Raw genomic sequence first — 144179 nt, forward strand, 5'->3', positions numbered from 1 at the left:
CCTATTTTTTAAACAGCCTTGTAAGTGATTATATGTTGCCTACTTTCTGCAGCATATAATCAAATTCATCACTTCAGTGAATTAATGCATAAACAGAAAAAAAATATCCTGTAGCCACTGTAGTACAAATGCAGAATTTTATAGGACTAAAGCAGGTACCTGTAAAAAGTATGAGAGCAAAATTTACATACACTATGAATAAAATGGTTAATCAACTTCTATAGCAGAAACTTTTTGAAGGCAGCTCAACATATGGATCAACAAACTCTATTAGCTAAAGCAAATATATACTAGCTACAAGCCTAAACTCAGGTCTTCTAGCACTGCTCAACTGGTTCCACAGTCTTTTAGGGTAAGAGGTAGGTATACACTCTTTTCTGTTCTGGCACTGAGGAGGTGGAATGACCTTCCCGCTAGCTGTTCAAACAGATGAGTCACAAACGATCTTCAAACCACGGGTAAAGACCTACCTCACCCTAAAACACTTTAATTATCTTCCCTGTTTGTTTCATGTCTTTATGTTAAAAAAATAAAATAAATAAAAATGTAAGTGTGCTATAATTCCTCCCAAAAGAGTTTAAGGGTGATGTATAGTAACTTTGCAACTCAGTGAACCAGTGTTTTATTTATTGATACTTTTGTACTTCACCCTGGATAAATGCTGTCTGGTAAATGTAAGTTCAGATTTTTTTTTAAACAGATATGTATAGGTTATTTTTAACAAAAAGCCACATTGCTGGTTCTTTAATGTGTATAAAAATTACAATAAATCCATGACTCTAGTCAAAGTTCGCTGCAACCTTATTATTAATGACACAATCAAATAAAAAAGGATTTTTTTGTTTATCTAACAGGGACTTTCCAAATGTCACTGCAATGCTCCTAAAGGAGGACATCCTTAAACCCCAGCTAACTATTATTGTAGTGAGGAGGAGTAAAATAAAAGACACTCGAGAGACTTCCCTTCAATCTGTTTGTTTAATTTCACAAAGCTCTCCCAACTGTATTCCAATTTACACTATTCACATATAGCTGTACCCAGTAGTTACATTTCTCAACACATTAAATAACTAAACATTAAAACAAACTAGCCAAAGCACTTTTCAGTTTAACTCAGGATAAGAAATACAGCCAGAAATCTTGCTTTTGTCGTGTTTATGTTTGCTCTGGTGATCATGGAGACGCATGGAGCGGTGTGCCCTAAGGTGCGAGGTCAGACTGCCGGGTGAACTTTTGATAAATGGTGACCGAATGCACCTTGGAGGGTGGCGAGAGTGTGTTTAGTTAAGCTTGACAGCAGAGTGGCTTCATTGTAATCACACCCTTTTGAAAAGGGCAGGTTCTAACCATGATGATGCTCTGGACAATCTAAACAGCAGTCAGTGATTGGGTTAGCACGGGTCTGGTCAGGCTGTGCTTCATCACACAATACCCTCCGGCGGGGATCTTGGAGTCAGGCAGTTGTCTGACATCACCTCTGTTTAATAGCCCTGATGCTCACAGCACCTCTGGAGGACAAAGAACATGATTGCATTGTGGTTAGAGAAGAAACTACTGCTGGGCATATCACAATATTCAAGACATTCCATAACAGTTGCACTAAATGAAACAAGAAAAGAACAGAACTCTATATAACTCTAGAGACTACTACGTTTGCAAAATCTTTTGGCCTGAGATTAATGTCAACCAGGTCAGACTTAACAAGAAGACATAAAAAACCAATATAGAAGTGCACACACCATATATAAATGTGGCTTGGAAATGTAGAGCCTGTGACCTCTCCGTGTTTGCTTTGGGAGTAATTTATGGTCTACTCCTGTCTGCAAGATAGCAGGTGGTGGTAGCAAGGGGCATAGCAATGCCTGTCACTATTGCTGACCATGTCAGGGGCATACGAGGCATACTAAAAACCGGGCTCCCGTTTCCAGCCTAGCCGACAAGAAAGGAAAGACTGGGCCTCTTTAGCACCCCTCGGGGAATTCAGAACATGGCAGCTCCTCAAGTGAACGCCTGCCAGGCACTTCACCCCCTCACTAAGGCAAAGTGCCAAGCAACAGATTAAGCCTGAAGACATCCACCTGCTGTGTTCACCCAAGGCAAAGAAATGGGGCGGAGCAAGTGGATGACCCCACAAATACACAGTGCAAAGGGTAAAATCCGTGCGTGTGTCCCTTCTACCGTTATAATTCAAATGAGTAAAAAAGTCTGTCCTACATAAAATGACCTGAAAGCAGTTTACACTGACAATGAACTTATTTAGCATTGCTAATTATAAATGAAAATCTTAATGATTATAGAATTGTAAATGAAACTCATTATAATGAATGCTATTCTGTTCCAAGGGTTAACCAAAAAAAAATAAAATACAGTATGAAAACACCACATGACAGGATAATCTTTGCAGATGCATGTTATTAAATAACAGCTTATTCTCTTCAAACTATTTGGAATTCCTCACTGGGAAAAAAAAGCCACCGCTTTTATAATCGGCCAAAACGAGCTTAGCCTGGCCTTTTTCACTAAAGTATAGGCTCATGGATAATTCTGCAAAACTTTCACAGTACTGGTATCAACTTTGTGCGATTACCTGCAACATGCTGTGGCTTCATGGGGCCTGCTTTTTTCAGAAAAGTGTTCCCATTATCAAAGGCCATGATTGGCTCGTTTGGCATATCGGCCTCGGCTTTCTCCCGGCCACTGCCGTTAGCACCAGCGTGATTGGACAGCTGAATGATCTCTTCGAAACGGGACGCTTCACCACCTGATAGTCCGTTCTCCTGCTTAGCCTGGATACCGTTGATCGCATGGACTGGAGAACTGAAAAGAACAGCACAGAAATGAGTTGAACAGCTTGAAATCCTTATTCAAACCAGTGTGAGAGGGAGACAGAGAGAGAGACGGATACAGCTTATTCAGCATTTTCACATAACAGGAGGTTGTATTGTGCACATTCCACAACCTTGTATATATTTAAATATATTTATAAAATGATAAGAGTATGCCTGGTTGTTCTTTACTCATCAAATATGCAATCACTGAACAAAGTTCTAAGGTAGAAAAGGAATGAATCTGCTCAAGACTTCCTGTTATTGAAAATAATCTTCAGGGCTTACATTAACCACTAAAACTGTAACACACAAACACTTAAATAAAGAACCCTAACTTTAGGGTATAAATATAAGGTGCTAGAAGTGCCTTATTACAGTGATAAAAAGTTTGGCCTTTAGTGATCATATGAAATCTAGATTATTGAATTCACTTATCATTTTTCGTCAATTTTCATATTTTTCGAGCATTTAAAATGAGATTATTTCTATCTTATGTAATCATTTTATTAACAGTGTACAGCATTGTATTTGTCATTTGTTACTCAACAGGGGACCTCTGTTCCAGAAAACTGGAACAAATATAACCCATGAGGATTTAATAAATAAGCAACACGCTAGCTGTGCCTCGTCAGCCATGTGGAAATTGATTCAATGTAATGCTCCGAAAACAATCCACTGCAATTTGTTATTGTATTACTTACAAAAAGGTTTTAATAAAATAGTGTATCGTTTAATTACCTTTCTTTCCTGCAACTCTGTGACTGATCTTGTTTCAGCTCCACGCTTGGAAGGTAGTCTTTAGATTCTGTGGGAGAGGAAAAAAAAAAACTAAATTACATTAACCAAAATAAACCGTTCTATTGTGCCAGTGTGTTTTAAGCATTTCCACCATCTGGATTCTTTTATGATATTTGGTGTTTGCTGTAGTTTTAGACTGATGACAGATATAAGTATACAACCGTAATTAGCTGTAACCATTCATTCGGCCTACTCCAAACATACGGACGCAGGCTCAAAACACAGATACTGTTGCTTGATTAGTTAAATCTGCTCCAACTCATGCCATCTCTCATGGGCAAACATAAGCAATAAGACAAGTAAAAAAAAATAAGAGCCTGATGAGCGGTAACGAGGATGTAGTGTCAGATATTGCACACATTATACAGTACCATGAAATTAGGGCCACCTAGTGGTTAGACAGTGCTGAGAGGTTAATGGCTAGGCAGGTACATGGCTCCGCTACACTGACAGATGGAAGGTTATCTTCCAAAGTGAAGAGTATTGATTAGCAATTACCAAATATGGTTGCCAGGTATAAGAGAAACATGCTCAGTCAGACACTATAGAATTCCTATAATAAAAAAATGCTTGAACGAGCGAAACATGGAGGCACACAGTGTACATGTCCAGTCAAAACACTCAACCCCAGTTTACAGACACTACAAACTCTCATACTTTTGATTGATAGAACAAACGGTGACAAGAAAATACGTATTCTAACTAAAAGAAGACAACCTGTAGTTAGAAAAAACCTTTTTATACCAGCATCTGGATTATATTGGTCTGTTGATAGCATTTTAACCAAAGGCTCAGGATATGACTTCACTCTAATATATGCAAAGCTTTTTTTAAATTCTGCCACTAGCACCACATCTGTACCAGGTAATGGCTTCCACCCTGCTGGAATGCCAGGCTCCAGCCCTGGCATCTCTTCATTATATTATAGGAGTGCAGAAATCTCTGCTTTACACTCAGGCAGTGTGAGTTAGACAAATCTATTTCATCACTGCGACAGAAGCACAAGGGTGTGCATATGCTGTGTGTACAGCAGTTCTTAGTTTAGTCTTTAAAACATTACAAATGGTCCAGATTTTTGCTTACCCAACTCACACAATCGTGGGACACAGAATAATCTGGAACATCTGGAGGCCATGAGGACCGTTTTTAAAAAGAACTGGCTCGAAAACAACCCCACTGAATGGTGTGTATTTGCGATACACCCAATTACACCGATGGAAAATTTCTAACCTTATTAAGTGATAGTACATGGTGTTACCAGAACCCTTTAATTAACTTTGAAATGTCTGTGTCCAAATTGTTATATACTAACATCTGCCCGACTAAGCAGAAATCCACTACTGAAGACCTACTCCGGATACAGCTTCCTTAGCCACAGAATGTGTGTTTAATTGAGGTTTGGATTTTCAGAGAACATGCGGTCATTTCCCTCACAATGGCTCACAGTATTTTCATGTTGTGTAACAAACAAAAAAGTGCTCTCGGGGACTAGCCTGCCAAAGAACGCAAGACTGGCTTTGGAAAAGAAAAAAAAAAAAAACGCATTCAATTATTTAAAAAAAATTAAAAAATAAATAAAAATAACATTTTCAATTGTATTGAAGGGGGGAAAAAATAAACTGTGTATATACACCATAATGGCATTTTTATTGACCAAAAACTTTACCTTTACTGCTCTCTGATTCCAGTTGAGAACTTCCACCATTAACTTGTGGAGGAGAACATTTTGTGTCCTTCTGTGCAAAGAAGAAAAATGAATGAAAGGGAGTTATATTTACAGAACAGATCATTCATTTTTATCACCACATTATCGGTGTAAAGTTGCTTTGAGACAATGTTCATTGGTAAAAGCGCTATACAAATAAAAATGAATTGAATTGAATTATTTAGACTTTGACCAATTGGATTTAGTGACATTGAAGCAGATTTTGAATCAGAAATCTACCTTTTCTGGGGTGTCTGTTTTGCGTGTCCTTTTCATGATTTCCTCCAGGCGCTGGTGGGGAGGGAAAAACAACAAAAACTGTAATTCATGTCAGATTATTTGTATAATACAAATTCAAGTTTACGGGGGATTATGTCAAGAATAATACAAAATAAATAAATAAACCTGCACGCACACCTCAGTTTAAAGGAACCTGTAATCAGTAAGGGTTAACAGCATTGGAGCCAGTCTAGAAAGGGAGTCTGTCTCTAAATGTAAGTGTGTGTGTGTGTGTGTGTGTGTGTGTGTGTGTGTGTGTGTGTGTGTGTGTCCTGCTCGTCGCCATCAATTATGCAAAGCTATTTATACAAAGGCAATCAAGTGCTGTGTGACCATTAGGTAGAGTATAATTGTGTCCTGAGCCTAAATTACATATATAAACATTTGTTTATAATCAAACCCCTCCTTGAAATACATTTTTTTCATCCTACTTTCTTCCTCTGCAGCCTCTCTTGCTCCTCCTTCTGGAAGTGTTTCTCTCTCTCCAGGCGCTGCCTCTCCGCCTCCTCACGGGCTTTGGATTCAGCCTCCTCTTTCTGCAAAAAAAAAAAAAAAGAAAAAAAAAAGAAAAAGCACACAGCTGTGACTAACAGAACAGATGTTCAGCTAATGGTGATTCAGTCCAAAATATATATCAATGACTTCAAGATGTCTCACACCTGCACATGTCTGCATGTAATAAAATGTCTCTTGTGTAGTTAGTATTGATTTTTTTTTTTTTTTTTACTGCCCTGAACACAAGATGGTGCCAGTGTTGAAAAATACTGGCACATTTGAAAGAATCTGACAGCTCCAGTCAGAAAGTAGAGGCTAGAGGAATTCCTTGGTCAGGATTTTCCTGTGTGTGGTGCTCATGCTAGAAAAACTTAGCTTAGCCAGTACAAAGGAAAACGAAGATGAACTGAAGCATCAGCTCTTTTCTATGATTTCAGTTCATTGTGTGGTGAAAAAGACAGAGGGAAGACATTAATGAAAGAAGGAGTAGGGGAAACATTAAATAAATGTACTGTATTATGTTTTAACTTTTTTATATAAATATATTTTTACATTTCATTTTCTTTGCTGCTGTAACACAGATTTCCCCACTGTGGGACGAATAAGGGTATATTTTATCTGATCTTAAATGAATGAAGCATGTCTCAGAATAAACATCCAGGAGATTTATCCTGCGACAAAGCAATATACACCCATTCGTTTTCATTTCACCAAATTCATTCCTGTTATTCTGGCTGAATAAACAATTCTTTAGTCTACATATATTATTTTGATATTTGAATATGACATAGCACTTTAAACCATTGAACTATTTAAGCTCATGGACAATGGGGTATCATGATCTGTGACCATTATTTGAACAGAAGCTTCAGCTCCATGATTCACAGACATGACTCTAACCTGTCTCTGGAGGCGCTCGTTCTCTTCTTGTTCAGCCCTGGCTTTCTCCTGGGCCTCTTTCTCCTGTTGCAGAAGCTCGGCTTCCTCTCTCAGCTTCTGCTGCTCTGCCATAAGCAGTGCCTCCTCCTCCTTTCGCCTCTTCTCCTCTGCCTCCCGGGCAATCCGCTCTTTCCTACACACGCATCTGATCATCAGTATTACCATACTCCAATCATAACCGACATAAAAATCTCCTCGAAAATGGAAGTGCATAGACGCACACTAAAGGCATTATAAAGTGGAATAACTAGAGGCACACAATATACCACTCGGCTGGACAAAAATAACTGAGCAGTGGGCTTCAGCACAACGATCTGTTGTTCCTGCCAAAGGCTTTCCCAGCTTATAAATGCCATCATGCAGGGCTGAGCTGCTTGCTTTTAATGTTGACAGCATGCCACATGCTATTACACTGTACACATAGAAACTGTCAGACAACTTATTCAGCTGCATCGCGGAGCACGAGTGTGACATGCAGGCCACTCGGTTGTGCTGGAAATGCTACTGCAAACTGCTTTAACATTGTTGAAATGTGACAAATTTGGGAACATGTGGAAACAAAAACCTGTTTTTTATATACATTTTATTTACTAAGTTTAGCTGTAAGGCTGACCTCTCTCTCTCTTCTTGCTCCCTCCGTTCCTCCTCCTCCCTCTCCCTCTGTTCTCGGGCCTGTCGTCTTTTCTCAGCCAGGATGCGAGCGGCTTCCTCTGGATCGTTCGTTCCAGCCATGGGCTTGGCAGGGGAGGGGGCTGGAGAAACTTGTGGAATGCTAAAACTTGACAAGGACTGTTCAGGAACAGAGGAGGGACATACCACTGCGGTTGGGGTATTTGTACGAGGGGGCGTGACAGAGGTGGACAGCACGACAACGGAAGTGATTGGAGACGAGGCTAAACGACAGAAAATGCAGACAGAGAAAGAACAGACAGAAACAATGGACATTATTCATCAAAATCTGATCTACTTGTTTGCTGCCTCTCTTAGTATTACATGAATATTACAGGAATAAAAGTAAAATATATTGGCAATTAAATAGCCAATAGCCAAACATATGATGTTTAAATAAAGGCAATATACTTCTAAATTATAATGGGGAAGTATGAGACTCATTCATACGATCATCTTTTAAATGTCAACATTATAGATCAGGGATGGGCAACACAGCCAGATTATAGCACACAGTATCTTTAAATACAGCCTGCAAGACCATGTCAGTCTGAATGCTGAAAAACTCAGAGACTGCTTTCATATTAGGATGTTAATTCTCTAACCAGGGGAGGGCGCTAGTTTCTGCCGGTCGCCATAGTAATTAAAACAAAGTAATTAAAAAAAAAAAGTAGGATATGCGTGCGATTGGGAACACTTACCAAAATGAGTAAAAAGAAAAGAGAAATTGACAGTAAAAAATTAAAAAAGGCAAGATGGAAAACTCTTTTTACCCAGTTTAAAGGGGGCACCCATTTGTTTGGAAACTAAATTGGTTATGAAGGATTTTAAAGTAAAACTTCACCACTGCTCATGAAGAAAAATATGAAAAATACACCAGGGACACTAGAACTGCTCTTATCACAAATTAACAATCTAAAATAATCTGGCCCCCCAGTAGAAAGGAGCCCTCATCACTATGAAAGCTGCCCATCCCTCATTAATTTAGTACAAAATAATTAATCTATAATATTATACTATTAAAGAGATGAGAAGCTCCTCAGGCAGTGCGGAGATGCTGTTTCTTCACCTTTCCCACACAAAACCCAAGGCCTGAGCTGAGAAACTGAATTACGCAAACAACCACACTGTCATTGAAGTTACATCTACAGGTAATAATTCCTCCCCCCCATAAAAATAAGGTGCCCTGTAAGACCCTGATGTAAAATGATGACTCACTTCTGCTCTCTAGGGTTTGTTCTGCAGTTTTGGCGTGTGCCTCCACACGGATTGGTGTTCGTGGCCTCTTAGGTCGAGATTTTGGGGTGATTGTGCTGATGAGGGCTGGTGGGGGTCTTGGTGAGGAAGCACGCTGTTTTATGTGTGCACTTGGACTGAAAAAACATTATATCAATATAACAATGATAATCTTCAAATGAACGAGAACTCCTGAACTGAAAGGTCAGCTGTGGGCTACCTGGGCTCACGTCTGGCAGGCATTGATGGTAATGACTGTCTCTTCTTCAGCACCTTCTCTTTGGTGATGGCGCTCTTTTCCTTTTCGTTCTCCCGCTCTTTGTCCTTCTTCTCTTTCTTTTTTTTATCCATCTGTCAAGAAACCCCAGAGAATTAAAGAAGGGACATTGTTATATAAAATATATAAAAACATTGTATGGAAGATCAAGCTGTGCCATGTGTTTTGAAGCCTACAGGAGTGGAGTCCCGTCTGCGTGGGCGCTGGGTGATGTCGGGGGTGCTGGTTGTAACCCTCCAGCGTTCGGAGCATCGATGGGGCCGGTGAGAGCACACTGCGAGTGGACTTGCTGAGGCTGAACGAGGGCACAGTGGTGACTCTGTAAGGAAGGAGTTCGACAGTCACACAGAAGCATACGACTTTTAAACTCTATACATCTGCTCGTGTGAATATAAGTTGTAAAGTCATATTTACACAAGCATATGTATAGAGTTTAGAAGAGTTTATGAATGACAATTATTTGATTTAATAGTGATGGAATTTTTAACGAGTCACGATTAATCGAAACTTAATTACACATTTGTATCTGTTATAAATGTACCTTAAATTAACGCTTACATTTTTAATACTCTAATTCCAACATGGGCATGGACAAGTATAGATGCTTTTTGCATAGAGCATGAAGACAAAATAATCAATGTTTTAAAGTAATTATGATGTTTAAATTATGCTAATCATCAGGACACCTAATCGAAATGCAGTTTTAATTGTTGGATGTGTGCATCATGGCAGATTTTGGTGCTTGATTTGAGACTTGGTGTCTACATCAGCAAAACAAATGTTAAATGATTAAAAAAATTTTACTTTTTATATGTGAGCAATGAAAGGACGTCGTGAAAAAAACGTGTTGCATTGAAGGTTTTAATTTCGCCTCTTTTCTATTTATTTATATTTGTTTACAAAAATGGTCAAACAGAAATGCACGCTGCATTTAATATAAGTGGTGCTCATTTTGACGATAGATAGATAGATAGATAGATAGATAGATAGATAGATAGATAGATAGATAGATAGATAGATAGATAGATAGATAGATAGATAGATTTTTTAACACATATTAGAATATTTTGTCTTCGTGCTCTATGTTGAGATTGGTTTAACTAATAATAACCATACATTTGCATTTAAAGCCTCGATATTTTTCCATGGCCATGTTGATTAGAGTATTAAAAATGTTTATTTCAGGTACATTTAGAACAGATAAAATGTTCTGGGAGTTTCTTTGACACAGCAAAACGTTTTCAACAGTGTTTTGAAAGTATATTGAAAGGCACCTGATTTCAGTAAAGATCATAATTATAAAAGTTTAACATTCCTACATAAAAATATTATATTATATTAATATATATGTATTACACACACACACACACACACACACACACACACACACACACACACACACACACACACACACTCTTTAATAGTTACTAGAAAACGCTGTCGAAAAAGTAAACTCGCTGTGATACTCCTCCCTGCCAGTGGAGGTCACCACATTCTGAATATTAAGACAATTCAATAACATCAATTACTGCTCTCGTTATACACACACGCACACCAAACTATTTGTATTTTTGCAAACCACCAAAGTTTTGTAATTGTGTGTATGTTCTGAAGTTGATCGACTATTGTGTATCGATCATGCTGAGGGTTTCTTCCTTATGCCTCATCACAGGGAGTTTGTCCATGCCACAGTCGCCACTGGCTCACTCATCAGGGACAAACTTAAAAATGAATAAGATGTTCTTTTTGTGTATCACCACATTATCTGTGTAAAGCTGCTTTAAGACGATGTTCATTGTTGAAAGCGCCTTACAAATAAAATTGAATTAATTCTGTGAAAGGTTCTGTGAATAAACCTCACACAATTGGATCCAGAGTCCACTGTTTTTATTATATGAATCATTATTTTCTCCTTATAAATTCTCAGATAAATTCCCTAGGTTTGCAAAGAAAACAAAAACGGTCACTTAACACACGTAGAAATATGTCATCTAGGCCAAGCAGTGAAAATCTGTCAGAGGCTAAACCATAAAAATCTCAGTTTGAAGTAAACGTTAGTTGATCACTCACTAGAATCTTTGCCGCTGCTCTGCACACTGACAGCACTGCGACTTCGTGCCAGGAAGGACAGGGTGGGTGTCATTAGGCGGTCCACAATGCTACTCTCCCAAGGACTTAACTCCAATCTGCGACCTGCAGAAAATCAGAAAGTATTAACATATAATTCATCAACAGTAACATGCATTTATAAAAGCAAAATGTTAAATAATCTACTGTAAATAATGGCATACTGTAGAAAACTGAATCAGATCAACATTCCCTTTAGAACTACTGTATATCACTTCTCCTGGGTACAATGTGACCGGAGAACTGGCTGGATATATACATGTATATACACATATTTTATATAGTTTATACTTTTTATTTATCTACCTTCTTTTTTTCTTGGTTTTATTTTTATCCTTATTCCATTCCCTTTATATTCCATTCATTTTAATGCTTTAATGCCAGACAGTCGCAAAGAGCATTTCACTGCATGTCGTACTCTGTATGTGACAAATCAAATTTGATTGGATTGGATTGTAAATTCCCCCTATAGTTTTTTGGAGAATCTCCCAGAGTAATTCAGTCTGAATCTGAATATTGGCCTATTTCGTTACACCTTCTTTTCTCAAATTTAATAAACCATTCTCTAACATTTCATCTTTGCAGGATAATTTGCTACATAATCCCCATATAATAATAATCCCCACATTCTATCCAGTGGATTTGCAAGCACAATTTATAAAATTACTTTTTTTCTAAACATCTGGAGGAGCGAGGAACCTCTTCAGGTTAATATAATGTGTCTTCATCCATGCTGAGTACACTTTTAAAAAACAGGTTTGTCTAAAGATCTTTGGATACATTTCTTTAAATAATGGTTCTACTTTTCTAAAAACCTCTTGAATTTTTGTTTGGAATGTTTTGGCCATTTTGGGTTCTATATGGAACCTTTAAAAGGTGCCCCAGATAATTGTATATAATTTTTTTTCTTTCTCTAAGAGTGTGTTGAGGTGAAACAAGCACATAAAACAGTTCCACATGCAAAAAAAAATTATAAGGATGAACAAGTTCTTTTTCTTCTCATATTGTGATTTTGGACAAAATGATGGCATGACAAAAATAGGAGAACCATTGTATATGGAGCACTTATGAAATCTGGCCAATGACGCATCAAAGAAAGAAAAAGGGACAAACACCCGCCACCAAAGAGGAACCAGTCAGAAAATTAAAACCCCAAACATGACATCCTTTGGAGGAACAGAACGTGAACAGACAATTCATACATTCCTATCAAGCTGTACGAATGCATGTCCGAAATTTATGAAACTCAAGACCCAAATCATATGGACAGGTTGGGCAGGGGAAATGATTCCATGATTGCCAGGAAGACACAGTCGATTGAAAATAAAAAAAACAAAAACTTAAGGGAAAAGGAAATCATAAAATGTGAGGGGAGGAGCCAGAGACGATGATGAGGGGGTAAAGACCAATTCCAGGCAGGCGGTTGTCTTACTTCTGCTGGGGGAATTCCAGAGGGTGGCAGAGGATTTGGAGAGACGCTTGTTTAGAACAAAGTCCACGTGTTTGGGAAGGTTGACTGCAGAAACTGAGCATCGGCCTGTAAAACCCAAAGCATACTGAACACACACATTGATGGACACCGCATAGGCTGGATGCACTGAACATCGGCTACAGCGTGCGATGAATCAAGCATTACAATAAACTCGCAAACATTACAATGAATGAAATTTACAGCATTTTCCTGCTATTAAAAAACTACCAAAACCTTTACAAACCTAAAATCGATCTGAAAACCATTTTATACAGTGCATACACAAACAGAAATGGGAACCACAGAAAGCTTTAATTGAATACAAATAATAAAATAAATAAATGATTTGCACAATATGCCATTTATTGTGAACATCGGCTAAAATTCTAGAGTAAGGATGGAAAGCATGTTCCTATACTTAATGACAATTTCCTGGACGTATACAGAGAAGGACATGGGGAGATTCTGCAGCCTCAGTATGCAGCACACAACTCCACTGCAGTCACTGAACATAATCCCAATATTGTTGAGCAGGACATTTTCAGTGCATCTTCACTGCATTAAACACTGTAGGTTTAGGAAAACAGCTAATAGTTTAAAGCACCCTCTTTCAGAATGGCTCGCTAATGCACCATGTTTTAAAAGATTTATTTTGTAATTCATTTTTTAAGCTTGAAGTCATTTTATGAACGTTTGAACGATCTTCAGTTTGGCTAACCATTTCCCCACATTCCTTACAATTCCAATCGGTTACCGGTTTGTATTGGTGTTGAGATTTAGCGCCTTTGTTCATCTCACCCTGAATCCCTATTCTCCTCTTTTGTACACTTCGTTCCAACAGAAACAGTTCACGAGCTTCACATTTCGTGCTAACAGCATTTAGTACATGACATGACAGGCACTTATACACAAAATAACAGCTTTCAATAGCAATGCTGTAAAAGGATAAAGGGAATTGTTTATATGAAATGTGTACATTATTTCCAGTCAGAGTTTAAGCAATATCTTTCCTGTGATATTTGAAACTTTCACTTGTGTGACGATGACGACGACGATATCACAGATGTCCAGACTTTTTGTTACGATTATATACTATTATATACATACTATTATTATACACTCAAGCAGCCTAAATTGCCTTTATTGTTCTGTCTAAGTAATCCCATAAATGGAAGTATTATGCAATCAAACATGCACAGAAGACAAAGATGTTCTTGTGTTCGCAGTCTTGTAAACAGCAAATCTAAATATTTTCTGTAGGAGAATGTGGCCTCCAATCATCTAAAATGAAAGTTACCTTAAAAGAAGTCATTTGTGTTTCAACCAGAATGATTATATCCTGTAGTCACTTTTATTACCATTAATAATACCAATGTGTGTGGTTTTAAAGTGGGAAAAGTAACCCAAATTAGATTTATATTTAGTCAGACACCTGAAAAACTATTGGGACAACAAGGCCATTTTGATGCTTTTGCTATAAAAAATACTTTTAAGTTCAAGATAAAAAAAAATAAATTAAAAAATGCGATATTTACATACAGTATAGATGTTAGAAAACTACACGGTTGTTGGAAAACCACTTTTCTACCTATAACCACTTGAACCAATTTTCTCATATGTTTTAAAAAAAAATACATTTGGAATTGAATAAGAAACCAGTGAAGTCTAATTCAATTCAGACAACAAGCTGTGTGTGTTTTAGGCCATGTATGGATGATGCTAGAGAATTAAGTCGTGTGGCTCTCTGCCATAAAAAGACAACAGAAACATTTTCAATCACAGTTTTAACTGAGCTTGAGTTTTCTCAAAATAAAATTGTGTTAATCTTAAAGTCATGGCTTTATGATACTCACTCTGACTCTGACTGGAGCTGGCACTCAGGCCTCCGGCCCATGACCATCTCTGTTGGCGAATCTCAGCCCACGTCTTCTTTGAAGACCTCTGGATGGCAGCTTCATAGCGTTCCTATGAACAAGCACACAAAATTTGAAATCTCATTTTACATGGTGCCTATGAAGACTTAAACAACTGCACTGAACAATTATATGTTATTTATCTCTGTTTGTGGGTCATTTCCAGGTCCTAAACATCTAATCCTCTAGAGGTTTCAAAATGGTTTCTCTTAAAAACTAGAGAAGAAGAGCAGAGCTCACCTTGTTCTTCTCCAATTTCTGTTTCTGTCTCTCCTCCAGAGCAACTCTGCGCTTCTCAGCTTTCAGCCTCTGATCCTCCAGCTTCCTCTTGCGCTCCTGTATCTGCTGCTCTCGTAACTGCCGCGCCCGTTCCTCCTTCTCCAACCACTCCAACTTCTTAGCAGCTTCACAAGACGACGGGGACACAAAGAAACACACAGTGAGTGTTTTACACCGTTGGGAATACAGACGACTACCTGGACAATCTGACATTTTGTGCAAGTTCAAACCCAGTGCATTTGCCAGATAATCTTTCTTAAGCTCTAACAGTGTGTACCCTCTAACAAAGTACACAAAACATGTACTTGAGTTAATGTAGAAATGCACTAGGTAAAGTTTTACTCTGGTAAAAGTGCTCAATTTAAACTTTCACTTAAGTAAATAGAAGTCCAAATGTATCCAAAGTACTACGATTTATTATGGCTATAATGGTCCTATTAATATTTGATATTAATTAACTCTGATGTATGTAAAAAAAAGACTGTAATGTGACACTTTTTTTCCATTAAAATGATCATAAACCCAAAACCTTTTCAGCTATTAAAAAATAAAAATTGTGCAAATAAGGCCACGGGTGTTTTGGCGAGTTCGAATCAGGAGATTCTTCCATTATTTATTCCTCTCTAAATGTTCTGTGTGCTGTTGAACTAAAGCTGAACTGTATTTTGGTGATAAGCAGATACCACAAAGTGCTATTTATCCGCTCATAAATAAAAAGGAACGACTAAATTAGCAAAATGTAGTTTGAAATATAGTGAAGTGAGAGAGAAAAACTCCCCAAATGAAAATCTTTCAGAAAAGTACATATACGTGAAAAAGCTATTTAAGTACAGTAACGAATCGTATTCACTCGTTACAGTCCACCACTGATACTAAACAGCATGAAAGATTTGTTAAACCTTGAGATGGCTCTGGTCATATTGGTGCTTGAATACACCCTTGCCCTGTAAAGATTAATCTAATGCAACTTACTCCAGGCGAACCAACTTACTTCCCCTGCGTACCATCCGATCGCTGAAACTGAATCACACATTGCTGCATTCCATTCACTGGCTTCCAGCAGCTGCCCACATCACATTGAATACACTGATGCTTGCCTGCAAAACTGGCTTAAGGTACTAATCATCCTTTAACACTCTCCCTTTAAGCCTCTAGGTTTGATTACAAGGAAAACCTTCATCAGTGCCCTTCTCTGTCTTGGCATCTAAGTGGTGGAATAAACTTCTCCTGGCTGTCAGCTGAGTCACTGTATGTCTTCAAATAAAGACTAAAGTCGTACCTCTTTACTTAAGGTCAAAGTAGCAATAACAAACCATTTGGTGTTTTTTTTGTTTAATTATTATTATATTATTCTTTGCCTATACATCTCTGACCTATAAAGAGATGTTATTTAAGTCAGTGGTCCCCAACCTTTTTTGCTCCACAGACCGGTTTAATGTCAGACAATATTATTACGGACCGGCCTTTAAGGTGTGGCGGATAAATACAACAAAAAAAAATAATAATACGACCGGCATAAATTTTTATTTTCTAAATAATATAAACGTGAATCCACTGTGTTGTCTTTTGTTCATTTTGCTAGCTTGGGGGTTTGAATTTAGCGGTAATGTATTGTGTTAGCAGCTCGGAGCAGCCCCTTTAAAAGGTAGTGGATGGAGGTAAGACCTGTGACCGAGGGAAGCATCATTACATGCATCAAGAGTGAGTCATAGACAGATGTGGCGAAGAGAATCCGGTAAATTGCGCCCTGGGGTTTGGGGACGACTGATTTAGGGCATGAGATCATTCAGATCTTCTGACCAGTTTTAGATGTATATGCTATGCTTCTGAACACTTGCACACAAATGTACATTAAGAACATAAATATAAAAGAAAATGTCACAAAAGTGTTGTTTATGTTCCACAGCTACATGTATAATTCTTCGCAGGACTTTACAACCTATTCAATCCCAATGAGACAAATATGGCCTTGCTGTGTCATTTCTTTTGGCCCACACAAACTTAAATAATACTGAAAGCAGAATAATATGCAACTCATAGGACCTAGAATACACAAAGTAACACTGTAAAACTGAAACACTAGCTCAAGTGTACATTTTGTACAAGTAAGACCTACATTAGAGTCAATAATTTATGTTAAATGTAAGGCCTCAGAAAAAAACCCTAAAACTTCTGAAATTTCCTTCTTCACATATTTACACTATTTTACAGTCCAGGGCTTTGTGCAACTACTCTTTCACTAGTAAACCTGTCTGCCTAATTGAGAAAGCAGTCACCTAGTGATTTAGTGACTCAGTGTCTTTTCTATAGTTGAAGAGAAAACCGACAATAAATGGTTTCAAGCATCCCTCAATTATTAAATTAGTAGTCTGTCACCTAACATACTGTGCAGAACTGTTCATCATTTAGACTGAAATACTGTGTTTTGAACATCATCATTATGCATTTCAATATCTTTACATCTGCACAGCTACTCGATAGAGATAATAATACCACTGCTGTCATGTGTATGGAATGAACATTAACAAGTTATATCATTTCGCTATATAAGGTCTGTAAAATTCCTATACTTATACGTGTGTGTGTGTGTGTGCGTGTGCGTGTGTATCTACATAGCTTTACTGAATCAAACAACCTGGTCAGAATATAGAATTTGTTTGTATCTATACGAGACATCATGCTGTACTGTATCTGTTATGGCTGCATAAGGATAAAAAATAAAAAAGTACATTCACCTTTTGAATTTGTTAAAATGGTATGAATAAACATTAACAAAAAAGAAATTACTGGGTGGAAAAAGGTCAGGTACTAATGAATATTAAAGTAAGTTGCTTAATCCAATGATGAATTATTAGTACCGATATGAAAACATATTTCGATACTACAATCAAAATGACCATCTTGGATGTCACAGAAGACAAAAAGAGGAAAAGAAGAAATGAGTGCCTAGAGATAGAGAAAGTTAGACAGGGGACAACTTGAAAGCCCCAAAAGAGGTAGAAAGAAAACGGGTTCTTGATTGAGGACCAAACACTAACCACCACCATCACTATGGACACTTAGGGAAAGCCTTACCTTGACAGTGGCCACGTTGTTCTGGAGAGAGAAGACAAGAGCACCTGTCAATCATGCAAAGCAGTGCAGTGCTGCTAGGTGTACAGCCACGAGCAAAATTACAAAACACACACACACACACACACTCACTCACTCACTCACTCACTCACTCACTCACTCACTCACAGGCTTGGGGAGGCTTCATATTAAAAGGAAATTTTAGGGTGTTAATACTGTTAAGGGTTCTTTCCTGAAGTAAAGGACATGCTGTACGAAACATGTAAACCTTTGATATGTAAAAAATAATTCATATGACTTTACAAAAGGTTGCATGACACTGAAAGCTACAGCACAACCAGCAGGAGGCACCATCTTCCTAAACAACCCAGTTTACTTACCTAGATATTTAGCCTTCTCTTCTCTCCTTTCCTTCGCCAGTTTTTGCCGGTCCTCCAGCTTCACTGCATCTAGAAATGGACAGAGGCAGAGAGAGAGAGAGAGAGAGAGAGAGAGAGAGAGAGAGAGAGAGAGAGAGAGAGAGAGACAGAAAGGAAGTGAGAGAGGGATGAGAAGAGGTATTGTGCAGACGAGGCCAGACTCACATCTGCAGTGCTATAATGCATTGAAAATCAGCACAGGAACTGGCAGCAATGATGGGCTCCGCTCTCAGCGCTGCATCATTCACACCACATGTACACAGAGCAGACGAATACGTACTGAAGAAAGAATAAAACATGATGCTGTCATAAAAACAATCAACCATGTGCGATCCGGAAGTTCATTTTTTTTTAAGAATATCTGAACTCGTAGGGTTGTCGTTCCTCTTATAGCTCAAAAATGGCCAAGGATTACAATTATTATTTAATGAAGTGCAGACATTCCATCACCAGCCTCTTTCTATGCCTTTGCAGCAAACATACACATACATACTGACATGTGGTTATTAAAAAAAAAGATCTGTCAATACATGAGTCTTTTGCTTTCAGGTATGCTTACAGTCATAATGGTGGCATGGAAATTCTGTGCTGCAATATTCAACATTACACTGGTTTAAGGAGGAGAGGGGAAAAAAACCCTAATCAAGTTAAAAAAAAATACAATTAAATACTTGAATCAGAAATTGTGCATTATTTGTGTATAACTGCATGAGACAGATAGTAGTTTCAGGCTCTGAACCAAAACAATACATTTGAACTCACTTGTTCTAATATGTTATTGTTACTATAGTTTATTTTATGTTTCCTAAATATTCTGGTATTTTCTTTGGTGAAACATTTGAGAGGATTCCTACATGTGGAGAGAAAAGTAGTACTCTGTGGCACTGGTATTGAAGGCTTTTCCGTGGCCGAGCCTGTACATCACGAGTAAAAAAATAAACCCTTTTTTTTTTTTCTTTAAGTGTATTGAAGTTCATTAATGTGTGTTTTATGGTCATGCTTGTTTTACAGCGATGACATGTTGACGGTTCTTCTCCGTTTTACCTGGAAAATGTGTGCGAGCCTGAAGTGTCCGATACGGCATCTTTTATATATGATCTGGCCTTGTCTGGATTCAAAATGGAAGTTGAAGAATTGTCTTTGGTTTATAGTTCAGGGTTTTTTTGATGTAGCGTGTTTTCTGTGCACTGTTCAAATTTTTCTGCCAAGTTTTTCAGATTCAGGAGTTTATTACTGGTTTGTGGTCTGATGATGGGATTTTACAACTCATTTTGAGAGCTGCCTTAACAGCAATGTCCGTCTGTTAATTGCCACATAGTCACAGATGCTCCATAAAATCTAAAATCTGTTTACCAAATACAAATTGTATAATTATTTAACTATTTATTTAGCATTGATGGAAGGAGTGTTGTGTGCATTGAAAGTCTTCGTTGTGCTTTCTGGTTTCTTTATAAACTCATTTTGTCACATACATAAAAAAAATCCAGCTGTGTAAAATTTAAAATGTCGTCTACATGGGAATAAAAACAAACATGTCCCACATCCCAAGTTCCAATGAAGCCGTTTATTAAACAAAATATGAAAACCCCGTAGTTTGCTTTAAGATTGTTTGAATTGAATTTAAAATCTCATGATACACCCTGTTGTTACAGGATCATGAATTGCCAAGCTAAATAAAAAAATCTGAATGCCTTAACACGCTGACATTTCAGGTCAGGGGAAATGAAGTTCATTTTTGGCTTGTGGCTTGTTCGTTTAATCACCCTGTTTTTGTTCGAGATGGAACAGCTAGATTAGGCATTCTGTAGCTGAACTGGCTGAGTCGAATACTGCAACTAGAGCTTGACCCAGATACTGTACACACCTCCCTCCTGCAAATCAAGGTGGTGAGGAATAGGCATCTAGGAGATGGTTTAGATACCGGTCAGTCTGATGACGTCACACCGAGAAACAGATTCTTTTCATTTTGGAAAAAAAAGATAAGAACAGCAGCTTTGAACTTCATAGCAATACATGACTTTACACTGTAATAGTGTAAAACAGGGTCCTTTTTATAAAAACGCAAAGGAAATTTGTATTCCTCTTTTACTGTAATAAATGATTAACACAAGACTGTAGAAGATATCCCAGACAGGCGTCTTGCTGCCTTGTGCTCCACTTTTGGCTATTATTAATAGCACAAAAAAGCTAGAGAGTCCCATGAGCTCAAAGAGTTGATGAGTAGACCATGTTCATCCTGATGAGTCACAGTCCAAGCCAGAAAAAGGAGCCGAATGACCCAAAAACAGCAAATGCTGAAAAGCACCGGAATCTGTATTACACCGGAGGTGTCAAAAACCTGTAAAATTGCTTTAGAAATTAAAACTATTTACTGTTTTTATATACTTATGAGTAGAATAAGTTCTACTCATAAATGACTTTTTTTTTTTTTTATCTTCCATGCCTACACCAGTATATCCAATTTGTCCAGAAGGTGTGTGCACCAAAGTAGAACATGATCTTAAATATCTCAATTCTAATCTCTCTCTTTTTTTTTTTTTTTAAGAAATACAGAATGTGAATAATAAAATAAATAAATAATTAAATAAATAAACATACACACACACACACACACACACACACACACGAGTATATAAAACTATAAAACTCAGAAACTGTAAAATTCAATTGGACAGCTTGTCTCTCTCAGCTACAGAACCATATAAATCCTTTTAGCAAAGCTTCTCAGGGATTTTATTTCTACAAACATCAGGAAAAAAACAAACAATATTTTTCCTGGATCCAGTTTCAGAACAAATATGAAATGTATTGTATGGCTTTGTAATTGTGTTGTCAGCCAATACAGTGTTCCCTCACTAGGTCAAGAAGTGTGTTTTTTGACACCAGTGCGAAGGCAGTTTTAATGAACTCCCGAACTGCCTGTTAATGCTGCTATAATCCTTTTTATTGGTGTTCGGGTTAGTTATACTACCTAAGAAAAAGACTCTCACTGTAAGGTAAATGTGCATGTGTTACATTACAGATGGGATTAGCACTTTCAGCAAGTGGTGCTGATTATGTGATTATAAATAATTATAGGGGGCTTTTTTGTGAGCCGACTGGCCAATACCATTAGTGCCAGACTGATAAATCTGTTGTGCAATGTAAAATAAATAAATAAATAAAACAAATAGTTATGAGACAAAATGGCAGCCAAGACAGGAAACACAGCACTTTAAAAGGAGAAGGAATATTTAATCCATTAACACTGGTATATCCAGGCTCCAAGTGCTAGCAAAGAGAACGTCTCCATAGCAACCAGCGCCGGCTCAGTCTGCAGGGCTGAACCTTGCATTAGAGGAGCATAGCGACATGTTCTCTCAGCTGCTGACCGGATACTCGATAAGGACACGATGCACACTGTGAGGTGCCACCAACAGGCTCTTCAAGGTCACTCTGCAATCATGTGGTGTTTTTTTTTTTTTTTTACCTTTTTCGTACATCATTTTCCCAGCAAGGTAGTAATTTTGCTCAAATTGGGACCAGAAAATTACCTGAGGAATTAGCCAGAGCTAATAAATTAACATCAATTAGAAGTGTGTATGTTGTGTAACTCACCATCACCTCACACCAGAACCCTTAACTAATGAGACCAAGAACAATTTTGACCATTAAATGAGGAATAAACACACATTGTCTTTTTAAGGTTTTGTTTTTGACATTTTTATGATCACTCCACAAAATTACATAAAAATAAATATATGAATGTCTATGAAATCTCTCGCTCACTCTAATTTGCTAAAATATCTTCCTGCGTACACATTTGCACCATATAATTTTCATTACATTTAACCACTCAGTCACATTTCCAGTAAATGTACATTCAAATCTTGACCATTCATTTAGACCTGCAATGCATTCGAAAAGTATTTGCTTTAAATCAAATTCTAACATTTGTGCTGATCCTGACACCTGGACAAAATCCACTTCTGCTAATTCAGTTATTTAGGCTTTAGACCTCAATGCTTTGTAGTTTTCATTCATGTACTTCAAGACAAAAAGACATGAAAGAAGAATTATTACATATTGAATTATATGAGCAGCTTATCCTCTAGACCAGGGGTCACCAACGTGTTGCCCGTGGGCACCAGGTAGCCCGCAAGGACCACATGAGTAGCCCACATGCCTTTTCTAAAAATAGCTGTTTCCGACTTTGTTAAATCATTGTTGATAATTATGAGAAATCATTAACATGATCAGTGTCTATACATAGATGAATATCATTAATTATTAATAACATTTAATAAAAGGTAAATTAAGCAAATTTGTTATTTCAGGTCAAACTGAAAACTGTGTGTATCAAACTGGTAGCTTTTCACATTAATCGGTACCCAAGAAGTAGCTCTCAGATTCAAAAAAGGGTTGGCGACCCCTGCTCTAGACCCACACTCACCAATAGCAGTTTCTGTACAAACCAAGCTACTGTATAAACATGACAGAACAGGGCTTAGTTAAATCCTTTCCGGTTGCTACGGGATAATGTAGATGCCCAGTCAAGTTTCCCTGTTTGCCGTTTCCTAAAGGCTGAACTAGCTGGTGCCAGGCTAGGTCGATTAGCATTAGCCTTCGCCATTCACCTCAGTTGAATGGATCAAGTGTCAACATTAATGGAGCATTATCTAAGTAACCTGGTTGCACTTTCAGCAGCTATAGCATAGAAAACTTTGTGCACAATGTCTTACTTTAAAACATTATTGCTAGGTGTTCAAAATAGCATTTTCTTCTCCATTTTTTTTAAATGGAAAGAATCTACAAAAAAAAACCCCACACAAAAAAAAGATGGTTTGTGAATAAAACCTTGTGAAAAGATCCAGACTAATCAAACTTCCTCAAATTTCTTACATTTTTATTTATTCAGCGATTTGTTCAGCTTTTGCTTTCATCCAGCTACAAACATGTTTACTGCAGATGTGTGGAAATGAGAGAACCCTGAGAAAACTTCATAAGCAGGTTGCTAGAACATGTGGACCTCCATACAGACAGGATTCCAAGCTCAGGATAAAACCAGGGATCCAGAAATTTGATGACAATGCTATATACTGAATCGCTATACTGCTAACAACAGGTCAACAATAATTAATGGAATATAAACTATATACACAACTTACACTTGCACCATGAGGAATGTACATTTACCTTTTTTACTTTGGGGACTGGGTGTTGCAGGTGATTTTGGAATGACGTCAGGTCTTGTGGCAACACTTCGGCGTTCCGCATGCTTCTTTGAGGAGGCCTTTACCTCCTCACATTTGTCTGTGTTGGAGGTTACATCTGGAGACTTGGGGGAATCTGACAAAAAAAGGAACAAGAGAATGTAAGAAGCTGAAAAAAAATAATAATAAAAAAAAAATAGCTCTTGCACTTTTTACAGAAAGACAAGTCAATGTTTTTCTTTTCAGCTTGGATAAGCTTTTGTAATTTTGTAATTTTTGTGAACCCAGACATGTGCTGAATTTGGCATTTCCATCATAATGATTTTATATCTGCATACAAAACTGCTATACAGTGGTGCTATAAAAAGTGTTTGCCCCCTTCCTGATTTCTTGTTCTCTTGCATGTTTATCACACTTTAATGTTTCAGATCATTAAACTAATTTAAATATTAGTAAAAGATAAGTGAACGCAACATACAGTTTTTAAATGAAGGTTTTTATTATTGAAGGAAAACAAAATCCAAAACTACATGGCCCGGTGTGAAAAAGTGTTTGCCCCCTGTTGAATTTCTCTAGCCACACCCAGGCCTCCTGATTACTGCCACACCTGTTCACAGTCAAGAAATCTCTTAAATAGGACCTGCCTGACAAAGTGAAGTAGACCAAAAGATCCTCAAAAGCTAGACATCATGTCGAGATCCAAAGAAATTCAGAAACAAATGAGAAAGAAAGTAATTGAGATCTATCAGTCTGGAAAAGGTTATAAAGCCATTTCTAAAACTTTGGGGCTCCAGTGAACCACAAACACTTTCACACCACTGTAAGTGAATTTCCTGTTTCTGACTTTCTCCCCAGACAGTTTACTGCAGAAAGCCAACAAGCAAGTGGTGGCACAGAAGCTCTCAGGAGTGCATCTTAAAACAATTTACAGTGGAACCTCGGGTTACGAATTTAATTTGTTCTGGTACTTTATTCGTAACCTGAAAAGTTCGTATCCCGATACAAATTTCCCCATAATAATGAACAGAAACTTCGGTAATTCGTTCTGGACAACCAAAAATATTACTTAAATAAAAATAAAGCCAATATTCACTAATATTATTTACTTTTAACATGTTATATTAAAATTATACCACATAAAAACATACAAAAGAGGAAAAGATCTTTACCGGGTACTTTCCCTTTGAGAAGACTCGCTGCAGGAGGCGGCGTTCGTAGAAGGGGAGGAGGAGAGTTATTGTTTGGAAGGAGAATCTTATTATATTATATTATTATATATTATTATATATTATATTATAGAATATTAAAGACAGTGTTATTAACACGACGCTGAGACAATTGTTGCATTAGAGGGAAAATGAGAGCTGTTTCTTTAAGGCTACTATCAGTTGGTATTGAAGTCCAGAGTGAAATTCATTATGGGTATTGTACTTCGGAAAAGACTGTAACCCTGCTAATCTATCTTCATAAAAACAAGTAAAGTGGTTATGCATCGGCTAATGTTGTCCATCTCATCATTCCACGAGCATCAACTAACGAGTTGTTACGCTGCTGCCGGGAAAAGTTCAAGCGGATAAGTAACACGATGCTCTCGCTAGGGACACAGGACGCTAACTGATGTGACGAGCTGCGTGGATAGAGCAAAAACAACCAACTTGCCTGCGATTTTTTGGTGAGCGACGTTCGTATCCCGATATATTGTTCGTAACAGGGGCAAAGATTTTGATGAACTGCGATTCGTAACCTGAATTATACGTATGCCGGGGCGTTCGTAACCCGAGGTTCCACTGTATAATTTTTCACCAATCAATTGTTCTTAAGTAATATATTGGCATTTTGGGCTTGGCCTATTTATTTCTATTTTTTGCCCGGGAGTGAAAAAAAAGGGGGGGTTTAAACAGACACATAAATAAATAAAGCTGTAATGTTGACTTACTAGAAGAACGAGAATGGTTAGAATATGCATTTGCTTTACCATCATTACACCTGCATATGTTTTTTTTTTTACCCGCTGCACCAAGATTGCACTCAGTACAGACAATAACATGCGTCTTTTCCACAATAACCTGATCAACATCAGAAAGCACATTATAAAAGAAGAATTTGCCAACTTGGCTTATGTCCCTCTTTTCTATAAGACGTTTTAACATTGATTCAGCAGAGTAAAAATGGAAAAGTCATGGCCGATGAGAACCTTATGCCCATAATAAAAGCATTTAAATCAATAATCATGGCACTAAACCGCATCTCAAGCTTTTGCGTGCCTTTTAGATCCCCACAACTATCATGAAGCCAGGCAACATTAAACTATTTGGCATGCTAAAGAAGAACAGTAGTGAACTTGTGCCTCTTCTGTAGAGTTGCAGCATTAATTCAGCAGAGTGGAAGAGGAAGCATCATGATCAGTGATGACCACCTCCACACAATTAAGGCATTTATGGTCATTAGATCTTACAGGGGGCAGGTGGTCTATCCATCAAGGCAATAATCTGTCCACACGAATCCTGTGAAGTAAGTCTATTGTATAATGTCTGTGTGTTAATGGGACAAATGTCACCTAATAGTCACCAAAACCACTGAGATCATTTATAGGAGTTTACCCTCACTCTCGAACACAATCATTAAAACATGAACTGAGGAGATATCTCCTTAAAGCTCATGTTCATCCCTTTGTTAATATTCCTCCACTTTTTTCCCCCCTAAGAGATGTGAAGGGAATAAGCCAAGGCACACTGAAGCTTTATTAGCCCAACACTTTACTAACATGCTTAAAAAAGAAAAAGAAAAAAAGAAACTAATGTTTATGTAGGTGAAAAATGTCATTATAGTACCATTACACTATTTGAATACATAAGATGAAGAAATGTAGAAACTCAGATATAAAGCACTGCATCTTCCTTCTACTCAACTCAATACTTCAACAATAAAGCTCATTTAAGAGCCACTGTACAGAAATAAAAGCAATGCTACAATCTTGTGTAAGATGAAGCCAGGCAATCGCATTGCTTTATGATGTTTTTTATAAAGTTACCCAATAAAACTTTCTACATTTTAACTCTACAACCTCCTCTTTGTCCTACTGAACATGTTGTGGTCTGTCCAGAGAGAATATCCTCTTTGCACAATGATACTGTTTTCTTTGTAGAATTTGAGGTGTGGCAGGAGACGCTGTGGAGCACGAGCAAGCAGAGATTCTGGCCTAAATAACATGTTCAAAATTTTTTTGGTTTTTTGTTTTAATGTTTTACAGTGAATCTGAAACACAAGGAAATTACAGATCATCCATATTACTCCACTTCAGATTACCACTCGACTGATAAGGAAGACATGCACTCCAAGTTCTCTCACTGAGACACTGAAACTTGTGCAAGTGCGAGGCTGTCTAAAGGCTGCTTCTGCCACCTAGATTTCAATATTAGTGTCATTTAATCTTAAATCTACAGAATACACAGTCCAATGAACCTTGGGCACAAGTATGATAAAACTGTAGAAGAAGCACAATGTCAGTTCTATTCAGAGTATTCTCTAATCATTTCACAGCCAAATAAATGCTCTTTTGGTCAGAAAACAGCCAGTTATGCCTGATGACAAACACGTATCCATCCATAGTATTTCACCATTAGAGGAAGTGTGTAGGTTGTAGGAGCTGAGTCAGAAAAAAGCAATGTTAGCAGGCAATCAATGGTGGAAAGGGTGCATAATAGGGAGGACCTCTGAAATATGGGTGTGTAAAAGTACAGACAGAGAGAGAGAGAGAGAGAGAGAGAGAGAGAGAGAGAGAGCGAGAGGGGGGATAATTTAGACTAACTGAAACCACTATCTTGCTGTGCTTCATGGCAAGGTCATAATTCTTGCTTTGTTCAGAAAGAAGTGAACTCGTCCACAGGCAGTTCACACGCTCGAGATCTTCCCTTTTTAAAACGTGTAAAGAGTTTAAATATTGTAACTTAATCACAACATAAGCTATTTAAAAAGCACACTCTACAAATCCCATTTTGTGATGGATAATGAAATTCCACTTTTGAAGAATGTTTTACAGAATTAATGAACAGATGGAAATGGATCTGGAAAATAAAATGCAGAAATCTGATCATACAGGAAAAAAATTAAATGATGCAGCGTTTTTTATTTTTATTTTTAGGTCACCATTTCATTTCGAGCTTCTAAACAGCCACGATCTGTCAGTTACTGACCTGATAAGTGTTAGCAAAATTCGAAGTGGTCTTGCCAGTAAAGAAATAAATAACCCTGTCAAATTGAGATTTTAAAACAGCCCTGCCGAACAGGCCTTGCTTCTAAACGCCGGCGAGTCCCGACATGGTCTTTTAAAAATGGAAATTAGACAAACAGGGGGTCGGAAAACCGTGGCGAGTGCTGTCATGAAACCAAAGATAAGCGAGAGAAAGAGAGAGGGAGAAAGAGAGACAGAGAGAGGGTAGAGGAACTGGAAAAGAATAGCGCTGCATCTCATTTGAGCAGGACTGAGAGGCTAATGAATTACCTCATCCTTTTCCCCACACCCCTCTCTCTCTCACACCGGATGGGTGATGTAAGGAGGAAGGGTGCCCCTCATACAAGTGTGGGGAAAGGAGGAGGAGAAAGTGGGTGAGGGGTGGGGGAGAGGGAGAGAGATAGCATTTTCAAAAGGTCATTTAAAAAGTACTGCAAAATAAAATAAGCAAAACTATCATATATTTTTTCAGGAAGAAGAGTGTGCTCCCAGGGCCTCTGTGCACATGTGCGCATTTCACTGTACACAATAAAGGGTGTGTGTTTCGGGCGCAGTATTGCGCTCTGAGTAATTGTCTGGGCACGGTGTGTTCGGGTTCATAGCTGAAAAACATCAGAGCGGAGACCAGACCACCTGCTGTGTAAAGTGGGGGAGAATCCTCTTGCCAAAATGACCGCACTCCACATCTCAATTCAACACGTTACACTTCCCAAGTTTAGTAAGTTGTCAACGAATACGCTGAATGTCCTTGTACATCTGTTCTGATTTGGTGTGCTGGACCGTCTTCATTTTTTTTCCCCTGCTTTGGTTTACTTTCTTGCCTTGAAAGTGTGAGAAAGTGCCTCGAATTCACACGGCTCGGATCGACATTGCAGTGAGAGAAGCAGTTCACTGTAAAACTAACTCTTAAAAGTAACTTTTAGAAGGTGCTTGGGTTATTATGCCAGCACTTGACCGGCAAAACTACGCGAGAGATTTGAAAGCTAATCCTAATCATTATAAACATGCTGATTCAAGAAGAAAAAAAAAAGAACTCAGGAATAGCCATGTAATCTTTAGTTTTTTTCATCATAGCCTGGCCTGCTGCTCTATACATCATTCAGTGACTGCATTCAGTACTGGATACACTTGATTTCCCCGAGTTTTGTCAAGTGTAAGTGAGTAAATTAGGTCATTTTATTCAAGATCAAGAGCCTACACTTCTTGTTCAGCAAGTCAGTTGTTCCGGGAGCGTGTTAGATTGTCTCAAGGACTTATGAAGAACTGAACAGTCAATTCTCAAAGCCAAGAGAGACTGCTTTGATAATTCCAACCTTTTTTTTTTTTTTTTTACAGTTAGACATGTACCTAGTCCTGGATCGTCTCATTCACAATAAGTAAATCAAAACCTACAAGAGTAGAAGAAGTGGACAAAACCCTACATTAACCCGGAAAGATCTGCACCGGCGTTTATCAATTTCCAAAAATTGCTCTACTTCATTAATACATAAAAAAAATAATTAAAAAAATGAATAAATAAATAAATAAAAGTGTACATCCCTTTAGTCTTAAACATAAGAGTCACTGAATAATTTCTGTTCAGGCATTTATGGTTTTATGTTTGTGGTTTATATTAAGGCATCTTTACGTCTTTGAATTGGTGCAATTGAACCTTTTGGTCTCTATGGGGAAAAAAAAAAGGAGCAATCAGACATTAATCTTTAACAACTGCAATGCGAAACAGTTCAGCTTGTTTGTTTTAAACTGTTTAAATCCACGTGATGAGGAATAATACGGCAGCGTTTTTGTATTTCAAAAAAATCTCTTTTTCGCTTAACAAAAACAGAGTCTCGACACGGAGGTGGAACTGTAGAGAAAAAGATGCGTTTTCAGATTGCTCTGGATTAATGTGAATGTCACCTAGTAGAAGCAGATTTCATATCGGGATACAAATAGAATTAACAACCAGAGAAAGAAATTATTTCCTACAAACTTTAATAAAAAACAAAAGTCAAAAGTATATATATATTTAGCTATGAGGCACAGTTGTGCACTGCTGCACTACACACATCAATGCAGCAGTCAGTACAACAGTTATCAGAAATAAATATATATGATAGTTATACAGAATCACTGATGAAAGCAGGCAAAAAAATCCAGCTTGAGTACTCACAAAACAGTTAATCATCTAGAGGGGAAAAAATGCAAAAATGACTAAACAATAATCCCAAATTAGCTAAAACAAGTAAATAACTAAATAAATTATCAAAATGATATTACATGATGATAGCTGTCAATTACATTTTTGGAAAACCAAAACCAATTGGGTTTGGTAGTAAACTAATGATTTGTCCAGAGAAAGTAGCTGTGTTTTATCCAGAGTAACTTGCGCTCCAGGCAGAAACAAACAGTAAGCTTTTCTCTGTGACCTCACCGGGACAAGTGCTACTTTTGACGCTCTGTACTCAGTGCTAGATGCCATTCATAACTCTGTCAGACTGGTTTTTCCACAGCTCAGTCACTCCATTAGGATGTGCAAAAAAGGACTTCGAAACTTAGGAAGATCCAATTAAAGGGGCATTATTTGTTTAGATTTGTTATTGGTCATTTTTATGTTTTTGTTTTGTTTTTAAGTCTCAATCAGCATTGCAATGTTTCATGAACATGTTCATAAAGCTCCATCCCTGGGATCTACTTAAGGCTGTAAAGTCCCTAGAAAATAATTGAAAGGAGAAAAACCCAAACGACTGCTTAGTCCATTGGCTTAGAGTTTTGAATATGTGCTATATTATACCTATAACGGACAATAACAAAAACAAATGCTCGTGTGTTCTGTAAATTATCAGCAAAAAGGGACCATTAGGGAAGAAATAAAACATTCATTATAGGAAAACCTTAAATATAATTGCAAAGAGTGCAAAGATCTTAAATACACTGGTTTGGATTTGCAGCTACACCCTGTCATTGTAATGGAGCCCCAGAATGCAGGGCCTAATTATGGGCTGCATAGGAACACACCCAACTTAACCACAGAGTTATTTGACATCATCCAGCTTATTCGGGTCAGTTAGAAACCAATGGGATCTAATTCCACCATCCTGACCCTCACCCTGAGAGCATGAGATCAGAAATCTGACCTGGTATCGAGTTTATGAATTGTTCTTCTAAAATGTCTGCCAGATTATGTTCATGAGTTCATAACATGGCCTTTGTATTAAAACAACAAAAAATTGTAATCCATTATTGCAATCAAAATACTTTTGCACATCCTTCTGGCTACAAACTTTAGGATCTTCTAATTCTCACTGGCATTTTGCAATTCTGTGTTAATGTTTTCCAGTGGGAAAATAAATTCTGAAACAGAACAAACCTATTAAAACAAGATATAATCACCTGACAGAAAAAGACAAGATAATATAAAAAAAATAAATAATGAAAACAAATTCTGTTTGAACGACTTGTGCTGAGTAAAGAAGGTGATCCTGCATGCTTCGCCCACAGAGCAAGTCTGTAATTGTTCATCTGCCATGTCAGTCCAATTGCCTCTTTCTTTGACAGTAGATGACTTTTGGCCACATTTACCATCAAATTACTGAAATACTGGATATAAGTTATAATGGCTTATGAAACTATGCAAGTACACAGACACGTGTGTTACTAGACAGTGACCTTTAGCTGCACTGGAATAGTTCTAATATTAGACGTCTGCTGACTATCTGAAGTCATGGTACTCTTAAAATATACAGTTTGTAAAATCCCCTCTAACCCTAAAATACAGTAGAGCCAAGTGCGAAATTGAAGTGAAGCTGATGCTAAAAAATGAAATTAGACCTTCTCTTATTAGGAAATTAAACATCAGAGAATGCAGATCACAGCAAGCAGTCACTTCACCATTATATATAATACAAAAATTCAGTACGTAGCTAAATAATACTTACAGCACCACAGGTTATTACACTATACTAGCTACCACTTTTTCATCTAGTTTCACAGTCTGGCTTTTAGTGCAGCTGCTGCAAATTTCTTTTCTTCACCTTTTGATTTCTGTTCCCAAAATCATATTGAAGAATGAAGACAAGTGTACAAATATATTTTATTTAAAATGACCCTGTAAAAGCTGTTCAATGTTTTCAGCGCAGTTTTGGCCATTTTTGGGGATTACTATTGCTGTATCCCATGTGTCATCGATTTCATCATCGAATGTATTCACACTAGCCTACATTACAGTGTTAGGCATATTTCACAAGGAAATTAGCTTCATGAGAGAAAGAACAGAAAAACACCACACACACACACACTACAATATGTATTCATATCTGTTCTCATGAAACAATTAACAACAATTAATCAGGTGCATTACATGGTAACCGACTGTTTTTCATTTCTGTCTGATGGTCTATAAAATTGTTCTATCGAGGCTACAAACGTAATTAAGAATGCTTTCTTACATTCTTTTTCAAATTCATTTTCTGAAGTGCAGTTTATCCCAAACGTTCTTAAGGAATCCCAAAACACATTACTGTAACACAGAACCATTAAGTATTAGAATAGTGGAAATGTCAGCCATGTACAAATTGTATTATGTTCAAATAGTCCATCCTGGTTTCAGTGATGGACAAAGTAAATGTAATTCGTTACTGTACTCAAGTTGCCTTTTCACATATCTGCACTTTATGGAAGTATTTCCATTTGGAGAGACTTTTAATTTCACTACATTTCAAAGTCAAAGATCGTACTTTTTACTCAAATACATTTTGCGAAATCAGTTTTGGCCATTTTTGGGGATTACTATTGCTGTATCCCATGTGTCATCGATTTCATCATCGAATGTATTCACACTAGCCTACATTACAGTTAGGAATATTTCACAAGGAAATCAGCTTCATGAGAGAAAGAACAGAAAAACACCACACACAGACACACACAGACACACACACACACAACAATATGTATTCATATCTGTTCTCAGGAAACAATTAACAACAATTAATCAGGTGCATTACATGGTAACCGACTGTTTTTCATTTCTGTCTGATGGTCTATAAAATTGTTCTATCGAGTCTACAAACGTAATTGAGAATGCTTTCTTACATTCTTTTTCAAATTCATTTTCTGAAGTGCAGTTTATCCCAAACATTCTTAAGGAATCCCAAAACACATTACTGTAACACAGAACCATTAAGTATTAGAATAGTGGAAATGTCAGCCATGTACAAATTGTATTATGTTCAAATAGTCCATCCTGGTTTCAGTGAAAGCAGCTCTGATGGGCATATAAACACCCCAAGCCACTCTTCAATTATACTGTAGATGCAAAACGATCATTAGAGTAGAATAACTGCATTACTGGATACTGGGTGTGTTCTGTTTTGAAAGCCATGCCTGTATTAGTTAGAGAGAAGCAGAGGCATGAGAGTCTGAGAGCTCGGTGTCTGACGGCATGTGATTTAGATGCCACTTGGGTGCTAAAGACTAGCACCATGCTGCTGGTGTGATCCTGAATAAACACACACTCAGCCCCTGCAGCAATACCAGTGCTAATGCGGTTTTCTTCTTGTTCATTTATCCACCTACTGACACCATCTCCATGGGTCTACGGTTCTAATCCAATGTCATGGTTTATGATAAACCCATAAGCATCTAAATGTTTCCAAATCAATAAGCAGCAAAGAACTGTTATCACTTATTCAAACTGGAAATTAGGATAGAAGTGATTTTTCTTTTTTGGTTACACAAAGAGTAAGAATTTGTATTTCCATACAGAGGATTTTCCTTATCCTTTTCTTCATTTTCACATGAAAAAGAAAAACAGATTAACACCACACAACTATTTGCACACAATTTTCTGCCCAGTCTTGCAGGTTATTGCTTGCAAAACTGCATAACAACAGCAATGCTGCTTCTTTCATAAGCTATAAAAATTACATGTCGGCTTCTCACATGGGTAGAGATTACAGGATAATCAAGGCTTAGGAGTCCATCCAAAAAGCTCCAAGGCTGATTGCCTTGCTCAGTTATCTAAATCTTCATAAGAGATTAGCCCTTTTTAACAGATCTGTAAATACCGGCTGAGATCTGCTACCGAGTGGCTTATTGTCCCTGGTGTTTTAAGCGCATGTATTGAATTGCACTATAAAATCCAGTAGTAAATGTTTTATTTTAAACAAGAGCAAATCAACAAAGGGAGGTGTTCAGAATTGTATGCCAGATGCAGTCCTTCAAGTCCAAAGGACGTACGTTTCTTTACATAGGTTAGAAATAAACCACAATGGGACGTGTTAATGCAGGAAAATGATCCGTGTTGGTTGGTGTGATGTGGCCCAACATGAAGTAAAATGAATACTCCCACATCAATAAAAGCATGTCCCAAAGTGTTTTCTTCCTCTTAAAAATAAACAAATTGCAAACAAGTCGGTCAGACTTTTTAAACACATTGTGCGGTTTATCCATTTGCAGTGATGGACAAAGTAAATGTAATTTGTTACTGTACTCAAGTTGCCTTTTCACATATCTGCACTTTATGGAAGTATTTCCATTTGGAGAGACTTTTAATTTCACTACATTTCAAAGTCAAATATCGTACTTTTTACTCAAATACATTTTGCGAAATCAGTGATTCCTTTTTGTTTATAAGTGGATAAAAACTTAAATGGTCAAACACACAGCAATCCACCAATCGGGGTAGAGCACGTGATCTGCTGTAAACATGTTTTAATCGCCACTTGTTGGTATCTACTTATCACCAACATACAGCATCAGCATAACAGCACACAGAACATTTAGAGAGGAATAAATGATGGAAGGAACACATGACTCGAACTAGTCACAACACTCGTAGACTTATTTGCAAGATTTTTTTGAAGTACACACATCAACCCCCGAAAATTCGCGGATTGTCGTTTGGTACCTAACTAGCAGCGAGTTGCGGATTATCTTAAAATACGTGGGAATCTGCAGCAGTACCAAATGTTCAGGAATGTTAGGAATAACATTTTAAACTGTTTTCACTAAAATTTCATACAATTTTTTAAACAAATTATTGTATTAAAAGTAACAATGTCTAAATGAATTCACTAAGGTACCATAGAGGCTGCGGAACTCGTGGGGGGGGTCTTACAATGTAACCCCTACGAGTTCCAGGGGACCACTGTAGTTAAAAAAAAAAAAAAAAAAAAAAAAAAAAAAAAAAAAAAAAAAGGTTTTGGGTTCATGATCATTTTAATTCAGCATTTGACTCCTTAATATCATTCTATTAATAGATTGGTGTGCCAAGGGTGCGCATTTGAGCCTTTTTACATAAACCGAGTTGATTAATTAACAATCTTGTGACAAAAAATGCCATTATAGCTATAATAAATCATAGCACTTTAGATACTTGTGTATTAAAAGGCAAATACTTTTGTACTTTTACTTAAGTGAAAGTATAATGGAAGCAGTTTTACTTTTACTGAAGTAATATTTTACCCAGTGTAGCTCTACTACATGGTTTGTGTAATTCGTCCAACACTGTTTATTTATGGGTACATTTAAAAGTTGTGGACCATCTGTGGGGGAAAAAGGGCTAACTTATGTTATAGAGAAACCTCATACACAATACTGAACTGTCTCAGAAAACTAAACATCTATTACAAAGCACCAACACTGAGGACTCCAAAATGCTAAAGAAAGAAATGTTTGCCATATCGACAACATCCCTATTTTTTTCCATTTTAGATCCATAGCATATTGGAGCAAACATTATAAACCTGTAATTTGCTTTGCAGCTGTCATTACTGTCAGAGCTGCCGCTATATTTCACCAGTGCTGTAGCACACAAAGCTAATGGACAGTCAGTTTAAGCCAGCGAAGGATGATGAAGAAAACCATATCAATGCTGGACCAAAAAAATAAATAAAAAATAAAGAGTATAAAACTGCAATATGTATTTTATAATAAGGGCAAATTTACAAGGCCTGAGTGTTTCCAACACCTAAAAAATACTTGGTTAAAGAATCAGTGTGCTGTGGAGCTGAAAGATGTCATTCCTCAAGAGTGACAGAAGGAAGGTGGTAGGAGGCACACAGCATGACAAACTGTTTCCCAATCAGGCTGCATCCTTCCCTTAGGATCTCGCAAGCAGTATGGCAAATCAAACACACAGAGACAGAGAGACAGAGACAGAGACAGAGAGAGAGAGAGAGAGAGAGAGAGAGAATGTAAATATATATGGATAATTTCTAAAACAAGAAAAGTCAACATACAATTCAAAACGAAAGCTCATCTTTCACTGACGGTGGTCCATCTCCTGTAAATAAAAACTGTAAGGTTTATATAAACATAAATAGTGAAGACAATTAGCACAGAGAACTGTGTCTGGAACTGAATATGAAAACATTTTTGAATGGAAATAAAGTACAATGAGAAGCGACACTCAAAAAGACCTGTACTTATTTAACGATGAGCCTACTTAAGTTCATCAATGGTTTATGATTAAACTAAAGCGAGTAGCTAAAACTACTAACCTCAATTTCGATCTATCTAAACAGTCGTATTCCAGCAATGGAAGACCTAAACACTGCTTTCAAAAATTGCATTCAGAGCCTCAGGTTACCAAAAAAAAAATGCTTACAAAGAAAAGCTTAAAAAGAGCAGTGTAGCTTTACACATATGCATTGACGTTTCAGGAGAACCCTTTGTTAAGTTCATGTCTAAAATATGAGATTTGCCTGAAGCATGTCCTTTAAAATCATGATGCTGTACTATTCTCACAGGCACATCTAGCTTCAGAGGAACACTTTAACCTACAAACGTAGTAGTTACTATGTTGAAGAAAAGTTTCTGTAGTATACCACTTTTATATAAACTATATACATGTCTATGTACCGAGAATGTCAAAATTTAAAAATGCATACATATATCAAAAACATTTATAATTCACAGTGTATTTGTAGCATGAATTATACGAAGTGGGATCAAAAAGTCTCGAGACTAGTTTTGTAACACACCAACAGATGGCCTCACAAGGCTGAACGCACAGTCACAGCGAGCACCCGCCCACATAGGTCATTGTGCCAAAAGACGGTCTTCTGTACATTGGGAGCTGTGCAAGTTTCATCAAGGAAAGCAAGAGTTAGAACAAAGGGCAAATGTGAAATTGTGCAAACCTGGGCAAATCTGCCACAGAGATGTCAGACGTGATTCAATGCCGCAATGAGACGTTCGAGGTGTTACGCGTGGCATGCGCACTTCAAGAGCAGAAGAACATAACTGAAGATCAGAAAGAGCTTCAACAAGCTCAACTCCAGAAATGTCGAAACCATTCAGCAACTTGTGCAATCTGATCACCAGAGAACAAACAACATTGCTTCCATTGTCAGAAGCAACTTCTTACCAACCTTTTGGTAAAAAAATAAAATAAAATAAAGTGTCTTAAAAGTAATTCCATAAAATTAAATAAATTAAAACATTAAATAGTTTACATTTGTAGACCCCATTGGGTTTATATAAATGCGTGTAAGCATGTGTATACAAGTTAATTTCTTCCATCCTTCATTCACTCCCTCAATATGTGGAATTGTCGGGAAATTTTCTCCTTTTTTAGAGAAATACGATATTTTCCGGACTATAAGCCGCTACTTTTTTCCCCACGCTTTGAACCCTGCGGCTTAAACAACGAAGCGGCTAATATGTTGATTTTTCCTGGGTTTTTCCCGGTTTCACAAACTTCAAGATAAAAACCTGAGCCCCGTAACATTAGACCAATTAAATTGCCGAACGGGTTCAGGTGAACCAATGAAACTCTTTATATTAAATCAGATGTGCTCCCACTGAATCGGGCCGCACCACATCATAAATATGGATGAGGTTCCTCTGACGTTTGACCTGCCGCTCACTCGGACGTCAACAGGAAATGCGAATCATTTGTCACGCTGAAAACAACCGGGCATGAATAAACACTTCACCTGTGTTCTGAGCTGCACGGCATCAGGAGAAAAGCTTCACTGATGGTGATTTTTAAACGCACAACGATGCCAAAAGAAAAACTCTCGAGAGAAATTGTTGTGAAAGGAAGAAGGAAGACAGTGAACAATGACTTTCTTGGTAGGCTTCTGTTTAGATACAAGCCGTGTAACAGACACTGTCTTTCATTAAAGCCTGTGTAAAGTTCATTAGTTTCAATTTAGGAACCTGCGGCTTATAGACAGGTGCAGTGTATTTATAAAATTCAGAGGGTACAACTTATATTTGGGTGCACTTTATATTCCAGAAATTACGGGTACTTGAAGCTGTAAAGAATCCATAGCGTTAGCCGCTTACCCGGAAGTAAATATATACACACACACACTTTTGCTAGCAGTTTGGAAAGCTAGTTGTATCCTTCCAAGGTCTACTGTATATGACCTGATTGTGAATTAATCACATCATTTCAGTGTATGGATTTTTTTTTTTGCATCTCAGCTGCTTCTGATGATTCTAAAGACTAGCTTTACTAACATTGCTAGTTTTTTGTGGACACTTCCCATTTCCTGGCTAGCTAATTAGCCAGCAACTAAAATATTATACTTGCATGTAAATATCCTAACAGTTCAATCAGAACGAAAAAATAATGTATTTATATAAATGTATATATGTATAAAATCCAAATCAAGAACTACAAAGTTTTAAAGTGCTAGAAAGATAAACAAAACTCCTACTGGCTCGCAGCGAATATTTCTCAGAGAACATAGATATGAGAAGCTTACTTAAGAACAAAACTCTTACAGGCCAGAGTGAGAGTACTGCGCAAAGCTTTTGAGAATGTTGCTCATCATGTTTCAGGTATGTGGGACAAATCCACAACACTGCAGCTCACACAGAGAAAACACTGGTCACCCCTGTTAGCTTAATTCTCTTGAGGAGAAAAAAAAAATTTCAGAGACAGATTTCACTCATTCCTTACGACCACTTTATATGTCAATACAGCTTTCGACTGAAAATCCCAAAACACATGAAAAAGCATGTTTTTAAAAACTTTCCTTCTCAGAAAAATACTGTATATTCCAAATACCTGATTTACAAAAAAAAGCAAGAATGTGTGTGTTTGCACTAATCCACATCAAAATGCTAGCTGGATGCACATCCCATTACTACACCTGCACAAGATGTCCAACGTTCAACCGCCTTTCAATACTCCACTGTGCTAAACGATATGAGAATGGAAACAAGTTTCATGGTACACAGCATCTGCTGAAGGTATTTTGAACTTAATAGCAAGGTGTTTAGCTTAAAATGCTCAGATGATGATCAGATGACTGATGCAGTGAGTAGCTTTTGATTTAATAAACAACCATGTTTTAAAGACATCCTGTAGGCCTCGAAAATATGCTAATCTGTTTCAGAAGGGTCAAACTATTGGCATGCATCAAGCAAATACAACATCTTAGGAGATCGCTGAAACTGCTGGAATTGGGTTAAGAACTGTCCAACGCATTATTAAAAACTGAATGGATAGTGGGGAACCATCATCTTCGAGGAAGAGATGTGGTCGAAAAAAAAGCTTGAATGATCGTGATTGGCGATCAGGTAAACGCTTCGTGAAATAAGATCTTAAAAAAAAAAAAAAAACAGTAGAACTCACGGCTATGTTTAATAGTGAAAGTAAGAGCATTTTCACATGTACAATGCGAAGGGAACTCATTGGGTTGGGACTAAACAACTGTGTAGTCTTAAGACAGTGAGGCTAATCGGGAACAAAGGCTTCAATTTGCTAAGAAACAAAAATTGGACTCTGGAGCAATGAAAGAAGAGAGGGGGATGAACGGATGCGCCCGTCGTGCCTAGTGCCTACTGTACAAGCCTGTGGGGGCAGTGCTATGATCTGGGGTTGCCACAGAAGGTCAGGTCAACAGTAGATTCAGCAACGTTATGTGCCTAAAGAATGAGGTCAGCTGACTTCCTGAATATACTGAATGACCAGGTTATTCCATCAATGTATTTTTTATTCCCTGATGGGACGGGCATATTCCAAGACGACAATGCCAGGATTCGCGAAAAAAAAAAAAAAGTGTTTCAGGGAGCATAAGACATCCTTTTCACACATGGATTAGCCACCACAGAGTCCAAACCTTAAACCATCATCACTACAAGATCTTGGTGAAATATTACTGCAACTCTGGACAGGAATAAATGCATCATTGTATAAGCTTATCAAAACGATGCCACGGCAAAATGCAGTGATTTGGGCATTTGATAAAATAGAGGGTCTCCTTGGATTTTCATGCACAACATTCTCTAGAGCAGTTGTCTTATCTTTAAAAAGCCAGTGTTGATGCAAGCTTTCATTTCAGCCAAATAGGAGGTAAGCTTGATGGTTGCTTGCAGACCAAGATGAAGCGATTTTACAAGTGGAATCAGGTGTAGAATGAAAGCCTGCCTCCACATCAGCACTTTGCAGATAAGGCTGAATTGCTTCTACTCCAGAGTTTACACAAATTGAAAGGAAAAAAAAAAAAACATTTCAGGCAGAATTATTTCTTCTTCTTGAACAAAAAGGTCAGAGGAAAAGATCCAGACCACTTCATGCTACATTTCTCAAATAGCCACTCTTTGTAAATGTGGTTAGCAGGACTGGTTAGCACCGCACATCAAACATTCGAAAGACCCCAAAAGAATCTGAGGCTGCACTGGGCACAAGTTTAATGGAAATATGCTTGGTGTTTTGCCAATGTGCCATTTGATTTTATGTGAAGAGACATAAAGGAGTTGACTTGGCAGAAATTATTTTTACATTTTCCATTGTACTTGGTGGAATTGAAATCGAACACCATTGAGTCAAGCAGTGGCCATGTGGTCATTCAAGGCCACGTTCAAAACTACATATCAGTTGAAATAGTATACAATTTAGCAAATTGTGGGATATGAAAGAATCATGTATAATACTATTTAGTGCAGAAACAAGCCATTTCAAATGCAACCCTACTGCTATTTCAAAACGGCTGTCACGTGAAATAATAGACAATTTCGAGATTTCATTTGATCCATCTGCAATTGATCTTGCACCTATTAACTTACCAACTTTAGTCCTAAGCTCAGTGTTCTGTATGTAGCTCCAAGTTGTGTAGTGTGATGCAGCTCTAATTGTTTTTATGTAGCATCAGGGTTCTGGAGAAACATTGCATCATTTCACTATGTACTGTGTCAGCTATATATGGTTGAAATGACAATAAAAGCTTTTTGACTTGGGGGAGGGGGGGGGGGGGGTTAACATGTGAACTCCCTGGTTACGGTGTACAGTTACTTTTTGTAGTAATAATGACAAATTGTGAGATCATTGACTGTGCAATAAGAGATCAGATTTTTCCCCACAAAAAAGCGTGGGATTGCTGCTATCCTGACTCAAAGCCAAGAACGTCCACCCAAATGGTCCCCCAGCATGAGGAAGGAAGCACAATCTTCTGATGTCACCAGAGAAAGCTTTTCATAGAAAGCCTTTTGTCCAGATCTAAGGTGGAGTCAAGAACAGAAGGTTCATAAAAGAGCACTGCAACTGTTCCACATCACACTTATTCAACATTAACGTATTCAATCTGTTTAACTCATGTATATAAAATAGACATTACTTGACCACTCTATGTCTGACCACATTGCTGCAATTGACGTGATTGTTCTCTGTTCACAGATATCTGAGTAGCATAAGACATTACAATACAATCCTACATTTATACAATAGAAAAATTATTCTACATACAAAATATTTACACACAAGAGTTCATGGTGGTATTCGTCTCTCAGCAAGGAGAATACTGCTAATGCCAGAGCGATGCTCAGCGATGCATTATGCTCCTTCTGACGTGGACAAAACGTCATATTGGTGGCATGATTTGTAGACTTTCTATTTTAAGCTTCACAGATTCAAGTTCTCAGGAGTTTGTTTTACAGGGTGTTTAGCACATCCATTGGTTTCCTCCTATCCCACAAACACATGCTTGTAAATAATTGTACCTTTCGTTAAAGTATGTGTATAAACACACACCGAGATTAGAAACCTAATGGGAATTCGGTTATTCATAATTCATGCATGGTTTTCTGAATGCAATGAATGAAAATACCATACTGTTACCCATCATGTCTGTTTTGCATCCTATAGGAACTGACACCCCCCCTGACGTGACACGGTTAAAGAACAGATCATGTGAATACCACGATTCATCAAAACACCCACACATCTGGAACATCTGCATCTGATCACCAGGGTGCTGACAGCTCAGCTGGAACAAAGTGTTCACGTTCAATGCTTCTGCAACACCAAGAAAGCAGTATCGCGATGAGGAAACGATATATTCTCCAGCCTACAGGTCGCAGTGCTGCGGCTGCAGTGTCACACACATCACATGACGCATTGGAGGTTTTCATTCGGAACAAATCCTGGGCTCCAGAAAACACAATAGGGAAGGAGTTCATCACAGATAGACACCTGGGTCCAGATCACAGAGAAATCCCTAGCAGGAAAGCTGTCTGGGCTTTAAAACCCATGAGCCCTGCTGTCAGTGAGGTTGTGTAATGCCAGGATTCGGGGATGTGTTGTAACGTGTCGTAGCTCAATCACGCCTTAATGAATGTACTGATGACACGCACAGGACACATGAAGATACACAAGTCTCTAGATCAACTTTGTACTGCTTTGATTTTTTTTTTTTTTTAATGAATGGTCGTATAATAGAAAGAGACTCCATGAAAAAAAACAAGTAAAATCAAACCCCTAATGCAGATGCCGTGGACATGATTTGATAAAACCAAACTAAACTCAGATTACAGAGAAATCCTGAGCAGGAAAGCTGTCTGGGCTTTAAAACCCATGAGCCCTGCTGTCAGTGAGGTTGTGTAATGCCAGGATTCGGGGATGTGTTGTAACGTGTCGTAGCTCAATCACGCCTTAATGAATGTACTGATGACACGCACAGGACACATGAAGATACACAAGTCTCTAGATCAACTTTGTACTGCTTTGATTTTTTTTTTTTTAATGAATGGTCGTATAATAGAAAGAGACTCCATGAAAAGAAAACAAGTAAAATCAAACCCCTAATGCAGATGCCGTGGACATGATTTGATAAAAACCAAACTAAACTCCCCCTAAACATGAAAATCTACTCAACAATTTGATGGACATTAGGAGACAAATCGCCACGTGGTGAAGCTCAGACGCCCTCAGCCTCTTCTGCAGATCATAACGCTTGATGAAGAAGATATGGTTTCTTTTTTTTGTAGGTTCAAACTAATAAATCATGACTTACGTGTTTGGATTTGGACTAAATCACTACGATCTTCACGATCCATGTTTCTGTGTTGGGCAGATTGTCGCTAATGGATTCTCCGGAGCTGTATATTCATCCCTCCAAAATATAAAGAAAAAAAGAAAAAAGCCCAGTTGTTTTCTCTCTCTCTCTCTCTCTCTCTCTCTCTCTCTCTCTCTCTCTCTTTCTCTCCGTTTATCCAGGCAAGAAAGCAGGGAAAAATGTCAGCGGAGGAGTAGGAAATCTGATTTTGTAAAAACACACACACACTTCTAACACAACAGCTGATGGTGATATGTTGGCACTCAGGTCGTCCCACAACCCTAGCCGAATTTTTGGACCGTACCATTACATCTTAGAGGGGAAAATACTTACCCGTTTGAACTTCTTTATTATGACATTACCTCTTCAGGCTGTTTACATTTCACATTAAAATCCATATACTCTTGTACTATCTTATTTCGATTTATGTGCACGAGGACAATGTTTTATCGTGTCCCAACGTTCTGAGATTGTTTACGGATATCCCTGCGCTCTCCACGCGTTGGATCCTACGCCAGAGCCTCGCTTTTAAACCGGTTGGGCGCTCAGCTGATTTCACTGGTATGTCAGTATTTTAGGTTGTAGGTTTCGGGTACAAGTTGGAGTTTATACAGTTTTTTTATATATATATTCTAATATTTAATAAACATATTAAATGTAAAAATTATTGACTTCAATTATATATTATGAATACTTGCATAATTGGGTTAGGACAATGTCAATTAAACAGTCTCTGATACCATGTCTGCATGAAAGCATATATTTTTATAGTAATAATATTTAAAAAGCATAATAATCTGACATTTTGGGAGGTTTTGCATGTCTTCTAACTCTTAGATTTTAATTTTATAAAACATTTTATGCATTTAGGCATGTTTGCCTCACAGCCTCACATCTACTGGTTTGGGGGGGTTTGAAATCCTCCTCTGTCTTTAATGCAGTGGATTTCCTCTGTATGCTCCTGGTTTCCTCCCCAATCCAAAAACACAATGTAGGCTGATTGGTATTTCTAAATTATGCATAGTATGTGTGCAGTTGTGCTCATAAAGGATGTCCTGCACCTTGATCCCTGGGATAGGTTTCCCCTGCAACCCTGTGTAGGATAGAGTGTATAAAAGATGAATGGATAGATGTTAGCATGAAAATTGACCTCATACGGCATTGTGTATGCCTTTTTCACTGTACTTCATTGTACACTGCCAGGTGCATTTCCAGTAGCCCCTGATACATTCAGAAATGCAACAATGGGCAGACAAATGAAGCTAAATTGTGTTACTCTTTGTCACCTGTAGGCCACAATAGGAACATGGATGCAGTGTGATGAGGAGGGGTGGGGAAAATGGCACACTTGAGTGGGGACGCACCGTCCCGCCACACACCCAGTGGGGCTCTTTTGTGCAGCTGTTGGCTCGTGCTAACGCACAAAGCCAAAGAGCCACCTGTCACTGCAACTGGACAGAAAAAAGGAGTGTGGGGGGAGGGGAGGAGGGGTACGTCGAAGATCAGGACAAGTGAAAGTGCTGCAGCAGAGACGGGCAAAAATCAGACTTTTTGTTATAATGTATTGTATTGCGTTTTGATGATTATAAAATGTAATATATTTTTTTTTATTTTTTTTTTTTTTACAATTTTCATCCAGAATGACATCCAGAATTTTTCTGCCAGTAAGCTTTGATTTTCACTCACACTAAGGGTTGGTTCTTGTTTGAAACGAAGTAGGATTGTTAAAGGAACCTCTGATAAGCTTGTATTGAGTGATATTCCAGTTAGAGATTCACACAAAACCCTTGAGAGTGTGGAAATGAGCTTTATCAGCTGAGGAAACAGCACCACTGAGCTTGTTCAAAGCCACATATATACAGATATATGGACATAAATGGATGTTAGTCCATCGTCTGTTGTAGGAGAGAATAAGGGGTTCATTTCAAGCAGCAGTCTTACTCTCTCTTAATATCTGTCTTACTTATGTATAGATATGCACACAGGAAACACACATATACACACACATATGCATCCAGTCACAAATACAGCCTGAATTTCTTCGTGGGAAATCAGAGTGAACATTGCAGGCCTTAAGCTGAATACAGAAGCAAGAGATCCAGGCTTGAGGTAAACAGCACACACAATAGAGCCTGATGTAATCACATGAGCAGTGAAACAGCTAGCAGAGAAGCAGTGAACAGCATGCTGTTTAAAAGAGTTACCTGAAAACCTGAGACCCGAAAGTTTTATTGTAATGTAAATAGAAGAGGGGGGAAAAAAGATGCTTCTCATAATGTTGAATTGTAACACACATTCTCTAAGAAAAATTCTATGATGAGATTATTTCAATGGTTTGCGATGATGAAGCATACCTTTTGTGTCATAGAGCCTAGGGGTCACCTTACTGAGTAACCAGGGTCATCAGTGGCCCCTTAATCAAACACAATGGCTTGAATGCCAAGAATATCCCCCACGTGTACTTAGCTATCCAGAGCCAGAGCAGAGTATCTACGAACTAGAAATGAACTAAATTAATTTCTGCAGATCTGTACAAAACCAAAATTCCTCAGATCTAATCAGACATGTATGTAAAACAGGTGCATTTTTATCTGACGTTTTTGTTAAAAAAGCAACAAGGCAGCGTAGCTCACCTCTAAGAAACAGTACATGTTTGAATTTTTGCACCAAAATGTAATAATAAATATGCATATAATTATACCTGGTGAATTTGCTCAGACATGCTGAATACATATGAGTTTAATAGTGCACACATCACTATACCGGCTTCATGAAATAATATGACATGATATGATATACGACATTATATTATACATTAGAAAATGCAAATATTATCCTTTTTTTTTTTCTCGAAAAAGCATTTTTATTTGGTCACTCAGTAAATTTTACTTATACAAATCAGTTCAATACTACTCCCAAGCACTCGTGCACACACTTCTGATGTACTATACAAGTTGTATTTGAGGCCCAGCCCAGCCCCGAACACCTCCTACTCTACTGTCGTGTGCACAGGCTTCTACCCCCTCCAGCTTAATACCTCCCTTTCTATTCTCTTTCATTACCATGATAAATGAAAGGCTGAGTGGAAAGAGAAGGGAAAGCACTAAATGAACCCGAGACTCCCCCACATGCAACTGGTGAATTCTTGCAAACATTTCCAATCCCTGTTAAGAAATTTCTATTTAAGTTTAGCATAAGGCTTGAGGGAATTATGACTACATGATGAGAGCTCAGATGTGCTATTTGCAGCAGTTCCTCATCAGAAAAGGACAAGCAGCTTGGACATGAAATGAAGCCTCTCGGCAAAAGAACTTGACCACTCATATGTGACACAGTCAGACTGCAGGCTGAAGCTGCATGTGAATAGAGAGCCGTGAAGGCCGGCTGTTATTTGACGTTAAATAGATGGACGAGTGGCAGCAGGACACACACACACACACACAAGCTCAGTGGGTTAAGATCACATTGGGTGAAAAGGTCAGAGATCAGTTGGGCTTCACTGCATTCGAGTGCTCACTTTCTCTTTAAAATCTAATGCAGAGACACAGTGATGCAAACAGATGCACCTAAAACAAGATTACTGATGTATGCATTGCAATAATAATAATAATAATAAAGCCTTGTTGTGCTTCATGGTACAATCTTATAGATTTTTTTATATAATTGTACATTAGACTACACAACATAAATCTAATAGGACAAAGCGTGTGGCCAGAATCACTCACTGTTTTATTATCTGTGTAGAGGTTATAAAGTGAAGCACATTAAAATGTTGAATCTTTTACATAGTGACTGGAGCTTCAGCGCATCACATTCACTTGTGAAATGGCATTCATGTCATCAGATACAGCTTCCTAAAGTCATTAAACATAATGATGGTGAACTAAGGGCCATCAAAAATGAGCACTGATTAAGAAAAAAATCTCAACATGGCTTGAGGGCAAATGCAAGAAAGAAATGAGGTACTTTGGTTAACACCTATGAATGCCTGGGGATGTATAGTCCAACATTATCAAAGAAAAATAATCTAAATTAATTTAAATACACTAGTAATATTTCACATTTTATCAACCAATGTCAATAGTAGCAACATTATTAAAGTCAACCCAGCACTTTAGTACCCAAAGCATCCCAGACTTGGTTATAGATTACACTGGATTACCCACGTCTGATCAGCCTGTGGAATCAGAAAGGTAAATTAACAGGCCACATATGATGTGTGCAAAGGAAAAATGTTTTAGCAGCTTTTTACCAAGAGTTTATAATCTTTATCTCTCCATGCTATGTAGTGGCTTAATCCACAACCCCCCAATGGGTAATCCTCCTCCTGCAGAACTCATTCGACCGAAATCTTAACTGTTTCTTACTTAAGGCTTTTGATATACCTCGTCACCGCTAACAAAAAAATGACATGAATCTGAAACTGGGGCAAAAGCCAGCAATCTGAAATGATATGAGAAAAATAATACCTCATTAATTTCCTTTACAAGATTGAATTGGGACCATCGTGAAAATAAGCAGCATTTAACAACTCAAAGCCGTGTAGACCAGCATCAGATTTCCACAAGAAAACACAAGCTCTTTAAACTAAATTCAAACTGAATGTCAGACTTTTAATAATACAGTATCTTATGAGCAATTTATCTGGAATTTGAACTGGATTTATTGCACAAAGAAAAGAGAATTAAGACCAGTATAAATGTATAAAAGTCATAGTGAAAGTCTTCAAATGTTTTACCACCTTAATTTTATCAGATAACAGAGTGGATGCTCCGAATTGTAATGCTTTCAATTGAATGTTTTTCAAGTTTCATGTTTTGGAATTCAAGTATCCTCACTGATCAAGACAATCAATGCCGCCTTCTATCAAGCAGGACAAAGATGCCAGCATGAAAATGCCTGTTAGACCAGTCATGTGACACAGACTGCCTGTAAGCAGGGAGCACTGACTCATCTGCCAAGCCCAGACACCAGCACATTCTTGTAGGTACAACTTCATAATGTCTCCTTGTCCATTTCATCATATTACACTCATAACCCAACCCATATCCTTGCTTCCTGGCACATGGTAAAAACACCTCATAACAGTCAGCTGAGTGATAACACTACTGGATAAAGTCCAGAACCAGCAGTGAGTGAGACACACCAATCCACAGACACAAAACTTAACATTGTGTGTGTGTGTGTGTGTGTGTGTGTGTGTGTGTGTGTGTGTGTGTGTGTGTAATAAACCTACTGTAAACTGAATGGCAGGTGAAAAGTAAGCTGGACCTATCAGGAACCATGACTGAGGCCAAGTGGATTGAGAATAAACCACTCGAAGTGGATTGCGTTTCTTGCGCCCTCATCTGATGGATTCATGTAAGTACACAAGGCAAACGGTTAAAAAAATTAAACATGAATCCTGTGAAAAAACTAAATTAAAATAATACATAAATAAAACTACATAAATAAATAAAATACCACGCAAGTTTCAACACACACACTTCTCCCTGTGTCTCATTAATTTAATGAAGTGGCAAGCATGTACACGTCCAAAGTCAAAACATCTCTCCTGTCATGTAACAATATAATGAGATAAATTAGTAATGGAATTTTCAGCTGCCATTCTCCAGTTTAATCCTTACAAATGAATGTGCAGTAACACAAAACATGGGACACACACACACACGCACACACGCAGATAGGAGGTGAACAAGTGGGTGGCTAGAACACAAAAAAGTGAGACAGCTGTTGCTACGGTGAGGTCAACAGTATGAAAACATGAAGGATGTTCAAACTGTTTAGAGCTGCCTCACATCCACCACACTGCCCTGACTGATGTCAAGTTAGGAAAATATTTAAACTATTTGGCCTAGACTTGCAACTCTACATCTATCACATATATCTTCTTCTTCTTTTGGCTTCTCCCATTATGGGTCGCCACAGCAGACCATCCTTCTCCATACCCCCTGTCCTCTACATCTGTCTCTTTCACCCCAACTACCTGCATGTCTTCCCTCACCACATCCATGAACCTCCTCTTTTCCTCCTTCCTGGCGGCTCCATCCTCAGCATTCTCCCACCGATATAACTCATGTCCCTCTTCTGCACATGTCCAAACCATTTCAATCTCGCCTCCCTCACCTTGTCTTTAAAAACGTCCTACATGCGCTGTCCCTCTGATAAACTAATTTCTAATCCTGTTCATCCTCGTCACTCCCAACGAAAACCTCAACATCTTCAGCTCTGCTACCTCCAGCTCCACCTCCTGTCTTTTACTCAATGCCACTGTCTCTAATCCATAGAACATCACAGGTCTCACCACAGTACATCGATTACATATATGGTGTACTTCATAAGCAAATTTGCTCTATTTTATTCTGTTCTTCATACATTCTACAACACTGCAATAATTAATTATTAAATAGTAAAGCTGTATCAAGACCAAAGTATATCTACTGTAGACCAACAACCAGTGATGGAAAGGGTACGGAACACACTGTATACAGTACAGATGCTGTAATTATAAAAATCTTTTTAAAATAATTACTTTACAAATAACTTGTTTATATACAACTATTCTCTGATAAACTGTATAATTCTGATGAATGCATTGTTAAGCAGACTTTCCAACAAACTAAGATCTTAAATCAAAGCAAATCAAATGGGAAGAATGGGAACTGCATCCTCACAGCTCTAGGGTCCTGGGTTTGATCATAAGATCAGATTACTGTCTGGGTTTCTGTGTATGTATTTCTGAAACCCAGAGTACCTGCTCGTATGCCTGGAAAACATGCCAGTAGATAGATAGGTTGCAATAAATTGTCCATAGTAGCATGTGTTGTGCCATCCAGAGTGTCTCCCCTCCTCATGCTCAATGTGCTAAAACAGTCTCTAAATACATCCCATCCCTCACCAGGATAAAATGCTAACTGAAAGTGAGTGCAATCAAAAACACAGTAATAATAAACAAAGTAATAATAAACACATAATTAGTGAAACAGGACATGGTGCAACAGGAACCGATTGCTTTAATTTCTGTTATATTGTAGTGTTGGTGTTAGAGAAAAAAAAAAGGCTTACAGATACCAAAAAGTGGGTTCATTGTAAAGTGTAAGATTTACAGACTGCATGTTTAAGATATGTCCAATTCCAAAGAATCTACAAAAGAGCTGGAGCTCAGAACAGACCTTAAAAAATAAAAATCATAGTACATCATTCTATGCCTGTACATCATTCTAACATTCTTAAAAAGGTCACAGTTTTTGCAGCTGTCTTATGCAAGCAAATTGCTTCTGAAATTAAAGGGTGTGAAAAAAAAAAGTGATATTTATAATAAATAAAATGCCATGTCCCACACATTCCCACAGCTTTACATACACACGAGTAGCAAACTAAAGGAAAAACAATAGTTGTTATACTGAAGGGACATTTTGCTGGCATGCTCTGGGTTCACTTGTTATCATGGAGGATATGGTCACTGCAGATCAATACAAAGCTGTCCTGTCTAATCATCTTTAATCCTTTGATGGAACATTTCTATACTGATAGGGGAAGTCTTTGCCAAAAATGATAACATCCTTATTCACAAAGTCTGAGGATTTTCTGCATTGTTTGATCAATATGAATATGATATGCTGTAGCCCTGACGGTCACTAGATCTCAAACTATCCAAACAGATATCGGAGAATTATTAGAGGGCGCTCTCCACTAACATCATCAAAACACCAACTGAGAGAATTTGTTTTGGAAGAAGAGCATTTATTCAACCAGTACATTTCCAGGGACTTACCAAGGCACATTAAAACTGTGTTCCGATGTTGTTGTTTTTTTCACCTGTCTATATCTAAAATCTTTCTCATGTGTAACTATATATAATATAGCTACACATACACAATCATAAACATGAGTTTTAGAGATTCTTTGGATAGTTAAGCTCTCTGAAGTGTTTTTACAGTATGTGAAACCTTCTTTGGTGGGAAAACTTTACTCTTTCTGCATACATATACACATTCCACATAAATACACATCCATAAACCAGAACATAAAAACATACAGAGAGAAAAAGTATAACATAATTTTAGAAAAGGCAGCGAAGTTCAGCGTCGTTGTTCATCTTCCCTGGTGAAACGGAATAAATACACCAAGATCCCAAAAGAAAAGCACATGTTTCCAGAGAGAAAAATGTTCAAAGCTCACTGAGCTCATATGATCCTCGAGCCCCAGAGTGGTTAGTTAGAGTACGGTTTCTTCACTGTCCTCTGTGACCACGCTCAGGTGACTCTTCTTCTGTGTTGAAATGGCTCCCCAAAGACGACACACCATCCCACCTCTGTGAGAACACACCCAGAAACAATTTCTGAATAAATTCAAAGCAGCAGTGTCCCAGGAACAAACAGGTTCAACAACCAGGAAACTAAATACTACTTGTTTCACAAAGTAAAGATGTTTCTTCTGGAATGTGTGTGTTAATGTGCTTTATGTTGGTGTGACCTACACTGTCCAATTCTTACTGGGAAAATGAATGTGAATAGATGCATTTTAGAATCAGGAACACAAAGGTATGTTACAGCACATAAAATAAAGGCACCTTGTGATTAAACATTAAAGTCTTATAATACATTTTTATTTGATAGCTGTCAAACTTCGAAACGTGTATTATGTTCTACATGTTTGTTGCTGCCAGGACTAAACTGGACACTGGAGCTTTCACATGCAGAGTTAGTGAGCTAATGAATCAGTCGATGAGTGAATTTGGCCACCACTTATAATGAAACAAGGCTGAGTTGTGAACAAATGCTTACTTGATGCCACAGTACTTGAGGTCATCTCTGCAGGCCATATGGAGAAGGATGTCTAACGTGAAGCTGTGAGTCACAAGCTGGACAAGAAAATTCAATTTAATTTTACACAGTAATGTTTGTCAGTGATGAGGAAAGTGTAAGAGAGAGACACACACTTACTGTGTTTATAGTGTGCTCATCAACTGGGACGGCCTTCAGCCAGCGCACCATGGCCAGTGTCTGAGTATTTTGGCAGACGGCTTTATTATCTGCACGGGATGATAACATGCCAGAACGTGTTAGATAGATATAATTACCTCATTCACAAGTGATTTCTGCTGACAGACATTTGAAGAGCCAGAGTGGAGGAAGAGAGAAAGAAAAGAAACGAGAGAGCGCTCATCTATTCGTGTGCAATGCCACCATGCCAAGACAATGAAATGAAAAGTCACATCAATATTAGAGAAAATGTTACAGATTCTACAGAATTTCAATCCACACTAGCTCCAGTAGCCTTTATCCATCTGTTCACTAAAAACTCATTGCCCTGTGCTTTTTTTCTACATACTGTGTTTTTAGGTGGGTGGGTGTTTCAAGTATATTCTGGATTTGGCAAACCCATTTCTCACTTCCTAGGAAAGTGCAAAGCAAATATCTACTGAATTCCTACTTGGAAACTCATTCAACCCAAATACAATAAGTAAAAGCTACAAAACTGCCCCAAAACTAAATCACATAAAACTGTCCTTAAATGCGATTATTCTGTCCCCCTGCTTAAGCCAGTACATGTCCGGGCCCGTCTAAAGTTTGCTAAAGAGCATTTGGATGATCCAGAGGAGGATTGGGAGAATGTCATATGGTCAGATTAAACCAAAATAGAACTTCTTGGTAAAAACTCAACTTGTCGTGTTTGGAGGAGAAAGAATGCTGAGTTGCATCCAAATAACACCATACCTACTGTGAAGCATGGGGGCGGAAACATCATGCTTTGGGACTGTTTTTCTGCAAAGGGACCAGGACGACTGATCCGTGTAAAGGAAAGAATGAATGGGGCCATGTATCGTGAGATTTTGAGTAAGGTCATTGAAGATGAAACGTGGCTGGGTCTTTCAGCATGACAATGATCCAAACACACCACCCAGGCAATGAAGGAGTGGCTTCGTAAGAAGCATTTCAAGGTCCTGGAGTGGCCTAGCCAGTCTCCAGATCTCAACCCCAAATAAAATCTTTGGAGGGAGTTGGAAATCCATGTTGCCCAGCGACAGCCCCAAAACATCACTGCTCTGGATGAGATCTGAATGGAGGAATGGGCCAAACTACCAGCAACAGTGTGTAAAAACCTTGTGGAGACTTACAGAAGACGCTTGATCTGTTATTGCCAACAAAAGGGTATATAACAAAGTATTGATATGAACTTTTGTTATTGACAAATACTTATTTCCCACCATAATTTGCAAATAAATTCTTTAAAAATTAGACAATGTGATTTTCGAGATTTTTTTTTTCTCATTTTGTCTCTCATAGTTGAAGTGTACCTATGATGAAAATTACAGCACTCTCTCATCTTTTTAAGTGGGAGAATTTGCACAATTGGTGGCTGACTAAATACTTTTTTGCCCCACTGTATGCTTCTAAATAAAGCATGATTAACGCAACAGCTTATTGTCCGAACAAGTCCTAAATCATTATCAGGGTGTGGCTAATGACTAATGCAATAGCCCACATTATTCGTTAGCTATACATGTCAGGTTTGCAGACATGCATCAACAAGTGAGGAAAATCCAGCTGTGCACCATTTCTTTCTCATACCTTCCAGCAGGTTCAGACAAAAGCTATCTACGTACAGACATTTACTTTCAGATTATTTCATTCTGTACTTATGTATTTGAGGATGTTTCTAATATCTTAATATCTTCTAATATTGTAATTTTAATTATTGTAAAAGTTTAAAGAAAAAGAAAAAAAACTGGGGCAAAAGTAAAAAAAATATATTTTTACCACTGCTTTCTGTTGCCACTGTGACCTTTATTGTGTTTATTGCTCCTTGTACGTTCTGCAGCGAGTTCATTAAAAGTTCTTGGTACTCCTTCTCCTTCTCATTAAGCTGAGTCAGCAACCTGGAAATCAGAATGAAAGCATAGATTATATTATCATTGGGGTTCACAAACATCTATAATTTCTCACCAATGCCCTTTCGGACATTCGGGAGCTTGCTCTCAGTGTACAAATGGAAGGGCATTTAAAGAAATACAGGTTGTCTGTTGCCCTTACATAAACTGGATGGGAAGAAGAGCTAGACACGTCTTTTCGAGCAGCAAAGTACAAGTTTTGTATGTGATGCATATGGTGGTGACAATTATCTACTATAATCATCATTATCATATTTGATCACTGTAGTTCTGGGTCAAGGTGTGTAGTCACTTGAGTGGCTTTACTCTGAACCTTTTTCAGATTTTAATGAAAATACAAAGTCAGAGAATGTTCACTATTGTTTCACATGTATATATGTGTCTGCTTGATTTAAAGTTATCCAAGAACAACTTTCATATTAAAGGTGTATATTCCTCCAGCTGGATCTGTTCAGTCTTTCAAATAGTCACATCGCTATTTGTATTTTCAAACTCAGTAATAAAAAAAAATTGATCCTTGTGCCCATAGAAAGTCAGGAAACACTGAGAACTGTCAGTGTGTAATTAATAAACACTAGAAAAGCAATGCACAAGTTTTTTTTGATTGTGAGCTCTGAGCGTGCTCACTCACGCCCACATTAAAATAGAAAAACTCCAGTCTCAACAAAAGGCCTTATAAAATATATGAAGCTTTCTAAACAAACAAACATTCAAACAAATGGTGTATCTTCTGTTCATATATGCATTTGTACACATTATCTGGTTAACTTAAAAAAGTGTACATGTTGTTGATATTCAATAGTTTTTCTCTGTGAAGAAAGTAATTTTAAATCAAATTAAACAAAATAATCAGCAAGTGGGCTACCTCCTGGTTTCCTGGCACAACAAGATGAATTCCTGGGCGAGGGGGTTACAACCGGTGAGGGGGCCATTGGGCCACCTGGAACTGATGCTCTCTGGTCTGTGCTGCTGAGGTTCTTGAGATGTGCCTTTACTTTCCCTGTGTGACTCTTTATTTGGTTCCTTGTCCAGCTGTTCAGTTTCAGGAGAACCCTCCTCTGCCTCAAAGGATGACTGGAGCTGCAGCTTGAGCTCTGAGTGGCACACAGAAGCAGAGGGAAGTGATGTTATGAAGTTATGAAACACGTAGCGACAATTTTAGTCCTTTGTTCGAATGTGAAATATACCTGGCAGGAGCACGGTAATGGCATCTTGCACAGCCTGTCTGAGCAGGTTATCCAAAGCAAACATCCAGTGGGGTTTCACCTGCTGCTGCCGGAGCACCTTCTTTACCTGTACACACAACGACATATTTAACAATGCAACATTTAGATTCCGCTCAAGAGCAAAAACAGTGGATTTAATCCCCACTTGAGTGATCAGTGCATAATGATGGTCACTTACAGCATCCTGGAAGCTGAAGAGTGCCGCTTGCAGGCTGCAGAGAGGTACTGCATCATCATGCAGGCTAGTGCGCAACTTCTGGAGTCGGTTGGTCAGCTGCCTTCTGTCTGGGGAGCGGATGTTTTCTCGCAGACAACCAATCATATGCTTTATGTGCTCAGAGTTGATGCAGGGCTCTCCGGTCTGTAGGGCAAATGGCAAAGGCTTTCAAATACAAATTTCAATTCTATTTTATTTCGCACAATAGGCAAAACACAAAAGCGGCATGTATACAGTAAGTATATACAGTATGTATACCTGTGGGAGAGATTCAGTTATATTTTGTAGTACTTCGCTGATGTAGTCAGTAAGGACACGGTGTAAAGTGTTTCTCCTCTCACTGTCTTTCCGGAGAAGGAAGAGACCAAGGTTCTCTCCTGTAGCAGAAGGACTCATCATGTCCCCCTGTGGTCCCTCTGGTGTCCTGTCTCACACACAAAAACACCACTCAGAAACACAGAAATCCTAACAAAGATCATTGAGTGATTGAAAAAAAAGTCACATGCCATACTCACAGCAGGAAGTTGTTTGTGCAGGGAGGGCTCTCTGAAATGTCATTTTCTCGGAGGCAGTGGATCGTTTTACTCAGATTGAGGGAACCAGACAGCTCTGTACTATCTGTGTCCTCTACAGTCACAGTTATGGGTACAGACATGCTCCTCTGGTATTCTCCGGCTGTCAACACCAAATTAGAAAAGCAGAATTGTCACTCACTTCCTTCCTACATTTGTTTGCTGGCATATTTTTTTGTCTTACTGGGTTGTTTAGTCGGCTTTGATTTGAATGTTGTAACTGGCTTAGGGTTTTATCCCATATTTTTTAAATGTTATTCAAAATATATTTTTACTGCTGTCAATATGTAAGTGGATTCCCTGTTCAATAACAAACAATCTGACTAATAAACCATTTGCACTGATAAATTTCAGAGCTCGTAAATTTCAAGATCAACAGAGTAAAGATATGCACATGGACAATTCTTAAAAACGCTACCGCTGAATTCTTATAAAGCCGAAGGATAAGATATGATACAAGGTTTATCTGTGTTGTAATACAGCCTAGTTTATATTTTTTTGTGCCGTGTATTACAAGAACATGAGATCATATTGCACTGCCGGTCAAACAGCTGTGTACCATCAGAAGCTGCAAGTGGCAGAAATGTTTGTTCAATGAAACAGGAAATAAAAAAAAAAGTGTGAATATCAACTATTGAATACAAATATGCAAAACCATCAACAACCTGAAGCATGACTACTGTTAGACGATTCAAAGTTGATCATTCATTATGGAATTGCATATATAATGCTGTATTTATTTCCAGGTAAGCATGCATTTTTGGGACCATACTGATGAAATAATAGTAGCTGGAAAAGCAGCTTTTAATTTCTATAAGCACATTTTTAAGGCCATTTTTAATTCTTTCAAAAAGCCTACATTAGTTTAATTAAAACGTGGTGCATCATTTTTATGCAGTCAGATAACAGGATAAGTTGACAAAATAAAACACTCAAACAATTGGTTGCTTATGCTTTCACTTCAAGGACAGACACTTCCCTGTCCAACCAATCAATCTTGCCTGACAAGTAGCACTATAGCTCCACACCATGCCCTGCCGAGGTCCTGAAGGTGAAGTACTTGGCCCTTCTGTGTGCTTCTTTTCACTGTGTTTACCCATAAACCCCCCTATCTATGTCATGACACAGGTATGAAACATGCTTCAATACAGAAGTATAAACCAGTGTTGATGGTTCTAAAGTCGTGCTGGCTCACCAGGGGAGATAAGCTCTCTCTCGGTTAAGACGGGTGATGGTTTGCTCCTCTTCTTAACGCTGCTCTTAAGAAAAGCATCCTTCAGCAAGTCAGATGCTATCGCCCTCTTGTCAGGATTGGGTTCAAAGCAGCGCATGAGGAAGGATTTCGCCTCCTCTGACAGGCACGCTGGCATAGTGGGGTGGATCTTAAACATGCCGACCTGTAATAAAGGCTTACTTTAGTCATTCTAATCTATTCATCACATAATGAAATTACTCATAATCCAGCAATATAACAAACACATATTTGTCTCTGTTTGTGGTAATACCTTAAACATAGCAGCCTGTGGGCTACCCAGCTCATGAAAAGGCGTTTTCCCAGAAGCCATCTCTATAATGGTGCAGCCTAGAGACCAGATATCAGCCGGTTTCCCATAACCCCGCGGGCCCTGATCTATAATCTCTGGAGCCATGTATTGCAGAGTACCTACAGAGTAAGCAATGCAAATAAATGGCTACATAAGTTTTCAAAGTGTTTGTAACGTGCATAACGCACACACAGAGGCTGGATTGAATTAAAACTAGTTTTAAATCATTTAGCAATTATTTCAACAGAGGGCAAGACAAGTATATGAAATAAAACAAACGAGGGGGCAGATGTGTCAGAAAGAATGATGTGTGCAATCTGAACATAAATTTGTGTGGAATTTGATTTAATTCTGATAGTAAACTTTGTTTGAGTCCACACACACACACACACTTATAAACAAAAAAACGAATGTTAATGAAAAGTCATTTAAAGATAAAGGTCACCTGTAAAGGTTTCTGTACAAGGGTTGATTCCTGCTAGTCTTTTAGATGTTCCAAAATCAGATATCTTGAGTACACCACTATACGTGTTGATGAGTACATTATCACCCTGGTGGAAGAATTATAGAAATAAACAATATTTGAATACACATGTTCATACATCAGACTTGCTTTAAACATTAATTCAATATGTACCTTAATATCTCTGTGAACTATTTGGTTATCATGTAGGTATTTCAGTCCTTCCAAAACCTGCTTGGTGTAGAAGACAATAGTGGGCTCGTTGTCTTTAAGAGGACCCCACTTTGACCTTAAGAGTGAAGACAGGCTTCCTGTAGAAACAAAGGAAAGTAGTTTGTTCTTTTTGGCTAAGTTAGGTATAGACTCTGTGTGCACATGCGTGTGCATGTTGCGTTATTAGAGCAAACATTCCCTGTAATGCAAAGAGCAATGTGCCAAAAGCATTTCCGGAATGACAGAAATCCTCCCTCACACGCACACACTTAAAAGACGTTCCCGGTGACCATGAAAATCTGGTATGAAGCGTAATGTTGGTTGACGTTATGACGTTATAAGTGAGTAAGGCGGAGCAGCTTTACCTCCTGGCACCTCCTCCATGAAAATCTTAATGAAGCCTCCCTCGCTGACGGAGCCCAGGTACTGCACAATGTTGCGATGCTTCAGTCTCTTGTGCAAGGCGATCTCTTCATGGAGAGGCTGAGAGTAACTGGGACACACAAATAAATGCAAAAGTGTAGGGAGAGAGAAAAAAACAAAAAAGTTATAATGCTTGATAAACACTTAAAAAAAATTCTAAACAGGCTTCAGTTTCTCAAGCAGGAAATGATCATGTGTTTTCAAGTAATTAAACACTGCCGGAAAAAAAAAACCTGCACATGGTATCTAACCAATTCATTCCAATGTCCTACAAGATGAAAATCGGGGAAAAAAAAGGTCTGCCCATACGTGCTGTCTTTCTCTGGAATCTCCTTGATGGCGATGCGCACTTGATTGCTCAAGTCTCGTCCAGCATACACCACTCCATATGTTCCTCTCCCCAACACCACCTTCTCTCCATTCTCTCCTTTCTCATACATGTACTGAGGGAAATATAGCATACTAAAGTCACAAGGTGTTGAGCAGGGACTGAAAATTTGTATAAGGAAATAACACGCCAGACCATGTATTGTAGGTTGGAGTGAAGCACAACCCTGCACAAATTATTTTTGTATAACTGTGCACTATTCTGCTTATATATAGATACATCATGTATTTGAAGTGACATTTAATGTTGTGGAGCATCGCAAGAAAGGTTAGTACCTGTTATTGCTTATATTACAGCATTCAGCCTCCCTTTTTTACATCCCTCTCCCTCTCTCTATATCTCTCTCTCAGTTAAAAGACAATACAAGTAGATTCAACAAATCTATTCCTTCGTGTTGGTTATTTGTATACCTGGAATACCATTAAATACACCATAGCTTAAGCCACAGCATTAATACCACAGACAGGTAAAGTGATTAGCATTAATTATCTTGTTACAAAGGCACCCGTCAAGCTGTGAAATATATAGGCAGCAAGTGAACAGTCGATTTGTCAAAGCGTATTTGTTTGAAGCAGGACAAATAAGCAAACGTAAGGATCTGAACTATTACTTTAAATAGTAGTACTGACCTCTAACAGTCCTCCATTGTCTGAGCTGGAGTCATCCCCAGCACCCTCTGTCTGACAGATTAGAGAGTTCACCAGCTCACAGAATCTGAATAAAGAAAGTCACACTCACATGAGCACATTAGAAACCCCAGAAATGTAAACAAAATTAATGGGTTACTTTAAAACTTTTTCAGTTATTGTTTAAATCCACGCCAAAAAAGACAAACATGATCGCACTGACTTGCGTCAGACATTTAATGAAATCAGGCCAAAAAACACTTTAAAGAAGGACCTTTTTCATCACTAAGACGTGACAGACGTTACAAGCCAATAAAGAAAAAAAATCCTTGGTGGAATTTTCCTGGTTGATACTCTTTAACTCAAACTGATTCCATTCAAGTCTGATTTTGGCTGAAATGTATGAGAAAAACAGGGTCCCACCCTTCAGATTTTGTTGGCACTCACCCTTTGCAGTGCAGATCACTTGGGAAGTACAGCTGGAAGTCATCGGAGTTGTAAAGCACATACAGGAAACAGCTCCGCTCATCAAATGTAGAAATGCTAAAAGTGGTAACATGTCAGAGCTTGTAATATATATAGCATACACAACAGCATTTCTCTCCAAGCATCTATTATAAAGAGGAAGCATGAATAAATCCTGCTTCACAGAATGCTAGACTTTAACAACACTGCTTCCACTGTAATATTTGTGCAAAAACAATTAATACCCTAAGCAAACATCAATAAGAAAAGTATTGTCAAACTGCATGACAAAATCTTTGAATTGATAACAAGATCAATACGGAGATTCTACAGTGTACACAACATTTATACCCAAATAATTGAAGCTGGCCTTGATCGCCACTTAGAGTAGAATACAGAAACAAGCAGACAGAACTATAAACACAGCCTGTGTTCCAGAGTTACTGATGAGGTCTGAACCCATGATAACTAGCTGCCAAACCCAGTAAGTGATTTGTGTTGCAAAAATGTAGCTAGAAAATGAGCCACCTGCAGCACTGAATACTAAATGAACAACTAAAATAGAGTGGACGTCCACAATGATGTCGACCTGCAGCCAGTCATAATTTAAAAAAATGGAACTGGCAGATACAAAAATAAATCAGGAAATGAGTAGTAGAGACAAAGAGACGGGGGTGGGGGGTCAGAGGCAGAAAAGAGAGAGAGAAAAAGAGTGTTTGAGAGAGTGAGAAAGAGAGAGAGAGAGAGAGAGAGAGAGAGAGAGGGTGTTCATACCTCACTCCACGAATTGCTGATGCAGGAAATGTCCACTCATGTAGGCCTTTCTAAATGAGGCAAGACATAATCGAACATGACTATTCATGTGTAAAAGGACACACAAACACGCTTTCTAGTGAGACAGACTATGCATAAAGTGTACGAAGCATTTCATGTGTATGGCACGACATTGGGAGACATGTTCAAACGGTCTAACAATGAACAACAGAGGATCATTTTTTGGATGAACCTGCTTTCTTGTTCTTGCATAAGTAACACCCAAAGGCGGTTGCTATTCGTGTTCAACACAGTGCTGCTCCAGCCGCTTGGGTGTAAACTTCACACTAATGTGTCACATTACAAATAGTACAACTAAACCCCAGCAGTGGTAACTGCGATAAACAGGTATGCTTTACACACTGATCAGTAAAGCCTCCATTCTTTGATTTCTTTAATTATTTACACACCCTGTTAATAATTCAGTATTATCACCAGTGCCATTCACAGAAGAAGTTTATCTGAGTTATCTGAGTAGACGAGCACATGCAGCCAGGTGTGTACCTGTGGTGGCGTGAGGTGTCTCAGGTGCACTGTGCGGTTCTTGTCCTCCTCATTCACGCTCAATATGCTGGGCTGGAAAATTTTACTAGGCTCTAGGATCAGGACCTGCAGGGACAACCATTACAGACCATTACAGAAGTGCTTGAGTGGCGATTTTTACAAACTTCTGACAAACTTTACAGCTTTGACCTATACACTGCTTCTGCTCCGAGTTTCCAGACTGCTGACTCACTTTCGGCTGCAAAAAATGGTCCCACAGATATGCTGAAGATTTGCACTTCCTAAATAGAACCTATGGCCAAATCTCACTAGAGATTTAGTGGATAATCTCTCCAGGTACTGCAAATTAATACCTAGGAGCTGTAATTATTAAACCTGTCCTGTCCTTTACAGTACATTCTTAGTGAACATCTTTTGGGGAGCCTTTTGAAAGAAAATCGGTTCCATTTTCTTCTTCTTCTTCTTGATTTTTACCGTGGTTTTCATCGTGACGATTTTTATAGTTACAATGAAATAGAATTGAAGAGATTGTACTCGTACCGGGCAGCGTGCTGTGGAAATAGTAGGTTTGCATGCTTGCATGTGAAGCTCCATCCAAAAGTCCACAATTTCCTGTTTGGGGTGCTTCACTTCTGGTGGCTTGGCAAACTGTTTGTACAGAATGTATGTCTCCATGACTGACCCGACATACCTGTAAGAAATTCCCCCAAGGCAAAATCATACACAAAATGTTATTCTCACACATGATAAGTGATGAAGTTCTAAAAGAACATGAGAAGACATTTACCACATTGGTGCTTTGAGACGGTAAAGTTTTTCTGAGGCGTCTATTACTTTCTTGTGCTCGTTGGCTAAAATCCCAGCCCCAAGGTAGAAACCTACATCCCAGTAATCATGCATCTTCTCCAAACTGCCCTTCCTCCCGAGCAAACTGCTAAGCGTGACGCCTTTCCCCCAGGACAAAAAAGAAAGCATAACAATACACAGCTTTGGTTTCAGAGAAATCTGCAGACATTTATTCACAAAACCGTTTAAAGTATTTAAATACAAGTTCAGTTTAGAAATCAAACCGGGAGGCAAACAAGTCAAACGGTAGAAGTTCAACCCAAAACTTTACTATTTCCTTAAATGGAGACAACGGTATAAACATACCAATCTTTCTCAGCTGAACAGAAGAATCAAATTCATGGCCGGCTGCCATAAGAAGTACCACGTTGTTAATGCCCGAGTGCAGTGAGGGCTCCATTTTAAACGCCCTACCATACCTTGGGAAACACACATAGATACAAAGAATCAAAACTGAGATGTAACAGCTTTCCAAAGAACAGGAGTATCCCAAGATTAGACAAATACCATTATTTATTTTTATCAACAACAGAATGGCCATTTGAGGTAAGGCTCTCTCGTTGTGGTCTATCTAGTGCTTTAGCCATGAAATATGCAAAGTATTAATTACATAGAATGGAAGTCAAAACCAAAACAAAAGGCATGCATGTGAATCCACAGTATTGTGTTCATGGGTAGGCTCACAAACATTGTATCTCTTTTTCCATTCATTTCATTGGAGTGAAAATTAAAGACTGCTGTCTTGTAAAGACAGAAATCGGCATGTGAATCACAGTGGCTGCAAAGTTAGCACCTCTGGCTTTCTATATATGAACCCGCGTGGCTTGCATAGAAAACTCCTTTGTAGCCAATCACAGAGATTTATGTAAATGATTTAGCTGAAGGGCTTAAAACATTTGCTAAAACAAGGGCGTTTACAGACTTCAGCAGAATTTACATTCATTGAAGTTAAGATGGCTTGTTTAAAAAGGTTTATGACAAAAACAATGAGTGCAAAACAGTAAATATGAGTGGACAAGAAAGTCTGTGCTTATTCTCCCCATGTCAAATTCAAAATAGATGTACCACAATAATAACCACTTTGAATTGCCTTATTTTCTAACCATTAACCATGGTAATGACTTAAAAGATGGATTTAAGCATATTTGTTGTTTATCATGACATATACACATGGTATTGTATGCAGCTGGAGTAAGAATGTGGAGTAGGATGTGAGAGGGTTTGTGGATGGGAACTGGGTGAAGTCTCTCACCAGTAGCAGGCCTGATCACGGCAGTATTCATCCTTAAAGCCGGAACTCAGGAACATGTCCTTATAAATTCGTCCACAGAGACAGTACACGTCGGAGGCCACTGGCTCACCTGACTCTAGTACAGGCAGAATAACTGACAGGGCTTTCTCGCGATCACCTGGGCGATTCCTCCTAAACGGATTAACCAAACGTACATGTCCAATGTAAAAATAGCCCAGAGTAGTCATGATTGTGACGTCCATGTGTAACGAGTAAATACGAACGCTTACCTATTCAAAGCAAATATGTACTGAAACTTGATATTTGGCTGTGCAGCCACTGCACACATGGGCAGGTCAGTCAGGGTTTCCACCAGAATAATTATGGAATTGTAATCCTGTGAAAGTGTCCAATATTAAACGACAATCAATCAGTTACTTATTTTACAGGGAGCTATTACAGTGACTGATATGTTTGCCAATTAAAGACCACAATACGCTTGAACTGTTTTGCTACATCACTTTATGCATCATTTGCACTGGATCCTGGCTTCCAGGCTTCCATTAATAGCATTAATCCAGAGTAGGAAGCATACTGGTCCAGAGTGTAAATGTAAATAAATGTATTATTTAAAACTGTTTGGTGACATTTTATGTTGAGGATGAATGGATTGTTCACTGATACAAATCATATTAAATTAAGCCATTAAGTTAATAAATAGCAGCAACACAAACTTGAAGAAGTCTGATTTGTTTGTTATAAGGATGACAACAATAGGGATTGAGTGATACTCAAGAACACTGATATCGGTTTTGTGTGTAAAACAGGAACAAGGGCATTACATAAAGCAGAAACAAATCCAGGCATGACTGGATATAACACATAACCAGAATGCAAACCAGTCAGTATGGTATGGTATGGTATGGTAAGATAGATAGCTGGATGGATGGATGGATGGATGGATGGATGGATGGATGGATACTTTATTCATCCCAATGGGACATTTAAAGCTGGGAAATTCAATAGAAAATTCATACACACGCACGCATACGTGCACACGCACACACATACACATACATACACACACACACACACACCATGTCTGACCTGGATATCACGGTAAGACAGCAAGAGGCTCATCACTATATCAGGGCTGAGAAGCTCCACGGTGTCCAGGCGTTTCTGGATTCGATTTAGTTCCTGGCTCAAGGATTCCCCAGTGAAACGATCACGTGCCATTCGGATCTCCCGCCGGATCGATTCATGGACATACTCACTAGAAAACAGTTTAAATGAGTAACTTGTGGAATTATAGCAGCATGAAGTAGCCTGACAGAGAGCTACACTGTAGGGTCAACAGTTTGTGGACACCTGATCATAACACACACACACACACACACACACACACATACATACACACATACATACACACATTGCATTGTTCTGTAAATATTGTATAGATTTCATGCTGAAGTATTACAATTTCCCTACACTAGAACTAAGGGTTCTTACACGTTTCAGCACAACATGCCCCTTTGTGCACAAAATAAGCTACACCTCATGTCTCCTCGAGGTTATACCCCAACAACTCTATCAGAAATATCAGTGTGACTGAATCCCCGAACACAAATTCCCACATCATTTTAAAATTTATCTTAAAGTTTTTTCAGAAAAAAGTGGAGGCTGTTAAAGCCCCAGACGGTGAAACAAGTCCATATTAATGGCCATGGCTTTGGAATGATGTTCAATGAACAAATGTGGGTTTGACAGACATCACAGTCAAAAAGTGTCCACATGCTTTAGACCGCAAGGACCACATGAGTAGCTCGCGGGCCTTTTCTAAAAAATAGCTGTTTCCTACTTTGTTAAATCAATGAAAATAATTATATGAGAAATAATTAACATGATCAGTGTCTTCACATAAAGAATATCATTCATTATTAATAACAACATATAATAAAAGGTAAATTGAGAAAATGTGTTATTTCAGATCAAACTGAAAACTGTGTGTATCAAACTGGTAGCTTTTCACATTAATCGGTACCCAAGAAGTAGCTCTCAGATTCAGAAAGGTTGGTGACCCCTGCTTTAGACCATATAAAAGTATATTTTCATCAAAAAGATCCATAGTACTATCATGATTTAGTGGGATAAGTTACTAAAATATTATAGGAAACGTCTATGATGACATGGATACATTTTTTAATCAAAGATTGTAGTATATCTGGTTCGCTTTAAATAACTGCTGAGGGCTATGATAACAGTAATAAGATGATTTTTTTTAAAGATTTCACAAAAGCAAAGTTCTATTTTTTGTTTTGACTGTGTTGTGTTATGTAATGATTCCTTTAAATGTAAGAATTCAAGTTTTCTGGGGGGAAAAGCTTGAACATCTTTCAATGTGATTTTGAAATATTGAAATGTTTTAAATAACAAGTCATCAAATAACAAAATAAAAAAAATTAAAAAATTAAGATGGTACTTGACAATAATGTATACGTCACAATGTTGTCACCCAACATAAGACAAGCAGCCGACATATATAAAATGAATCAAAAATTAAAATCCTATAAAAGTATAATAGAAATACACTACAAATATGAATGTTATTAGGAATGGTCAATACCGAAAATGTACGTTGATGAATGTCACATCTCAACATAATCATTTTAGCTGGTTCAGCCCGACCACTAACCTTGCGTGGACGTGCACATTCTCGAACAACTTGACCAGTTGCTCCACTAACGGTGTCAGAAGAGGCTCGATGTCAAAGCTAGGCTGCAGGATCTCTGTGATTCCCCGCATTAAAGTCGCATCACAGGCAAACACATTTCCTTGAGGCGACACCATGTAAGATATGAAGGTGTAGCTCCCACACTGCTCCTGTTTAAGACATATTAAATTCATCAAAAATAGTAAACAAATTTATTTGTAACCTTTTTAGAATTCTGGAGCTTGTTTCGAAAAGGTCAATTCATTGCAATGTCTGACCAATCAAATACTCTTATGACCAAAATACATATAACAAACCACATAATATATATATATATATATATATATATATATATATATATATATATATATATATATATATATATATATATATATACACATAATAAAAGATTTATGATCAAACTCTTGATGTCACTCAAATGAGGATGGGTTCCCCTTTTGAGTCTGGTTCCTCTCAGGGTTTCTTCCTCATAACATCTAATGGAGTTTTTCCTTGCCACAGTTGCCACAGGTTTGTTCATCAGGGATAAATACACACCATTCACCTTAACTGTTGATTTCTGTAAAGCTGCTTTGAGACAATGTCTGTATAGAAATAAACTTGACTTGACTATATGAATGTCAATATACTTGGGTAAACCTCACTGCGTATTTACACTCATGGGTTGGTTTATGAGAGAAAAAAAACTATGCACGGCGTGTCTGCTTGTGCAGCCTGTTCATCAGAGAAAGAAAACCCATCACAGGACTACCAACGACTAAATATTATTTAAGGGTCATTTTCAGCATTTGGCTGAACAACCGAAATAGATTCAGACCAAAAATATCCAGTCAGCAAAATGAAGGGCTGAAGTATGATTAACATTAAAGTGCAGATGGGAAAAATTAGATATTGTGTGCTGTATACTTGCAGAGTTGGTCAACATGGCTAGAGGGGCATAACGTTAAAAAAAAAAAAAAAAAAACACTGTTACTACTATGTCTGAGCTGTGCTGAGAATATCTTAATCTGGCCAGCAGTGCTTCTATCCTAAACCCTTACCACTGAAATTCATCTTCAGGAACCGCTTTATTCTGGTTAGAGTTATGCTTAACCTTTAGCATGTCCCAGGAATTCTGTTGTTGTTAAGCAAGAATACATAATAGAATGACAGAAGTCTATCACAGGGCAGGATACACATTCACACCAAGGGATGAGAAAACACAGGAGGTGGAGAGAAAAACCTGAAAGGAAACTCGCAGCCAGCACGTGGCGAGCAAACAAAACTTCAAACACAGGACCAAACCAGAGAGCTTGCACCAATGACATGCTGCACCACCATGCCACAACCTGATCAATAGAAACTATATAAACACATCCTGCACAGCAACACATTGTGCAAACGCCACTTGTTGACTGCAACCACAAGTGGCTCAACAGAGAAGGTGGATCTGATCAGAACATTAAAAAAGAAATAGCTGCTGCACACGATTCTGATCTGAACATCATGTAGTAAAGCCCACCTTTAGAAGCTGCAGATCACTTTCTTGCTTGTTGCAGTATAATATGATGTTATTGGTCATGCTGAAGCTCTCTCGAACACCGAGGTGATAGAAGAGAGAGGGCTGGCTGAGAGAATCACTCATCTCAACTATGGCAACATCTGCAGTAACAAGAAAACAGCAGAAAGCAAAGTTTAGTGTGGAAACTGTCAGTAGGCTTGGGGGGATATATGACAATGCTGTGGAATGCCAATTCCAAGACATGGTTCTCTGCGTGCCTTAACTTGCCTGCGTTGTAGAAAGTATCCAGAGTGTCGGCTGTGGCGTGGGCAATCGACTCAAACGGGACGGTCTGGAGCTCGGCGTGGGAATCCGCGCAGGCTTCCTTGACGCAGCGCAGTGACAGATGTTCCTCAGTGTGCGGCACCGAGGCGTCTTCCACCACCACGTAGACCACAGAGAGCGCGCGGCTGCGACTGCGTGGAGAAGTCACGCTCTTGTTCGCGCTGAGCTCCAGAGCCAAAGCGTCCTGCCATAAACTTCCAGCCGAAACTCGGACAGAGTTTCTTCTTTTCACCTCGTGCAGGCTCATGCGCCTGCGCTCGCTCGTGTACATCGTCTTGTCCTTTCCCTTTCCCACGCTCAAGAGTCAAACCGCATGATTTCTGAAAGCTTCGGGTTTCGCATACCTGGACCGCGGATACGACGCTGTCGCCCCATTCACGCAGGTGATACAGAGTGGGCGTGGTTTCTCCTCTCGTCTCGTCTCGTCTCGTCTCACCGTCGGACGTGTCAACATCCCCCGCCCACTTACGCTATCGCGTTGCGCCAGATGTGGGAGCGCCATCTGGAGTTGACGTATCACTGGAAATGCATTCTTCCTTTGACCAAAATACTCTAGAGCAGCGATCCCCAATTTTTTTTTTTCCAACACAGCAGACCAGTTCCACACAAGACCAATTTCCCACGGACCGGGAGGGCTGTTCTTATCCCGGGCATAGCTTAATATAATAAAGTGCATATCATATTACAATTACATATTATATGATTTAATTATTACATATATAATGAAAATGGAACTCATCAAGCTTCATTTATTGATGCAAATCAAAAGGAAAGAAAGTGCATGAAAATCGCCTAAGCAGAAGTGGTCATAACAAAATTATAAAACACCTTGCAGTCAATCAACATTAAAATTATGATTGGTTCTGTGCAACCCAGTGCCAAATCATCCACAATTCTGGTCCTTGGCCCGGTGATTGGGGACCCCTGTTCTAGGCCTCTGGGGTTTTACAGCTTTTGCCTGCAAGCTGTTAGAGCAGGTTGGAGGAGCTCATCTGTCATCTAACAGCCTCAGTTCATATGAATGTGATGGTGCAAAGTTCAGATTCAACTCACAGACCATGATACAATCCTGCCCACAGTATTATGAAGCCGTGATCTGTTCTTGTGCAATGAATGTCAGAACAATCACAGATCTTTGTACACTTTTTGGTACATGGCAGCGGTTGACGAATTGAAATGAATTGCCAACAACAGTGGTAGACACTAAGGAATTATTTACTATTTTAGTATTTTATTTGAACTCAACCTTCTAGTAACTTTAACCACTGAAACACCGTTTCTAAGATGCTCTAAGAGGAATACTTTTAGAAAGCTTAAAACTCTTAACTATTAAATGAAAAATAAAGCAAGCTGCTTCACGCTAGGCTGAGCCTCAAGCAAATAAATATCAGAAGGCTTGTGCTATAAACTTCATTGAGGTAGGAATTGGGCATTCCTTTAATTCTACTAAGCCTTCTACCCAAACTAGGTCCTGTAGGCCAAAGGTGGCCTTTGGTGACTTTGATTTCCTGCAATCTCCTATAAAGAAAAAACTTTAGATAAATTAGGACCAACTTAAAATATAGAATTGTATATTTTAAAGTTAAAAGCTTATATACAGTCAACACTATATTTAAATCAGCACACAGTTTCGTTTTTCTAAAGTTGTTTGTCATTTGTACTTTGTAAATGATTTTACTTAATAGCCTATTAGGTAAATGGTTATTATTATTATTATTATTATTATTATTATTATTATTATTATTAATAAAATAATTTGCCCATCAACTTGCATGTCCTTAAATGCACTAATTAGTCATTAAAGTAATCTTTGGAAACTCTTCCTATTGGTCGCTATTATCCTTTAACCGCTGCCAATAGGGGTTGCCACAGTAGATCATTGTTTCACATATTTGATTTGGCACAGGTTGTATGCTGGATATCCTTCCCAACACAACCTTCCGATTTTGTTCAGGCTTGAGACTAGCATAGAGAGTGACCCCCAATAGCTGGGTTGGTTTCCTGCCCAGGAATGATACCCAGGTTGCAGGAAAGAGAGCACAGTATCTAAACTACCAGGGAACAAAACACTTCCTCTGTATGTGCTCTACCAAAAATCAAATAAAAATATTACTTGCACAAACCTGTAATTTCTCCAGGCCATGTACTTTATATAAAATGATATATATATATACAGGGAGTGCAGAATTATTAGGCAAATGAGTATTTTGACCACATCATCCTCGTTATGCATGTTGTCTTACTCCAAGCTGTATAGGCTGGAAAGCCTACTACCAATTAAGCATATTAGGTGATGTGCATCTCTGTAATGAGAAGGGGTGTGGTCTAATGACATCAACACCCTATATCAGGTGTGCATAATTATTAGGCAACTTCCTTTCCTTTGGCAAAATGGGTCAAAAGAAGGACTTGACAGGCTCAGAAAATTCAAAAATAGTGAGATATATTGCAGAGGGATGCAGCAGTCTTAAAATAGCCAAGCTTCTGAAGCGTGATCATCGAACAATCAAGCGTTTCATTCAAAATAGTCAACAGGGTCGCAAGAAGCGTGTGGAAAAACCAAGGCGCAAAATAACTGCCCGTGAACTGAGAAAAGTCAAGCGTGCAGCTGCCAAGATGCCACTTGCCACCAGTTTGGCCATATTTCAGAGCTGCAACATCACTGGGTGCCCAAAAGCACAAGGTGTGCAATACTCAGAGACATGGCCAAGGTAAGAAAGGCAGAAAGTCGACCACCACTGAACAAGACACACAAGCTGAAACGTCAAGACTGGGCCAAGAAATATCTCAAGACTGATTTTTCTAAGGTTTTATGGACTGATGAAATGAGTGAGTCTTGATGGGCCAGATGGATGGGCCCGTGGCTGGATTGGTAAAGGGCAGAGAGCTCCAGTCCGACTCAGGCGCCAGCAAGGTGGAGGTGGAGTACTGGTTTGGGCTGGTATCATCAAAGATGAGCTTGTGGGGCCTTTTCGGGTTGAGGATGGAGTCAAGCTGAACTCCCAGTCCTACTGCCAGTTTCTGGAAGACACCTTCTTCAAGCAGTGGTACAGGAAGAAGTCTGCATCCTTCAAGAAAAACATGATTTTCATGCAGGACAATGCTCCATCACACACGTCCAAGTACTCCACAGCGTGGCTGGCAAGAAAGGGTATAAAAGAAGAAAATCTAATGATATGGCCTCCTTGTTCACCTGATCTGAACCCCATTGAGAACCTGTGGTCCATCATCAAATGTGCGATTTACAAGGAGGAAAACAGTACACCTCTCTGAACAGTGTCTGGGAGGCTGTGGTTGCTGCTGCACGCAATGTTGATGGTGAACAGATCAAAACACTGACAGAATCCATGGATGGCAGGCTTTTGAGTGTCCTTGCAAAGAAAGGTGGCTATATTGGTCACTGATTTGTTTTTGTTTGGTTTTGAATGTCAGAAATGTATATTTGTGAATGTTGAGATGTTATATTGGTTTCACTGGTAAAAATAAATAATTGAAATGGGTATAAATTTGTTTTTTGTTAAGTTGCCTAATAATTATGCACAGTAATAGTCACCTGCACACACAGATATCCCCCTAAAATAGCTAAAACTAAAAACTACTTCCAAAAATATTCAGCTTTGATATTAATGAGTTTTTTGTGTTCATTGAGAACATGGTTGTTGTTCAAATTAAATCCTCAAATAAAATTAATCCTCAAAAATACAACTTGCCTAATAATTCTGCACTCCCTGTATATATATATATATATATATATATATATATATATATATATATATATATGATAAATCCAATTATTCATTGTGAATAATAAAAACAGAATATAATGGGTTGAAATGCGATCGTAGTGACTTGATGCAAATAAGATAAGAATAAGATAAGCAGATACACAGAGATTCTGGATTAGAATCTACTAGTGATCCTAACTAACACAAACTATATGTTCAGAAAACATGTGGGATATGCATGGATGTGCTCTTGTTTTGGAGCATGCATGAAAGAGGATGGTGTGTGGGTTATGTATGCAAGCTACTCAAGAGGAATGATGGAAAAAATGTGAAAGATATAAAGGTCCCTCTCATCAGGGAGCGCCCTCCAAACGGCAAAAACAAGCAATCATGTCCGGAACCAAAATCCTGCAAACATTTGGAAATCATAAAGCTAAAATGGTAAATGGAGTGTTCTCACACAAGACACATAGCTCCCATCTGTCAGCGGAGAGTCAAAGTACACAGCTATACACAGGAATTGCTTTTATCTAATCAGTTAATTGAGTTCAACTCAGTATAAAACGAAATGCAATAAACGGTTAGCTATAAATTTTTTGGAGAAAATTTTACTAAACATTTTCTGTGAGATTTTTTTTGATGGAGCAAAGTTCGGATTAAAACCATATGCCAAAATTAATTCAAATTTATATGTTCTTATTTATGTGAATAAAAAGTTGTGAAACATGCAGAAATCTGTGAAATTTGTTTCACATTGGACATATCTAAAAAAGTTAGATTTTCACACTCATATTTCCATTCCAGATCAACTGAATGAGGGGTGGTAGCGCTATGGTTAAGGCCTTGGACGCTGGATTAGAAGCTTGTGAGTTTGAATCCCAGCATCACTAAGCTGCTACTGCTGTGTCCTTAAACAAGACCCTTAACTGCTCAGTTGTAGATCGCTCTGGATAAAGGCATCTGCCAAATGGCATGAGTGTTACTAAAAGACATTTACATTTACATTTGCGGCATTTGGCAGACGCCCTTATCCAGAGCGACGTACAAAAGTGCTTTGAATCTCTAGCAATGAATAAATCTACACTGGTACACAAGATTACAAACTTAATAAAAATATAACTCTTGAATTCTACAAAGCAAACCTGGAAAGTGCTAATTTAACTGTTTCAGGAAGAGGTGGGTCTTCAACCGTCTTTTGAAGATAGTCAGGGACTCTGTTATACGGACATCTAGGGTAAGTTCATTCCACCACCTCGGTGCAAAAACAGAGAAGAGCCGTGAAGTATACTTACTTCTCATTCTGACAGAAGGTGGTACCAGTGGAGCAGTGCTGGAGGATCTCAGACAGCGTGGTGCAGTGCGAGATGTGATGAGGTTACTGAGGTAAGATGGTGCTGGTCCATTTTTGGCCTTGTAGGCAAGCATCAGTGTTATGAATCTGATACGTGCATCTACTGGAAGCCAGTGAAGGGAGCGCAGCAGTGAAGTGGTGTGGGAGAACTTGGGCAGATTGAACACAAGTCATGCAGCTGCGTTTTGGATCATTTGTAGTGGACGATTAGCGTTCGGCGGAAGACGTACGGAGTTGCAGTAGTCGAGTCTTGGAATGACAAGAGACTGAACAAGCACCTGTTCAGCCTGTGTGAACAGAAATGGTTGAATCCTTCGGATGTTGTATAGAAGAAATCGACAAGAACGAGCCACATTAGTGACATGTAAGAAGAAGGACATTTCATTATCCATAGTTACCCCAAGGTTACAATCAGTGGCTGAAGGGGAGAGTCATGAAGAGTTATTTCCAGATCTTGACCTGGAGATGAATCGCCTGGGATGACCAGCAGTTCTGTTTTGCTGTGGTTGAGTTTTAGTTGATGAGCATTCATCCATGAAGATATGTCTGTCAAGCATGCTGAGATCCAAGCAGAAGCTGTGGTATCTGATTGAGGAAAAGAAAAAATAAGTTGAGTGTCATCTGCATAGCAGTGGTAAGTAAACTTATGTGAGGATATGACTTCACCAATGGAGCAGGTATAGATAGAGAAAAAGAGGGGACCAAGTTCCGAGCCTTGTGGGACACCAGTAGTGAGTCTGCACTGGGCAGATGTGAATCCCCGCCATGTTACCTGGTATGAGTGACCTTCCAGGTAGGAAGCAAACCATTCCCATTCTGTTCCGTGGATACCGAGGCTCTTGACGGTAGACAAGAGAGTCTTGTGGTTGACTGTGTCAAATGCTGCTAAAAGATCCAGGACATCCAACCTACTTTACATTAAATGACATCTACTTAATGAACTACAGCATTCCAAAACATAACGAATTATAAGATTACAATAGGTAATAATAATTATCACTTTTGGTGTATTTAATTATGTGCAGTGCAAAAATCAATTTAAAAAAGGTTGCAGTTTTGGATTGAAAATTAATCAAATCAGTGTAAAAGTATAAGTTCCCCCCATAAACACATACATATAGAATAATTCATTATGTTGCAGTGCCTCCTTTTACAGCCTCGTTTTGGAAATGGCAGAACAAGTCCAGTGGCATGAGTGACCAAATGTTTGGCTATAACAGCCCGACAATAAATATTGACCCTGTGGAGATCCTGCAAACAGTTTTGGTGAAAACAGGAGAGTCAGTGTGTGTTTTATTCAGCAGTGAGTTGGGCAGGTGACGTTCTTGTTTTTTGGCTATAATCAAGGTTAGTAACAGGACATCCCTTCCATCTGCAGTTACTCCTGTTGAGTGTAGTTTGCCTTTGGTGGTAGCATGCCAACATCACCCTGGATACCAGTGCTCATGATACACCACCAAGACTTGCTGCCTGGTCACAAATGCGCTGGAGAAATGTTCAGCATAAATTTGTCTTTTTTGATCTCTGATATGTCTCCCATCGTATTAAATGATGAATTATACAGATGTGCTATGACTGTATTTAGTGTTTACATGTACCAGTGGTGGAACGTCAGGGTCAGCAAAGCCTTCTCTGATGGCTTAAACACTATCAGAAACACTGACCTACATTTACAACCTAAATTCTAATATTTGTTCCATGAAATTGTATTAATTTATTTCCAAGTTTATTTTTTTTCATTTCGTAGCGTTTCTCTTGGCTGCACTGCTTCCAGTACATGTATGTGGTACGTTAGATTTTTTTGTCCAATCAGATTTTAGCCTCTATGTGCTGCCATGTCAATCTAATCTGCCCAGGGCCTTCAAAGTGAGTACTGCTGGCCCTTTCACCATTGAGAATATTACCAATGGGTGTGTTTTTTAACCAATCAGATTTCATATTCGCCTCACAGGACCAACTAGCTATCCCAGAATAGCTTCAGCATTTTTCCATCCTCTGATTGGTTGGTCAGTGGAAAACATGTCTGTAGCACTCTGCACACATTAATACATCTGAGTTAAACTTTTTTATGCATACAGAGGAAGAGAAATTTATTTGCTTTCAGACATACTTAAAAATACATTTTGAAGAAAAGCTAGACATTGTGAGGAGGTCGGCCAACCCCAAAGCTATCTAGCTTGTTCACCACTTCCAGACCAGTGAATACGAGCGGTACCACTGACTTACAGCCACTGAGGAGCGGTGCAAATATTGAGTATGCATCTCTGGTGAGTATGTTATATTTAATTTTTTTTTAATTATGTTTTTGTCATGTTATTAGAAACATATTGATTCTGAACTGCTCCAGATGATGTATGTGGCACAGTTGCGGTTGTATTGTAAAGGTTAGGAGTCTTAATTGGGCTTCTAGCTTTAGTAAAATGGTATTCACCCTCCATATGTGAATTTCCAATCTCTCACTGTAATGCCACACATTGTGTTTTTGTATAGTATTGATAGTTTCTATAATTGCGACGTGATAGTGGTGGTATTAAGAGGTGGATTAAGTCGGGTAAATCCACACTGAAGGCCCAGGTACCAAATGCACGGCCCACCACAGGTTTTGCACTACTCTTGGTCCCGTGTTAAAGTTTTTTCCCCCATTGTGTACTGTACTATACTGCATCAGTCTTTTAGTCTCAGCCCCTGTATATTACATATATTGTAATATACAAATTTTATTTTATTTATTTTTTATGTCATGTCAACGGCTTTGTAAAATTATCTATCTATCTATGGTTCTATCTGTCGCTCCATCTCGCGCTCGCTCTCCCTCTCTCTCTCTGCACGCGACCCCTGTCTCCCCTCCCTTCACTACAAACACACTGCACGCGCACTAGCAAACATGGCGGACTAACGTCCCATTTCAGGTGTTAGCCAAGTTCACACGAGGTAACTCGGCACTTTCACCTGCCTGCCTTCATATTATTACATTATTACAAACACGTCGCTTTACTACGTTGTCGATTAAAACCGAGGAAATGCCCATACATCACTAGCTGCATGAGTAAACCAATGTACTGCCGTTAGTGGCTAGGCTAGGGCATCTGTATTGTTGTTAGCCTAGCTAGCAGACACGTCTGTTATTAGCTAGGCTAGCTCATAGACATTGATGTTAGCTGAGCGCCTGGCTAGCTTAGCTACGTTACCCGATATGCATTGGTGATGTTGTGGTTGTTGCTAGCCTACTGTAGCTATGCCATGCTAATCCAGAGACTGTCAAGCTATGACGTACCACCGAAAATGACTGATGTGTACCGATCACTGAGCTGCATATGCTTCTGCGTCGCCGGAGGAGATTTTATGATCGGTGTCCCAGTGTGGACAAAATAGTAATACACATGCACATATATATGATTTCATTATATAGATTGTAGCTCACTAAACGAATTTTACATGAAACTTGTGAGACACGTGACGCCAATAAGGTTTATCTCGCTGCGTGTAATTCCTCTGCGTGTTACTGTATTTCCAGTTGCCGATTTCAAATCTGAACTCATAATAATAATAATAATAAATAACATGAATGAGTGCCAACAACACGTTTCTTTGCTAACGGCTCATTGGAGCTTGCCCTTTATTGGAGCCAGTTAGGTCGAATCCCAAATTGATTCCTCCTCCCGATGAAAGTGCACTACATGACGGATAAAATAATGGCCCCTGAAGCCGGTGTAGTGCACTATTGTGTCCCGTAAGGCGGCGTTTATGATTCAGCCTTTCGTCCCGAAAAAAATAACGATGCTGTCTGTCATTTTCGAGGCAGAGACACACAGAAAAGGTGGGGACAGAGGGAGGAACTCCAGGCGCCTGCGTTTAGACGCCATCCTCGAAAAAGGCGCCCTTCTTTTGAAAAGAAGAGAAAACGGAAGTAAGGGAACCACACATGCAGGAGTGAGGTATCGGTATCCGTGTTCTTGATTCTTATTCACCACATATTTCTGAATGGTGCCATGTATGATTATAAGATCGTGTGACGTGCAGATCCTTCAGCATCATTCACTTGCACCAGCTACTGGAATAAGATCAGCAATATAACAGTGCTGTATGTTCATTGCTATTGAATCACTGTATTTTTAGTTTACCTGGCTTTCATCAGAAAAAAATAGCACAAGCTGATTTTTAGCTTACTGACATGTAATGTTTTATATAAGGGAATGCTTTGTGAATAGTGTTGGAGATCGACAAAAAGCACAAGCCTCAACATGCTGTTCATCAGATGTCTTGATTCTGAATCTGATCAATTTGTGGTTATTTGTGATTATGTCTGAATTTGTCCTTTTTGTGTGTTTGTTCAAACAGTGCAATCCGAATTGAACAGAATCATGAAAAAACCTGGGCTAACGAAAGGTAAGGTGTTTTTGCGGAGACTCACTGACCACACTGTTAAAGAAATTAGTAAACGAAACCACTCTGACCTTGAGCTGAATAAAACAGTAACTGAAGATGAATGAATAAATGTATGAATACATCATTCAGCACCATCTGGGCACAGTATAAGCTGTCATGTAAAGAAACATGCCACTTCTTTGTCCTGTTCGTGTCATATCCAACCATCTCCTGCTGTTTGGGAAAGAAAAAAAAAAAAAAAGCCAATTGTTATGTAAGTCAACACAGTAGATCCCGACAACATATAATATATAAGTGAAATGAATAGAGTCGATGTGATTCATTGTGTACAATTCAAGAAATCTTATAATTCACATATTTTACACTGTGTGTTAATATGTCTGATAATGACTTTTGTCTTTTTTTAAATTTTTTTTATATCAGTTATCGACTGGAAAGATGGCAGACAGATCAAGCATTCGCGCAGTGGCCGGCCCTCACGAGTTCCTTCGCAGTATCAAGGTGCCTTAAAAACTACAGATTTACATTTGAATCAAACTCTATTTCTCCATCAGCGTTATTTCTTTTCGAAGTATTTTTTCACACACTTTTTCACATTTATATAGCTTTGTTCTACCAATCAAAAAAACAAAAGACCAGCCAGTTTCAGAATTTCTGCACAAAAATAATTGACCCATTTGATTTTCAGTTATAAACTTTACTAGCTATGTCTCAGAAATGTAGATTACTTTCTTCACTTCCAGAGCCTCAGCTGAAAGGTATGAGACAGGACAGGAAAACACATAGTTAAGCATCTACGGTTCAAATGTTTTCTTTATAACCTCTTTAGGTCACTTCAGTTGGGATAAGTATTTGAAAGAGACAAGTGCTATAGCTGCTCCGGCCCACTGTTTCAAACAGGTGAGTGATCTTGCCTTATTGCCAAACAGCTGTAAGAGCAGCTGTATATCAGTGTAACAAGTCTGTAAGTGTTTACTGATGGGCATCACAGATCATGTGGATGTAATTTCTAACGTCTAAAAGGGTAAGGAGAAACGTTGTTGCTTAGTCACAACAAGGTGGTGCATTAAATTTGTGTTTCCTCTCCACAGAGCACTACTCCTCCAGTCAATGAGTTCAAGGCAGGAATGAAGCTGGAAGCTCAGGACCCCAGGAACACCACTTCTACCTGCATCGCCACAGTGGTGGGGCTGACTGGCTCACGTCTCCGGCTGCGTCTCGATGGAAGTGACAACAAAAATGACTTCTGGCGCTTAGTGGACTCGTCTGAGATCCAGCCTATTGGTAGCTGCGAGAAGAATGGAGGCATGCTGCAGCCACCCCTGGGTAAGCCATACCCCATATTCTCACACAATTATTTATAGGAATTGATTCAACATTACCTGCTTCTTAGGGCTGATCTACTTAAAGCTTGACTATTCAGTTGGCATTTGATTGTGTTTTACTTGAGTATGGCAAGTACTGTGAAACTGTACATGATGCTGTAATTGGCAGGGTTGATAAAAACGCCACATTTATCCTTTCACAAGGTTTAAAGTGTCCAGTCTGTTAGTCCATGATCATAACACAAGCATAAATTGTGTGTGGCATTTTTGTATTTTTGGGACTGTTTAATCAGATATATTCATCCAATGACTATAAAAACAGAGGACGTATATTGCAGTGACAGTGATACACTATATGGTCAACAGTATGTGTTATGGTCAGGATGCCACAAACTGTTGGCCATGTGTATGTCTCCATCAGTCTACATTCATATTGCTTATTCATTTAAATATTTTTTTTTATCCTGGATTATTACATCATCCCCTGCATTTCAATCTTGTCTGCAGAAATTGCATCAGGGCAAAAGCAGGGAAAAAAAAATCATCTAACACCACCCAAAAGTTGATGTTATGCCCCTAGGACATGTCTGTGTAAACACAGAATTCAGCCTTTTGTCATGTGAAATACATGCTGTCCTCTAGATGTCACTACTGTCTCTTAATACAGATCAGGAATGAGCCTTTATATTGTTTATGCATGAGGTGTCAGCTATATGACAATTTAAAGAACAAAAAAAACCCTCATCTGTTTATTCATTTAATTATCAACCTCCTTGGGACTATTTATTTCAACCCGATGTCTTTTGTGTGTAAATGTTTTCTCCAGGGTTCCGTCTGAACGCTTCGTCCTGGCCCATGTTCTTACTGAAAACACTCAACGGTGCCGAGATGGCACCAGCACGCATCTTTCACAAGGTATCTGTCTGATTCCATGGAACACACACACACACACACACACACACACACACACACACACACACACTCACTTCTGTTGGTAGCAAAGCTTTATTAGCTTTTTATAATGCACTATTTTAGCCTTCATAACACAAAATATAACAGCATTTACTCTTAATATAGGAAATGTAGAAAACACAATACATCATAGGGTTTAACAGGAAAATATTAACATTTTTGGTTTCAAATAAAGTAAAAAGCAACAGCATTTAATGACTACCTTTTTCATAATGCTTTTTATTTTAACATTGGTACTTAACCTGATTAAATGAATCTTCCCTCTGGATGCAAAGCAGCTGATCGGTGTCTTCAGTGTGTTTTAAATTATTACCCTAAATTGACATTCTTGGATAGACCAGGAGTTCTCAGTGGTCACCATTAATTTTAGACATGTAATCCAACTAGTAAATCTTTTTGCTCATTATTTAAAGTTATATCTTTTAATGATGTAATGTTAGCACTATAAAGGTTTTTTTTTTCCTGCACATTTCTCCGATAGAATATAACTAGTTGGTGTGGTGGTATTGTTTATAGACGTTATAGTAGTTGTATAGTAGGTATAGTATTTGCGTTTTTTGAGTTATCACTTTTCTGATTACATTTAAGTGCCCATGAAACTGATTTGAGAATTTAAAAACTCAATAATTAATAAAAGTGGTTTATTTCCTTTACAGTAACAACAAAGTAATTGCCTGGCTTTGCTTCAGAGACCCCTGAAGGGCTAGATAATAAAACCTACATGCTTGGGACTTTTATCAACATGTACGCAATACCCTTTTAAAAATGTATTAATAATAAGCCTTGGTAAATTTATTATAAGTATCTCTCATGCTCTCACACTGGCAGTTTTATTCGCACATAAGAGCACACGAAGATGAAAATTGTTTGATTTTCATTTTAGACCAGTTGTACAAATACAGATTTATCTAATCTACATTTTATTTCCCCCCAAAATGACTGTCTGTATTTGTCTGTTTGCTGTACTCTCTCAGCAGGAGCCTCCTCCTCCAGAGCAGAATCATTTCCAGGTGGGGATGAAGCTAGAGGCAGTGGACAGGAAGAATCCTCATTTTATCTGTCCTGCCACAGTGGGGGCGCTGCGAGGAGTGGAGGTGCTGGTCACCTTCGATGGCTGGAGAGGAGCGTTCGACTATTATTGCCGTTACGACTCCAGAGACATCTTTCCTGTGGGCTGGTGCGCTCTCACTGGAGACAACCTTCAACCGCCTGGAACTAAAGGTCTTCTCTTTTTTTTTTTTTTTTCTATTTCTGTGAGAATCATGTGTGTGGGTTGAGCCTGCTGAACCGATACTATTTATCTATTGGCTGTATGTGGAATTGTAGCAGAAGAAATGTGACATGCACAGTAGGAAGAACAGAAAATTACATAGAAATATGGAAATAAGGACAGTTGTTTATGTCATTATGTGATAACATAATTAGGGTCGCAACTTGCGATTATTTTGACAATCGATTCATCTTTATTTTGTATTTATTTATTTTATTTGCTCAATTAATCGGATAAAAAAAAATCTAATTGCTTATTATAACTATACAAAACCATAATTCAGTATTTATGTATAATAGCGTACTTAAACATATTCACTCAAACAGTATTTGAGTATGCAAGGTGAAGCAATTTGCATAAATCAACCTTTGTTTTTAATAATTGCAGAAGGCAAGTTCCCAACCATGCTTAAAAAATCTATATCAAATATAATACAGCATTGTTTTGATTATTTATGTTTTGAAAAATACACAGACATTTTGTTCAGTTGTGAAGATATAAGCATCTAGAATATATGATCAAATACATTTTGTATAATAATTAAATGATATATGCATAAATTAAATATACAAACATTGAAAACAAGCATTTGAACTCAGTAAAGCCGCAGTAAAAGAAAGGAAAAATGCATTGGTGTACAAATACATAAGCATTCGCTGAAAACCACAACAGTGACTAGTGCTGCTGTTATTGACTGTTTTTAGATTTAGTGTTTGTTCGCAGCATTTGAATTGAATCCATCACTATGTCGCGAGCGACCTGTTGCGCAACCTGAGTCATGACACTTTTCCTTCTGCCGGTTGACACTGTTACTCTCCGCCATTGGGCAGCGGCTGTATAACCTAACCTCACACTTACCCATAACTAAAGCCCAACTAATCAATAATGCCATCCATTGACAATGATTTTCATTATCTATATATATTAATTATATATATTATATAATTTGGACCACTTGAACCACTTCTGGAATAATTGCTTATTGGTCAGAATTCTGAGCCTAAAACTGAACCTGAAACTAACTGACACCTGAAGAAGCACCTTCCTTTACTGGATCTGATCTTATAAGCTTCAAATCTTCATATTGGAAAGGTTACATCAGGTGAAACATGTTAGTTGTTTGCTACTGAACAATATGACTGAACCAACAATAGAGAAGGGTTTGTACGGCCATTAACGCTTTATGAGCTCTTGGCACCTGCCCAGCTGGCACCAAGGACCACCGCTTTGACGTTCAATGCCCAGCAGTGGGCCTCAGGTTGGCGCCTGTTCCTAGAGCGTAGTGAAAGGAAAAGGGGAAGAACGAGAGGTTTACTGTTTCATGTGGGTGTAGTCCTCCTTGTCTAAGATGGGAGGAAGAGCAGGAGTGGTCCAACTCTATGGGAGGGACTGTGGTTAAGAGGGTGAAAGCCAGGACACAGGGGGCACTGAGTTCTACTCAGGAGATCGAAAGGGACTCGCAGTGAAAAAAAGGATCTCAGATAAATCTGAGACATTCAGTCATTTTGTGGTAAGTTCTGTTTCGTTGTGTGAGAGAGAGAAAGTGATGGTATGTAAAAATGTTCCAATAACAATTAGTGCTGTAACAATTAGTGCTGTAACAATCAGTGCTGTTTTATTTAAGCACCTCGGCACGTTGTGTATTTGTGTGTAATAGATAGACGTCCAATGCGTATTCATACCTCACAGGCCAAGGCAAGTATAGGCCACTCCTACAATCATAAATCTAGTTCTGATGTTGTGTGTGTGTGTGTGTGTGTGTGTGTGTGTGTGTGTGTGTGTGTTCATTTGTAGTGTCTTTCCTGTTCCTTCTAAGTTTTTCCTCTCAAGTTGATATAATCATAGAAGTGTCACTGTGGGTGACATATGCAAATAGTCTTTTGAGTGTGTGTGTAAGCATGAAAGGGGCCCGTGTAAGGGGTAAGATAGGGGAAAAGGGCTGTGAACAGGTTGAAAAATGCAGTATTTTGCCAGCTCCAGTGTTTACTTTGTATCCCTGTGCTGGCACATGGTTGGCACTGGTATGCTGTGTATACATGTGTCTCAGCACTCCAGAATTCCATCACTTGGATGCAGGGAATTTGTGTTCTCTTCACTTTGTTTTCGCAAGGGTTTTGTAAAGACACTGAAACTGAAGGGCAGGAAGGAAGTGTGGGGCCTGTAACACCCTAATCACACACTTGCACTTACAAAGCAGACCATGGTGCAGACAGCGTGTGTCTCTTTCAGTCTGGCTCGTGAACTAGTCTGTGTGTGACCCTCTCGAGTGCTCCTCAGCTTGGTGTGAACTGCAAAACTGGCTGTCTGCACAGGTGTGTACAAATCTAGCTCCACTGAAGATAACGCATGTGTGGATTTGTGCTGCGTTTTTTTTTTAGCTGGCTATTTTGCTTTTCAGCATTTGGTGCGTTCCAATATTTGCAGTGCTTCTCTTGGTTTTTGAAGTTATAATATTTAACTTTTTTTCTACACTTGGCATCCCTATTCTGCTCTCTTTCTGTCTCTCTGTGTTTCTCTCTCTCTCTCTCTCTCTCTCTCTCTTTCACTCACACTCACACACACACACACACACACACACACACACACACACACACACACAGAGTCACACAGTGTTTCAGGGGCCACCAGCAACAGGACTTTGTAACGTAACTCGTGTTTTTGTTCAGTTGCGTAAAGCAAAATAGGTCACCATGGCTCTGAAAACAAAAGCCTTCTCATGTGTGTGTTGAACAATGCCTTTGGAGCAGCTGCAGCAACGAGTTATTATTGTAATATTATATATTTAGCAGGCATGTCATTTCGATTAGAGTTCAAACCTGTGAGTTTATTTTACACATTTTCTGTTCACTCTACTGATGCTGTGAGTGTGTGAAGCTAACCGACATGTCACACACCTTTCACGTGAAAACAAGACACTTGTCTTGACATTGGGCTGATCACTTCTTCCCAATCCATACACAGAGCTCTGTTGTCAGTGTCTTATTGAAAATGAAATATTTTCAATGATTAATGGTATTTGTTCTGCTCACTTGGAATCCAATGCTCACAACTCTCTTAGAAGAGTACAGTATCTGTAGCTGACTGTAAGGTTACATTATTAACTATTAGCCTTTATAGTTCACTGTATGTCCTCTACATAGCAGTGGTCCCCAACCTTTATTGCGCCACGGACCGGTTTAATGCCAGACAATATTTTCACGGACTGGCCTTTAAGGTGTGGTGGATAAATACAACAAAATAAAATCATATGACTGGCATAAAAACTGGTTGGTAGTTGGGGGGTTCAATTTAGCGGTAATGTATTATGTGTTAGCGGCCGGAGCAGCCCCTTTAAGAAGGTAGCGGATGGAGGTAAGACATGTGACCGAGGCCAGGGTCTTGACATGCATCAAGAGTGAGCCATCGACAGATGTGGTGGAGAAAATACGGTAATTTTCCAAAATAAAACCGTTCAGAATCAGATAATAAATAAAACAGAAATAATGTAAGTTATGTATTCTTTCTGTGCGGCCCGGTACCAATTGAGTTGGGGACCACTGCTCTATATGATTTAAGTGGTAGTCTGAATATGGATGTTTTTTCTTCACTTAAAAGAATTGTCCTTAAACTAGTAAACATCATACACCAGCCACGGTTCACAGCAGATAATAAGCAGTGAATTGCATCTAACAAGAATTAAATTAAGCTTATGAAATCTACTAATGAAAAAATGGAAACTAACTCCACTTGCTGAAATATTTAATAGCACATAGTCCTTCTGGTTGTAACAGAGTTGTTGTTCTTTTCTCCTCTGCTCTTCTCTCAGCGGGTTTGCCAAGGCCACTGGGTGCTTCAGGTGTGCTTCCTGATAGCAGTGTGGAGGGCACAGACATGCTCATGCCCCCAGCGCCCAGCAGGCCTCCTGCCCAGAAGCGGCGTAAACCGGGGCGCAAGAAAGGCAGGCCGTCTATCTCCTGGGCTCCGAAAGATAATACCTCTACAGACGCGCCCCAGACAGATCAGGTTGGGAACGGACCGGAGTCTGTGAAAATCCCGAAGAAGAGGGGTCCCAAGCCTGGGAGTAAGGTACACTAAAGACCCTTTTGCATTAAGCAACTGATTTCAGTGCAGCTCAAAGACTCATTATTAAATGTGTGGTCACTTCCCACGTTAAGTAAAAAAAACTTTTGTTTGGTATAGTTGGGCTGGGTTAAACATGCTGCATGGTTGGAAGGGGCAATGGCAGGTCCTGGCAGACCCCGAGGCCGAATAGCAACCAACTGGACTCAGAAACTGCATCAGCAGAATGAGCTCGAAACCATCAAGATCCCAAAGAAAAGAGGCCCCAAACCTGGCACCAAGGTTTCTGTCTCACCACTACATTTAATTCAACACTTTTATGCTTTATTTTAATGTTTTTTTTTTTTTTATTGCAATTGCAGTTAAAATATTGGCAAAACGTTCCTGTTAAAATCTCATAAATACCATATGACAATGTTTGCAATCTTAATCGTTGTAACTGCATGAAAACATTGCATGCTGCATCTTTAATGGACGTTTTTCCACTATTTGTTTAATGGCAGTACCTGTATCTGTGTGTTCGTTTCTGTTAACAGAGAAAACAGCGTGTGGCTTCTGACCCCGTCCCCACATCCCCCACCAGTAGCACTCCAGAGCCTGACACAAGCTCTGTGCCGATGGATAACGCCACCATCCCCAGCGCTGCCATGCAGGCTCCAACAGGTACTGATACCATGCTCAGATGTGCCCTGTACTACCTTTCATGTTGATATAAAAAAAAAAAAAAAAAAACCCAATCAATTCAAAATCAAAAAAATGTTGGTGTCTCTTAAAATGCAAACTTTTAAACCATTTTTGCACAGAATGAATCGGTTTAATTGGATCAGATTAATTAATTTATCGACTTCAGCGATCATGCATGCTTCATTAAGATCTGATGTTAATACAGATAGTTGCTCGTTACATTTACAAAAGCATGTCAAGAGAGCACAGAAATGCTTCCTTTGCTTCCCACGTGGCAAAATCTGCATCACAAGAGTTGCCACACATCTTAAATGTATCGCACCATCTATATAACATGGAATGTTCTGCATCATGGCTCCTCCTTTCATGCTGGCTTTGTATGCATGTGTTCCAGTATGTGTGTATCTGAATAAGCAGGGTAAGGTGGGTCCTCACTTGGATGCACGGCGAATACAGGCTCTTCCAGACCACTTTGGGCCTGGTCGGGCATCTTCGGTGCTACAGCAGTGTGTTCAGGCCTGTGTGGACTGCGCACATAATCAGAGGCTTGTTTTCTCCTGTCTCAAACCAGGTCATGGGGGAGAGCTCATCTCAGGTCAGCTGTTACTGATCACTTCTTCATGGCGTAGTTTGTTTATTGGGCTTGCTGTTTCTGTAGGTACTAAGAATTAGTAAATTGCTAACTGACATCTACCCTGTTGCCGTGCAGCCCATTTTGACCAGAAGCAGCACACTCTTACACTGCCGGCGGTGAACAGTGTGACATATGTGCTGCGTTTCCTGGAGAAGCTCTGCCACAATCTGCGTTGCGAACCGCTGTTCGGCAGCCAGCCAGTGCCACTGGGAGGAGGGCACTATGACGGCCACAGCTACACAGGTCTGCATTAGACTTCTGCAAGGGAACAAATTTCAGTCCCTGGCCCCCATTTCTGCATTTCCTTCCCTTCTTCTTTCACTCACTCATGCTCATATCTCAGCTCACACAACTTCTTTTCATTCATTTTCAATAAGAGAATATTGTGTAGTGAATGTGATGCCTGTCTGTGTATTTTATTGTATGCTCTTTGTCAGAGAGGAGGAGCTTTTCAGAGTGTCTCAGTTCAGGACCCGGTCGAGGGACAAAGAGATTTCTGTCAGACTCCTGCAGCAGCACACTGACGCACAAAATGGCTAAAAGCCTCTCATCTGAAGGTATTACACTTATTAGGTTGCCTAAACAAGTTCCCTAAATAATCATCATTTGAAGAATTGCGACATAAAAGAAAAAAATCTAATTGACAAAGTTAGATGATGATAACGTTTGATATTGGACCACAAACATAAGGCTAAAACAGATTTCATTTTTTTATTTTTAGGGGCAAGTGCAAGTTAAGCTATACCTGGCTTGAAAAAAATATATAATATTTATTGCTTAGTTAAGGCTTGGTGTTCTGATGTTGTGGTCTTCAATTGAATTCTTAATAGTCTTTAAAATCATTTTAAACAATCTTAAATTTGACATTGTGAAACATGCAGAAACCCTGAATGTTCAAATACTTGTCTAAATCTGTAGTACTCTTGAGTGCATGCATTATTTTGGACATTTATTAAACATTTCCAAGTATATTACATTTTTTTTTAAAATAAAAAGTGACTATTAGTACATCCCTGTCTTATAAAACGTGCCATTTCTGTTTTGACACTACTAGCAAGAATGAATATCAATAGCCATGTATCATGAAAATATATAATCAGTAATTAAAATATCTATTGTCATTGTTATAGTGTTTGTTGGTTTGTGTATGTGCAGAGTCTTTTCTGGTGGAGAATGGAGTCTCTGATCACTTGGAGAAAACGCAGATGTCCCCCAGTAAGGTTTTGGGTTCGCATCCTCACTCTCAGGGCACCATCTCTCCTGGTCAGCTGTTTCGCCATGGCTCTGCAGGTGTGAACGCATGCACACATGAACGTAATAGAATATATAGAACAGATGTAGAATTAATTTTTATTATAAAAATTTTTACTTAAGAGACATATATTTATTTTTTATTTTTTTTATTCTCTCTTGTGAGCAAAACAGAATGTATACCCACGTTACTGAAATGGATGCGTAGTATTTCAGATACTGAAAACATACACCGATTAGACATAACATTATGATAACATTATGAGCAGTGAATAACTTCACTCTCTTTAAAGTGAATCTCTTCATTTCAAAGTGAATCTCTTTATCATGGCACCTGTTAGTATGTGGGATATTTATCAGGCAGCAAGTGAACATTTTGTCCTCAAAGTTGACGTGTTGGCAGCAGGAAAAATGGGCAAGTGTAAGGATGTGAGCGAGTTTAACAAGAGCTAACTTGTGACGTCTAGACGACTGGGTCAGAGCATCTCCAAAACTGCAGCTCTTGTGGGATGTTTGCTGTCTGCAGTGGTCAGTGTCTATCAAAAGTGGTCCAAGGAAGGAACAGTGGTGAACTGGCGATAGGGCCGAGGCTCATTAATGCACGTGGGAAGCGAAGGCTGGAGGCACGTGTGGAGCTCAAAAGCTCTGCTGAAGAAGTTAATGGTGTTAATGCTCGATGGGTCTGGACTGTTTTGCCAGCAAAAGGGGGACCAACACAACAATAGGCAGGTGGTCATTGTGTTATGCCTGATCGGTGTACATGCTAAGTTGATGTATTTGTTTGAGTACAGGTTCAGAGCGTTTCCTGAACTCCAGAGAAAGCCCTCGACCCAGTGGGCAGGATCCCAACCTGTGGACAGTGGAGGACGTTATGCACTTCATCAGAGAGCTGGACCCTCAGTTGGGTCCTCATGCAGAACTTTTCCGCAAACATGTATGTATCGAGTTTAGGTGTGTGTGTGGGATCGCGTGTGTGTGTCAGTGTGCTGTAAATGTCCAGATTTTGAGTCTCTGTTGCCATTGGCCTGTTTCAGGAGATAGACGGGAAGGCTCTCCTTTTACTGCGAAGTGACATGATGATGAAGTACATGGGTCTGAAGCTTGGTCCCGCCCTCAAACTCACCTTCCACATCGACAAGCTGAAACAGGGTCGCTAAGCACTAGAGGCTGACCTTTAACCTTTCTACTCCATCAAGCACATGACATAGTGGAAATGTTAAGTCCACTGAAGCTTTACTGAAGCATTACAGTCATTGCAGTCATTTCTGAATGTGTCTCTTCGTATGTTATCTGTTTGTATCACCTTGTTCTTATTTGTTTTAGTGCCCATTACATGTAGCACACTTGCCCCCATTGTTATGATAGGGTCAGTTGAATAACGCACACTTGTCTCCACTATGTTCTGTGTTTCTGTTTTTGACAGCTCTTGAGTTATGCAGGATCGTGCTGCATGGACAGTAGGCAGGCTATTTTCAGGCCTCTGGTGTTTTTGTTTGTTTGTTTGTTTTTTAAACATACTGGTTTTTATCCTCTATAGCAACAGTCAAAAAGATCTGGAATTTTGTTCTCCAGTTTTATTTTTAACAGAGATCACACGAACACTAGATCTGTCCCACTGAACTTTGGGACCGGTTCTAATTCATGTCTCAGTCCGAGGCATTTTCATATCTAATACTGTACTTTATACATATCTACACTTCTAACCTGCAATTAATGCCATGATAAACTGCATTTCTTTTGTATGGTCTTGTTTATTATGTGTTTGTGGTTAATTTGTACTTTTCTACAGTTTTATATGATATTGTTAAAGTTCATACATTGTGATAAGACTGAAATAAAAATATGAAGTCGTTGGACAGATTTTAAAACTGCGTTCTTGAATATTGTTTGGTGTTTTGTTGGACATTTCAAGATTTGAGTACTAGTGCTTTAAATTCACCATTTTACAGATGCTCAGGGGTGTCACTTAGTCATTTCGAGCATCTTGTCTACACAAGGGGGCAGCAAAGCCTTTAGAGTTTCTCAGGATTTCTTTGTCTGTCAATGCATAAAAGCCCTAAGACATTTCTTTTGCATTAAAGAGCAGCTTCACCAGCCTTTATGCATGCTGCCATGCTTCCATGCTTGGTGAACCACAGAAAGACACTTTCCAATAGACTACTTACTTGGTGGAAAAATCTGGAATGAATGTAATCATTCTAACGGCTCAGGTACATGAAGCTGCTTAGTATTTTATTAACTAAACAATACAGGTAACACATCTGAACCTGTATAATATAATCCATATACAGACATTTACATAGTAAATATATCAGCAGACAATGTTTGTATTACTTGTGTTATTGTGTGGCCATTACTAGTAACACTACACACAATAAGAAGGTTATTTACTAAATACAATCTTCTGTAATGCACCTGCTTATGTCATTAGGAATAAATCAAAGCCTTCCTCAGTGTAATTGTTTATTAGGCATTAAATACTGAAATTACTGTGCTTTTATACTTGACTGTTTTCTTTCTATTGTTGCATGTGGATATATTTATATTATTTTAAAATTGTTATAGCACTTTAATTTTTCCCAGAAATTAATGAATGAATGAAACCAATATGTTTTCTATAATTCTGCTGTAATTCAGTGGTGGTGTGTTTTTTTTTTTTCTTTCTTCTTCTTTACTGTCTGTAAGTTTGTAAATACACCCAAAGAACACCATGTAATAAATGTTGGTGAAACTTTGCAATTTGATTTACAAGACTATTAGTTCGTGTGATTACTAAACTAAAATAATATCTATATTTTTTTCCTTTTAACAAAGTTTTAACTTTAAGTTTTTTATTTGTATTGTTCTTTTTCTTTCTTTCTGTTTTTTTTTTTTTTTTAAGTGTAACTAAGGCAGCCAAAAAAGTGCCCCTCGTGAAATCGTATACATTGCCCCAAGAAATGCAAAAATGTTCAGTTTAAAAAAATGAATATGAATTTTAGATGATTTAAATATACCATCAATAAATAAAAGTACAGCTTCTAGTTTGATTTATATGGAAATTCATATTAATTTACTGTATTAACATTATTCTGTTTCTCTGGATTCCCTTAATAATTCATGACATTTAATCAGAAGATTGGTATATGCATATATTCTTGCTAGTGCATCTACTGTTTGCGTTTTTAAATTCTGCTTATCTACTTAACCTTGAAAAAATAATATCAATTATTCTAATGTATGCTAAATGCCTGTTTGTCCAAGTTGTAGGCAAAAAAAAAGTATGCCATTATAGTGGCAGTTCAAAGCACATTAAATCCCATTTGTGATGGGATTTTGTTTCATTTTAATCAATGTCATATCAGCACCAATCTAATGGAAGCATACCTTTCCATAACTTGTTGGGGTTACATGCCTACTATAAAATCATGAATTAATTGCCATGCTTCTAGTTAGTGAATTCATAAATAATAATATGTACACTGCTTCACTTTAAAGCCTTCATGAAAATGTGAACCTGATGACCCAATTGCAACATTAGTGCAAATGTACAGTAGGTAGCCCTCGGACCTTCAGTTAGGGAGATTAAAAAAAAAAGTTGACCTCACTATATTCTTACAAGAAAGAACAAACAAGTGAGAGTTTAGTTTACTGGTCTAACAAACAAAATATGTGTGTGTAATACAGCACAGAAAATGACGCATGAGTGAATAAGTGTCACATGAATTATTTTGAAGTGCTGGCCCTTCTGACCTGAACTCTACCACAGTGTCCTTGCATCAGAAAGTGTACAGCCATATTGCATATCATACAGCTGATATAGCTGTCAAATGTGATTCACAGAATAAATGTGAATAATGTCCAAGAAAGTGCTGAGACCTGAAGAGACAGAGTATATTAAGCGCACAGAAAAATAAAAAAAGGAATGGAGAGCCAGAAGAAGCTAATTATTGCATGGAGTCTAGAGATTGCCATGTACAGTGATAATATTCTGTAATTGAGCAGATTTTCATTTCTCAGATTTAACTCATTGGAGTCCATTCAAGTCCAGTATTGTGTATTTTGTAAAGTATCATGATAGACGCCCCTGTTAAGCACAGACAATTGGGCAATGAAGTTGTGGAAATGCTGATGAGGCTGCACATTAAGTCAGTGTGATAGTAATTTCTAACAGGTGAGACGTTAAACCATCTCAATCTGGACCACATTTGTAGTTTGGCCACTGTTCTCACTAAAGACTTGTGTTTGTATAAAAGCTGCTGATCTGCTTTTTCCTAACAGTAAAAAAGTTTAAGTTGGCTGCTAATAGTTGAGAAGCTAAGTCTCTCTCTCTCTCTCTCTCTCTCTCTCTCTCTCTCTCTCTCTCTCTCCTCTCTCTCCAACCATGATTGTGTCAGTCAGAATAAGCCACATAGGAGTTTGAAACCAGTTCCCACACACACACACACACACACACACACACACACACACACACACACACACACCCAAATGCACAAGCAACAACAAACAGTGCCACTCCTCTCATCCCTCAACCTGTTCTAGCTGGCCAGGTCTGCACTTCACACAGGCAACTGAATAATTTACACATTGCCCTTAACATGAAAGGCAGGCAGCAATAAATGCACAAGTTGTAGGGGGGCTAAAATTTAGGCCACAGCACAGTGAGGGGTGTGTGAATGCCTGAATTTTACCCCAACCCTATAAACCTGCATTTACTGCTGCCGTATGCATTATGGTCCACACTTAGTTGACTTGGAAGCATAAAGGTTTACATTGAAACGCTAAAAAAAGACTTATTAAATGGAATGTATGATTCGTCTTATCGCTCTGGAAGAGTTGCCAGAACATGACAAAGTTTTTCCGAAACGATTTGAACAGTGTCAGTGATCCATATAACCAATGACGCACGGAAAAGACCAGGAAGTCAGGATCGTTCTTACCTTTACACATGAATGATAAAAATGGGGCAGAGAAATCCCATTGTGTTGCCAATGCTGAGCACATTTTCCCAGAGAAAATGAAGAACATGTTGTTACATGTAGCTAATCCGTGCCTGAACATGTATTATGACAGCAGACACGTTTTCTTATGGGAACGTCGAGCACCTCAGCTGCACTGTTTGTATGCAAACTTGTTTCTTATTGATATTTGTAGAGACTGAGAATTTTTACGAGCAAACAACGAAAGCAACAATGACCTTTTGGTGGGGATAGCCTGAGAAAAACCATCACGTTCATGTATTTTGTTTATATAAAACGCATTATAGACTGTATATTACACGTAGGTTTGCTAAGCTTTGCGGTGTGACAGTGGAAAAAGCTGTGTAACTATCATTTTAATAAATGCATATACATACTGTATTTATTTTTATACAGCCTGAGGATTAGAAATGTTTGTGGAAGACAAAAAAGGAGATTTTTCTACAACTGATGTAACTAATGATCCTGGAAATTCAGAGACAGTTAAATTGGTTCCAAGGGAAATTACATTTGAATGCTCATTTATTGATTGCAAAGGTTGTGCTCCTGACATTCATATCAGGCTGAATCAGTAGAAAGCATTACTTAGCTCAAGTCAAGATAAGTTGTTTTATCATTCATTGATTAAACTGTTAAAATCATTAGTGGGGTTATTACAATAGTTTTATTTAGCAGTGTGTTATACACTGAGACGAAATATGTCCTCTCTGTAAATGGTTGTGTTTTGGGTATTTGAATTTACAGAACGGTAGTTCCTATCTCATTTAAATTATCGCATAGAGTAGGCGGACGGGGACACAGGGTGATTCAGACAAGAGGTAATGTTTGTTGCCTGGAAATCAAGTCCTGTCAGTAATACCAGTGTGCCATTTGAAGGGTCCTCTATCTGGGATTGTGTGAAACCCTGGGGTAAACCCCATAAAGAAATCCCCCAGATCATGACCAAAACAAGACTTTCTGAACTGTCATTTGTGCGTTCTCTCAGTTGAATCTGTACTGTTACCCTGTTGAATACTCTTTCACTGTGGTGGGTTTAAGGTTGTTGATTTAAACTGAGAAAGTTTTAAGCACTCACAGGAAGCGTGTATAGCGGTTGTTGTGGGTGGCCCAATAGAAGCAGGAGGAGAAAAACAGTCACCAGTTAACTGTAAATATCTGCTGTCACACCCTGCATAGTCGGTCTAGTCTGGCTCCTGTGTCGAAAACTGAGATATGTATATAAGTGAACAAGAACTTTTTCCACAGATAACGATCATGACGTGCAATAATTACTGTAAGCATGGCCGTCTAAGCAATATTACCCAAGCGTTACACTGGATTAGGACAAACACAGTGTGTCAAATGTTCACACCCATTTCCTATGTAGTAGACAATTTGTGGCTTGGGTGGGAAACGGTCATCTTAGATTCTGGGTCAACTTAAAACAGAAAGGCAAGAGCCGTTACACAGCCCGGCCCAGCCTTTTTACCTAATTCACACACAATCTTGTCTGAAAGTTTCAAATTGCCATGAGAGACAAGAATGGCAGCTGAATTCCCCAGAGGTGCAGAAACAAAACAAAAAACCCACCAGTGATTTCAAAAGCTTTTCAAAACATAGGATTTTCATTTGTAAGCCTCACACCTTGAAGTTTAAATGGTTGACTAAAAGCAATTAGCAGATGCGTGTCATCAAAGTTTTCGATCTGAATAAGAACCACACGTTTGCCACGGAGTTGTGTTCCATAAATAAAATAGTTTATTATTGCTTAAAATAAATACATTTTCTTCAGACAAAAGCAAGAGGAAAAAGGCAAAAGGACCAGTGGGATCCACCCTGATATCCAGGCAGCCATGAGGTTTTTTTTTTTTTGGGGCGTGTTAAGCTTATGCTTCAATTGCCCTCCCAAGGAATAAAAATGTCATGCCAGGAAAAAGTCCATTACACATGGTAAGATGACTGTAAATGTACAGTGTGACAGCAGTTACAGTTCACCCCTCAATCACAACACAAATTGGATGACCTGGGTTGAATAAACAAGCTCTTGGGGCTAGATCCAGAAAGTCTTCAATTACACTATTTTCAACTTGCTTGCATGTTCATTACTGGCATCTACATAACCTCTGCCCTGTTGTTCCCTCCCCCCTTTTGTGAGAAGCAGGAAATGACAAAGGAGCGTTAACGGCTTGCCATTGCAACCCCCCTGCAGAAGGTCGAGTAGGACGTGGCCATAAATGGAGTCCATGCTCCCTGTTCTTAGATGCAAATTGTCCAGGGATGAAGAGCCTGTGTAGTCAAGGTAAGCACAGATTAACCTGGACTGTTCTTGCTAACCACCCCATCCCCCACCTAACACGCACACCAACTGGTAAAAACATACTACGTTATGTTGTAATCCGCTTGGCTATGGGTCGGGATATACACCTACTGGATCACGTTTGATCAATAAAACATAAGTGGCCAGAACAAACAGGATTTAAACCTTTAAACCACCACTAGCATGCGAGAGGATCGGTGCGTACTAGTGGCTACCATTTGGTGTCAAGTAGAACAGAGTAAGACAAACTATATGGCTTATGCCTACTTTTTTTTTTTTTTTGTAGATGCATCACTTTTGAAATCATGCCTGAATGAAAAATAAGGAGATCACTGTTAAAGCCTCTACCACAATGGATGCAAGATGGCAACTCATGGCCTATTTATTGATTTCAGCAGCATTCTCTGTTATTCCAGTAAATTCAGAGAACATAAAATTAGACCACGGATAAAACCTGGCCATCTTTATTAACAAAAAGGAGCAAAGCCAAAAGTTTAACCCCTGGTAACCTCAAAGGTCAATGAAACAAATAAATAAAAAATAAAGATTTAAGGCAGTTCTACATTTATGATGGCAAAATCCACAGTAGATACTGGAATATATCTATATGGGTTTACCTGGTACATGTAATGTAGCACATACATACAGCTGATTAATCCAGTTAATACTGTTGACCAGTTCATTACAAATGGGAATCTCCCAGTTCAATATTAAACCATAAGACTACAAAGCCTCAAGTTACACATTTTTGAAGCCCAACCCCCTTCCCCCCAATCAAATCTGCAACACAACATCCTGCACAGAACTTCCTCAGCAAAGCTTTGCAATCTATGTTGGTACTGAGTGAACATAAATAAGTTACATGTGAATGCAAAACTGCGTGGAGAACTAAGAGTGATGTGCATTGCACCAAGCTCGTAGTTCGGCAATGTTGTTACATTCATGTCTGGAAGGATGGGTGTATTATTTACTACCCGATCCCAACAGGGATACAGCTCTGGCTGGAGCGCAACCACTCTTTCCAGTAATGAGCCAGCGAAACATCTGCCCGTTCTTCTCTACTTTGCAGAGAGAATTCTCAAGACTATGAACAGGGTATTTATCACCTTTTACTGCATTGTTCACTGTTTCAGTGTCTAATTCTATATGCCTCAGCAGCTGACTGTGCTGGGCTGCTGTTTGCTGACAAAGTCTGGTAGGAAATCAAACTCGTTCTGTCCGAGAAACAGTTCTGGCAGCTCCTGCACTCTGTCCAGTCCCAGCTCCATGACTAACGCTGTGAGAACCTCCTCATCAATCAGATCAGCATCCATGCCATTGAGGCCCAGTGCAGGACCACCCATGTGCTGCACGTTGGCCAGCTGTGCCGGACCCATACGAAATTGAGCTCCGTTTGGCACATGATGCCCATTCATGGCACCCAGCGGATGCCCGTGGTACTGGGTGTTCAGTTTTTGCAGATGCATGCTAGCCATGAGCTGCTGGGTGTTGAGGCCTGTACTGGTCATGTACTGCTGCTGCTGTTGTTGTTGTTGTTGTTGCTGCTGCTGTTGTTGCTGCTGCTGCTGCTGCTGTTGGCCTTGATGGTGCTGCTGGTGCATATGATGCTGTTGGTGCTGCTGACCCTGGTTGTTGTACATCATATTGGCTGACTGCATTTGATGATGACCCATCGCTCCTCCGTTCATCTGCCCATTCATCACCATGTTGGGCCGTTGCATGGCACCCTGAGGGCCGTAATGCATCATCTGTCCATTGGGCATGGATCTTAGACCAGGCTGGGGAGCATGTTGCTGGCCATTCATGCCCATTCTGTAGCCATGCAGGTTGCCATTCGCCTGGCCATGGCTCATGGACATCATCATGTGCTCTGCCATGGCTTCTTCTCCCTTCCTTGAAACAGAACACATGCGTTACGTTTATGGTATAGTTTTTTTTTTTTTAAGAAAACAGCAGGTATTTAAAAAAATAAAAATAGTAATCAACGGGTCTTGCGCATTGGCAGACCAAACCAAGCACACACACACACACACACTTCAGTGGCTTTCCATTGGCACATAGTCACACAACAAACACCATTCAACCAGGCTTGTTGGAGGACAATACAAAACTGGAGTCTACAGATGGATAAGACAGATCTGTTTTCATAATCTGAGCATTGGTTAACCAAACGTAATCCTCTGAGACACTTGATTGGAACAACGCACAGATCTGTTTGATGGCTCCTCACTGTGAGCACCTTTCCCACTGCAGAAAAGCCAAGGTGTCCCTCTCTCCCTCTTTCTCTCCTTTTCCAGCTGGCTACCCATGACTGCATCTCAAACACAACCCCTCAAAATATCACTGATGCAAAACCAAACCACTCACACTGATTTATACAGTAACACCACTCCTGGACAGAAGGAGAATGAAGACTGACTGAATACTGGAAGAAACAATGCAACAAAAGGAGGCACTTCATCCAAACTGAGCTGAGTTCCAGACAATGCTAATCTTTCTATAAAGTGGATGCAAAATCTTAAGCTAATTCTAACAAATGTACAGGTTTGCAAGCGTTACAACACATGCACATACACACCCTCAAATGCATGCAACTCCTTAGTGTGCGGGGAAGAAAGTGAGCAGAGGAGCGAACAATAGAGCTCCGTGCTCGTGTCCTGATTCAGCTCAGTGTTTTATAGCCATCCAAAAAAATATATATCTCCTTACCTTATAAAAGCACAGTGATCTCCCTGCAAACGATCCTTGGTTTAGCAATGCGTAGACCAGCTCCTTGAAATAAGCGTTTATATTCCAGAGAGCTTGAGCTTCATATTAGTCCGCGTTGAGAGAACCGAGCGAGTGCGTGCGTGCGTGCGTTTACTGGGTCAGCTCGGGGAATTATATGCTCGTGAGCTGCTCGGAGGCAGGCTGAAGGAGGGAGGGGGCGGGGCCTATCGGTGTCCTTTGTTCCCATTGGCCGTGCTTCAGTGTTATTGTGCAAAGAGTGCTTCAGTGTTTCTTCAGTTCATTTCAGTCTTACTGTTTGCTATTCTGGTTTTAATGACAAGCTTGGCATGACAGCTTAAAATCCCTCATTTTTTTTCCCCAGTGTGATCATTGTGATAGTTATAATGAGGGATCATGTTTGAAGTCTAACACCCTTAATGTAAATGTATATATAATAAACTCTTGTCTTCTCTATGTTCCAAGGGGTACAAACTTTTAATTCAACAGATACATACATACATATATACATATATACATACATAAATGTCTATCATATATATTACTTCTATTCAGTTACCTGATGAAATTCGACCAACGTGCATAAAAATACTGAATTGTATGTCTTGCAAACTGAAAACAAATGAGATACTCTGCGAGCATAACCTTGTGCAATTCATAACAAGGTGATACCACCTCTTGCCTTAAAACCAGGACGTGCCACTGTGTAAATCAGTAACTGATTACAATAAGATAACATAAGAGTACACTGCTTGTGTCTATAGCTGTATTATCTAAATGTGTTCCAAGCTATGTATATGGATCAGCTGCTATATTCAGCACCATATGCTTCTTTTTTGCTTACCTTTTCATTTAGCAGGAATGGAATGCATGTGTGTGTCAGAGATAGAGAGAGAGAGAGAGAGAGAGAGAGAGAGAGAGAGAGAGAGAGAGAGAATTTAGCAGCTCAGTGGAAGTCAATGTGACCTACTGGTTTGTGCAGTGTTTGTGAAGTGGGAAAAGATGGGGTGTGTGTGTGTGTGTGTGTGTGTGTGTGTGTGTGTGTTTGGGGTGTTGGTGCTATTCTGGGCCAGTGGCTAAAAGAGCAGGACTGACCGCTCAGACACTGGCCTCTTCCAGCCTTCATCATGAGACGTGCACAACAAAATACTTGCTAGCATTCTTTTAAAGAACTCAGATCACTGAATGAAGTGAGTAGCTTAGTTGTTCATTTTATCACACAGACTTTGTGTCAGGGCTGTCTGTTTCCTAGATCATGGAATCCACATCCTGGTGTGAGCTTGAAGGATCACTGTTTACCCAAAGCTCAACGTTGGTTAAAGGAGTGCCACCCACCTCCAAGGTGTGGTATCTCTCACACACATTAGCATCTGCATTGTGCAGACTTGTGCCCTAATTTGCATGGCAATCTGTTCAGCCTCTGGTGAAAACCCGGTCCTACAGCAGGGTGTCAAAACATGTTTCAACCTATTAAGATTCCAGCATATGTAATCTTATTATATCATGTGTTGGTCTTTTAAACAGAGTTCACATGCTTAATATCAAATAAATCAAACTAACTAGCCCCTTTGCAGAAGCACACTACAGCATGCTAACTGGACACCACAGCTGTGATAATGGTAGCTCTAATCAACAAATCAATAAAGCTACTACAGTTAAATAAAAGTGACACCTTTTTGTAGAGTCGTTTGACCTTTCCCCAAAGAGAACAAGTACACAGTGTTGAATCTTAATGAATATTATGCTATGAGCATAACTACATTTTAGTATTTTAATGTAGCAGATCTCACCAGATGCAACAAAACTGGAAAGCTAGATATTTGAATGGATATTAAGAGAACCAAGAGTAGTAAAAAAAAAAAAAAGATTATTGGTTTACAGTTATTGGTGTACATGTTAATGCCTTTGTTTTGTTATCTGTTTCCTTATTATGATAAAATCATTTATGTAATAATTAAGCTATGCAATAAAAACAAAAATGTCAATATCTTCAGTGTAATTAGCTTTTTTTCTTAATGGCTTGTTGTGTAATTAGCCACTTTTATCGAAAGTGTGATTTGAGTGTAGTTATGTTAAATTACGAGGGTTTTTATATTCATAAGCTACACTTACAGACTAGCTTTCCTAACACTGCTAGTAAGTTTAGCAATTTGATTCTTGCTCAAACACTGTGTAGCATTTTTGCAAATGCAACATACCTGTTTCCAAGGTCTGGTCCATGGGAAACTAAACAAAGGGAGTTCTTTACCTAGTATTGCAGTGCCCTACAGGGATATGAACATAGGCTTACTGCTATTGACATATAAATACTACTATAACCATATGATTATCTAATTAAACAGGCACTTTAATGTTTACCACAGTCATAATATTCCATTGTATCATTTTTGTGTTTCAGAGAGACTGCATGCATGTGTTGGTATTGCGCTTGTTGCGCCATTTACTCTTCTTTAACCCTTTCGAGATGCAGTTAGACAGAGCAGTACTTGCTCTTTCCCAAGGCTCTCTTTCTTCCTCCCCCACACCTGATTAACAAAGATACCAGAGCGTGGAGGAGGGGCAGACCAACTGCCAACAGGAGCTGCTCAGCACAGCAGACAGGGATAGAACGTTTTCTCTCTCTCTTTCTCTCGCTCTCTTTCTGAGTATGTGCTTTTCATGCATGCATTTTCATTCTCTGTTCCTTTGTGTAACGTTTAATGAAACCTCACTCTCATCTCCACAAACAACAACCCTCATGTATTAGATTTAGTGTTTGTGAATGTCCTTGTCTCACATTTGCATGGGTTTGGCTTGTCCTTGACCTACACATCTGTTCTCAGAATCATCCAATGCTACAGTAAATTTAAGTGCAGTCTTGTCACTCTGTGGTTTTAATTCAATAGAGGAGTAACACTTCGTTCCCATCCCCCATTTACTGATCTCATCACCCCTGCGTTTGTCCATGTATTTACCTCACACATGACCTCATGGACACTCTTAGTTGTTCCCCCTGCTCTAGCATGTTATTGTGAAACAGGGTAGCTCAACAGAATAGTGCTGGAATGCTCTTGGCTCATGCAGCCATGTTTATGGAAGAGCTAGGAGTAATGGCCCGTATTTGTGTTCCTTTCCCTGTTTGGAATGCAGGCATTTTTTTGGCATGCGTCGCTACCAGCTGGCCAATAGTATCGAAAGAAAGGAGCAGCAGCACAGGTCACATTGGATTAGGATGGTTTGCGCTGTGGCCAACTCTGTCTTTAAATTCCAACTGTATCATTGTTTGGTATTTTCTTTCCATTTGTTTAAATTTGACTTGCATCAATTGGATGCATTGGTTTGTTTGAAGTAATCAGTGTATTTATATAAACTTTTAATTTGACTTAGGTACAACTTTGATTATGGCATCCCCAGCCACTTTTCTTATTAAGAAGTTTGGGGAATGTAACATCATGACAAGGGGATCCACCATTTTTAAGTGTTTTTAAGTCTTTAAAGTGGGAGTTTTAAAATGAACATTACAGTGGACTGTCCTTTTCCAGAAGCCTTTTACTAAGGACGCAAGAGGTGATGTATATAAACGTTGATATGTAAGTCAAATTTACTTACATATTAACACAAATATTATATATATTTATATATATATATAATATTGTATATATAAAACCTGTAACCTGTATAACCTGTAACTTATATATAAAAATCTGCACGAAAACAACATCTCTTTAATCCCTCTCTATCTGTGTGAACATGTTTGTAGCCTGTATACAAAGAACAACTCTATTAATGATCTCAAACATTGCTTGTCATAATGCCAATTCCCCAGCGCACGTTTGAGGAACAAAGTACTTTTGCCAAGGAGTAGAAAACATCCTGGTCACTCCACCCTTCTGTCCTATCCAAAACTCTTTTCTTTTTGTTATGCAAGCATTCACTGGCATTACCATGTTCTGATTGTTGTCTACTCCCACACCATGATTCATTAGAAATGTCCAGTAGCTTCACGGGAAACCCCTTAAATTTTTGCAAAGGTGTCATCATCTGCCTGAAAACAAATGCCATTGAAACTATGCTGTAATCTACAAACCAGGATCCACTAGAATTACCATGGAACAGAGATGTTCAACAAAGGTATTGACCTAAATGTAGGAACAGAGTGTTCTCATGTCTCGTTGTAACAATAGCACACCTGCTAAGTGTCCATGACGTTTCAATCCTCTCTCTCCAGCCAGAAACTTTACACAGGCTGGTGCCTTGTGCTGGTACTTGAGTTTTCAGTAATAACTCACAAAGCTTCTTCATTCAAAACGGTGACAAATTATTAAACTGAAAAGGAATTCTGTCAAATTCTCAGAACTGAGAACTCAAGTGAAGGTTCACTCTTGTTTCCAGGATACTGTCATCTTGCATAGCTTGCAATTTCACTTCCTATAAGTATTGAGGAGTATTGATTCATGTTTTTTTTGAAAATATACTTTTATTTTCTCAAAATTAACATGCAAGCCTATTTAGTTTTAAACTAATGACATTAGTTCTAGTTTGTTGTTATTATTATTATTATTATTATTATTATTATTATTATTATTATTATTATTATGGCTTGTAATTTCTGATGATCAGAAATAGATTTAGGAGTCCTGGCATTAGACCAGGGGACATGTGTCTAGATTGTATATGCCCAAACCAGGGCAAAGTTGGCCCGTGGTGTCCTATGATTTAGCCCACTGTACCATATATGAGAAATGCCAAAAGGGATATACAGTAATCCACTGTTTATCGCAGTGGTTAAGTTCCAAAACTGCCCGTGATTATCGAAAAACCTTGATAAACATACGCCACCCCAAAAATGCTATTTTATGTATACAGCACTGTACTGTATTAACATTTTACTTCATTTTAAAATTAATAATTATATATTATATATTTATATATATATTTCATGATTTCAACATAAAACTCCATAAAAACAATAAGTTTTTTTGGTCTATGGTGCTATCAGCGAGAGCCTGGGAAATCAGCTAAACAAATTAATTGTGTGGCAAATGCAATTCCACGATTAACCCGGGAGTGTGAGATTCGAACCGCGGTAAAGCGGGGGATTACTGTAAAATGCATTTGTATAAACCTTTAAAAAATAAGAGAAACAGCTTCATGTTTTCGTTAGAGTATTGTTTTTCATTCTACTATAAGTCTCACAGAACTAGGACTTTGAAAATGATTTCAATTTTAAAAAATTTCAATTTAAACAATATGTTTACTATTTTTTTATTTATATATTTATTTATTGGTAAGTTATTGTTGTTTTGAAATCATAATTGAGAGGAACCATGGCAGCTTTCAGCTTTCAGCTTTCAGTTTGTTGTAATGCAACATTAATTTTGAGCCCACTGCCCATAATCAGTTTTGATTTTTGGCTCTTTATTGGAAAAAGTTGGGGCATTTCTGGTCTAAACTATGGAATCAACACAATCAATCCACTAATATTTTTCCTCAGTTTAATCAGACCAGTGAGCCACGAATGAGTACATCACATTAAGTTTCTAAAACTGTAATTTTCAACTCATACAGAATTATCTAACAATGTGTGCTTTGTCTGAATCATGACAGCACAATTGGGCCAGAAATTGCAAACATAAAACCAGCTTTTGAGTGATAAAGATTTTGTCCATTATGATTAGATGGAGTTTAATCGCTTAACTAAACATTCTGTATTCAACAAAATGTTAGTATGTCGGGTTTTAGAGTATTTAAAATAAGCGTGTTTAAACAAAGATTCTAAAATGTTGTGTTCAAAAACCTTTGGATGTCAGTGGGAAAACAATACCTTCCCTTTTGCTTATCTGTTCAGCCGTAAATTCGTAAAGTCACATTGTTTAATCAATTAAACAGCTTTTAACGGGTGTCCCACAGCACCTGCTTCTCCCTTTTTTTTGTTCTGTCTTTCATCTGCAGCAAACTGCACCACTTTTGCATGATCTTTGCCTTCCTATAGTGCGGATGACAACCACAGCTGTGCAGGCAATGTGAAGTGGGCCGATCTTATAAACCCGGTGCTCACCTGATATTTACAGTGAAAGTAGATTTACTAGGATGCCTGCTGGGTGACCATGAACCTCACTGTAAGACAATGTCTCATTCATCCAGGGCAAAGCGCCAACAATATTTGAGATGTGGGATGGGAAAAAATTAGTCACAGCACATTATAGAAAAGTGTTATAGTATATTGGTGTGAAGTCATAAGCACTGAGAATGTAAACAGTACAAGTCTCTGGTTGGGCCAGATTTATGGGAGGCAATAGGGGTTGTATAAATAAGACAGCAAGTTAAGACTCAAAACACAATGTTAAGACTCAGGGAGTTTTCACATCACTGGGGCCCCAAGGGTATTGACGCACCAGGACAACACACCAAGTGTGTACTTTCTGTGAGAAATTGCCCTTCAGCACACAGCTAAAACTGCAGTTGATAGCTAAAAGGCACGTACGGTACATTCTTTGTCTTTGTCAAAGTAAATAACTCTCCGTGCCTGTAGGGGGCAATAGCCTGTGTTCGCAAACACAAAAAGAAAACAGGAATAACCGGTACTGTGAAAAAGACAAAGCCTAAATCCAAAATGACAAATGCTTAAAATAAACAAAACAGCTCACTGCCTATGCTTTAACAGTATCTGCACCTTAATTTCACAATTGTTTAGTATATGCAATGTGGGATACCACCAAAGAAAAACAGCTTAGCTAATTTTCACATCATTTTTATATTTTCAAACAGTTTCCTTATGCACTTTATGTTGGCTAGAGGAGGTGAGCAGAAATGGCTTGAAAACCATGTACAATTAAGATGCTCCCACATGAGAGTACCGTAGTGATTAAATTTAGAGCTTTTCCACAGCATTATCTCACTTTTAGTGTTTTTCCACTGGACTCTGTGACAAGACCTAATCTAAATCCTGAACCATACCTCCCCTGGTTTAGTACACGTGTTTGTTTACGTTACCCATTAAAGTAGGTGTTATTTAAAGGTTGCCAAATGACAGTGACAGAAAAGAAGTCTAGATGTAAATTGCAAAAAAGTGTGCAAATAGATTCTTACTGACAAAAAAAAAAAAAATCATTATTATCAATAGCAACAACAACAGGCTTACTATGTATTTTACATGAAGGTGCCATTGGTCACATGGTCAGCTGTTTAGAATGAGTCAAATCCAATTTGATGTTATGGCTACATAGGTATGGTTTACATTGCCAGTATGCTGTATGGTAAGGATTGAGCAAACATTTAGGACTTGCTCAACTCGCTCAATGAAATATCAGGGAAATATAATAGATCATTTATTAGAAACCATGGAGATCAGAAACCAGAAATACTCTAAGCTAGATTTTCTACTGATTACATATCAGTACTTTACATATCTTCACTTTACATTACAGATTTTCTGTACATATCAGGTTTTCTGAATTGTAATTAAGGGCACATTGTGTGATGCCTAACAGAAAATGTATTTTATTGCTAAATTCAGATTTAGAATGTGCAATTAGCTGAAAGAGAACTGACAAGGGCACCCTAATGCGGTGGAGAAACAAGTGCTGGCACACTACATAAGCTTGGTATCTAATGTCCATTGGTTTCTTAAAACCGTAATTATATGAAATATCAGAAACTTTCTGTTTTCCCCAGGCACATGTCATAGTGAAATCACCCAATTCCTTGTTAGTTGTAAAAAAAACACATAGCAGTTATACTCTGTAATACAGTAAGCTTGTGTACATTCCATTGAGTTTTACTGAAACTAGAGTATGACTTACATGCTTTCGTTTTTGGGGGGTGGGTGTTGGTGTATTGTTCAGGCAAATGAGAGTTTCTATTAATAAACTGAGGACTTCCTCTTAGTGCAGCAAAAACCTAGTGACAGGGAAGTGGAGGCTGTTGGATGTCAGGGGCAGGGGGAAGAGTTGAGTGGGAGGAAGAGAGACATGAGTCTTCATTTGGGGATTTTGCCAAGCATAGAGAAGGACAGTTTCTGCTCTCGAAAACAGTGTTCTTTCTGTTATTGCCCTTTCTCTCTTAATGGACTAAGATTACCACCATTAAGTCTCAAAGCATTGTGATACCACTTACTAATAATGTGATATGATCAAAGAGGAAAATTCTGTGTCAGGAAGGCACCATATTCGAAGAAAAATCATATTCACTTTATTACCACAATGACGACAGGTGTTGTATCTACCACACACCAGGCTTCATTCCTTTTCAAAGTGCTGAAAGTTTCATTGAAAGGTCACTTTGTACTATCACAGGATGGTCACAGTGGTTATTACCCCAAATTGTCAGATTATATCAACAGCTATCTTAGGACACAGTGACTTTCACTTACAGTTTATAGCTTTGGCTTCTCAGTTACTAAACCATACTGAGCTTGCATCAAGTTGAGCACTGTGTTTCCCTGCACTCCACACTGAGGTGATGGAGGTCCCCTTTATTTATGGATTTTGGAGACAGGGCCATCAATCACCCTCTCTCAGTAGCTGCAGGGCAGGAGCCAGTGGATCAATACCCCACCCCTTGCTGTCACAAAAGATTTAGTCTTTATCCAAAACTGGCCTAGAATACTGAAGGAGTCACTAAAAAAATCCCACAGAAATTCACAGAACTTGTAGAACATCGGACTGCCAAACTTGTAAACTTTAGCAATCAGTCATTTCAGTAAAGAAAAAAAATAGAGTGGGTGTTTTTGGTATCACAACTTGAGAGGAAGTTTTGTGATTTAGAGTTCTAAAATAATGTAAAATTTCTTACGTATCAAATATACTGTTTACATTGCTATTTATAAATAGAAAATAATCATTGTTATGGAAACTACTATCAGTGTCAAAGAAATTACTAGTCAGTAATAAAAACAAACTTCCAGTAAGAGTGAGAAATCAAACAGCATGCTACCTCTACAGCCTGTGACATCATGAGCATTTTGCTGTTTCGATGAGACATACTGGCTTTTGAGTTGCTTAACACAGCTCTTTTACTGCAAGCTTTATAAGTGCTGACATATGGAAACAAGAAAAGAGAATTCCTAGCTTCAGGTTTTTTCAGGCCGGAGTTTGAAGTATTGCTACTAACTGAACTGAAACGTGCTGGTTTAGTTCATCTCGCATGTGGGGTTTTATTTTTTTGTGTGTTTTTTTTATACAGTTTAAAAGCTCACTGTTCTTCCTCTGGCTGCATATTTTCCCCCTTACATGAATTTGTTGACATTAATAGTAAACATTTAGAGGTTGGAAGGGTTGTGTGAGAGTTGAGCCGTGCATGAATCTTTTATCGCCTCAGCCCAGTTAATAGTGAGGTGGTAACATAATTGGTACTAAGACTGTGGCATGTAGAAAAAAGGGAATTAGAGACAAACTTTGAGGGAGAAAAAAAAAGTGTGTGATCTTCAACACCGATTTGCTGTGGATTCACTGCAGACTGTTTTATGGTTCACTCATTCTATGCATGAGTATATCCATAAATAGTACATATGTAATATGAGGTATAAACATTTTATGGAGACTGACAGAACTTTATACATTCATTTAACCATGATATAGCGCCTAATCCAGGAACACTAACAACAAGATGGGGATTCTGCCCTTTGCAGAGCACAGTTATACATTTATCCTTAATTTCTTCATTTACTTATTTAGTTATTTATTCTGCACACACACACACACACACACACACACACACACACACACACACACACACACACACACACACATATTCTCATTCACACCTTGGGACAAATAAGACTGTATTTATAATCCACTTATAATGGGGTGTTTTGGACAAGGGAAGTGGTAGCATAGTGGTTAAGAGTTTGGACTTCTAAATGAAAGATCACATGTATTAATCCCAGCACCACCACTTCTGGACCCTTGAGCAAGGCGTTTAACCTCTCAACTGCTCAGTTGTATAAATGAGAAAATTGTAAGTCGCTCTGGTTAACTGCATCTCCCAAATGCTATACATGGAAATAGAAATGGAAGAAATCCATGCAGACAAAAAGAAACCACATAAAACTCCACACATAGTAGCCTAAGCTCAGTATTGAACCAGGCACCCTGGAGCTGTGATACAGCAACCCTACCTATTACCTGCCTACCATGATACCAGTATGCGTTTCCTTGTTGTTGGGATGGTACCATTAAGGGTACTCAAGAGTAGCTATTTGGTACCTTTATTATGTGCCATACATGCAAATGCACAACTTTAAGTACCACTTTAAAATGTATTAAAAGGAATGTATGTTAAATTTCATCTCTTGAAACACAACTATGTGTCTCTTAATAGCACCAACATGGCAACAAGGTAATATACAGTTCAGTAAACATGTATCAGAACACCTTAATATGGGATACCATTGCTAGAAACACATGTAAATGCTTTAGAAATATATTAGTATGTATAACTTTTTGGATGTCTGTTGCTCTCAGCACCTTTGATATTTCTAAACTTTCACTTTCAATTCCTCAAATTATCAAATTGTATTATCTTTATTATACTTCATTTAATGTTTATTTTTTCAGTAACCACTATAAATAGTTTCTGGATATGTACATTAAACTCTTGATAGTGCAAAACCCTGGTTGGTTTAGCCATCCATCATACTGAACTAGTATAAAAAATATTGTTTTGCTGAATGTACAGACCTGACACTGTAAGAACTGACAATTGTGGGGTTAAATGACAATATTGTGTACTGAAAACATCTTTTTTCACCTACTAGAGAATTTTAGGGAACAAATCTGTCTTTAATATTTATACAAATACAAGGTCTGTGCTTTTGATTCAGCCCAGGTCTGAAATGTTGTGGCCTGTTCATTAGATGTGACTCAATAGTGCCCGTAAATCAACAATTTGTGCCTCGCACACCTGACAGACTTTTGTCACATAAACACAGCACAAAAGAACAAACCAAGAGCTACATTCTTGACACCCCTCCCCCTCCCCTCCTCCCCCAAGAACAAACACCAGCCTGCTCTCACGTAAACACACGTAGCGTGGTGGAGTGCCTGTGCCACGTGCTTACCCTCATTCATTGTTGTGTGTGCCTGTACGTGTGTGTGTGTGTGTGTGTGTGTGTGCATCTTGTGGGGATGAAAAGCATGCTAGTGGGTGCTCTGCTTGCCTTGGCTTCTCCTGACATCTGTGAGTCAATTAGCTGGTCTAGAAAGAAAACATCCATCCCCCACATCAACCCCCCCCCCCCCCCTTCTCTCTCTCTCTCTCTCTCTCTCTCTCTCTCTCTCTCTCTCTCTCTCTCTCTCTTCTCTCTCTCTCACTCTCTTCCTCTCTCTGGCTCTTTCAGTAAAATAGTGCATACTATTAAAACATTAGTGTATATATAGAGTATTATTCAGATCAACACACAGACCCAAACACACTCAGTAAGTAGCTATACCGCATGCTCAGTATTAACTCAAGCAAAGTACAAATCTCAAGTATATAAATGATTACCATCAAAAACATAAGGATATTAGTTTGTGGAAGCAAACAAAACAGGCTATAGTTTGTGTTTCCCATAGAGACGCATTATTCTAATTAGGACGGGTAATTAAATGGGTCCTTCACTGACGCATGGACAACAGCGTGAATAAAAAAACCAGAACCTGCGGTCTGTTCTGTTGCTTCAGGGCTGGCTCTCTGTGTTGGGCCCATATTCATCTTTCTCATTTGATAACATGGCAGTAGCCATTTATAGATCTCTCTGGGGTGGTTTGAAGTGCAAATGTTACTAATGAGTCAGACCTATGGGACAAACATAGACACATAAACATACGTGTGTGTGGCCTTAAAGGGATACTCCAGCATTTTTTCCCCACCATGTTTTTCTTGCACACTGCATCTATAATATGTATGTGATTACCATGAATTTAAATGTCTATACAGTGAGAATAGCACAGAAACCTAAAAACTCTCAAATAAGAAGCGCCTAACAGGCAATTCACAGTTTTCCAAAGCATTTCCAAGAGGTACAGAAAAAGCTTGACTATATAACACCGGTATAGCACTTAAAAAACATAGCAGCATGTAAATCCTTCTACCGGTAAAAAAACTTTACTTGTCGACAAAAATGAGAAATGGGTTCGGTTTAATTTAGTACCACCATTGTAGAATTTAAAAAAGTGTTCAACACGAATGTGTTTTGCATAAAAGTGTGACTGCCATAACAATTGCTCTTCAAATTTTGAATCACAGAGTTATTGTTTTTTTTATAGTCTAAGGAACCAACCAAATTCTTGTTGTCTATGGTAATCTTATGTACACTAGCATTTGGGTGGATACGGATTTGGTTTAAAAAAAAACATAGGAGTGTACCTTTAACGTCTTTACAAGTTTGTCGATATGAAACATGAATCTTGTATATTTATAAGAAAGCATAATTATTGTGTTACGTTAGGCGAGGTCACATCAAGATATGATGAGCGTTGCACAACAACAATATTGTGTGTGTGAGTGAGTGAGTGTGTGTGTGTGTGTGTGTGTGTGTGTGTGTGTGTGTGTGTGTGTGTGTGTCTGTTTGTGTGTGTGACTGACCACATGCGCTATATTGAGTAACACTCCCCCACTGCAGAGTAGCAGCTCAGGGTGAACACACAGCAGGACCAGGCCACTGCCCACCAGAACACAGGCTGCATCCTGTTTTTTTGCTCCCCCACACCCTGTTGTCATCCTCACTAGGAAACTGTGGGGGAGACTCAATGCACACAACATGCTATGACTGCCAGAAGAGTCAAAAAAGGATTCATGCAATGAAGCACTAATTTTAAACTACATTATTAAAGCAGCCATTCAATTTCATTGTGACTCAGAAGTAAACAGGCCTTATTTTTTTTGACATTTCATGATGTCATAATATCTTGGTCAAACAGGCAACAGATGAAAAAGCAAAGACTATAAAGACTCTGCTTTTGTGCTCTTGATACTTAATGGATGAAGTTTAAAACACTGAAATGTTATGCTTATTTTCCCTTTGATTTCATCATCCTCTTTCTGTTCCTCATCTTTACTGTCATTCTCTGACTGAGGGTGTGTTTATTTACACAGGAAAACTATATGGCAGAGGGCCAATGTAGACAGAATAGACAGGAACAAGTCATCACCATTTGACTACCAAGCTGCCCTATCAGGGACACTTCATTAACATTCATTCCTGTGTGCACAATAATGACATTATCACCAGAATGGGCTTGTGCTGCTGATTGCCTTTCCTGGAGCTTCAGGGAACAGCTCGCCGTTGATAACTAACTCAGACTCAACTAACTTGTGTTGCTGGTGCAACACAAACTGAAATTTCCAGGACATTGTGTGTATGTGTGTAAGTGTGTGTGCTTTGCACTTCACGCAGTTGTTGCTTCCTGCAACGTTGGCACATTAGTCATTTGAGTACAAGAAGCAAATGAACATTTTGAGGTCAAATGAGTTGCACTTGTTTGTAGGATGAACTGCAGTGGTTTCAAGATTCACAAACACTGACAGTAACCGACCAAAACATTTACCAGTTACACTTCTGTTATCTCAGAATTTGCTAAAATGAGAGAAGGCAGATAAGTTCATTATCTGCATATTTATGCCCCGGAATAGCCCTGATTAGCAATTGATTAGTGAATAAAACCAACTACTTACTGAAAGAAAGAAATAGTATCCTTCTAAAATCATTTACAATTCTTTTTTCATTTAGTTGTTGTAGATTATCAGTGCACTTTTGTAAAAAACTTAAACTATAAGTAATTTTCAATACACAAATATAGACAATTAAATGTGGATTTTGTCCTGCAACAAAATGACAATCCCAAAAAATCAATAGCAAAATAGACAATTTGCACTAACTATGCAAACACTTAAAGTGCTATAATTCCTATTATTATTATTGATAATTATATTATCAATAATAATTATATTATTATATTATTATCATTATAATCCTGTATATAGCAACAAATAATTCTGGACAAAAGCAGGGACCAAGTCCAAAATGGCAAATTATTGAGTTTTTAATGGTTTTAACAACAATATAATAATAATAATAATAATAATAATAATAATAATAATAATAATAATAATAATAATAATAATAATAATAATAATAATAATAATAATAATAATAATAATAATAATAATAATAATAATAATAATAATAATTGGCCAGAAAATGTAATTATTGCACTCCTAAAAGCTCCTGTGCTTTTCATGAATTTATTTTTGCTGCAAAAAAAAAAAAAAGTCAGAGTGAAAATCAATAGTCTTCTTGTACAAAATGGTAAAATCATGATAATGATAATAATGATAATGTAAAATGAACACACAAAACACTGGCTTTTAAAAAAACATCCCAGGGGATACAATATATTTTCCAAATATATTGTATCTCCTTGTTTTTTTTTTTTTTTCAAAATTAGTCATTATTTGTTTATCTGTCACACCTTATGTAGCCAACCAAGTGTTTGATAACAAGCTTATGCGTGGAACCAGGATTGCTAGAGCAAGATGAGATCTCTCTGTACTTGGTCAGTTTATATGTGCCTGGGAGTACACAATATTTGAAACATAACCCAATCAATACCTTCATGCTATGATGCATACTTTTCATGTGTATAAATGTCTAGTCTTTTATGGTTTTTGAGACACATTTTTGTTCCTTTTAGCTTATAACAAACTAGGTGAAAGGAAAAAAGACACTAGAATTGCACAATAAATAACTGGAAGAATGTTTTGTGGACAGATGGTTTGTTCCAACAGAGGATCTCATGTTCGACAGAGAACTAGAGAGAAGACTCTAGCAGACTGCCTCACACCCACAGACAAATAAGGAAATGGATGCCTAATGTTTTGGGGTTGTTTTGGAGCAGGGAATTTTGGAGACTTATTCTGGGTGATAGGAAAACTGCACTCAATGCAGTGGTGGACAGTAACGAAGTAAATGTAATTCATTACTGTACTTAAGTAGCTTTTTTTCTGTACTTTACTTAAGTATTTCTATTTGGGGAGAATTTTACTTTAACTGTACTACATTTACTACAAGTCAAATATCTTACTTTGTACTCAGCTACATTTTGCGAAATCAATCATTACTTTTTATTTATGAGTGGACAAAGACTTAACTGGTCAAGCACACAGCAAGCCACCAATCAGGGTAGAGTTCAAGTCTTCTGACAAAAATGATAATAGGTCATTATAACCATAATAAATCATAAAACTTTGAATACTTAAATACATTTGAAGGCAAATACTTTTGTACTTTTACTCAAGTGGAAGTTTAAAGGGTGAACTTTTACCATTACAGTATCTCTACTTTAACTCAAGTACATGGTTTGTGTACTTCGTCCCCCACTGACTCAATGTCATGCAATTCTGTCTGGATGAATCTAATTGGAACCAACTTCAGTATACAACAAGTCAATGGCTTGAAGCATGCATCCAAACTCTGTAAGCATTATTTAGAGAGCAAACAGAGAGCCGGAGTGTTATCTATCACAGACCTAAACCTTTTGAACTGCTCTGGGATGAACTGTTTTGCAAGGTCAGAAGGAACTATGTAAATAGTGAAAAACACCTTTGGCAAGTTTTACAAGAGGCATTGCAAAGTATTTTAGCTGAATGTTTGGAGAAACTAACTTTCAAAGTGTGTGTAAAATGATTATTGAGAATAAACATAAAGTTTACCATCTGTACATTTATATTTTTGTTTGGTCAAAGTAAATCTTTAAACCACTAAATTGCATAATTTATTGCATATAAACAAAAGGAACATGCATGTGACTCTCAAAAATGTCCAAACAATTGACAGGTACTTTTTATAACGTTTAGACAAGACAAAATTCAGAAAGATTTGCAAGTTAAATAAAAATGCTACATTAACTCATTTTTGCAACACTTTCGCAGAGTTTACAATGCTCACCTCCCCTTTACTTAAGAAATCTTGACAGTGAAATTCATATAGAGAGAGTCATGTTTCCCCCCATGCTGACCATTGTACATTTGAACTGGAGAGTATGAAGAATTAGCTTAGTACAGACAGCAGCCTACATGGTCTTTCCTCTTTATCCACATTACACTTGTTTTTACATATTTAATGCTTAACTCTGACTCTCACTGCCTTTGTTAGCCCAGATTCCCACTGGCATTTCAATGGGTTAAATCAATACTGTACAGGGTTAAGCAGTATTGTTAAGACCTTTTGGGTCCGTTGCTGCTTTGCCATGTAACATGAACATCAAAATATTAATCTACTGTCTTGAGACCACAGAATAACAGAAAGATGTTTTTTGCACATCAGAACTGCTTTCAATAAAACAGCATGAATGATATCAGATTTACTTCTCTGAACCAGGAGATTAATGTGATATTAAGGATGTGTATTATATAAGGACTATGGTGTTGAGAAAAAGGTAAATGTGCTCTATCTATATGTTGGCTGTCACTTGTCTGGACAATGATTTTCATATCAATATTTGAGTAGAGGTGAATAATTTATAGACTTAGTGATGAAAGTGAAAGATGCCTGTAGTCTGCCATGCTGCTGTTCTCAGCCCTCCAGGGTGTGTGTGCTAAGAAAAAAGAGAGAGATATTGTTCATCGGTCAGTGTTCATTGTCGATGGGTGAGTCTTCTCTCAGAGCTCTCTCTATCAGCTGTGTCTGGGACGTAAGTGTTGTGTAGAAAGAGACATCTGCTGTTTGAGAGAATGCCCTAATTATTCATGACCATTAAAGCATTGAGGATTTACTCTGTGCAACATTGTGTGTGTGTGTGTGTGTGAGTGTGTGAACGTAGAGCACATACCACACTCATTCACCACTTTACACCTCCTCAGTCTGAAAACGTGCAACATATTCACTTTCATTTTTTTCTTTCTTCTTTAAGTCATCTTTATTTTTATACAAGCAATGTTCATCACCATCATCATCATCATCATCATTATTCAATTTAACTCAATTCATTTTTATTTGTAAAGCAAATTTAACAGTGGATATGGTCTTAAAGCAGTTTTAAAGCCTCATGTTTAAATGTTGGACAGTCATAGAAAAACATTTCACCGCATGTCGTACTCTGTATGTATGTGTATGTGACAAATAAAATTAGATTTTCAAATTGAAGTATCATCATTATCATACAGATGTATAAATAATTTTAAGAACATTGTAATAATTCCCCCTTATTCGGTTTAATTTTATGTTTACTTTAAACCCTTTAAAAATAGCAGAAGAGTAGGTGTTGTCTTTCTCACATCCTTTACAAATTAACCTGGTCCAGGGATCAATAGCACATTAGCAAATTAGTGCATGTAATGGCTATTTGTCAGTCAGAACAGTTTAGCCAAGAGAGTAACAGCTTCCTGCCCCAATGGCCTTTTAGTCATATAGCACATGATTCTCTCCTTTCTTCTTTTTACACCCCCCCCCCATCCTCCAATTTTTTTTTCTTTTATATGATTATTTGCTACTAACTAGAACAGTGTTGTGTCAGAAAATGTGTACACACATATACACAATGTGCTAAAATTGGATAAATCCCCTCGTTTGGGTTCTTCAAAAACCCAAACCCAGAGCTGTGTCTTATCAAACGCAAATACATTCCACAGGGGGATTAAAGCAGAAATTTACAAAAGTAAAAGCAACTTATTACATTCGCTAATTTGTGCACAAACTGAGTTATACTGTACACACACACACACACACACACACACACACACACACACACACACACACACACACAGAGAGTATATGCATGTCAATGGATATGTAATGATTAATTTTTATGGATAGCCGCTGTTTGAAGTCAATAGAGAATATGCTACATTTACAATTTATAAAATTATTCCTATCTATCTGTCTGTCTGTCTGTCTGTCCGTCTATCTATCTATCTATCTATCTATCTATCTATCTATCTATCTATCTATCTATCTATCTATCTATCTATCTATCTATCTATCTATCTATCTATCTATCTATCTATCTATCTATCATAATAATAAGATGAATGTATATGTAAGTATATGCAACTATACTTACAACTATTTTTGTTTTATAACTATACTATGCAACTATTTTTACAATGTTAGAACAATGTTCCTCGTCCTGACAATGTAGGTTACATCTGGTTTTATGTTTTCCTAGGACATTTTTGCTTTTAATTCACACACACACACACACACACACACACACACACACACACACACACACACACACACACACTCACACACACTTTTGTTTTTACACATTTGTTTTCTGTTTATTCTTCAAACACAAGGAGAAAGAGCGGGGGGAACTGGTGTTAACCTCACATTTCCCCAAGCTGCAGCCAGTCTCACTTTCAGTTCCACCTGCTGTGGTGAAAACACTAAACTCAAGAGAAAGCCTCAAAGCAAAAACACTGGAGAAAAAGGCTGAAAGCCGTTGTCCTTTTAAAACTCTTTCAGTGGAGACAAGGGTCAGCTCTCTCTTTGTACAGAAACTAAGATAAAAGCTGGTGTTCATCTGCTGCTCCACTCTGCCTTTTTTTCTTCATCTTTGCAAGCTTACTATGTGTACTATGTTTTACCTGTCACATACGGTATTTACACTCAACTACTTTATATATATTTGTCGTGTACATGTGTGTGTTGCGTGCGTGCGTGTGTGGACATATGCGTATGGGCAAAAAAATGGGTCAAGGCAAAAATAGAAAATTATCTACACTTTATTCAACAGAAATTCAACCCAGCCATTAGGGAGGCACAAGCCAGTGCATTCTTAGTGCCGGTCCCAAGCCCAGGTAAATGGGGAGGGTTGCGTTAGGAAGGGCATCCAGCGTAAAACGTGCCAAATCAAATATGCGGATCACAAATGAGAATTTCATACCGGATCGGTCGAGGCCCGGGTTAACAACGACCGCCACAGGTATCGTTAGCCGACAGGGTACCGGTGGAAATTGGGCTACTGTTGGCCGAAGGAGGAGAAGGAGAGGAGGAAGACGTCTACAGAGACGGCAGGGAAAGGAGCAGTGTAGGAGAGTGGAGGTTAGGGTTGGTACTTTAAATGTCGGTACTATGACAGGGAAAGCGAGAGAGATAGCTGATATGATGGAGAGGAGAAAGGTAGATATGCTGTGTGTTCAGGAGACCAAGTGGAAAGGGAGTAAGGCCAGGAACATTGGAGGTGGATTTAAACTGTTTTATCATGGTGTGGATGGAAAGAGAAATGGTGTAGGGGTGATTCTGAAGGAAGAGTACAGTAAGAGTGTAGTGGAGGTGAAGAGAGTTTCTGATAGGGTGATGATCGTGAAGGTGGAAGTTGAAGGATGATGATAAATGTCATCAGTGCCTATGCTCCACAAGTTGGCTGTGAGATGGAGGAGAAGGAAAGATTCTGGAGTGAATTAGATGAAGTGGTAGATGGTGTACCTAGGAAAGAACGGTTGGTGATTGGGGCAGATTTTAATGGGCATGTAGGTGAAGGGAACAGAGGTGATGAGGAGGTGATGGGTAGGTATGGTTTTAAGGAGAGGAATGTGAAGGGCAGATGGTGGTAGATTTTGCTAAAAGGATGGAAATGGCAGTGGTGAACACTTATTTTAAGAAGAAGGAGGATCATAGGGTGACGATAAAAGTGGAGGAAGGTGCACACAGGTGGACTATGTGCTATGCAGGAGATGCAACCTGAAGGAGATTGGAGACTGTAAGGTGTTGGCAGGGGACAGTGTAGCTAGACAGCATCGGATGGTGGTCTGTAGGATGGTTTTGGAGGTGAAGAAGAAGAGGAGGAGAGTGAGGACTGAAAGAAGAATAAGATGGTGGAAACTGAAGGAGGAAGAGTGTAGTGTGAGGTTCAGGGAAGAGGTCAGAGAGAGGCTCAGTGGTGTTAAGGAGGTGTTGGATGATTGGGCAACTACTGCAGGAGTGATGAGGGAGGCAGCTAGAAAAGTACTTGGTGTGACATCTGGAAATAGAAAGGAAGACAAGGAGACGTGGTGGTGGAATGAGGAAGTGCAGGAGAGCATAAGGAGAAAGAGGTTGGCAAAACAGAAGTGGGATAGACAGAGTGATGAGAAAAGTAGGCAGGAGTACAAGGAGATGCGGCAGCAGGTTAAGAGGATGTGGCGAAAGCCAAGGAAAAGGCATATGAGGAGCTGTATGAGAGGTTGGACACTAAGGAAGGAGAAAAGGATTTATACAGATTGGCCAGGCAGAGGGACCGAGCTGGAAAGGATGTACTGCAAGTTAGAGCAGTAAAGGATGGAGAGGGAAATGTGTTGACTAGTGAGGAGAGTGTGTTGAGAAGGTGGAGGGAGTATTTTGAGCAGCTGATGAATGAGGAAAATCAGAGAGAGAGAAGGTTGGATGATGTGGAGTTGGTGAAGCAGGATGTAGATAGGATTAGTAAGGAGGAAGTGAGAGCAGCGATTAAGAGGATGAAGAGTGGAAAGTCGGTTGGACCAGATGACATACCGTAGAAGCGTGAGATGTTTAGGAGAGATGGCAGTGGAGTTTTGACCAGATTGTTTAACAGGATTTTGGAAGGTGAGAAGATGCCTGAGGAATGGAGAAGAGTGTGCTGGTACCGATCTTTAAGCATAAAGGAGATGTGCAGACCTGCAGTAACTACAGGGGAATTAAGTTGATCAGTCACACCATGAAGTTATGGGAAAGAGTAGTGGAAGCCAGGTTGAGAGAAGAGGTGACCATCTGTGAGCAACAGTATGGTTTCATGCCGAGGAAGAGCACCACAGATGCCTTATTTGCTTTGAGAATGTTGATGGAGAAGTATAGAGAAGGACAGAAGGAATTGCATTGTGTATTTGTGGATTTAGAGAAAGCCTACGACAGGGTGCCAAGAGAGGAGTTGTGGTATTGTATGAGGAAGTCAGGTGTGTCAGAGAAGTATGTGAGGGTGGTGCAGGACATGTATGAGGACAGTGTGACAGCAGTGAAGTGTGCAGTAGGTACGACAGACTGGTTTAGGGTGAAGGTTGGACTGCATCAAGGATCGGCCCTGAGCCCTTTCCTGTTTGCAGTGGTGATGGACAGGTTGACGGACGAGGTCAGACAGGAGTCTCCTGGACTATGATGTTTGCGGATGATATTGTGATTTGTTGTGAGAGTAGGGAGCAGGTTGAGAAGAGCCTGGAGAGGTGGAGATATGCGCTGGAGAGAAGGGGAATGAAACTCAGTAGGAGTAAGACAGAGTACATGTGTGTGAATGAGAGGGAGGGCAGTGGAGTGGTGCGGTTGCAGGAGAAGAGCTTCAGAAGGTGGAGGAATTCAGGTACCTGGGGTCAACAGTGCAAAGTAATGGAGAGTGTGTTAGAGAAGTGAAGAAAAGAGTGCAGGCAGGGTGGAGTGGGTGGAGAAGAGTGACAGGAGTGATTTGTGATAGTAGGGTATCTGCAAAATGAAAGGGAAAGTTTATAGGACTGTGGTGAGACCTGCGATGTTGTATGGATTAGAGACAGTGGCATTGAGTAAAAGACAGGAAATGGAGCTGGAGGTAGCAGAGCTGAAGATGTTGAGGTTTTCGTTGGGAGTGACGAGGATGGATAAGATTAGAAATGAGTTTATTAGAGGGACAGCGCATGTAGGATGTTTTGTTGATAAGGTGAGGGAGGCGAGATTGAGATGGTTTGGACATGTGCAGAGGAGGGACATGAATTATATTGGTAGAAGAATGCTGAGGATGGAGCCACCAGGTAGGAGGAAAAGAGGAAGGCCAAGAAGGAGGTTCATGGATGTGGTGAGGGAAGACATGCAGGTAGTTGGTGTAAAAGAGGCAGATGTAGAGGACAGGGTGGTATGGAGACGGATGATCCGCTGTGGCGACCCCTAATGGGAGCAGCCGAAAGAAGAAGAAGAAGAAGATTCAACAGAAATTCAGCAAGAACTATACAAAAACAATCCCAAGACCCCCTGTGCCCATATTTGATCATTTACTTTTGAAATGTTTGGGGAAAATCTAGAAACAGAGGAATTCACTAGTTACATAGTTACATAGTTAAACTTCAGACTAACACATTTCTGGGTGTACATCATTTTCCAAAAAATATATTTTGTCATTTTTTTTCACTCACTAGATTAGTTATTATCTAGTTATCTGCCACACATAATCCAGTACAAGCACATAAATGGTCCAAGCTAATAATTTGTAATTAACACGTTTTCCTGGACTGGTCCTTCTAGGCTCGTTGCTTGCACTTTGCACAAAGTGGAATGTAATGATTAAATGATGAGAAAAGCTAGACATTAGTGAGTAGCCTTAATTACCTCACAGTTTACAGCACATTTTGTTGATGAAAACTGAAAAGGTCTGTCATATATTCAATGAAATGCTATTCATTATTCATCTGTGTAACAATCCAAAATATATAGACAAATTACATATTAAAGGAAATAAAACAAAAACTATAATTATTTGGCTATGGATGGCTTTTTGCTGGCACAATTTGGATCCTTGTTATATTAGTGGAAAGAGTCACAACAAAATATATAAGAATATAAAATATATAAAGTTATTCAGATGGATCATCTTTATCTATAATGAAACAATTCTATGGTAATGGGAGTGACCAGAATTATCCACATCCACAGGACAAGAACCATAGACTGAAGTGTGTGCAATGAGAACAGCAACCATGAACAACAAACATGACACAAGGAGTGCTGTAAAAAAGTGAGACCATATATAAAAGCTAATCAAAGGGGACAAGGAACAGGTGTGGGTGACAAGTGACATGTGACTGGGTTATGCAATATACTAATGGTAGACATAGTCTTATGGTTCTAGGCATAATCCTGACGTAAATCATATGCTATGGATTTAAGAGCCACCAAATCTGACAACTCTACACCATCTTAATTTAAACAACAAGTATCTTTTGGAAAATGGTTTATAAGTACCAGGTGCACTGACAGTGTTCTGAAGGTTGTTTATGTTGCTTTCTACTTCAGTTTGTCATTCATCTGTCTATATACAAGTATGTCTGATCTCTGATTAGGTCCTGATTAAATTCATGGAAATGTAATTACTCTCACAGTTTTTCGTCTTTGCTGTCTCTCTAGTGTTTTTTTTTTACTTCACTGACTTATAGTCCTCATCTAAAACATAATTCAGCATCAGCTTTTGTTGAGTATGGTCCTTTTCAGGCAAGTGCTTTTGAGTTCAGGTAACAGAAAAATGCTGTAGCAATCACTTTCAACTATTCATTTCATTTCCTGTGTAGTAAATCTGCCACTTTTGCTGTCATAGTTTTTTTAATAGAAAAGCAATAATACTTATTATTTGTTTTATGATTTAAACTATTTATTTAAATTATTATTAGTTTTTTTAATATATAGAAACCAGTATATTGATTATATAAAAGTGTATAAAATGGTTGTAAAGAACACTTAGAGTTCACTCATTTCATTTCTCAATAAAACTTGAAAATGATATGTCAAATGGAAGAAAAATTGACCTGTTGCTTCACATTATTAATTTAGGAAAATATTATTTTAAAATAACAGTAAGTAGTTTTCATAGCAGCTCATTTTCAGTAAAGCATGCCAAAGCAATTTCCCTCAATCTGTTTATGTGACCCTGTAGTTCTCTGTTGCCAGACGGCGTGTTGCACTTTGAACCCTATACCTAGAGCAAACACTGCCTGATGTTTGTTTGCTCTCCATTCAAAACAGCACATCACAGGACAGACTCACTAAAAGAGCAAGAGAGTGCAGCTGAATGAGGGCCAATATGATTATCTGGAACAGTGAATTTCCACTTTGTCTTTGCTTCTGCTACATATCTGTCTGATAAGACACAAGGGAGACCAAACTCGATTACGCCTGGGTGTTCCTCTGTTGGGGATTCAGGAGAAATGTGTGTGTGTGTGTGTGTGTGTGTGTGTGTGTGTGTGTGTGTGTGTGTGTGTGTGTGTGTGTGTTTGCATGTCTGTGTGTGGTGGAGCCATTGTTGCTCTTTGTTTTCAAAATTCATTTAGCCATGGAAGTGCAATTTGCCTATGCATGCTCTCCAGTCCATTTTTATGGTAGGCAGAAAAACACCTCAGCCCAGCTGCTCATCTGCTTTTCTATCCAACTGGACCTTTTGGTTTGACTATCATATATTATAAAAATAGATTGGCCAAGATCATTTTATTAGAAATGATGCAACCCAAATGTTTACATTATCCTCTAATTTTACAATAAGAGTTGAAGTTACTCATGTTTACTCTGCATTTCTGTATGTGTGAGCAATTAAATATATACATGTGATGAGTTTAGTATCTTCTTCTTTTTCTTCATTTTCTTTCGGCTGCTCCCATTAGGGCTGGCCACAGCGGATCATCCGTCTCCTTGTGTCTTTTCCTCCTTCCCTAGAGGACAGGGGGGTCCTCTACATCTGCCTCTATCAAACCAACTTCCTACATGTCTTCCCTCACCACATCCATGAACCTCCTCTTTGGCCTTCCTCTTTTCCTCCTTTCTGGTTGCTCCATCCTCAGGATTCTCCCACCAATATACCCCATGTCCCTCCTCTGCACATGTCCAAACCATGTGTGATGAGTTTAGTATACTTTAGTATATTTCATCAAGTCGCTTGCTTTATAATTGGAGATTTGTGATAAATTAAACAACAAGCAACATTAAATGTTTTATGGTTTTGTGCCCCAGTCTTCAATAGACGTCAGCTGGATTGAGATCTGGTACTGTGAAGGCCATTGCATACTGTATTGTTAAAATTATTTTTCATACTCTTTAAAACAAGTGTTTAATCATAGGATGGTTAACAGTCTCTTCCCTTCAAAGAAGAAAAATACATTTAAATAGGGAATCAGAAATGTTTGTAATGCAGAATCATGAATATTTTTTTTAAACCTTATAATAAATACATTTTAAAATTAATTTTTCAATTTATTTCAAATGTAACATGAAAAGAAATCTATATATAAAATGCTGCATATGTTACTTGTTAAAAATGTGTAATTCCACTTGTTCCTCTTCTCTGATTAAGTATAAGAAGCTCTTATAATGCAAATTGTCTTTAAAATATAGGGAGTTATCAGATTGTTTTTGCTTTGATTGATTTAATACCTGATTATATTATTGTGTTATTAATTTTACCAAGGAAAGTTTTAGAAATGATTTAAATCTTAAATACTCCTGTACTTTTCTCTCTCTTGTTGTCACTGATTATATATATATATGTCACAATAAGAAACACCTTTTATCATCATTAATCATCCCAGCATTACATAACAAAATGTAATTGTAGGAATTCTGACTGGGCATATGACAGACACTATATCAAAATGGTAATTACTTAAGTGCAACATGTCGTATGTATTTAGTTTAGCCATTTACAAGAAGCTAGAAGCTAGACCACTGAATTCATATAGAATGACAAAATGTCAACACATGACAAAATGATGGCTATTTATGGTGAACAAAAAACGAACAGACTCAATACGGAGCCTTGTGCTTAAGACACTACCAAGCTTGAGATGGGATGACTACTTCATATAAGAAGTTGCTTCTCAGAAAACAGAGACATTGCTTTTCTTTGTGCAGGCATAACAGCATGACCTGTAGTTGTCAGCTCTGAACTCTCACAAAAAAAAAAAAAATCCAGCATGGAGGTCATTTGACCGCCTTCTTCTCAGAAGCATGGGTATAAACACAGTCTTTGTTCACAAAACTGATCTGATAGTCATGTGATGGTAGCTTGAGAAGCCAAGAACAGGCCGGGGAGACAGAGTGGCTATGTTTCCACATCCTCTGGTGCTTATTGTGATAGCTCACCACCTGGCTATACAAACACTTTTATTAAAAACAAGCTGCCTGAACAGATGACATCATAATGAGCTACAATGAAGAGCAGGGTCAAAGGAGAACGTCCAGGTGTAATGTCACATAAACACTAGCATGGTACTTTCCCAATTTGTTATAGAGCAGCTATAGTACATCACGGTTTAAAAAAACAGCTTAGATCAGCATGCATTTCATACTGGTTTAAGCTGGTTTATGGTTATTAGTGCTGATTTGGTCACGATTTAGCTGATCAGGCAATATGCTTATGATCTTGCATGCTAACTGACTAGCAAAACTTAACGTCTATTATTCGAACATAACATAACACTTACAACACTTATAATGTACTGTATTCCATTTACGTGTTAACTTTATGCCACTTTGAGTACAGCCTTAATGTAAGATGCTTTTGTGAGATTTTATTGTGTTTACTATGTATTTTTCTCTTTCCATATGATTGTTTTTTTCACAAACACTGCCTTGATCTTAATTCTTGTCTTTTGCTGCTGTCTTGGCCAGGTCACTCTTGTAAAAGAGACTTCATCTAAGTGACCATTTTTTGGTTAAATACAAGACTCTAACTATTCTACCTTGCAATTGAGGCCTTGCTGACTGCATGATCTCAGTCAGACTGGTGGACAAATGATACAAGCTGTTTTTTTTAGCAGTGAATAAAGAATTAAAATATGGTCTTAAACATCTTTTACTCAATAAAATCTCTTTTTTAAGATACCTTTTACACTGTACAAGAGGTTGACAATGAAACCCTCCCTATATTTTATAACAGATGATGAAATGTGCAATAAGTTGTCATTCTATCACAAAAATCATCTAACATAAGACTTGCAATTAAGGGTGATTAAGTTTCACTGGTCTCATGGGAAAAAATGGAGTTGCATAAGCAGAAACAAAGTGAGCTTTTTTTATGAAACGTCTCAACGTTGCTTGTGTTGCAATGACATTAAATCAGCTACGTTTTACTATGTGACGTATAAAAAAAACAAGATTGCAAGAAGTTGCAACAGAAATGCAACATGATTTCTCAAAAATGTAAAAACATATTCTAATTCATTGGTTTTATTAGCAGAATGAAGTAAATAGTGAACTTTTTTAGGAAACGTTTTAAACGGCTTGATTAGTTTTCACTGAAATTAACAGACACATATCCTCATACAGAAGAGAAGTATGATTCTAGACTTTTCATTTGAATTGCAGAAGATAATATTAGTAATAGTGTAACTGTTAGTTATCATGATCAAACTCTAGAATCTCTTATTGATTAATTTCATTCTGCCCAACAGCTTTTGACACATTTGACACAACACCTCTCTGTGAAAAACTGACTCATCAGATTCAGTCAGTAGCACAATTCTGTTGTAACTGACTAGTCAGTTCGATCTCACTTCAAGAGAACCTTGCATAATGTTCAGAGGTACAGTAATGCCTCATGATGTCTGTCACATTTTTCACTTGCACAGCAGCAGTTAGAAGAGAATGTGTGAATTCTGCATGTAGTCACATTGAATGTTCATTCTAAATGATGTTTCAAATAGAAGATGACAGATATATAAAGCGAATCTTATACAGGCTCATGGTCCACATCTAGCCTTACAGAGTCCCATGTCATTTAATCGCTTCCCGACATTGTGTGCCAGAGGAAACGGATGGGAAGCGATCCTTTCACATTTCGAAAACAGCCTGTTTGTTTATGTCACCGAGTGGTTTCTTTGGACTTGTAGGTTTTTTCTGTGTGTGAAATGGTTTGTTGTCGTGTTTTTTGTTTTTGAAGGATGTAGAGTACTAGGTGGTGCAGATTGGGGAATTGATGTCACTGGTCAACAAGCTGCTGATGTATCACAAAAATTACAGTGTGTCCTTATTGATTATTCTTTAGTGGGTTGTGAGAAGCATCGTTTATATTCACAATCCGTATATATGCAGTCACTTGAAGAAGAACTGGAATAGAGAATCCTCAGAGAAAGAGGTGTAAGTAATAGGATGTGTAGGATCATTGATCGCTGCCATTGATTGTGAGAGCTGAATCCAATAGTAGCAATTTGCCAAGACAAAAACAAAAAGAGTTGTATTGGAAGGAAATCTAAGTTGTTACAAGGACTTTGCATAAATATTGTGTCTGGGTGGAACTCTTTGCTCAGTGCTTAATCAGGTGAAAGGCGAGGGCAAGTGTTTTGACATTGCAAATCCTTTCCAGCTATAATCTATCCATCAAAACCTATCCTGTACTTTGGTCATGAGTTCGTGTGTAAGTGAGTGAGTGAAAGAGGGACAGAGAGAGAGAGAGAGAGAGAGAGAGAGAGAGAGAGAGAGAGAGAGAGAGAGAAAGCAAGTAAAGTAAAGTAAAATGTTTTCTCTACACTTGGTTGATCCAGTGCATAAATGGCCTAAAGGTTGGTAGGATTTCTTGAATATTACAATTACATATTAATTTAATTATAATTTTAATAGATATGAATATATATATATATATATATATATATATATATATATATATATATATATATATATATATATATATATATATATGTATGTATGTATGTATAGATAGATAGATAGATAGATAGATAGATAGATAGATAGATAGATAGATAATTATAGAGAATAAATAAATGTCAATATAACTCCTTACCTTCATGATACTGAAGCCTAATTGTTAATCATTAGCTATTCACTGACCAGAGACGACAGAATGTGAGAGAAAACAGGTGTGTGTGTGTGTGTGTGTGTGTGTGTGTGTGTGTGTGTGTGTGTGTGTGTATGCTTGTGCATGCGTGTGTGTTTATTTATGTGCTTTTGTGTAAGTCTGTGTGGTGTATATGTGCTGGGGGTGGTCAAAGTCTGCCTCCTCATCATATCCTATTTCTACCCAAACAAAGGGTTTGTTCAGCTGACTGAGGGGGTGAGGTGCCTAAGTGGAAGAGCCAGAGAGAGAGAGAGAGAGAGAGAGAGAGAGAGAGAGAGAGAGAAAGAGAGCGAGAGAGAGAGAAAGAAAGAAAGAAAGAAAGAAAGAAAGAAAGAAAGAAAGAAAGAAAGAACGAAAGAACGAATATTTCTTTGTAAATGTTCAACTTGGAATTTTTTGGAATTACCACCTATTATTGGTTTGGTTTCCCATGCTCTAAATGACCTAATATAAAAGTCCAACAAAAATGTGCATGCGTGATATTGCTTATTTCATAAATTTCCTGTTGACCTGTTTAACCTTGTCATCATATTTGTATGTATTGGTTTCTTGTGGAAATTACTCAAGGTGTTATGCCCATCTGAAGTACAAACATGTTCAGATCAGTGAGAGAAAGAGGTCAGAGGCAGAGACAACTGGTTAAAAATAGCAGACAGGGCAAACACAAACATATTAATCAGAGATAGCAGCGCTCCTGCCCTATGTCCTAATCCCCAGCAAGTGTGCTCCTGAAACACTTACGATCTGAAAATGTCACCGTTAAAATTAAGGGATATCTTTTTTAATTAAAGCAATGAATCAGTTTAACCCTGAATTATTAATGTCAACCAGGCGAGGTGAAATTACCTTCAGAAAAGGAAAAAGAAAAAAGCTGCAAATGTTGAATCTCATTTAATTTGATGTTTTGTTAAAAGCAGACATTTTTTATGCAGTATGTATCACTAAGGGAGGAGTGTGTAATACAATTAAAATCTAATGAGACGGTTAACACTAACAGGGCAGCAAAGGGTAAACACAGGAAGAGTTTCATTGTGGAGAGAGAGAAAGAGTGACTAAGAAGAAGAAAGGGAGAGAAGGTCGAAGTGTCTCGGACGGGGGCAGGGCATGGCTGTTACTTCTCTACTTGATAGAAGAGAAGTGCTTCAGGCAGGACGCAGCCGTGTGTCTATTGTATTAGAGACATTGTCCCTGGAGAGGCTCCAGACACAAAAAGGCAAAACCATATCAGAGCGTAGGGCATCTGCCTTGACTCTTTATTGGCAAACCAATGAGAAAGTCAATTTGTTTTGCAACAAATGGAATACCACATATAAAAAGACTCCCAGGTGGAAGCACAAAATTATTATAAATAATTATTGGCTTATTCTTTATGATGATCCAGGAGTCCTATAAAATGGTTATTCAACTAAAATTAATTGGGTCCAATTACCAAAATATGTTCTTCACCATAATTTAACCAATGGTCTGGACATGACTACATGGCAACACTAGTTTCCTTTAAATGTTCACACATTTAACAAATAAGACACTTTGATGTAGTTGTGTTTTTTGTCGTAGTGCTTTATGTTACCATTGGTACTGGCGCCATGCACTCTGAACTCAAAAGACATATCTTTGCTATTTTCCACAGGGAGAAGATACACCCAAGTCTTTGTCCATTTGCTTTAAACATTTGTTTTTGTTGTCGATATGTTGCCGATTTCCTTGCACAAGCCATGTCAGCGGTTTGCTAAGTAAACCATATAGTAAAAATTAACATCAACAACAACTAAAAAACAATTCTGTGAAAACTCTCCCCTCTTTATATTTAATATAAATGCTTGTGATTTGATAAAATACACAAAGGAGCTGCACTAGTTCATGTCGCTGAACTATGGTCATTTTTCATACAAAAAAAAGCTCTGCTATAATGTTTTTTGAAATACTTTGCTGATCTAGCATGCAGACCAGAGTCCACCGACTAGTGCCCCTGCCAAGACACTCAGCCATGCATGACCTGTATGTATTTTGCTATTGCTGAGTCCTTTACACATCCCTACCACTTTATAATGAGTGTATCTGAGTGGGACAGTAATTGCAGGATGTTCTGCTGTCCTTCTCCCCCTCAGTTATCAGGACCGTGATAAGACCTGAGAGCTCCTAGGGAGCACAGCCCTGTGAGTTCAGGTGACGAGGATGTAATTACGGCAACTAGAGGCTAACTCTGCAGGATGTTTCCCCAGAGCACCAGCTCGAATGATGCCTAATGACTAAACACACAAAGCGAGATAAAAGAAACACTGTCCCTGTGAAATATGGGTGTTTCCCCATTACACATTTAAAGACAAGAAACAGGAACCAACAAAAGCTTCTGGGGTTCTAGGTCTTATTGACATAGATAGAGTGTGCAATGACATAACTTTTAAGTCCAAGATGAAAAAGATTATAAACACAGCATATGAGTTGACAGCAATGTGATGGGAGTAAAATAAATTTCACACCAGAGCTTAATTTATCTATTAATATGAAACAATTTGTTATTTATTATTTTATAGGCTGGTTTATGAATGTAATGGGGTATTCATGACAATCCAAGCTAGCTTACAAAATGTTTGTATCGCATAAGAACTTTTACGTTTGTGTTCATTTTGGTGCAAGGTGGTGCACTAAGTTTGAGAGATTTCAATTTGTGTAATGGTCATGATTTGGGCATGTAGTTTATTTATGTAGGCATAAGCATGAAGAAAACCAGTCTTACTGTAGTGTTTGTATATTTGGAAGAAATGTTTAGTTCAGTTGGGCATATGAAAGAATTGACATACAACTTTACTACAAAGTACTACTACTTGGGAAATTGTTTTTGTGCAGGATATTACATAACAAGGCTATATAAAAGACAAACGAAACCAATATGTCTGATCATTCTTTTTGTTTTAGTCAGTTTTCTATTTAGTGTTTGAGTTTAGGAAGTACCACCAGTCCCCACTGAACGATCTTAGGCAGACTTCAAAACATACAAGTAATGGTAACACATGGCCAATAGAAAAAGCACTGTTCTAACAGGCCCACAGTTACAGGTGACATTTGTCATGAACAAACTTGAATAAATAAATAGCAATAGGTAAGACTTGTGCGTGCATGTGTTTCCTGGTGTCTTGGCAGGAGATTAAGTGTTGAGTTGGGCTTGATTGTGTTCGACGTGGCAGTTCATCCAGTGATGATGCAACCCTGGTGTCTTTTTTCCAAACACAATGCCCAACACCTCCCCCACCGGAGTCTGGCTTTCCTATGTGCCAGTATTATCAGCTGGGTTTGAGCATTGATGCTGAATTGGTGAAGCAGGTTTGAATGAGAATTGTTGAGCTGCTCCATTGTAAGAGACAGCTGCTTCTCTTGTTGCCGCCCTTCTCTCTGGGGGAGCAAAGGGCACCGACTGCCAGGAGATTAGGTTTCCTTTTGCATTTAGCCACACTGACACACTCTCTCCCTCTGGCTGTTGTGTTTCTCAGAATGACATGCTGTTAGAGCAGATGACATGACATTAGACTTTGGATTATAAAATTCATAGCAGATTTCTTTTGACTGCAAGGTTCCAACGCTATTGTGTTGGGTTTGACAGGTCTAGGTTATGTGGCATTTCTGTTGGTTTCTGGAATGACCTTCAAAAAATCATTCATGCCTTCTTTTTTTGTTTTTTCTTTTTTGCTATGACAGCTTGAGTCTCCTCAGTCAGAACTAGATGAAGTGGAATAGCACAAGTGGCCAAATTGGGGTATTAGAGCTATTTTAAGACGTGTGTGTCTCTCAGCTCAGATTCCAAATTTAGACTGCCTACATCACCGCAGCAAAATGAGCACATATTCTCTGGCCTCAAAATCTACTTGTATACATTTATCCAACATTAGCTAGTTCAACTCTGTTTCTATTTAATGGAATTATTCTGCACCGATATAGCCATCTACCATTGTGAATGTGCCGGAGAGAATTTGTGTTCAGGGAAACATATGTGTAGTAAACTGGTTTAAAGGTGGAGTAAATTTCTGTGAAAAACAAGCTGGGTTCTGCTCCAAGTTATTCTCTGCATCCTGTCATTTTGTGCACAATAGCCCTAGAGGAAGTGGGAAGGCTCACTGGAGCATTTCTATCAGTGATGTTTTAGTGGATCAACAGTTCCACCCAAACAACACTGAAAGATTGACTAAAGACAATGCATTTTATGGCTGGTCGAACTATCTGATCTGTACTACAAAAGTGACAACATAAGCTGCACATTATTACTTGTTACAGTGACATCTGAACAGCAATTGATCTATGAATCATTCATGTGGTCCTAAACACTGTTATTTGGTAAATAGAAACACAATATTAAATATTTTTAATGTGTTTATATATTATACATTTGGATTAGCCTTAATAATATTTCTTAAACATTCCATTTTGAAGCATTACCTTTTAGTATTTATTTTCCTCTTGCAATATACGCTGTTATTTTCTCTATAATGAATATCTAAAACATTCTGACTACGGAAGCTGTTTACAATCTTGCCGCATTGTGCATTCCTGATACTGAGATGCATCACTGATTGGATTTGAAGCACAATCAGTTGTTGATGGCCAGGTGCGAATGCTGCAAAACACATTTAAATGCAGCCATTAGCAGGTCTGAGAAATCATCTCCTAGCATTGAGAGAATGTGCCTCATTTCTGTGCTGCATTGTCTATGGCTGTAGCTGTCAACTCTTTCTTAGGCAGAAATAAAACATCTGATTACATTGTCAACATCTGGGGTGCCAGCTGTAAAGGCACAAGAAGCAACGTGTATTATCTGAATACTGTTGTTAAATACACAGAACTACCTTTTAATACTTAGGAAACTAGTTAACATTTAAGCTTAAGACAATAAGGTACACATGGCAGAGATTGATGCATTCGCTTGTTGTAAATATGCTGTATATTACTTCATGTGTATACACATGTGGCATTAGTTTGGACAGTCTTTGACAGACAAATTAGTCTACATGGATGAAACTACAGCTGGGATGTGGTTAAAAAAAGATTTCACACACACATATTGCACACGCACACAAAAAGATACATACAATTCTGCTAAATGTTGGTGAACAATTTTCTGTAAATCTGTATATATTTCACCTAAAACATGACAAGCTTTTCATTTACATTTACATTTACATTTACATTTGCGGCATTTAGCAGACGTCCTTGTCCAGAGCGACGTACAAAAGTGCTTTGAGTCTCTAGCAATGAATAAATCTACACTGGTACGCCAGATTACACACTTAATATAAATATAACTCTTGAATTCTACAAAGCAAACTTGGAAAGTGCTAATTTAAGTATTTCAGGAAGAGGTAGGTCAACCGTCGCTTGAAGATAGTCAGGTACTCCGCTGTACAGACATCGAGGGGAAGTTCATTCCACCACCTTGGTGCCAGAACAGAGCAAACAAAAAACAGTAAAAGTAAAAAAATAATAATAATTATATATATATATATATATATATATATATATATATATATATATATATATATATATATATATATATATATATATTATGCTGTTCCATGTATATATATATATATATATATATATATATATATATATATATATATATATATATATATATATTATGCTGTTCCCATGTATATATATGTATATATATATATATATATCAAACAAAAACAGTAAAAGTAAAGTAAAATTAAAAGTAATATATATATATATATATATATATATATATATATATATATATATATATATATATATATATATATATATTTTAGATAATGCATATAAAAAACTAGAAGTTGATTACTTTTACTTTTACTGTTTTTTGTTTGATATATATATAATTCATTAGTAGGCTAAAAGTGTGTGAACCTTTAGGAGTAGGTGTTCATTTAAAAAGTTAACTGAAATCATGTGTTTAATTCAAGAGGAAGTTAATCAGGAGTGTAGCAGGTCCTCCAATGTTTCAAGAACATAAACAACACTATCAAAGTCTAGTCTTCACCACCCAAGTTTATGGGAGTGTATCAAACCTTAATCAAAGAAGATTCCTGAGAAAGTTTTTGATGCTTACTGATAAGAGGTTACAAAATTATTTCTAGAACGTATGGCTTCTACAAATTCATTATGAGGCAGCCGGTATACATATAAAGGAAATTCAGGACCATGCTTACTCACCCAATAAATGATCATCCAGCAAAAATCAATTCAAGGGCACGGCATATAATAAAACCGGAAGTCACAGAGAACCCCAGGGTAATGTCTAAGAACCTACAGGTCACTCTTTCATTGAATCAGTGTCAATGTTCATAATGTCAGGGTACATCATTGGGAAAACAATGACTAAGAACAGCATGCATGGCAGAATATCAAGGAGAAAGCCACTACTCTCCAAAAACAACACCACAGGCTTTCCGAAGTTAGCTCAAGCCTACATTGATAAACCAGATTACAATTGGAGGAATTTTCTGTGGACAGAACAAAATAGACCTGTGTGGTTTAAATAAAAGTTTGTGTTTGGTAAGAACCAAACACTGCATTCCAGCATAAGAGCTTTATTCCGCCCATTAAGCATAGGTGAGGCAGTATCAAGGTTTGGGGCTGCTTTGCTGATTACAGTTCAAGGATAGCTTGCCATTATTGATGGGCCTATTAATTTTTTATTGTACCAGCAAATTATACAGGAGAATGTAAGGGGAAAGTCAAGAACTCAGTAGAAACTTTGTGGAAGGACCAAAAAAGAGCAGTTCATGCAAGGAAGCCCCTTACTGCACTGAAACAGTTTTGTAAGGAGTGGGCCAAAAATCCCCCAAGCTTACTGTGCAGGACTGATCACCAAATGGTTGAAGTTATTGCTACTACCCACTTGTTGAAAGCAAAGATTGATATACTTTGAATATTCTCAAAGAAATTTAACAAGAAACAATTGATAATTTTGCTTACAATAATAAATAAACCACCAAACAAATAAAATACAACAATTATAAAAAAAAAAAATTGTGACACCTTTTAATTCTGTCCTCTTTTTAGGACTAATATCTGACTGATGAAGAAAAATATGCAATTGTAAAGAGTTCACATTCTAAATTGTAAAGGGTTCACGATCAATCTATCTATCTATCTATCTATCTATCTATCTATCTATCTATCTATCTATCTATCTATCTATCTATCTATCTATCTATCTATCTATCTATCTATCTATACATATATATACTCATATATAATATACAGCTTTAGTAGTCTTTGTCCTCTTTGAGTGGAGTGTGTGTGTGTGTGTGTTTCAGACATATGGTTAGTCTGCCACGGTGCTCATCAGTGTCGCCTCCGCATTGTGATGCAGCAGTTCTGAAGAGCAGCTGGACTCGGAGAGGAAGAGTGCTTAAACAGGCACCTTTTGTGGATCAGCTGTCTCTGTTGTGGCTTTGTCGTTTCATTCGCTCCTCCCAACTCTCAATGAGGACCCAGACTGGTTTTGACATGCTAATACCATGTCTGTTCCAGTCGGCCCAGCTGAAGAGCAGCATGCTTTACATGTGGTGGAGGAGGTTGGTGAAGGGAGTGGAAATGAGAGAACAAAGTGGACAGGCAGTCGTCTGAAGTGTGCCACACATTCAGAATTTATGAAAAAGATCTAGTGTTTTTAGCTTATCTTTCGTGGTCAAACATCATAGGAATGATAGATTTAACCTTGTCAAGTGCAGGGTTTAAAAGAGGCAGCTTTCAATGAAGCAAATGTCTATTCTGCTGAATGTCACACTAAAGAGCAAAATTTGATTCATTAAATTTCACAAGGGCACTTTTATGAGTAAAGCCCATAAGCTCAGTAACTTATTAGACATACTTTTTTTGATGAGGGGAATATAAAACTCTATCATACCACCTTATAGCAGATATTATTGTAGGGGATTATTTTCACTACAGCAACTTTGATGTGACAGTTTGTGTGTTTCTGGCATGAATATATCAGGGACAGTAAAGTTAGTGGGCCTCTGTATCACCTCTATATCACTGCTTGCTTGAGGAAAGACCAGGGATTAAATATTATCTGGATAGGGGTGGTCTTATGGTGGTCTATTTTACATTAATTGGCAGGATAGTGGGAGGCTCACAAACTGTGCAACAGATGGGCTAAACACCTGCAAAGTGTTTTAATAAATAAGGAACATAACACAATAGGGCTGTTTGTTATAGGACAGAATTGATAAAGGCAGCATGGTACATAATGCCCAACATATACTGTTTACCCTATCCTTAGTGGTTTTATTTCTCATATGTCACAAATCAAGATTCATTCTATAATGCTCAATAAAACCCTACTGCACCATATTAATGATTATATGTTCTTCTTTTGTTATATATCATACTTTTAATCTGTAAATTATTATAGGTTTATTATGCAGATCGTCAACCATAAACTTTCTTGTGAGACAGCTGTTAATGATGCCATATTAAAATGTGCACATAAATAATTAAAAATCTGTTAATCTTTTAAATGACAGTCATTTATTAAAAAGAATGTACTATCTGTTTGAATTCTGTTTTTTTTTTGTATCAGTAGATAATACAATTCATGTCTTAGTTTTGATAGTTTTTGATATTTTTATAGCACCACACACCATGACAAATTCCTTGTACATGCAACCCATGATACTTGGCAATAAAGATGATTCTAATTACACCTTGTTATTATTTATTTTACAGAAATTAAGAAATCATCTCTGAAAAATTAAGTACATCCTTGCTGCTTTCATTGGGATTTAGATGCTAAGTAGCACCCAAGTGCTGCTAATCAAATGGCCTTGATTAATTGATCATCAGCAATGTGACCACGACTATAAAAGCTGCATTTTTATAAGTTTGATGGCCTGAAGCATTTAGGTGAGTAACATAACTCCAATGAGGAAAGACATCAGCAATGATCTTTAAGAAGCAAGTATTACTGCCCGGGGAAAGGGGAAGGGTTATAAGGCCATTTCCAAACAATTTAAAGCTCATCATCCCATAGTGAGGACCATTATTCACAAATGGACAACATTCAAGACAGTTGCAAATCTTCCCTGGAGTGGACATGCCAGGAATTTCTCACAAGGTCAGAGCATGCAATGCTCAGAGAAAATGTAAAAACCCAAGAGTTATATCTCAAACTCTACAGGCTTCAAATGATTGTATATCATCAGAGATGATATGGAAAATTAATCAGCCCTCTGACCGAGTAAATTCAAGAACTCATCATTTTCTATGTACAGATTTTTTTTTCCAGAAGTCTCCAGTTATGTGTATGTTCTGGCATCACCATTTTGAAGCTGCTTCAATAGCTGACAGAATATGTGCTAACCGACACTGTTAAATTGCTGTTCAGATGCCTGTCTATCCCAAGGGTAGGTAATTAAGATACTGTAGGAAAACGATGGAAATCAAGCTTGACAGTGCCAGATCGCGCTCTGCGGTATATTTCCAGTATGCAATCATTCACAGCAGGTTATTATTCTTCATAGAAAAAAAAAAAACACTCTTGAAACTCTTGAAGCACTGGGTAATATTACAGTTATCATGAACAATGCAGAGGTTAATCAAGCATGCCTGTCTTCTGCTTAGAATTCAAAGGGCTTTCATTAAGCTGCACTCAGTCTGAATTTAGGTCAAAACTCACCTTAAAAAGTGCTCTGCTGTAAAAAAAAAATAATAAAAATCTACTTTATTTTCTGTTTTGTCTTTTTGGCAGCAGTGAAGTGCTCTCAAATACAAATCATACCACCTGCCATTTATAAAGCAGAACCCCTAATATTAAATTAACACCTATGGTGTTTATATACGTCAGGCTGGACAGAGCTCAACATTGTGCTGCAGCTCCTTCTTACTATTCCCTCCCTCATGCTGCTGGCATCTGCTTCTGGGTTACTGCAGGATTAAAGCTTGACAAGAAGGGCGGATGAAACACTGACAGCATGCCGACTTCTTCAGGCCCAGATGGTCGGACCAGTCATTCTGCGGTTCAAATATCCACCCACGCGTCCACATACACACATACAATAGCATAGACACACGTGTTACACTTGGAAAATAAAACACAATGGACTTTATCAGAGTGAGTGTGGTATTAGTTAGTTGCTCCCACTTGTCCTTTTATAGATAGATCTGTGAATCACTTTACTCCTACTGAGTACCTGATGGAAAGAAATAATGGGGCCCAGAAGCTGCTGCTGATTGATACAAATGGATAGATGAAATGATTTTTCATTCTAACAGTAGGTGTGCATTAATGCACTGTTGTAAAATGATGTAACAGGATTACTGAAAAAAAAACAAAAAAAAGACATGCTGGGATGCTTGTGACTGAGAGAAATGTGTGTTGTTTTGTGTGATGACTCGAACTGAACGGGTCACTTGGACTTGCACCTGGGTGACAGGTGGTGAGTCAGCAGAGATCCTATTTACAATGTAACACTGTGTTTGTGTGTGTGTGTGTGTGTGTGTGTGTGTGTGTGTGTCATAGTCAGAGTCAGAAAAACAAAAAAAGAGAGTCTCTTTGAATGTATGTATATATATATATATATATATATATACACACAAATGGCATGTTTCTGTGCAAATTCTACAGGAAAGAAAACGCAAAAGTAGAAATTGTTTTAAACTGTTTTGGCCGAGCTTTCCTTATGATGTCCAGATTTTTTTTTTTTTAAGTCTGTATTGTAAATGTCCTTGTAAGTTTATCTGTGATTACATTTTTCTTCTATGTCAGTCATTGTGGAATAAAAAAAAACAGCTATTAAATCCACAGGAATATATTTAAGCTTGTGCAGTTTGCTACAGATGTGGTTGTGAGCTCTGATTGAAAATTCTGATGTGACTGGACACCAGTTAGACCCCCTCAGAGTGTCTTAATTGGGCATAATTGTATAAATATTCATGGACAAAAACATATTAAAATGTGAGTCAGTGATTCTGATATAGTTTAGGTTGGTAGGTAGGTAGGTAGATAGATAGATAGATAGATGATAGATAGATAGATAGATAGATAGATAGATAGATAGATAGATAGATAGATAGATAGATAGATAGATAGATAGATAGATAGATAGATAGATAGATAGACTGACTGATCTTTATTGTCATTTCATAAAACAGGTACACAGCAACAAATTGCAGTTTAGCATCTAAAAGAAGTGCAAATAGAACAAGTGCAAGTTGACAAGTGCCGATAAATGTGAAAATAGATGGAGAGCATGTAATATATAACTGGATAAATGTACAGCAAATTAATGTAAAGGCTGTGGCAGTAAAAACATGTCCATAAGCTGTTGAGCAAGTACAAATAAATATAAAGGCTATGGGTAGTGTATAAATGTGTGGGAGCTGGTCAGCAAGTACACTAAGAATATTGACATGTAAACACACACACACACACACACACACACACACACACACACACACACACACACACATATATATATATATATATATATATATATATATATATATATATATATATATATATATAGTGTTTGCCCCCTTCCTGATTTCTTTTTTTTTTTGCATGTTTGTTTCAAATCATCAAACTAATTTAAATATTAGTAAAAGATACCACGAGTGAACCCAACATGCAGTTTTTAAATAAAGGTTTTTATTATTGAGGGAAAACTAAATCCAAAACTACATGACCCTGTGTGAAAAAGTGTTTGCCCCCAAACCTAATAACTGGTTGGGACACCCTTAGCAGCAACAACTGCAATCAAGTGTTTGCGATAACTTGCAATGAGTCTGTTGCAGCGCTGTGGAGGAATTTTGGTCCACTCATCTATGCAGAATTGTTGTTATTCAGCCACATTGGAGGATTTTCGAGCATGAACCGCATTTCTAAGGTCATGCCACGGCATCTCAGTAGGATTCAGGTCAGAACTTTGACTAGGCCACGCCAAAGTCTTCATTTTGTTTTTCTTCAGCTATTCAGAGGTGGACTTGCGGGTGTGTTTTGGATCATTATCCTGGTGCAGAACCCAAGTTCGCTTCAGCTTGAGGTCACGAACAGATGGCCTGACATTCCAGGTCCTGAAGCAGCAAAACAGCCCCAGACCATCACACTACCACCACCATATTTTACTGTTGGTATGATGATCTTTTTCTGAAATGCGGTGTTACTTTTACACCAGATGTATTGGGACACACACCTTCCAAAAAGTTAAACTTTTGTCTCATCAGTCCACAGAGTATTTTTGGGGATCATCAAGATGTTTTCTGGCAAAACTGAGACGAGATTAGTTTGATGATCTGAAACATTAAAGTGTGACAAACATGCAGAGAAAAAAAAAAAAAAAAAAAAAAATATATATATATATATATATATATATATATATATATATATAGAGAGAGAGAGAGAGAGAGAGAGAGAGAGAGAGAGAGAGAGAGAGAGAGAGAGAGAGAGATAGAGATATATATTAGGATAATTTAGGATATACAATACATTTAATTACAGGATAAATGAATAGAATGATTGTAAAGAATAATGATATTATATACAGAATAAATGTTCAGAATGATTTAGAATGTACAGAGTGGAGCAGAAATGCATTACGATTACTAGCAGTAAAATCAGTAAAGCATCAGTGAGTCATTAGTGTTCTAGCAGTGTAGTGTGGAGTTCAGTAGCAGATGAATGAAAAAAAAAATAATCTTTTTTTAAATATTTAATTTAATTTGTCTTTAAATGGCATTATAATACAAGTTTAGGTTAACAATGAGTAATACGCTTGATAAGGATAACAATATTTACACAAAAATTACATTAGCAGTTTTTTACCCAGGCAGGACAGGCTACACACATTCCTCATTAGCCACTGAATAAGTGATAGTAGTTAGCTAAAACGAAGTTTTACCCCTATATTTCACAAGATGATAAAACACTTTGTTACTGTACTTAAGTAGAGTACAGTACAGTAGTAGTAGAGTAGTTTTTCTGGTATCAGTACTTTACTTCAGTATTTATTTTTCAGACGTTTTACTTTCACACATAACATATTTTACACACATAGCTGTACTTTCTACTTTTTACATTTTAAAACCAGGCTCATTACTTTAGTTTTAATCTATTTGGTGACATTATCAATATGTTTCCTCTCATTGTGCACTGTTTTTGGCCCATCAACCTACCATTGGTGTATCCTTTCCTGGGACCACAGACGTAGACTAGTTTATGAAGCTAACAACAAGCAATGGAAAAGGCAACAAGAAGTCTGGGGATAATGTGGATGAGACTTTCATTGAATAACAAAATTAGAAATCCTTTTGTATTAAGATATTAATATGACACAAGGTCCAGTTCCAGCATGACACTAAAACAGGGAGGGAATAATGGAATTCTTAAATACAAGTCAGAACCCAAACTTCTTTACTTTGAGTGAAAAAGTGCAGTCAGTATTTCAACTCTTTTAAAAGATGAGTATCTGTACTTCTACACGAGTGAAGGATGTGTGTACTTTTGCCATCTCTGGTTATCTACTGGTTGAAATGGAAATGAGTTGTGAAATATCCAGGATATCCTTACGCTTACCGCATCACAACGGCTGTTTATTAAAAAAAAAGAAAATTGGTTCAGTTTGTTTTAGAGCAGGAAGCATTGCGATTGAATAGCAACAATAGTGTCAAAGAGTTCATTCCATTAGCTTGCCACCTGATTTGAGAATGGTATGTATTCCAGGGAAAATCGTATGGCAACTGCCTTATTCACTTAATATTTGCCCATCGATAAATGATAAGTGAACACACTGCAATCCCCAATGGAATTATTGCTTATAATACATTTTATGTACAAGGCCTCCAATACCCCATTTAACCCATCTCTCTCTCTCTCTCTCTCTCTCTCTCTCTCTCTCTTTCTCTCTCTCTCTCCGACACACGCACACGCACACGCACAGCAGGTTTCTCTTCTACCTATTGAGGCACATGAAAGCCTGGTTTTGCTCACCATCCTAATGAACACAGAGCACAGAGTTGTGTGAGGGCACATGGTGCAAACAAGCACCCACATGTTTTTATTTAATTACACAGTTAGATTTGCACAATATTTCCTGTCAATAGCCCCTCCACAGTCTTCACAGTGGGGTCTATGCCAGCAAAAAAAAACAAACCACATTCTTTAGATAATTGTGTTTAGAAGACCAGAGGCACTGCTGAACAGCCCAGGAAACAAAAGCAAAACTGTATTATCTGCTAAATTAATATAGATATTAATATAATGTAGGAGATTGTGCTTGTAAGGCTATAAATGGACAGATGAAGCTCTCAGCATGATCCAGTGCTCTCTCTCTCTCTCTCTCTCTCTCTCTCTCTCTCTCTCTCTCTCTTTCTTTCTTGTTACCCGCCCCCATAATCAAATTAGGCTTATCCAGGCACAGGGAGGATGCTGGCTGTGCATGGACACACACTAGACTACACCCTCCAACTGCTGTATTGTTTTCCTAGAAAAGGATGTTGTGGGAGGCGTCTAAGTACATGGAACTGTACCACTAAATATTTTCCTTGACAGGTCATTTTTATTCAGTTTTAATTTATTTCTATACAATGCACATGTCTTTTTGATACTATACTCATAGTCAAACTGCACATACTTTTATAAAGTATAAATGCATTAGCACTGGCCAAATACTATTATGATAATAATATCATAGCTTAAAATAGCATTTATCTATAATCATTAGCTACTTGGTGGTTATGTAATTCTCAGGCAACACAGACCATACTCAGGAGCCCTAAGGTCTGAACACAATGAACCAACAGGAAGTGGGAAGATCCGTTTAATGCCATGTTAAATCACACATTTTATTATGTGACTCATAGAGTGAGCTCTTTCAAATTCTTATATTAAGTGATTTATTTTAGAAATATAAGCACATTTTCTTTTGTCTTACTATCAGACTGGTAAAACTATAAAACACACTGAAGTACAATTAACAAACAGTAATGTTTAAAAGCAACCAAATGAACAAAGTCTTTAAAGTGTCCTTTAGGCTTCTGTAGGAGTGATAATGTGATGAACTTCTACATCCCAAAATATGTAAAGCCTTATTTTTTTTATAAAATTATACAGAAAATGTAAAAACTAATGGTTATTGAATCCTAGCACATAATTAACAGTAAAAGCTGTAAACAGCATGTCCAGATTGTCAGTATTGCAGTTTTGCATTTGAATAACATAAAAGCGCCATCTAGCGGACAAAACATTCACTTTAACTCAAAATGGACTTCAACGTGTCTTAATTACTGTATATGACTTTATTATATTAGTATTATTAACATGCAAGGCTTATGTATTTCTTGCTGGTGGATAACAATGACTGGCACACGTTTATGATCTGTTTTATTTTGCTTTTTTCCTTCTTTTTATTATTATTATTATTACTTTTAAACTTTAGCCTACTGAACATATAATACGTAAACCAAGCTGAACTTACATGTAGAATACCTGTTAAATATTTCACCAAAAACAAAACAAACAAAAAAACTCTAATCAGCAAAAAACAAAACACAAATAGAAACAATTAGAAAATGTTTTTTTTTCCAAGTTAAATGCTATTCGTTCATGTAAGGAAGTGATGTCTTTAGTCTTTTTTCGCTTAGCTAACATGCTAAAGCTTTCAGATTTCTGAAAACAACAACAACGTGATGCTTGGATTGCAGCAGTGAAGACAGAAGGCTTATACAGACTAACAACTCGAGAATATATACTGTTATCTAAAACCAACAACACATGATGAATTAGATTAATATAAATTAGAATTAGATTAAATTAGACTCATTAGCCGGCATTGTATTGCATGCTCTTGTTTATTCGTGACCATACACAGGGCTCAGATGGAGCATTTCACACACACTGTTCCACAACAAGGATCACATTAAATCATTATTTATGCAAAAAATTATGATCGAACACAACAATCAATTTTATAACACGTGTTCATGGGTTCTTGGTTTTGTTCTGCTGATCGCTTTATAATCAGTGCAGTCCGGACCCTGACAAGTTGCTCGGGAGATTACAACACTCAGTTTATTGAACATCAGGAGGTGTAACCCGTACATAAGCCACAGTGGATTAAACAGTGCATCTCATCTCATCTCTTTCTCTCTCTGCACTCTCACAACTCCCGCATGGACTGCTCTTTCCTGCGATTCCAAATCACCGTTCTCACGCTATTATCTCCAGATCTTATTTAAAGTTGTAGTATGTCATTTATAACCTTACATTTTACTTCCTACCATTTACCAGAATTCATTTAGCAATGTGATTTATTATTATCGTAACCATACAGAATTACCCGGCCATGCGATCGCAATTAGCAGTAATAACCTCCGCGGTTACCATAGCAACGACCCAACCAGAGGACGTTTTTAAACCGCGTGTGACGCTCCAACCCTCGCACAACACAAGCTCAACATCATCCGCATTGTAGGACCAAATGTTTTAGATTTTTCTGCTTAATTAAGGAAGTAATTGTAGGCATTGAGACTACTATAACCGCATCTTTACCGCTACTCTCGTGTGGACACAAAGGTCTTAACCAGATTTTAATACACATCTGGATTTAGTACTTCAGGCACATGTTTAATGTTCTGAGTGAAAATGTGTAGTCTCAATATCTGATTTAAAGAGTCCGCTAATTTCACTGTATCATCTCTTAACTGTTCTGTTTTAGCTAAACTTAGAAAGTATGTTAGTGTTTTTATTTTATTTATTTATTTATTTATTTTTTGACAGCTCCATGCTGTCAAAACCGGAAACCGGAAATACTTTAGGACCAGACATGCGTATCATCACCTAAATAAATAAATAAATAAATAAATAAATAAATAAATAAATGTAAACGCAAAATTAGTTGAAAGTTTATACTTTTATTTGTTTGTTTGTTTTTAAGTTCACTATAAGGTCTTGTTATATCGTTCCCAGAAAGAAAGAACCAAATGAGAACCAAACGCTTTTGGGCTTTTTGTTATTCGATTAAATAAAATGGGTGAATTTTTTTTATTTTTTTTTATAAAACAAACCTGCCTTAAAAGTTACATGCCAAATCAAGACAGAAAAAACAATCCGTGACGTTTAGTTTAAGTAAATTTTGGACCGAGGTATAAATATAATCCCAGGAATGATGTGAGTTTTGTACACATACTGCAACACACAGAGAAGGACTTCATACGTCAAAGGCTGTACCGGAAGTTTATTGTGACTGCCGATCTTTAAACACTGTGAATAGGCATTAGCTGCTAAGAGCGGTCTGTCCGTATGTTTAGAGATTAGCGCATGCATGGCTGGGTTTTCTCTGATTACAGTGCTCGTGCTAGTTTAGTTTGCACGAGAGAGTGATAGTGATCTGCCTATGAAGCGGCGCCCAGGATCTTTACACAGATTTTATTTCATATACATATATTTGCTCAGGTAAGATACTGGCAAACCGTGCCCTATTTTGTTTGTTATATAGATTGCAGTTGAGTAGTGCTGCAGTGTTATGCAATCACAACAACCTCGTGTTCGCGTGCTGGCGGACTGACAGTCCACCTGACTGCTCATGCTGACCTGCGCGCGAGGAAAGAGAGCGTATATCTGTAAGATATTTACTGTTTAACGCCCTACATAAAAAGTAGGAACAAGTTGGAGAGTGTCGTGAGCTTTAGGTAAAGTTATGACGCTGAGTTGAGCACTAGCCGGGGGGGGGCCCTCATGCTGAAAAAGCACCTGATGACGTCACAAAAATAAATTTGAATATCGGTTAAATCGCAGGTATTGTTTGTATGTGAAGACGTGCAGCCTCTACATATCATATCTGTGAACCTGTGCTGTTTTCTTTTCAGGTTTTCATCCCTAACATGAAGTACATTTTGGTCACCGGTGGAGTTATA

General features: G+C 38.2%; 5 protein-coding genes across 16 annotated transcripts in view; 2 read left to right on the forward strand and 3 right to left on the reverse strand.

Annotated features, from left to right (window-relative positions):
* Positions 1–964: 964 nt before the first annotated feature.
* Positions 965–43445, reverse strand: map7d1a (MAP7 domain containing 1a). 3 transcript variants are annotated; one of them, XM_046847386.1, is made up of 19 exons: positions 43161–43445; positions 23683–23835; positions 18469–18537; positions 18092–18112; positions 14978–15141; positions 14678–14789; positions 12786–12890; positions 11297–11419; positions 9403–9545; positions 9170–9300; positions 8932–9086; positions 7658–7937; positions 7006–7177; positions 6042–6146; positions 5572–5622; positions 5293–5362; positions 3567–3633; positions 2588–2817; positions 965–1508 (listed from the first exon to the last, which is right to left on the reverse strand). In XM_046847386.1, exons 1-19 carry the CDS (start codon positions 43201–43203, stop codon positions 1498–1500), a joined length of 2205 nt encoding a protein of 734 aa, XP_046703342.1. In that variant the 5' UTR covers positions 43204–43445; the 3' UTR covers positions 965–1497. The 3 variants fall into 3 exon arrangements, with proteins under 3 accessions (XP_046703342.1, XP_046703343.1, XP_046703344.1); XM_046847387.1 differs by lacking the exon at positions 18092–18112; XM_046847388.1 differs by lacking the exon at positions 12786–12890.
* Positions 43446–50197: 6752 nt separating this feature from the next.
* si:ch211-1i11.3 (mitogen-activated protein kinase kinase kinase 5) lies at positions 50198–68973 on the reverse strand. The gene is made up of 28 exons (XM_046848008.1): positions 68130–68973; positions 67863–68002; positions 66323–66510; positions 64735–64903; positions 63918–64024; positions 63649–63819; positions 62703–62815; positions 62338–62497; positions 62091–62241; positions 61551–61655; positions 61008–61057; positions 60216–60311; positions 59772–59856; positions 59064–59197; positions 58697–58824; positions 58293–58429; positions 58101–58206; positions 57617–57774; positions 57307–57508; positions 56055–56214; positions 55798–55963; positions 55501–55683; positions 55284–55389; positions 54962–55190; positions 53966–54084; positions 52148–52236; positions 51989–52065; positions 50198–51516 (listed from the first exon to the last, which is right to left on the reverse strand). The coding sequence occupies exons 1-28, from the start codon at positions 68455–68457 to the stop codon at positions 51420–51422; spliced, it is 3954 nt and encodes a 1317-aa protein (XP_046703964.1). The 5' UTR covers positions 68458–68973; the 3' UTR covers positions 50198–51419.
* A 7129-nt stretch (positions 68974–76102) lies between these two features.
* On the forward strand, positions 76103–89711 carry LOC124384505 (polycomb protein SCMH1-like). 9 transcript variants are annotated; one of them, XM_046847431.1, is made up of 17 exons: positions 76103–76193; positions 77065–77197; positions 77601–77648; positions 78072–78149; positions 78478–78548; positions 78740–78974; positions 79800–79888; positions 80920–81166; positions 85021–85280; positions 85395–85556; positions 85811–85937; positions 86353–86553; positions 86668–86835; positions 87030–87149; positions 87748–87882; positions 88635–88777; positions 88878–89711. In XM_046847431.1, exons 3-17 carry the CDS (start codon positions 77624–77626, stop codon positions 88998–89000), a joined length of 2184 nt encoding a protein of 727 aa, XP_046703387.1. In that variant the 5' UTR covers positions 76103–76193; positions 77065–77197; positions 77601–77623; the 3' UTR covers positions 89001–89711. The 9 variants fall into 9 exon arrangements, with proteins under 9 accessions (XP_046703387.1, XP_046703385.1, XP_046703388.1 ...); XM_046847429.1 differs by having other exon boundaries at positions 77065–77169; XM_046847432.1 differs by having other exon boundaries at positions 76105–76193; positions 77061–77197.
* Positions 89712–95545: 5834 nt separating this feature from the next.
* On the reverse strand, positions 95546–97974 carry cited4b (Cbp/p300-interacting transactivator, with Glu/Asp-rich carboxy-terminal domain, 4b). 2 transcript variants are annotated; one of them, XM_046848429.1, is made up of 2 exons: positions 97807–97974; positions 95546–96986 (listed from the first exon to the last, which is right to left on the reverse strand). In XM_046848429.1, exon 2 carries the CDS (start codon positions 96972–96974, stop codon positions 96249–96251), a length of 726 nt encoding a protein of 241 aa, XP_046704385.1. In that variant the 5' UTR covers positions 96975–96986; positions 97807–97974; the 3' UTR covers positions 95546–96248. The 2 variants fall into 2 exon arrangements, with proteins under 2 accessions (XP_046704385.1, XP_046704384.1); XM_046848428.1 differs by having other exon boundaries at positions 95546–96990; positions 97807–97972.
* A 45774-nt stretch (positions 97975–143748) lies between these two features.
* The window catches only part of ctps1b (CTP synthase 1b), a 7806-nt gene continuing 7375 nt past the window's right edge, over positions 143749–144179 (forward strand). The window contains 2 exon segments of the mRNA XM_046848390.1: positions 143749–143885; positions 144132–144179. The exon segment at positions 144132–144179 is cut by the window's right edge and continues 133 nt beyond it. Of these exon segments, the coding sequence (XP_046704346.1) occupies positions 144147–144179 (33 nt within the window). The 5' untranslated portion in view covers positions 143749–143885; positions 144132–144146.

Source organism: Silurus meridionalis, chromosome 4, assembly GCF_014805685.1.
Source record: "Silurus meridionalis isolate SWU-2019-XX chromosome 4, ASM1480568v1, whole genome shotgun sequence".
NCBI lineage: Eukaryota > Metazoa > Chordata > Actinopteri > Siluriformes > Siluridae > Silurus > Silurus meridionalis.

Bases quoted from the DNA above. Each gene is read 5' to 3' on its own strand.
- map7d1a (XM_046847386.1), bottom strand. From the start codon at position 43,203: ATGGATCGTGAAGATCGTAGTGATTTAGTCCAAATCCAAACAC. The intron at 5,623-6,041 runs GTAGGATGAAAA...CCTCCCCACCAG, and splicing joins AGAGGCTGCAGAGGAAGAAA to CGCCTGGAGGAAATCATGAA. The intron at 5,363-5,571 runs GTAGATTTCTGA...TTCTTTGCACAG, and splicing joins AAACAGACACCCCAGAAAAG to AAGGACACAAAATGTTCTCC.
- si:ch211-1i11.3 (XM_046848008.1), bottom strand. From the start codon at position 68,457: ATGTACACGAGCGAGCGCAGGCGCATGAGCCTGCACGAGGTGAAAAGA. The intron at 64,025-64,734 runs GTCAGACATGGT...ACACTTTCACAG, and splicing joins TGTCTTACCGTGATATCCAG to GATTACAATTCCATAATTAT. The intron at 51,517-51,988 runs GTAAGCATTTGT...GTGTTCTCACAG, and splicing joins CTCAAGTACTGTGGCATCAA to AGGTGGGATGGTGTGTCGTC.
- LOC124384505 (XM_046847425.1), top strand. From the start codon at position 77,007: ATGATTCAGCCTTTCGTCCCGAAAAAAATAACGATGCTGTCTGTCATT. The intron at 85,938-86,352 runs GTACTGATACCA...CATGTGTTCCAG, and splicing joins TGCCATGCAGGCTCCAACAG to TATGTGTGTATCTGAATAAG. The intron at 87,883-88,634 runs GTGTGAACGCAT...GTTTGAGTACAG, and splicing joins GTTTCGCCATGGCTCTGCAG to GTTCAGAGCGTTTCCTGAAC.
- cited4b (XM_046848429.1), bottom strand. From the start codon at position 96,974: ATGGCAGAGCACATGATGATGTCCATGAGCCATGGCCAGGCGAATGGC.